Source organism: Pimephales promelas, chromosome 19, assembly GCF_988280905.1.
Source record: "Pimephales promelas chromosome 19, fPimPro1.hap1.1, whole genome shotgun sequence".
NCBI lineage: Eukaryota > Metazoa > Chordata > Actinopteri > Cypriniformes > Leuciscidae > Pimephales > Pimephales promelas.
Window position 1 is genome coordinate 17,349,521 of NC_142787.1, and position 118,777 is coordinate 17,468,297.

Consider the following 118,777-nt stretch of genomic DNA (forward strand, 5'->3'; position numbering starts at 1 on the left):
AGTTCCTTAAACTGAATCATACCTGTCTCGCAATTGTCCATGACTTCTCTCATAAAACAGCATTTTTTCATTGTTAATTCTATAAATAGATAAATCCAAAACGAATGATAAAAGCAAACATGTTGAAGATTAGCCGATGAGCTGTCGATTCATTAAATGATATGCTATTTCCACACAGCGTGGTGAAGCCTCTCCTCCATTGAGATCCAGTAAAAATGGCCTTGTCTACTTCCCTGTCTACTGCAGCTTTAGCTGTTGTTATGCCTTTTCCGGCTAAAATTCCTTGCTTTTGGGGGGGTTGTCTTGCCTCTCCAGTGCGCCTGTTGTCACTTTCATTAGCACCAAAGCAAGTGAAACTGATTCACAATCACTAATGCTTTGTAACTGGACAGATTGATATCCTTCAAGTTTAAGTGACTTAATGTGACAATTTAGTGTTCCCTTCATTTTCGGAGCAGTATATAGCGCTATATAAATAGAGCTTTGATGCAAAAGCACCAATAAAGTACCATTAATGTAGTCCATGCAACTTGTGTACTATATTTCAAGTCTTTTAAATTCATACAATGACTTTTTATCAGAAACAGACTTTTTTTAGGTGAGCTATATTATGTGGTGCATTGATTATAAATGTGCATGCAAAATTGGGGTTCAAAGTGAGGTTCACTTGTAATGGCAATTCCTATGAATACAAAGTTGAGTTCATTAAAAGTTTCAATGTCATGTTTCTTGCCAGGAAGTGTGTCTCTGAATGCAACAAATTTATCCCACATATTCCAGCTTAGAGTTGGCACAGGTCGAGAAACCTTTAAGCTTTGCGGGCTGTTAAAATCATGCTGATGTGTTGCCTTATGATTGATCTCTGTGGAAACATACACTCTTTATTCATTCAGTGTCCTACTGCCAAGCAAAAAAAAGGGCGTAAACCCTTGACTCCAGTCTGTGTCCTGAGACAGGGTCATGAACATTGCACACACAAACTTCACAAGCGCGCACACACACACACAAATGTTGGGTCTCCATGTTTTATCGAGATTCGAGAATTTCCATAGACATGGATTTATTAAATGTACGTATGCACAGATTTGATCTTAGAGTGTGGGTATGCCAAAAGCCGCATCAACGATGTGAAAAAGTGCTTAGCACCACGTCAGGGTCTAAGCAGACGAAGACACTTTCCTTGTGGCAGAGAGTCAGAGTATTTTGAAGTCTAAGCCATTCTTGCCACTCGCCATTCCCAAGTAAAGCATTTGGATGTGAACTGGTGCTCTTTTATACTTGAACAAATGCTGTTCTTTTTCATCAAAAAGTCCTGAATTGTTTTTATCATGATTTCCACAAACATTTTAATCAGCACAACTATTTTCAACATTGATAATAATAAGAAATGTTTTTTGAGCAGCAAAGCATCATTAGAGTGATTTCTAAAAGGTCATGTGACTGACGTTGACTTTGTATCACTGGCCTTTATAATATAGGCCTATATATTAACATTTACATAGTAATATTATTTTACAATATTTCTTTTTGCAATTTTTGATGAAATAAATGCGTTTTTCCAGGAGACTGATTTCAAAAACATTTAAAGAATCATACTGACCCTAAACGTTTTTTGTTTTTTGTAGCCAACATTTTAAGGTGCGTTTATACAGAAATAAGTACATTTCAAAAATAAATCAACCCTGAGAAATGTTCAATATGGAGAAAATGAATGGGACAACTAACCCATATCGTATGCAAAAAAAAAAAAAATTGCAAATGGTGAATAGATTTGTTTATTGCTTTGGTTGACAAAAGTCTTGCACAAGGTGGCACAAATGTTTCATCATTCATTAATATTAATAATGGAAAAAGTAATGCGTTTCTGTGAGAGTTTAACACAACTGCGCACATGTTGTCCAGTTACTAGATGGACTGTAATCTAGTAGCCTATATTTTGGTGTAAGATATGGACCATATCTTTTAGGGTAAGATATGACTTTGTAACACCTGGGAACGAAGAGAGATATGATTTGCCTTCGAGTTTATAAAAGCGGACAGAATTCTCTTCAGTGCCACTTGCAGCCACTATCTAATGATGGCGATGCTGGGAGTTTTCATCTCTGTTGCCCTCATCCTGGGGACAGCAAATGCAGCTTCTGTAAGTTATGATATGCTTAACAGTTCATTATGTTTATGTAGTAAGGAATATTTGACGACGAATTGAGATGGTAATACGGTTACACCTCGGGTGTGCATTATTTTAGCGGGAAACGCTCTTGTGGAATTTCTTACGCATCTAATCCCAAACCTCCGTTGCAATTCCAAAACATCATTTTAGCACTAGTAACGGAGACTTTAAACAATTAATGCAGTTATTATGAAAGGAGAGAGAGAGAGAGAGAGAGAGAGAGAGAGAGAGAGAGAGAGAGAGAGAGAGAGAGAGAGAGAGAGAGAGAGAGAGAGAGAGAGAGAGAGAGAGAGAGAGAGAGTAGTCTTTTTGAATTACCTGAATCTGTGTCTCTCTCAATGTTCGTCAATAGTGTTCGGCAGCAGCGTCTCTACTGCAAGAACAGCTCCGTTGATACATCGCTAGTACCATGTTGCTTTTAAGTTGTTAGACTATTTTACTGATAAAATCCTCAGAGCAGCGATGACAAGACAACACGTTTATCTGCGGTGGGAGAGAGAGCAGGAGAAAGATAAGTATACGCTTCCCCCTTTATAAGAAAAACATGTAATGTTACATAATAAAACATAGGCCTAATACATTTTTTTTAAATAAAATAAATAAATTATATATATATATATATATATATATATATATATATATATATATATATATATATATATGTGAAGAGTTCAGATGCAAAAGCCTCTAAGTGCCATTTGAAATTTTCTTCTAGAATGATCATTTTTATCAAGCTAGTATATTTAAGTTCATTAATTTCACTTAAATAGGGATGAAGATTACCTATGAATTGTTTGCATCTGAACTCTTCATATGGAAATAATTTATTTTATCCTATTGTTTAATATATGTGTTTGCTTCCACAGTGTCATTGTGGGATTTGGTTATTTTGCTGTTGTAGGCTGTAAGGACCTTTTGAAACAGCCTAACTGAAATCATTTGGCGAAGTGATATGGAACTTTGTAATGCGGTCAAGACTAAAGACCTGCCTGGAATTACTTTAGCCTTGTAGCATAATTTAGTCTACTATGAAGTATTATATTAATAAAGAAAAAAAAATCAAGTCTGTTCATTAAGATTTTATTATCTATTTTAATTTTAATTTTAATATGTAGCCCCATAAGGGGACATGATAAAAAAATCCTTTACTTTTCCCAGAGAAATTCTGCATTTGCAATGCAGTTTTGCAAACAAACCCAAACGTTTTAGTAGAGAACAAAAAAAAAGCACTGAACTATAATTTTTCCTTCCATCTCATATTTTCGCCCATTATCAATTAAAATTAAAATAGATATAATTTTAATTAAATGACTTGATTATTTGTTCCTTAGCAATATAACTTTACATTATTATTAAACTATACAAATAAACGTACATAAACATAATGAAGTGTTGAGCATAATAATAATATGTTAAACATAAATATAACTCTTAATCATAATAACACAATGTTATCAATAATAAAAAATATATGATCCCATCACATTTAACTTGGTATTTTAAATAAATATCTAAACCTGATCCTATAGAAAAGTATTTTGTATTTTATGGCTTTCCTGCTAAAAGAATTGCATACAATGTGGCTAAAATGCTCAAAATATTATGCTGTGCTGCAATATCTAGGGAGTTGCACTCTGGGTTCTGAGCCCTTCCCCCTGGACAGCACACCAAACACACATTTAATCTTATCCACTCTAATTATATGTACGTGTGAACTTGTGAATTGTGAACGTGTTGCAGCTGGGATCTGTGTACACGGAGGGAGGGATGGTAGAGGGAAAGAGTCGTAGTGTTGGACTCCTCCGCTATGTGGACGTGTTCAAGGGAATTCCTTTCGCTGCTCCACCTGGCAGATTGGCGAAGCCGGTTCCTCACCCAGGCTGGGATGGTGCGTATACCTGTCTGTCATGCAAGCTTGTCTAGACTGATTATGGCCTAGCTAGAGTCTAAAATAAGTGAGTGTATTAACAGCGTACTCTTGCTGACTCTACCTGCACAGGCGTCCTGAAAGCCACTGAGTACGCAAATAGGTGTATGCAGCTCAATATTCTTGGAAATGACATCTTGGGCAGTGAGGACTGTCTCTACCTGAACATCTGGGTCCCCCACGGAAGTTCCGGTAATGCAAACCTGATCTAATTCACAAGGCAAAAAAAGTATGTTAAAGGGATTGTTTTCAAAAAAAAAACAAAAAAAAATGAAAATGCTGTGATCATTTAGTCAACCTCAAGTCATTCCAAACTTGTATGACTTTGAATTTTAATTTTTGCTGAATTAGAAAACAACATTTTAACAAATATGTAGTCATATTTGAGTGACCTAGCCCATTAAGAATGACATTTTAAGTTACAAATATGTAGTCAAAAGTATAATTGTGTATCCTGTCTGTCTTGAAACCTCATTTTGCAGTGTCTACCAATTTGCCTGTTATGGTGTTCATCTATGGTGGTGCCTTCCTGATGGGTGGTGGGATGGGTGCAAACTTCTTGAACAACTACCTTTATGATGGAAAGGAGATTGCAGACAGAGGAAATGTCATCGTGGTGACGTTCAACTACCGTGTCGGATCCCTCGGATTCCTCAGCAGCGGAGATGCTGACGCACCTGGTAAATTTTATTTTATTTTTTTACTTTAAACTGGACAACAGGCTTATTTCCATATGGAGTATGAAATCTATACAGTAATAGCGATTTTAGGGGATTATTAAAGTTAATCTTCACAGTTCTCAAGTCCTCAAAACGTAGCCTTGAGTTTGTCCATTAACAGCACATCCGCAAAACATTTCAGAAACACGAGATCAAGAAACTAACGTGGAAATTAAAATAATAACAGGCCTTATTCATTCCATTTATAAACATTTCGTTTCATATAACGTTAGGCTTAAACTGCCCATAAAGGCTATGCGTGTGATTTGATAATGAGAACATATTTGCCTCTGTAACGTTAACGTTACACATTTAGGAAAACACAAATAAAGTTGTCAAAAGGAAAAGCCATTGGAGTCTATTTGCCAGCCCGATATTCAACGTAATATGCTCCTTTGTCACCCTCCACATCTTTCCCTTCCTCTTTGTATCGTCTGTCTAATATAGACCTATATTAAAAACAAACAACTAAATAAATGCTCACCTTGGCTGTTGCTATCCACCGATCCGGTGTTGTGGTTCTGACAACACGCTTGAACGTCACGGCCGAGCGCTATTTTAGTAATCACACAATAGCTTGACAATTTAATTTACATTTTATATAAATATAGGCCTACATATTCTTTTTAATTTTTTAATGAGAATTTCTTGGTAAAATATTTTATATTTTATTTTGCCTTTTAACGGACCACCTGCAGTACCCTCACGGACCACTAGTGTTCCGCGGACCACAGTTTGGGAATCGCTGGGCTAGGATGCCAAATAATCGTCCAGCGAATCCGTTGTTTGGCAAAACTTAAGTATAGCCTACTTGGAGGACCTAAAATCAAAGACAATGGGATCCAACTGTAACTCCACTCCAAACATTCTCATATATGATCTATTGAACATGTTTTGAACAGTAAATCCTAATTACAGAACAATCCAAAATGCAATAGTGTCCCACACTTCCACCTTACATTTGGACATAATGCAGAATTGCTTGGGTCAAATTTACTTGTAAGGAACGATGTGATGTGCATTTTATGTGCAGCCCTGTGCAGATCTGGCCCTGTAGCAAACAGAGATCTTATTCGATTGACTCCAGACTCCAATCCTCCTCTGTTATAGTCAATTGTAACCATAATCTTAGGAGGTCTTGCATGTTCACCACTTCATATAAGGAAAGGACGTTATAAAAACAAGAGATCTTACAATTGATTGTGACTTGAATGATCTGAGCATTTCCTGGTCGATAGGAAACTATGGCCTGTGGGATCAGCATGCCGCTATTGCTTGGGTACACAGGAACATCAGAGCTTTCGGTGGTAATCCAGACAACATCACTCTCTTTGGCGAGTCAGCAGGTGGAGCCAGCGTAAACTTCCAGGTGCTACATAAACAATCAATAAAAAATAAATAAATAAATATATATATATATATATATATATATATATATATATATATATATATATATATATATATTCAGCTTGCAGGCTTGTGTATTACATTTTAATGAGTGGGTGTACATGTGCTGGTCTGGCTATATTTGCTAGGACGAGGTCATTTTTAGAAAATGTCTTCACAATAATGAAGCAACCCTCGTTATTTGCAGGGCTGATAATTTTCACTTTAAATCTAATGGCAAAAGGTTTGCATGAGGGCTTGGTTTATTATCGGAATGAAAACCATAGAGAGGTCCTCTGTAATAAAGGTTGAAGTTTCTAAGGTCTGTTGTGTGTCCCATCCTGCACAGATTCTTTCCCCTAAAAACAAGGGCCTGGTCCGCAGAGCCATCTCACAGAGTGGTGTTGCTATCTGTCCTTGGGCCGTCAACAGAAATCCACGACTAGCTGCTGAGAAGGTGAGCATCGTCTTCATGAATGTCCCACATTGCTGAATACCCATTATAAAACAGACCTAGCACATTGTGTACAGTACTATAGCATTTGGTATACAGTGGACCCAAAATCCTTAAGGGTTTGTTTACTCTCATTCCCAACCTTTTGCGAAACCCTTTACTGTACGCTTGCAAGTGTTTACTTAGTGAATCACCTGTTCTGTTTCTCATACAGACTGGCATTCCAATGATTTCTGTCAGTTAATAAGTAATGAATAGAGTTGACAACTTGGTTTATTTCTAAAGGTACAATTATTTCTTCAAAACTATATGGGTAAAAACTGTGTGTGCACCTATAGATCGCAACAAAGGTAGGATGTCCTACTGATAGTGGGATGGTGGCTTGTCTGAAGATGACAGATCCAAAGCTTGTTACTCTTGCTGGGAATATTGAATTGAGTGCATCTGCTACTGGTAAGAACTTTCAGAATGGCTGCTTGTGTTTTAGCCCTTTACAAGCTTTCTATAGCAATAGTTGAACCAAAATTAAAATTCAGTCATTTTTACTTACTCTCGTGTCGTTCCAAACCTGCATGACTAGTCTTTCTTTTCGATATTATTACAAAGAATGGGAATACCAGTGAACAATTACAAAGAATGGAAATACCAGTGAACAAGTTAGTGTATAAAAGTCATGCAGGTTTGGAAAGACATGAAGGTGAGTAAATGATGACATAAAAACTATCCCTTTTCAATGGTTGCATGTGTTTCATTTGTGGTTTTAATCAGCAAAGTCAAAAGATCAAATCTGACCATCTCTTCCAGATCCAATTGTAAACAAACTGTATCTGTCCCCCGTCATCGATGGTGACTTTCTTCCTGGGGAGCCTGAAACCCTTTTCCAAAATGCTGCTGACATTGACTACATCGCTGGAGTCAATGACATGGACGGCCACATCTTTGCTACCGTTGATGTCCCCTCCATCGACAATGCTCTGGTGTCCACCCCTGTGTAAGTGTGCTACATCAAAGTCCATTTTTTGTCAAATTTTAAAGACCCCATTAAACCAGAGACAGAGTTTGTGGCTTTTGTTTATGTATGTTAGCTTTAAGGCCATCTATATGCTTATATAACATTTAACATTAAAAGTTGGCAAAAGTAAGCTTAAGCAGACCCATACTTAAATTATTATTTTATTTTTTTTATTACAAACATATGCTTAATATAGCATTTTTTTAAAGAACATCAAGAAGTGCAGCTTAAGGAATATACTTTTCAAATAAAAAAAGTCATAAAAGTCAGAGATCATTCTAATATTCTTAATTTGCTGCTCAAGATACATTTTATATTATTATCAATGTTTTACAGAATGAGAATATACACATTTTTTGAAAACAATTTTTGTTTTCTGCAAAAATAGTGATGTAAACTAAAGGCAACTGGCCTTTCAACAAAGGGGCAAACCGATGAGTCCTATGCAGAAAAACTGCACCGGTCTAGTCATTTCATTGGGCCTTTAATAATCCAAACAACAACATAATTGAAAAAAAAAACTGCTATTGATTTATAACAGGCAAGATGTCAGGGATCTCTCGATTTCACTTTCTGGAGCAAGAGGACAAGACGCTGGTACCGCAACTTATCAGGAGTACACCATCAATTGGGGTAGTAGCCCTAGTGATAAGGATATTAAGAAAACAATTGTGGACATGGAGACGGACTACATCTTCCTGGTGCCAACCCAAACGGCCCTGTACCTCCACACTGACCATGCCAAGTAAGCGGACTTCATCTTCTTATTTACTGACCTCTAAAGTGTGAACTGAATAGTAGAAACCTTAAAACAACCTTTTTTCTCCATCAGCACTGCACGAACCTACTCCTACCTGTTCACAGAGCCCTCTCGCATCCCTATCTTCCCACTCTGGATGGGTGCCGATCACGCTGATGACCTGCAGTATGTGTTTGGGAAGCCGTTCGAGACTCCTTTGGGCTACTTTCCTCGCCATCGTGACGTCTCCAGATACTTGATTGCCTACTGGACCAATTTTGCTCAAACTGGGTATATAAACTTTAAAATACTTTATCTTATTCTAATTTAATGTGTATAGTCAACAGTAAGAATTAAATTATATTAGTACTGTCAATCGATTAAAAAATTAACTAGATTAAATCACATTTTTTTCTGAATAATCATGATTAAAAACATTAAATAGTAATTATGTAGTAATTTCACTGTTAATCTCCAAGTTAGTTTAGTTTACTAGTCTCCAAGTAGTTTAGTTTATTTATATAGGTCAATTAAACAACACTTGCACAATGTTCAAGATGAGAAATAGCAATAGCTAGGTAGAATAGGAAACTTCCTGGCAAAAACTCGGGGGCAGGTTTGGACACCCCTGGAATAGTTTTTATTAATATTTATTTCCGTTTTAGTTTGTTATTTTGTTATTTAATTTGTAATTTAAAATATTGTTTAAATGTTTTAGTTTTAGTTAAAGCTGCAGTCCACATTTGAGAAAATACATAACCAGCCAGTGTTCAAAACTATCTGCTTGCTTAGCTCAATTCAAGCTTGTAATAATGTTTTTAATGTCCAGTGGTACTGGTGGATTTCCGCGGGAGATTCGAGCATGTCTTTGCGTCATTACGTCATATTAGTACACATAAAGAAGGAGTCTCGGATAGTATATCGAGTCATTACCTCACATCTGTACACATAAAGAAGAGTCTCGGCTAGTAGGCTATATTGTGTGTGGGGATGTTGGAGGTGGAGATTTATAGCCTTTTCTCACAGCACTTGATATACCGTAATTAAACGTATCAAGGCGGATCCAGAAAGGTTCAAACGACCAGTGACAACTAGAGATTCACCCATTGTAAAATGCAAAACACTTCATTCGGACTTCGGAGTGGCTACAGAAAAAAAAAAGAGACTGCAACCAGACCCATGCGAAAACAAGGATACATATCGGAAGGACATTACATGTAGTCACGCAATGCTTACGTTGTTAACATTAACAATTTGAGCACAAAGTATAATTTGCACGATTTTGCATGATATGATAACTTGTTAACGATTGTTAGATTTAATTGGCGTGTTTTACTGCAATGTCTGACCCAGAACAAAAGTGGATGTTTCTTACTCCCTAATAACCCTTGTGCATAATGAAAGCTAAAGTGTCTCTTTCTCTCTCCCTCACAGTGACCCTAACAATGGTGAGTCCAGTGTTCCTGTAGCCTGGCCCGAGTTCGCCGGCACTGGCCATAAGTACGTAGACATCAATGGCGATATGAACAGTAACAGTGTGAAGCAGATGTTGAGAACGCGCAAGGTTTACTACTGGACTACCGTCTTTGCCAGCTACCCGTCTATCTAGAAGAGCTGAGCACTGCTAACCTGACTGCAGATTCTTTTAGCAGTTAATATCATGCTAAGATTCATGCAATAAACAAAATATATGATGATCAAAACCAGCTTTTATTTATTTATTTGCCATGACATGAAAATACTGCTGTTTGGTGCTCCAGTTAGATGAGAGAAAGTTTACAAAGACAACATTTTTGACATCAGATTCATAGATAACTCTAAAAATGTTCCACTACATTACATGTGTCAAACTCCACTACTGGAGGGCCACTGTCCTGCAGTTTAGCATCAATACACCTGCCTGGAAGTTTCTAGTAATCCTGAAGTCCTTGATTAGCTGGTTCAGGTGAGTTTAATTAGAGTTGGAGTTGAACAGTGACCCTAACAAAGGTGAGTCCAGTGTTCCTGTTGCCTGGCCCGAGTTTGCCGGCACTGGCCATAAGTACCTAGACATCAATGGCGATATGAACAATAACAGTGTGAAGCAGATGTTGAGATCGTCATCGTCGAAGGTGAGCCAGAGAAACCTACACTGTCTCCAGCATCCGATGGCGACTGTTTGCAATCTGTGCACGGGCCACATCATACCCCCTGACATGCACCAGTTTTGCGTCGCCTGCATGGGACTGGCCCATGCTGAGTCGGCCCTCAGGGATGAAGGGTCCTGCGAGCACTGCGTGGACATGTCCCTCCGCGCTCTCAAGGCCAGGCGGGACGAAGCGCACGCAGCAGCGGGGATCGGGCCTACCGCCGCCACTGAGCCGCTGGTTCGGGGTTCGACCCCACCTTCCACCCCCCTCGTGAGGTCGCTGTCTTTGTGTTCTTCAGAGCCAGTGAGGAAGACGACTCTATGTCCCTGCCTGCCTCCGAGAACGATTGGGGCACGGAGCAGGCCACACCCCTAACAACTGCGGGACAAGACGCCCCGGCGGACCTACAGGACGAGCTCTTTCGTATCCCCCTGAAGGCAGTCGAAGAACTGGACCTCTCGTGGAAGACTCCCGACGAGCTGTCAAAGAGTACTCTGGACACGTGGTTCCTCCAATCGAGCCGCCGTCAGGCCGCTTCGAAAAGAGGAACACCGTTTTTTCTGGATGTGCATGTCCATCAGCCGGAAGTTGAAGCCGCCATTGTAGCAGAACTTCACCTGCTGTTAGCCTCCAATTCATTTTGGGTCACTTTGACAGCGAATAACTTTACATCTGAGGCGTCCAAAGACTCCATTCGTCCATTATTTATTTCTAAAGAAACACGACAATGGATAAAACGCTCCATTACTTTGTCTCTTGCATTATGGCCCCGTAGATGCCTTTTTGTGAAAAATAGGCTAACGATTGCGTCATCACTACGCAACTTTCTGTCGCACAATAGAGACATTACCGAATAGGCAACCTAGAGAAAAGATCGCGGCAATCTTTTACTGTCTATGAGGCAATCGGGGGGACATGGAGGCACAGTCGAGGTAGAAGCCCATAGATGGAGAGTCCATAAAAGCAACGGGAGGAAATATTTCAACAACGTTTTGGCTTGGCACAGCTACTAGAAGTTTTACAACTGTCAGACTGTGGTCACGCTCAGTTTGAGCCTGCGCAGTCGCTCAGACATCAGAGAGGAAGTGCAAAAATTGGGCTTCAGCCTTCTCCGTTGAAATCAATGGGGTCGCTCTGTCCATTTATTTTACTGTCCATGGCATGAGCACGTAGTGAAGTCGTGGGCGGCCCCGCAATCGGCGTGCACCCTCACTTCCACCCAGGCCATGTTTGCCCCCCGGTTATACTGCTCGGGATATGCAAATTCTGACAGTGTTTTGAGAGCTTGTGATTGGTCCCGTTGGGCCTATCAGAGGCTAGAGGTTCACTATTACTCATTCCCTCTTCTAGAGGTTACTAACCGAGAATGTTATCTGAGATAATTGCGCGTTCATACGCTGGTTTAAAAGGAGATATGTATCGATAGAAGGAACTTTGATCAGTACCGCTGTTATTGGCTGCTCACGCGCGCTCAGTTTTTCACCAAGGCCAGGAGCAGAACACCTTCACAGCTGGTAAATGTACTTTAAAGGGTAACTAAACCCCTGGTCAGAGCCTGACTCCACCCACTGGCAATATTTGAAAATGCTGAAAAAGTGGGCAGACCCCAGCAGAGATAGAAGGGACGAAATAGATGCTAAAACACTCTGATTGTTTTCAAAACTCACAATTCCAATTCCCGACTCCCTACAGTGGTTTTGACGACACAAGATATTTTTATACTGCCAAGGGCGTAGCTCGCGTGGTGAGCTGAAACCTGGGTACGTCACGAAGTGCGGAACATCCAATAGGAAAATTCAACTGCAGTAGCCACCTTTCAACCTGAAGAGGGCAGCACTAAGACGTTTTTACACCATATATTGTAGAAATAAAACACTTTATAAACAAATGTCATAAAAGTTACTCAAATCAATGACTGGTTTTAATAAAGATCCATTCTTACAGATCATTAACTAAAAAAAGTTGGTTTAGTGTTTAGTTACTCTTTAAACGTTTGTGGGCAGTGTGTACTTTTCCTTTTATTTTTGATGCATAAGCCATGTGTTGACAGGTTTACCCCTACAGTACCCCTAGAAAACCGAGGATTTTGAAAATACTTGACAACTTAAAAAAAAAACTGGCACTAGAGATAGAGTTTCTTCATATGAACTTCAGAGTAAGTGCTATTTCACACTGAGTACTATTGCTAACTTTGCATAATATCTCTTATTGCAGTCAAAAGATGACTATCAATGGCTATCAATTCTTTACAAAGAACAATTAAAATAAAACAAAAAAAAACTGAGCATATTTGTCTTGTCTTTTATTAATATTAATTTTTCTGATGGTGCAATGTTGTGTAATATGGCCCATGCAATGTCACAGATTTTCAGACACTTTAGTTGGCTAAAGTTCACTTCTTTGTGTGCTCTTGTCCTGGCTAAAGTCGCATTGTAACTGGTCTGGGGTTTGGGACAGGGAAAGGGATCATAAAACACCTGTCTCCAAGCAGGATCCTGTTGTAATCACCTGAAAAATTCAGTTCTGATAGTGATAAGCATATAAAGTGTGCGTAATACAGTGAGCTTGTAAATACATTTTTACTAACCACGATCAAATAATGTGCATAAATCTCTGAAAACTCTTAAGTCGTGCAGATCCTGGCCATATTTGTGATAGCATATGGACAGTCACACACTGTTGTGGAAATTTTAATATTGACTGATATGAATAATAGCCATCATGTGCTTTTCTCTCCCCCCCCCCCCCCCACACACACACACACACACAGACATGATGTGTGTGATTAGTAACACACGCATAGCTATGATAGTAACAAAACAAAAAAAACGATTAAATTAAATAAAAAAATACTTGTCGCCAACATTAAATACAACATTGCTATAGATGATATTATAAACAATGAGTATTCAAATATTTCGGGAAATACTCAATGGGTGTTTGTTAATGTTTATGCGAAATTCATATTTAAAAAAAAAGAAATGTGCATATTAAAATGCTACATATTTTATATTTAGCATACGTTCTATACATTTCATCTACCTTTCTTTTAAAATCAACAGATCCTCCAAACAAAGACTTTGCCAAATGCACTTAGTTCGCACTGTACTTTTATCGCTCTGAAATCTCACCTGCATGTGGGCGTGGTCTCGGGATGTCAATCGTGCGACGCGTCACGTATCCACTGCGCTCTTGAGCGCTACACGGACATACTGTGTGTGACATATAGAAAAAGCATGCATAAACAAACCCTACCGCTTTCTGTCTGCATAGAAACAAAAATGGGAAGGAGGGATTATCGAAAGCACTGACTGTCAGAGTGTGTGACATCGCAGGTGTCATGGAGAATTCACGGGCATCACTGATGTTCAAGGCGGCTGCGGTGGCCGCGATCGGTCTCACCGCTATTTTTGTCATGCTCGTCCAAGATCCATCAGACACGCTCTTCGGATACCCAGAACTGTGGAGGAGAACCGGGCTAGCCGGAGCCCCTACACGCGCGGCAGCCTGCATCTTCACAGGCGTGTTCCTCCTCGCGATGGGCTGGTTGTACAGACTGTTATTCGCTCCTCTGGAGCTGCTCCGCGGTGTGGATGAGGTGGGGTACATTGCGGAGGACGGGCGCTCTCGTGCCCAGGCTGCCAACGAGGTGCGGCGGCGACGGAAGACTGGAGAATTACCTCCAGTTTATCCAAACGGCTGGTACCGGGTTTTAGACTCTCACATGCTGGAGAGAGGAGATGTGAAGAGTGTGACAGTGTTAGGTATGTGTATAACAACCGCCAAAGATGGTAAATGAAATCGCAGGCAATGTCCTACAATTTTATTTAGATTTTTTTGGAACTGTTAAAGTGTCATGAGATCACAAACAGTCGCACAGAAGGCATATAAAACGTTATTAAATTAGAACGTGGGGGAAGAACATCATCATTAAAAATCACGGGACACGTAAATGTTGTAACGTTACGCAATGTTGTAAAACTATAGCATACGCATGCGTCACAGAAATGCGTTTTGCGAGGAGCTTTTTAAAAGTTGATCTACTTGCAATTTCTCGCGAAACACATTTTTGATAGGCTAGCTGTAGCTTTTGCGCCCTTTTATCATTAAAAACTTGTAACTTAAGATAGGCTACAAATTGATGATATCAAGAATTGCATTTGCTTCTAAAAACTCCATTCCTAATATCAAGAATACATTTTAGCTTGTGAAAATTGAATTGTCGATATCAAAACATCGTGTCCTGGCAATGATTTAAAGTAAAAATAGCTTGCCATTATATGTAGGAATAGCTACATTTATTAGACTGAACAGTTAAAAATGATTGGCCTAATGAATTACAGACCGTTACTGTTTCCCTATATTCTCTCTGCATATTTTCATCCATGTGTCTTCCTTCCAGTGCTGCGCAGATGCAGACGGGGGTTTGGGACTAAAATAGCTCTCCATTCACTGTTTTGTAGCCAGATATGTTTTCAGGTCAATCCAAGAACAGAAACGAAGTCATTTCCCCGATTCCCTGCAGTGCTATTACTTCATCTTTTTAAACAGCTATTATTGTGTGATTATTAGAAAAGTAATTTTTATGATCTCATAAATTGAGAGACTATATGTATTTGTACTTAAAAACGGTTTTACACATTGCAGGACTATTTAAATGAAGTGTTAAAATGGAGAAAGCTTGAAAAAAATGGTGACAAGAACAGGAAACACTAATTTGAACAATTCAAAAGTTGAACCTATATGGGTTATATTTCACAGGTTACAACCACATGTTGTAAACTGTATGTTGAAGCATATATGCAGCCAATAGCCTATAATTTGTTTTATCCTTTTCTGATGGAAAATCAGCAAAGTTATTAAGAACCTTTTGAGAGATGATCAGGGTTCTGGGTTATGAGAGTGCAAAGTTAAAAGGGTTGAGGAAGATGCTTCAAAAGGTCGTGATCAGAGCTAAACTCTTCTGTACGTCCAACATTTCAAAGTCTTTGTCTTTTGATTCTCAGCTTGGCTTTTTGTTATGTTTAAGTGACTGTTGCTTAGCTGAGTTGCTGTCCTATCATGTTGCTGAGACCTTTGGGTTTTCAATGAAAACCAAACAAAAACACCTTTGTAGGTTTGTCTTTGGAATACAAAGAAACACTGTTGTGCTTTTTGCAACCTAGAGACTGTCAAACCTGCAATGCCCTTTTCCTCTCTTGATTACTATTATAAAACCTGGACTGTCACCACCAAAAATCTTAAATGAAATTGCATTGTGTTTCAGACTAATCACTAATCCACATTTGAACCTCAGTGAGGCACTCTGACTGAACTTTCAAGTACATTTTAAATCATTATGTTTTAAAATGTGCACTTGTAGTGTACGTCAAGTCTTACTTGCTGATAATATAATATTAATAAAATAAAAAGCCACTTAAAGAGAGTAGGCCTACCCTGACTGTTCCTTAGGGGTCATATGATGCAATTTCTTGTTTTCTTTTTATTTCAGTATGTTATGTAGCTGTAAGTGCAAGTATAAGATCAGCACAGTTACAAAGCTCAAAATCTCAAACCTCAAGAGATATTCTTTGTAAAAGTTAAGGTTCAGCCACACCTTCATAAAACTCTTCTTTTAAACACCCCCCTGGGCCCCACAAATCTGCATCAGTGTGGGGGAAGAGTTTCATAGCACTGACCAAATGTATACGCAAAGAATTGATTCGAGCGAATCGATCTCTCATTTAAAAAATAAATAAAAAAGTTTAAGTTTTATAAGCACAAATGCTCGCCTTGCTCTGTTCTGTGATGAGCGTTCGTAAACTCGTTCATCAAAATGAACAAATCTTTTTTTGAGTCATGACTCGAAGGGTCTAAGAAAAGACCCTTATTCATCGTCTGGTGTCGTTTAAAGCCCTTTGAAGCTGCACTGAAATTCTCATTTGGACCTTAAACCATTTGGTTCCCAATGAAGTCCATTATATGGAGAAAATCCTGGAATGTTTTCAACAAAACCCTTAATTTCTTTTCTACTGAAGAAAGAATGACATGGATATCTTGGATGACATGGGGGTGAGTAAATTATCAGCAAAAGTTTTTTTTTAAAGTGAACTACTCCTTTAAAGGAGTGGACATCTTGGATGACATGGGGGTGAGTAAATTATCAGCGAAAGTTTTTTTTTTTAAGTGAACTACTCCTAAAGGATGTCCACACCTTTAAAGGAGTACTTCACTTTTTAAAAAAAATTTGCCGATAATTTACTTAATTAATTAAGTGTCTGAAAACATAACATTCAGTTTGTACTGAATTTTATTTTAAAGTAGATTATTTCCATAATAAGCACTCTTTTTAAAAGTATGCTAAAGTGAAGATGATATCAGGGTGACCCATGTTTGCCAAATGTAAAAGACATATGTGGTTATATGCTTTCTTGATGCTATCACAAACCCACAGACTAAAAAGCAGAGGTCAGGTGACACAGCTAAATTTGGTTTTCTTTAGTGATCTCAAAGGGCACAACGTTTAATTGCATGCAGTTACTTACTGCTACAGCATATTGATGTGCATTTGATAAAACTTTAGTTAAATGGCCTATCGGCTAGATGTCCCACAAGAATCATATCAGATAACAGACTCAGCTCAAACACTCTGCCTTTGCTCTATACATATCAGCTATATGTCTCATAGGAATCATATCAGATAACTGATATGCTGCCTCAGCTCAAACACACGGCCCTCGGTCTATATATTATACGATTTTAATGTCTGACCTCTTCATATTGGCTTAGGCTATTTCTTGTTCGTATTTGCTGTTTAGGACTATACAGAGTATTTTTACACACATAATTGTTACCATTTGCTATTATCAGCCATAATGTTTGTTGGTTTCCACTGCCATTTTCTTTTGTGCCGTTTCGTAATCTGAGTGTAGGAGCTTTTTTTCAGGGGCTCTGCACTGCAGGCAAATAAAAGCCCTCAGGTCAGCATAACAGAAAGTGAGTTTTCCGATACTGTCGCTGTAGACCTGAGGTGTAAGAATGACTGTGCAAATCAGGGCAGTTCGTAAGTTTCTTAAATTGGAACATAAAATCCATACTAGAGGCTTATAACTACTTGCTAGTTTGTAACCAACTTTGTACTTTATTCTGTTGCACCATTTGTTTGTAAGGCAGAATGTAGTTGGTTGAAAGTAATAAGTAGTCACATAATATGACATTTACCATCGCTGATCTAAAAGCAGCCTTCAAATACCTAAGCAGAAGTTGTGTTGAAAAGCTGTGAATTTCAGTTGAATTTCAGTAAACGGTAAAAATAAGTTTCCATTAAATACGATACTTAATCAAACCTGATTGCACACGTACATCACAAAGACTAATTGATGTGTGGCGTGTTTACATCTGGAAGACATATTTTTTTAGAGTGCTTGCTCATCTGTAATACGTCTAGGATGATTCCTGTCAGATTTAGAATGTATGTAAAACGAATCGGTTACCTAACGTAACCTCGGTTCTCTCTAGATGAGGGAACGAGTATTGCGTAAGCTAGCTTACGCTACGGGAAAGATTCATCTTTGCTGAGAAGTTGAAGCCAAAAAATTATTCCATAATTTTGTAATCATTGTCAACGCAGTCTCTTCTGAGGCAGACCATGAGCGGGCTAGCTAGCGGCTCATTGGTTCGCTCAGAGAGAATGCACGAACCTATGGGAGAGCGGCGCTGAGTCCGCGGCCAATGAGCGGACGGCGCTCGCTTACTGCGTCACAGCCCGCCAAAAGGGGCGTGGCTACAGTGTATAAAGGTCGCTCTCCCAGCTCGTTCGTTGATTCTGTAGCATGAAGCGAAACGCTAGTGGCGCAAGCACGGCCGGGAACGCAATACTCGTTCCCTCATCTAGAGAGAACCGAGGTTACGTTAGGTAACCGATTCGTTCTCTTACGAGAGGTTCTCTCGTATTGCGTAAGCTAGCTTACGCTACGGGAACACCTGGTCAACGCCGTGCGCGCTAAGTAACCACTAAGCATCCCAGGGGAACACCGGGGGAATCTATAAGTGGATGAAGATAATACGGCGGCCAGCATAGCGGCCGTTACTATCTAGTGCAAAAACGCCCAAGGCGGCCGGCGAAGGCGGGCCGTGATGTGTAGGCTAATGCATAAGCACATAGGGGAACACAAGGGGTGAGCCGGTTGTGATGGAACTCCCGATAGTGCGGCTTCTATAGGAGGGCTGTGAGTACTAGACCGCCAGAATTTTAGCCTGTAAGGCTGGAACTTCCAAGTTGTAAAATCTGACAAAGGTGGAGGGGGAGGCCCATCCCGCAGCCACACAAATGTCGTGGATGGAAATCCCGCAGGACCATGCCCACGATGAGGCCATGCCTCTGGTGGAATGAGCCCTGATGCCCAGAGGGCAAGGCAGGTCTTAAGCGGCATAAGCAGAGGCAATCGCGTCTACTATCCACCTGGATAGGGTCTGTTTCGAGGCGGCTAGTCCCTTAGTGCGGCCACCGAACGACACAAACAGCTGCTCCGAGCGTCTGAACGCGGCAACGCGTGTAGTGTACACTCTGATAGCCCGAACCGGGCAGAGGCGGTCAGCGTCACGTTCGCTATCGGATGCAGGCAGCGCCGATAGAGAGATCACTTGCGCCCTGAAAGGGGTACCAATCGCTATTGGAACATAACCGTGTCTAGGCTTTAGAATGACTATGGAGTCACTCGGTCCAAACTCTAGGCACGCGGCGCTCGAAGACAGCGCGTAAATGTCCCCCACACGTTTTACTGAGGCGAGAGCCGTCAGAAGAACGGTTTTTAACGAGAGGTATTAGCTCCACGGACTCAAGTGGTTCAAACGGTGGGGCTTTCAGAGCTTCTAGAACTATAGAAAGATCCCAGACCGGCACCGTAGGGGGGGGGCGAGGGGGGTTCATCCTTCTGGCTCCCCTGAGGAAGCGGATGATTAGCTCGTCTTTGCCCAGAGACTGGGCGCGCCGGGGTTCAGCGAACGCCGCGACGGCTGCCACGTAAACCTTAAGAGTGGATGGGGACCTGCCCTTATCCAGCAACTCCTGAAGGAACACTAGCAAAGACGAAACCTCGCACGTCCGTGGGTCCAAATTCATGTCGGTGCACCATTTGGAGAACACAGACCATTTTGCAGCATAGAGCTTTCTGGTAGAATCCGCTCTGGCGTGTTTGATCGTGTTCAAAACCCCTTCTGGCAATTCGACGCGTAGTCGTTGGTCACCCATGCATGGAGCGCCCAGCGCTGTGGATGGGGATGCCAGATCGAGCCGCGGGCTTGAGTGAGGAGATCTGCTCTGATTGGAATGGGCCACGGGGCTGTCTGTGACAGCCGCGTTAGCTCCGGGAACCAATCTGATTCTCCCAGCGCGGGGCTATGAGGAGCACCGAGTGGCGTGAGTCCCTGATTCTCTGAATGACCTGCGGTAGCAGAGAAATCGGGGGAAAAGCATAGAGCGGGCGGCGGGGCCAATCCTGGGCTAGCGCGTCCTCGCTCTTGAAAAGAATATTGGGCAGTGAGCGTTCTCTTCTGACGCGAAAAGATCTATCTCCGCTCTGCCGAATAGGCGCCACAGTGTTTGGACTGTTTGAGTGTGCAGGGACCATTCTCCGGGGGAGACCAGGTTCCTGGACAGCCTGTCTGGACCGTCGTTCAGATGGCCCGGCACGTGCGTCGCTCTGAGCGATAGCAGGTGACTCTGGGACCACAATAGGATGCGGCGTGTCAGATGAAGAGATTCTAGGATCTGACGCCGCCCTGACGGTTGATGTATGATACCACGGCCATATAGTCGGAGCGAATCAGGACGTGGTGACCGTTTATGCACGGGAGGAAGCATAGCAGCGCGTTCTCGACCGCGATCATTTCCAGACAGTTTATGTGTAAGGAACTCTCGTGGCTCGACCACTGGCCGGCGGCCGGTGAGCCCTCGCAAACCGCTCCCCAACCCGAGTTGGATGCGTTTGTCGAGATAACTTTCCGGCGAGAGAAGGTTCCCATGGTAACGCCCCTCTGAAACCACTCGCTTACTGCCCATGGCTGCAGTGCAGTGATACATGTCTGAGTAATCCTGATCATCTGGCGGCCCGTCGTCCACTCGTGGTGGGATACGCGGCTCTTTAACCAGAGTTGAAGGGGGCGCATGTGCAGAAGACCCAGCTGTAGCACAGCGGAGGCTGAAGCCATATGACCCAGCATCCTCTGAAGCGATTTCAGGGATGTATGGGTACCCATCTGAAACGAGGCGGCCAGTCGCTGAACACGGCGCGCGCGCTGTGTGGATGAGCGAGCCGTCATCGTGATAGCGTTCAAATCTATTCCAAGGAACGAAATAGTTTGACTGGGCTGGAGAGAGCTCTTTGTCCAGTAGACAGAGAGTCCCAGCGCTTCCAGATGGTAGAGGAGAACTGTGCAGTGCGACAGCAGCTCCGTCTGGGAATCTGCTAGACTCAGCCATTCGTCCAGATAATTCAGTATGCGCAGCCCTTGACTTAGCAGGGGGGCGAGCGCTGTATCCATGCACTTCGTGAACGTACGGGGTGCTAAGGATAGGCCGAACGGGAGAACGGCATACTGATAAACTTGGCCCTCGAAGGCGAAACGTAGGAATGGCCTGTGATGAGGGCTTATCTGGATCTGAAAATATGCGTCTTTCAGGTCTAGAGAGATGAACCAGTCCCCCTGGCGGACGTGCGCGAGGAGTTTCCTGACTGTGAGCATTTTGAACGGTCTCTAATGAGCGCTTTGTTCAAAGCCCTGAGATCTAAGATCGGCCTGAGGCCGCCGTCTTTCTAGGGAACCAGAAAATAACGGCCGTAAACACCCCGACTCGGTCATAGATGGTGGGACTCTCTCTATAGCGCCCTTCTGCAGTAGCTTGGCTATTTCTAAGCGAAGCGTGTTCATAGCGGGCAGCTGACAGTGGATTCGAGCCGCACGCGCGAGCGTGGCGGGCGGCGACGAAACTGTAATCGATAACCATTCTTTATTATGCTAAAAACCCACGGGGAGATGCCGGGGATGGCTTCCCACGCTTCGTAAGCGGTTGAATGGATATTTCGCCCTGATTGCTGCACATCGCGGGCTGGACACTGTGTGTGGGCACGCTTATAATGTGGGTGGCAACGGGACTTACACTCAGAGAGGAGTTTTATGGGCCATGTGACAGAGCGGGCAGAGGGGGGACACGCGCACGGGCTCGTGGGCGTGCTTATGTTCTCTGCTACTGGAGCGGAAGTGCTCGCTCCGTGAGAATGGGCTCTGTGAGACCCTGGGCATAAGGTGCTTGTGTGTGTACGTGAGCACAGCTTGTGGGCACATTTATTACACTTGAGGCTTTTATGCTCTTTTTGTGAACTCTCTGGGTAGCCGTGAAAACGGCATTTAGACGCTCGCAAGCGGGCAGGGAAACCGGCTTGTTTGTGGCGGTAGACACTACTGCAGTCAGCGGTGAAACGGGGACTAACAGTGGGCGAAGCTTTTACGGCGATCCGGCCGCAGCGGGAGAAAGCCGTCCTTTTCTCAGCTGTGCTAGGCAGACTTCAGTTGATCGGGCCTCAGCGCGATCTTGGGTCGAGGCCCCCTGGAGGAGGCTGTCTGCGGCGGCTGTCTGAGCGAGAGCGAGGGCGGCCGCCCTGTCTACGCTGGGGCTGCTGAGCTTGCTGAGGCAGGCGCTGCTGAGCTTGCTGAGGCGGGCGCTGTTGTGGGGTTCTGGCAGGAGGCTCGTGAGAGCGGCCTGTCGAAGAACTAGAGCGGCGGGGCAAGAACAGATTCATGGCCTGAGTCGCTTTCTGAACCTCGGAGAAGCGGTCAACGATGCCCGTGACGGCAGATCCGAAGAGCCCGGTAGGAGATATAGGCGCGTTGAGGAACAGGGCGCGTTCTGAATCTCCCATATCGGTGAGCGTGAGCCACAAGTGTCTCTCAGTGACAACGAGGGCGGCCATGCATTTTCCCAAGGCTTGTGCGGCGGCTTTAGTGGCGCGAAGGGAAAGATCCGTCGCGCTTCTCAGATCCGAAAGGATGGGCGGGTTCCTACCGCTGTTCGCCATCTCGCACGAGATGTCGCTCTGGAGCGCCTGGATGGAATGCAGCGCTGAGGCGGCCTGTTCGGCGGCGTCAAAGGCGCGGGCAGCATGGCAGTATAACTCATCTCGGCGGCTCCGTCCACTGAGCGAAGCGGACCCCTCGGAGCGGATAAGAGCCGAAAGAGGGGCATTCCAGGATTTAGTGAGCTCGAAGTGAAGCTCAGGCAGGAATGGTGCAGCCCGGCTGCAGGCGGGGGCCGGGCGCCGGTTCGGTGGTTGCTCTGGGGGAGGAGACCACTCGAGACCCAGGCGGTGGATGGCCTGCGAAAGGAGGCGCGAAAGTCCCTCCTCGATGCCGGCGCGGGTCCCCGCAGACTCTCTCGTCGATGAGCCGATCGACGACCAATCCTCGCTGTCAGAAGGGTGCAGCGAACAAGAGTCCTTCTCATCCGCGGTGTCGTCGGAGGCGACAGAGCGGCCATACGGCGGCAACTGTAAGTCCGGCAGGGGCGGAGAGGGAGAGCGGTCGGTGGGCGGCGGCCCACATGGATCCGCAGGGGGCTCCGGCGGCCTCTGGGAGCGGCGTTTCTTCTTCCGCGGCGAAGTGAGAGGCGGCGCGGGAGCGGTTCTGACTGCCTGTAGTCGAGCCCGCAGGGAAGACGGAGGCAGGTCCTCGCAGTGGTCGCATCCTCCGTTGGCGAGGGCGAGCTCTGCGTGTTCCACTCCGAAACAGAGAACGCAGAAGCGGTCTCCTTCCTCGAGTGAAGAGCGGCATGAGCCGCAGGAAATACGAGGCATCTTGAAAAAGACGCTCGGCTCTTTTAGGAATATGGAATAGTAAAAAGGATACGCGTCGGATGGCGCTAGCTTGCTGGGCGGCTGAAGGTGGCAGACGGCCGGCTTCCTCAGACTCCGGAGCTCGCTAGACGGTGCCTTCTCAACGACGGCGGCTTCTTCCCAGGACAGCGGATGCGTGTAGCTCGCTGAAATGAACAGAATCGACGAACGAGCTGGGAGAGCGACCTTTATACACTGTAGCCACGCCCCTTTTGGCGGGCTGTGACGCAGTAAGCGAGCGCCGTCCGCTCATTGGCCGCGGACTCAGCGCCGCTCTCCCATAGGTTCGTGCATTCTCTCTAAGCGAACCAATGAGCCGCTAGCTAGCCCGCTCATGGTCTGCCTCAGAAGAGACTGCGTTGACAATGATTACAAAATTATGGAATAATTTTTTGGCTTCAACTTCTCAGCAAAGATGAATCTTTCCCGTAGCGTAAGCTAGCTTACGCAATACGAGAGAACCTCTCGTAAGAGAACTTCAGATGTTAGTAAACAGCAGATGCTTTCCAGATAAAGATATCTGGTATATAAGATATAATATATTACATAGCACATGTTAAAAATGTTTTTTTATGTAAATAATATTAATAAACTGTGTTGAAATAAAATGAATAAGGACAAATAAATAGGTACTGATACAAGAAACATAAGAAATGACATGTATTGATTATGACATGCACAACACGGACAGATGCACACAGTTCTTTCTCTTTGAATGTAAGCGAGTGTAAATGTCAGCATTATCATTTGTCTAAAGAATTCAATCTGTTTAATGGTGCAAATATATAGTGTGAAAGTTGTAACTTAGTGTCCTTTTATATCAAAAAGGCTCAGTTGTAACTGTCTCACAGCTGGCGCAAACAGTCCCTGGATTTTACAATCTTGAATGTTGCTACGCCTATTCCTGGTTATATAAAAACTGCAGCTTGGCAGACAAACAACAGGCCTGATTATTAACTGACATACTTTGCTGTTGGTTTTTAATTAATTATTAACTTTTCCATTTGGATCATGATATAGGACGATGTACTGAGACGTAATAGAAAAATCCAGACCAGTGTCACACATTGATGTGACATGAAATGTCAATTATTCTGGGTAGTTATTATTATACTGCAAACCTCCTCCCCGCTCTGTGTTTGGACTTTTGGGCATAAAAAAACAGGCCAGACCCTTTCTAAAAGATTCTTTCAGAATGACAGTCTGTGGCAGTTACCAGTTACCCAAATAAAAGTGCAGGAAGTGATTTCTGAAAAACGCTGTTGAAAGTGGAGCACCACAAAAACGTGTCAATCAGGGATGTGTACACTCAAGATGTGTAGGACATAGAGGGAGATTTGAAGAAAAACTTTTTGAAAGAAAGACGGCTAAAAGACATTACAAAAGAGAAATGGTCAGGGGAATATCACTGGCAAAAGAAGGGTTATGATCAGGCAAGGGCTTGAACCTGCGTTAATATTAGAAAAGCTTTCCAGCACTGGAGAGTCCTAAACGGGAAGGCCTGAAACAAGTTGTTTTTGCTCCATATGTGAGTAACATGGTTTTTAATGTCAAGGTAGAACTGAAAATTAACTTACAAGCAACGGTTTGAACAAGCTATGATAAAGAGACATTCGCTCTTGCATTGTGTGTTCGTGCACTTTGGGGGCGGAGCAATGAAGGCAGGCGTGTGTTTGTTATGGTTGATTTAAATATCTACTGTGTTCAACAATGATTCTCAGAAATCGCTTACTGCACTTTTTACCTGAAGAAGTCTCTTCGTTCTTTTTGAGAAAGACCAATACTTCCCCCTTCAGTTTATTGTAACCAATTGCAGCATACAGTATAATACTATTTTTACTGTTAAAGGAAAAATGAAATGACATTTAGTTGTATTTTTCTCCAGGACAGCAGGTGGCGGTGTTCCGTGGGCAGGATGGCAAAGCCTATGTGGTGGATGCTTACTGTCCCCACTTGGGTGCCAACCTTGCTGTAGGGGGGCGAGTCGTAGGGGGCTGCATTGAATGCCCATTCCACGGGTGGCAGTTCCGTGGGGTAGATGGGAAATGTGTCAAGATTCCATATGCAGATAAAGGTAAGGGATCCGAAAAGAAATTAAGACATTTTTAAGACGTGTTTTTTATGTTTATGATTTGATGACTGTACCGTTTTTGTTGCATATAACTTTGTCTATGAGTTGATATGAATGATACTTACAAGTTCTTCTTTTTTAAATACAGTAAAAACAGAATTTTAGTGAAATGTTTTAGTGAAAAATGACGTATTTCATCCTTTGGAAAATAAATGTCTTCATGCCTTAAAATAGCTTGAATGGAACTCTACACCCTTGCTTTATTTTTCTTGATTATGCAGATAAGCCCCGCCTCCACTCACTCAGACTTCCTGATCCACTTTACTGTAGTAAACACTGCACAATGTCAAGTAGAAATACTGGTTTAATTTAGCCAAGCCATATATGTAAAGGGGTCTATAGGGCACAGCTGATCGGTTCATGGCTTCCTGCTGTATCAGTAGCCAATAAGCTTGCTGCTCAAGCTTAAAATTATAGTTCAGCATTTCAAAACTAGACGGTTTCATTCAGAAACCCACCTTCCCCAGCTCCACCTGTATAGATCTGCTATTGTTAATTCATGTATGCTATATTGTACAGCAGCAGCATGTTTAACTTGCTCATAACAGCGTGTTGTGTAAGTATTAGCAGTAGAACTAGCAATAACCAACAGCAGCAGTGAAGTAGACCTATTCCGCCAAGACCTAACATATCAACAATGTCATATCAATTGCAATGCCAAACACACCAAAAAATAGAGTTGCCATGACAGAAATGCATCCTTGCTAAATAATGGTAAAAAATAATCAATAGTGTATTTGACATTTGTTTGGATTGTTTTTAGTGCCCGAGTTTGCGAAGGTGCGGTGTTGGCTCAGCCGTGAGATCAACGGGCTGGTTTTGGTGTGGTTTCACTGTGACGGGCTCGAGCCCAGCTGGAGAGTTCCAGAACAGAGCGAGATCACCCGCGGGGAATGGGTGTACCGCGGTCGTACCGAACACTTCATTAATGCACACATTGAGGTGAGACAGCATAAGTAATCCATCTCAGATGTAATTATAGTGTTTGTATCTAACAGTCTCTTTTGGTTGTGTCTTTTCTCAGGAGATTCCAGAGAATGCTGCGGACATCGCGCACTTGGCTCATTTGCACACTCCGGGTATCGTCAGTGGAGTTGACCTGCGCTATACTAACAGCAAGACCTGGGAGTTTATACGGCATGACTGGAAGGTTTGATCCCTCACATAGACATTGTCAACAGCAGTGTTATTTTAGCATAACTGATATACTATTATCAATTTAGTTCATATTTCTAATTAGATTTTTTTATTTTCTCACTTTAGTTCAAGTTTAAGTAATTTTTTGTGGTTTTTAATAGTTTTATTTAGTTTTAGGTATTTTATTACCTCAAGTTAAAGTAAATGAAAATGAGAAATGTTGCTTTGGAAACTAGCTGATATTTAGTTAGCGTTTTTTATGGTTTTAGTTTTTATTTAGTTTATGATAAAAACCCTGGTCAAACGTTTTTATCTCATTATGCAACAAAAAACTAGGATACGTGGTTGAATTAATATGGATAACACTATCGTAAAACCATAAAAATCTACAATATCTTGTTAGCTCCACTCTTGTGTTAAAAAAAGACTTCCTTGTGTCTATGTGTGTTGAGTTTGCTACTTGGTTAAAGGAGCCTTATAACGGCACTTTTATTGCATTTTATTTATATAATCCAATTTATAATGCTGTTCAAGATGTCTTTTATCAATAACTGTCCAAATTTAATTAACTGTTTTGTCACTGTACATTTAAGAAAAAATATGTTAATTATGTTAGGATTGGCTTTGCATATGTGAAATAAATGTCTCAGTGGATTGAATTTTTTTTTTTTTAAAGAGCTAATTTAACCCCATTTTCCATTTAATCTTAAAGGGATAGTTCCCCCATAAATGAAAATTCTCTCATTATTTACTTAACCTCAAATTCCAAAACCTGAAAGAGTTTCTTTCTTCTGTTGAACACAAAATTAAGATGTTTTGAAGAATGTCTGTAACTAGCTATTGACTTCCATATTATGGGAAAAGTCAATGGGTGCCTTCAAAAAGAAACTCATAACAGGTTTGAAACATCTTGGTTAAACATTATTTACTCAACTTCATGTTTTTCCAAATCTTTATGACTTGATTTGTGTATTTCCCAGGTGGAGTGGAAAGCCGAGGTTGAGCCGAACGAGCACTGCTCGCAGATGTTGGTGAGACACGCTCTCACTGTGTTCGGTCGCCACTGGCCTCTTCTTGATTTGGACGTCAAGGCCAGACAGGTAATGACTGAATTGTCATCTAGAGGGCATGTGTGAGCTATGCAGACCGAGAGAGACGTCAGGAGACTTACTGATTAGAAGAATGGATAGAAAGTCATGGATGCTCTTGAACACAACAGTAGTGTCTTGATCTGTATGTTCTAAGGGTAGTTCGCTGCATCTTAAGTAGTTAGGCGAGAGCGTACAGAGCATGCTTTTATGTAAATTAAGTTTGTGTGTATGTGCGCTCGATTTTGTTCATTTATGTGGGATGTCAGGTTTACAAATGAGAGGCTTTTGTTGTACAGTGCACTCAATGTAGATTATTTTCTTCATGAATCACGCATTATGGGTTAAATAATTCAGATTCTGTGCTTGTGAAACTGAATTCACAAATTGTTACACTTCTTACTAATACCTTTTTGTACATTATCTAAGGTTAGCATCAAGTTATTAATATACAATTTTTCATTGTTAAAATATGTTTGTTCGTATTACATTAGCATGTAAATTAAATTAACATTAGCCAAAGTAAATGAATGTTCTAAAAATATTGTTATACGCATGAACTAATGTTAAAGTATAGAAGCCTATAGTAAAGTGTAATCAAATATGTTTTGTTTGTTTTCGTGAATCGTGTCTAAGTAGCAGTCCAAGTTTTAATGCCATAATTTTCCTTCATGGTCAGTTGTGCAACATTTTTCTTTTTGTGCTGTGTGAAAAGGAAAGGTCTTGTCACCATAGTGACGGTGAATAGTCCTGATGGCATGTGTGAAAACAGTTGTAATTCAAGGCTGTTCTTGATCTTCACTTGAGGGTTGAAGTTAAAAAGAGACTGAATCTTTGATGGTGGAAAGAGCTATAGGCGTGAGAAGCAAAATCTATCTGTATTAGGGAAGATTTTAGTTGTGATTTATGTGAATTAATCAATTTGATCTGGTCTTATGCAGCTGAGTGCAGCATAGATTATCAGTTATTTTACTCCCTGATGATATGAATGATATATTTGATGTCTGCAGGTGGGTCCAGGTGTGGTTTTCCTGCTCTTTGAACACAGTTTCTTGGGTCGGGGTGTGATCATGCACTGCGTTACCCCAGTCGAGCCGTTACTGCAGTGTGTTTCACACACTATTTTCTACCAGAAGAGCATCCCTCCCCTGGTACCCAAGTTCATTCTTCGTGCAGAGTGCATCCAGGTAACGCTTTTAAATTTGGTATTGAATATTAATTGACAACATTGTTACATGTTGTATTCTGAAACGTTTCTCATTCATTTACTGCCGCTCAAAAGTTTTTGTTTTATATATACAGTATATATATACTGTTGAGTAAAAGCAGTAATATTATGACATATTATTACAATTTAATGTAACTTTTCTATTCTAATGTATTTTGAACAGGGCTGTGCAAAAGTTAATTGCGATTAATCACAACCAAAATAAAAGTCTATGTTTATATAATATATTTGTGTGTGCTGTATATAATTATTTTGTATATATAAATACACACACATGCATGTATATATTTAAGAAAATGTGTTATTCATATATAAAATATTTATATTTATATACAAATAGATTATGTATTTATATATATAAATACAGAATTTAAGCGCAAATAATTCTTAAATATATACATGCATGCATAGGTATTTATATATACAAAATAATTATATACAGCACACACACATATATTACGTAAACACAGACTTTTATTTTGGATGCGATTAATCACAATTAATTTTATCACAGGCCTAATTTTGAAATATAATTTAATTTTCAGCATCATTACTCCAGTCTTCAGTGTCACATGATCCTTCATACATCATTCTAATATGCTGATTTGTTGCTCAAGAAACATTTCTTATTATTATTGATGTTGAAAACAGTTGTGCTGTCTAATATGTTGGTGAAAACCGTTATTTATTAAGGATTCTTTGATCAATATTAAGTTCAAAAGAACAGCATTTATTTGAAATAAAGGCTGATGGTATTTGATTTTTGAATTTTATATACATATACACTGACCAATCAAAAAAAAAAAGTTGCTATTTGGATTAGGCAAATGCTTAAGAGTCTATGATTGGATCATTATTGCAGTGATTATTATGTTTCTAGCATCTGATATGTTTGGCAACAGTTCTTCGAACCCTAACTGATGTAGTTTTTGGCTTTTCATTTCTTAAACAACCATGTAGGAAGACTCATCATGGCCATATCCCAGGATGACAATGTCATCAGGTTTAGATTGTAAAATAATGGTTGTGAAATAGCATGAATAATCATTTTCACACATGAATTGGCACCTCTGAGTCCAGATGTTAAATTCCTTTGGGATTTCAAGTCTTTGGCATGTGCTGGAGGAGACATTACAGAGTGCTGGACTCTTGCATTGTCAATACACGCATAAAATTTACGCACCTTTTTATTTCATGACGTTTTGTTTTTTTTGTCCGGGCAGGGCAGTGTTTATGTGTATACGTATAAAAAATATATCTAAAATAATATGCTGTTTTGTATAGTTATAATATACCAAGCAAGGGATGCGTATGAGATCTCAACTCATCTCAACTCATGGTTTTGCTGTTACAGTTTGAACGAGATGTGATGATCTGGAACAACAAGACGTACATCTCCAAACCTATGCTCGTGAAAGAAGACTCTGCTATTCAGAAACACAGACGCTGGTTCAGTCAGTTCTACAGCGAGAACAGCCCTCAACTGCGTTACCAGCACGACACTCTGGACTTCTGAACATGAACTACGCTTCAGCCCAAATGGGTTGCTAAAAGGCCATTAATACCAATATTTTTTTAACCGAAGCTGATATTTTGTTTATTAAAAAAAAGAAAAATATATAATGCAAAAATTATAATTATGTATTTCTTTTGCAGTTCTTTTTTAACAAAACATTGTTTAAACAAACATGTGCAAAGACAATAATAAAGCAAATGCATAATAAAAGTGCATGTGCATTGGGATTTTACACTTTTATTTTTTATTCCATATCTTAAAAGTATGAGCTTATAAATGTCTGTCCAAGTGTGTTGTTTAAAAATAGGTAACTTGTTTTTCATCGAAAGGACCGTTCCTCCTTGTTAAAGTGCCTCAGACAATCTGTCAGTAAATAATAGTTGTGCTTTCTGATTGCAGAATTACACGCTACTGCAGTCTTGGGTTTGGACTGTCTGAAAGTCCTCTAAGCTTCACTAAGCAATAAGCCAAAGCCCAGAATTGCCTTTGTCTTTGCAGATGCACCAGGTCTTGTACACAAACCAGTGCACACTGAATGCAAAAGGAAGATCCCAGAAGTTCTCTTAGATGGACCTTGAATAATGCACGAGTGTTGCTCTGCCCCCAGATACGTACAGATGAAGCTCGAAAAATTTGAATATTGTGCAAAAGTTATAATTTTGATGACTATGGCTTATAGCTTATGAAAACCCCAAATTCAAAATCTCAGAAAATTCGAATATTACATTAAAAGAGTAAAAAAAAAAAAAAGGATTTTAAATACAGAAATGTCGGCCCTATATTGTTATATATACTAAATATATTAGTTTCATCTTTTAATTTGAATTACGGAAATACATGAACTGTTGCACGATAACTTTGGCACATAACTTTTCCCATAACTGTACCACACACTTGAAATAAACAGAACGAAATCGTCCACTAGTGTAGATGCTAATATAGTTATTATCATTACAGTTATCTTTATAGTTATCATTCTTGTGAATGGGCCTTATTCTAAGGAATCATGCTGTAGGAAATAAATATATAATTATAATATAAATACAATTGTGTGTGTGTGTGTGTGTGTGTATATATATATATATATATATATATATATACACAGTGTATATATATATATGAAGAGTTCAGATGCAAAAGCCTCTAAATGCCATTTGAAATTTTCTTCTAGAATGACCATTTTTATCAAGCTTGTATATTTAAGTTCAGTAATTTCACTTAAATGACAATTAATAGGTAATCTTCATTGGCATTTAAGTGAAATTACTGAACTTAAATATACAAGCTTGATAAAAATGATAATTTTAGAAGAAAATTTCAAATGGCATTTTGAGGCTTTTGCATCTGAACTCTTCATATATATGTATAAATATATAATATATATAATATAAGTATATACATTTACATTATTTCTTATAATTTAAAAACAGATAGATAGATAGATAGATAGATAGATAGATAGATAGATAGATAGATAGATAGATAGATAGATAGATAGATAGATAGATAGATAGATAGATAGATAGATAGATAGATAGATAGATAGATAGATAGATAGATAGATAGATAGATAGATAGATAGATAGATAGATAGAGCTTAATATTTTATTTACTTTGACAGGACTTGGCTGACTGCCCTTCTTCAGGTTTCACCGTAATTAATTGTTTATTCTCCAAGCTTGTTACTAAAGGCGCCTGCCATTATCCAATAGACCAAAACACACTGTGGAAATTAGTGTCCACCAAATAGCTGCCAAGTAGGTAGTGCAATTACTGGACAAGTTCCTATCAATTACCATCAATAATGGTTATCCACTCAAAAGGGACATTGCGGCAGTGCAGTTCAGTTCCAGTGCAGTTCATCTGATTCCATCCACTGTCTGTCTCATAACACTAAGTGGCATTAATGAATATGTTTGACCATGGTGACAGATAGGATGTGTCTATGACATGCACCATATGGTCTTGCCCTGTTAATACATCCTGATTGTCATCTAGATGGAGCGATCATCATTCTGGGTTACTGCCCTAAACATATGCTAGTATGCAGATGTTTCGGCCTGGTCAATTAAGCCTTCTGAACAGCTCATCTCCTGTCGTGCCTGCAGTGTCTAGAGAATAACATGGCTGTAGTGTACAGACTGAGCCTCTCTGTGCTGGCTGCTGCAAAACAAGGGCAGGAAAATTATGACAGACCCTGTGACAGGCTGACAGGCTCTAGGGACTCTGAATGAGATAATCTATAATTAAATAGTGATTCTTTTAGACACACACACACACATATATATATATATATATATATATATCAAATAAATGCAGGCACAAGAGACTTCTTTCTAAAAAGTCATTTTTAAAAAAAATCATGCTTTCATGCTTTATAATTATTCTTTATAACTGGTAGTGTATACACTGAGCCAAAAAATTATGACCAGTCAAAGGTGAAGTGAATATCGTTGATTATCTCCTAACAAGGAGATGAAAAGCAATATACAAATAAATGTGAATTAAACAAGTTAAATGTGAATTAAACAAGGGCTCATATTAAGGTCTGGGGAGATTAGATAGGAAGCAAACAATCGTTTTTCCCCAGTCGACGTGTTGGGTGCATGGAAATGGACAGAAATAAAGATCTGAGCCACTTTGACAAGGCCTAAACTGATATGGCCAGACAACTGTGTCAGAGTCGCTCTGAAACATAAGGCTTGTGTGTTGCTCCCGGTCAGTAGAGATGAGAATTTACCAACAGTGGTAAAAGCAGAGACAAACCCCAAACCGGCGACAGGGTGTTGGGCACCTAAGGCTCATCGATGCACAAGGGCAATTAAGGCTACCCCGACTGGTCCGAGCCAACAGAAGTCTAATGTGGCACAGCAAGATTTTAATGATGGGAGGAATGTGTCAACAACACTGCTGCCTACGGGACTGCGAAGCCACAGACCAATCAGAGTTCCTACGATGACCCCTGGGCATGCGAGCGTTGGAATTAGACCTTGGGGCAGTGGAAAAAGGTTGCCTGGTCCATGAGTCGCGTGTTCTTTTACATCATGTGGATGGTCGTGTACATGTGGGACGGAAACAATCTGGTGGTGGAGGGAGTGTGATGCTCTGTGCAATGTTCTGCTGGGAAACCCAGGGTCCGGCCTTTCATGTGGACGTAAATTTGACACGTGCCACCTAAACATGGTTGCAGCATGACAATGGTGTTCCCTGGTGGAAGTGGCATCTTTCAGCAGGAAAATGCACATTGCACACATTGTTCAAGAATGGTTTGAGGAACATGATGAAGAGTTCAAAGTGTTGCTCTGGCCTCCAAATCTCCCAGAACTGAATCCTATTGTGCATCTGAGGGATGCGCTGGACCAAGAAATTCGATCCACGGCGGCTCCACCTCGCAACCTACAGGACTTGAAGGATCTGCTAAAGTCTTGGTGCCAAAAACCACACACTCTCAGAAAAGAAGGTACAAAAGCTGTCACTGGGGCTGTACCTTTTTAAAAGTACCTAAAGGGTGCATATTGGTACTTTAATGGTACATATTAGCACCTAAAATGTACATATTAGCACCTAAATGTCCATATTAGCACCTAAAATGTACATATTAGCACCCGAAATTTACATATTAGCACCTAAAATGTACTGTAAAAAAATATTGATGGTTTAACTTAAAAAAGTAAGTAACCTGGTTTGCCTTAAAATTTTAAGTTGATTGAACTGGAAGTTAATCAACTTAAGTTAATACAATGAAGTAGATTAATTTAACTATCAAAAACTCAAAATAATAAGTTATCTCAACTAAATAAATTATTATAAAGTTGATTTGACAAAAGAAATTATGTTGTGATAACAAATCTTGAAAATATTTTTTACAGTGTATTAGTACCTAAAATGTACATATTAGTACCTAAAATGGACAAAAGTTTTGCCTTTTGAAAAGGTACAGCCCCAGTGATGGCTTTTGTACCTTTTTTCTGAGAGTGCAGGATACCGTCAAGGTCTTGTAGAGTCCATGCCTCGGCAGGTCGGCGTCGTTTGGGCATCAGGCGGAAGGGCCGACAGCATGTTAGTTGGTCATAATGTTTTAACTAATCGGTGTATGTGTGTGTATGTGTGTTATGAATTGAAGATTTCTTTATTTGTTTACATTTATTTTATTTATTTATTTACCCCATTTTTGCACTGTCAATGCCTTTTAGTTTGTATTAGCCTGCCTATGTGAGATAATGCATATGCAATGATGTTCTTGAATGCAAATTAGTAAATTGCATATTGTATTACAACTCTGTCCAATCTATACAATGGAGGAGCCATTGCAAACAGATAAAGCATTTAGGCCAGTAAAATGTAAATTAGACCTAATAAGTTTCTGGGGAACTGATTATGTGCATTATTTGCATTATTGCATTAGCCTGAGATGTAATATTCATAGACTGTACATGACCATTTAGTTTGGTTCTCAGATCTATTTCATATATATTAATTTGAACTGGACTGCATATCTCAGAGAGGTTTCACATTAAAAAAGATCAGCTGTAATAGAATGCCACTTTGGCATTGTTTCTTTATAGACTGAATGAGGATATTGCACAACGCAAGAGGTTTTTAACTTCAGGCTGTGTCTGTGATGTTGCTTTGATCACATGCTCTTTGGAAGTAGGACAAGTTTTTTAAAGCGCTGACGTACTGAGACTCTGAGTGCAGCTTCTGACCTTGGGAATGCTGATCTGACAATAAAGAAGCTGAAGGTAACTCACCTGACATCGGATTTTATATCACCTTCCGTAATGGCTCATGTCCAAGCACTGGCAGATGGTCCTGATGGGGATTCTGAAAGAATGACAAAACTATTCTGTTACCTCTAAATAACCTTCACGATAAAGCAAAAGAGTTAATAGTGGAAGTCCAGTGATGTTGAACACAGATGCAACGGTGGTATGATTTGATTCTTTTGATGATTCTTTTAACATTTCAGCGAACAGATTCCACAGGGAATTCCGTGCACCGAGCCAGAACCAATTCCGACAGATGGAACGATCAGCATGACATATAGAAGAATAAGCCAGGAATCTGATGGCTCGAGACCACCATGTGTGGACAGTATGGCCAGCCTGAGCTCCAAATCCACCGATTGCCCAATTTGCAATGAATCGTACAGCTCCACGGGCGAGCATCGCGTGGAATTCCTGAACTGTGATCATAAAGAGTGCCAAAAGTGCTGCAGACTCTAGCCGTGTTAAATGCCTCCTAGTATGTCGCCAGAAAACCCCTCTTTTACTCTGGGAGACCTATAGAGAAAACTTCATAATTGTCATATGTGCGGTTGTTACTCATTTGAGACTCCCTTGGAGGCTTGTGCAAATTGACGAATGAGATTAAGGAATGCTGGATAATGCAATTTAACACAGCTGCCTCATTCTTGTTTTCCTTGCCATTCTTGCGATAGCCCTGTTGTTTGCTTTTGCTAACTAGCCTCAGGACGAGAACTCCAACTGTGAACTAATTTATTGAACTTGACAACAGATGCCACCGAAATTTTTTTGAAAATAAATGTGAGCGGTGCTTGCCCATGGAAAACCCGTTGCCAAAATGCTAGGGTGTTCTGGGTGGTTGCCAGGGTGTTGCTATGCGGTTGCTAAGGTGTTCTGGACCGTAAATTATATTATTAAGCATGTATTATAATATAATATAATATAATATAATATAATAATAATATTATAATTTTAATAATATAATAATACAATTTTAAAATAAGCACACATTTTGATACTCAAACCTAACCTAAATATGAATAATAAATAAATAAATCTGTTTTCTATTTCAGTAAAGTTTAATATGTAATTTATTCCTGTGATGCAAAGCTGAATTTTCAGCATCATTTCAGTCACATTATCCTTTAAATCAAATCATTCTAATAAACTATATTTTACATAGCCTAAATAATACATAGATTTTTCAGAGTAAAATAAAGATAAATAAACAATTATCACTACGCACAACCTTGAAACACTGTAAAGTCTTCCCTGTTGCCTTTTATCAATAATTAGGACAGGTATATGGTTTAAAAATAATATAACGTCTCAAATTCACCGACGGAGCCACATATATCATTGTCTAGATCCTCACAGTCTTTTGATATGGATTAAAACAGTCAAAAATAGTGCCTCATAAGAACAGACAGTCCTTTTTCTGGTTTTAAATAGCATATTTTTGGTGTAACATTTGGCTGGTTGAAAGTTCTCCTCTTGGTCTGCGTCCTAGTTTTCTGAAGAAGAGATTGGACATCATTTATAACCATAGCAACCCTCTGAGGTTGGTGCAATGCCACAGTACTTCTGTGTGTGCATACTTTACCCCACGATGTTTGTCGTCCGGTTTTTTATTATTTTACCCAATCTTTCCAGAAAACGCATAAGATTTACAGTTGTAGGCAGAGGCTATCGTCTGAGCGAGATATTTTTACTGTTTTCCATTCTGTAGAATATTTATGTGAGACATTTTTGCATTATAGGCTGCACACACAATTTGCAGTGCTACTGTAGACAAAGTCACTATTTATGGCGATAGAAGGACAGATATGAAAGGGTCAGTCATCAATAATAGATTTACTTACCACATACATGAGAAACACATCATGTTGGTCCTCAGCTGGCATCTAGGACACACCAGAACAGCAGCGAAAGGTTTCTTCTTAACCCATTACCAGCCTGAAAACACACACAGGCGATATGATAAATAATTCTGGGTTTTTGAAGCAATACACTTAAAAAATGCAATACTGTCATTATCAAGTGGGACATTATGTAAACAATAATTTTTTCCAACACTTAATTTGTGTTTGTACATTATGCATTATGATGCATGTCATCGCCCCCGTGATTAATAGTCGCATACGCAAATACTTTATGTGCATTTTGATGAAAAAAAAAACATAGTAAATATAATATTATGCTCATGAAATTGAGAAGACAATTATAGCTGTGGGCTGCTACTGACATGGCACAAATGTATTTCTAAAAAGATTTCTAAAGATTGTATTTATAAAGAATGTATTTCTAAAGATTGCTCTCTCTATATATATTAGTTTAAATAAACACGTGTGTATTTTGACGAGTTCAGATGCAAAAGCCTCTAAGTGCCATTTGAAATTTTCTTCTAGAATGATAATTTTTATCAAGCTTGTATATTTAAAGGAGCATTTCACCCATTGCAACATTAATCTTTATTGAAAGTGGATCATATATGTAGTCGAAATGTAAAATCATTTTTTAATTTGGTGCCCTCTTGACTGAGAAAAGACAGAAAATAACCAAGGGGCGCCTTTGTGTTAAAAAACTACAGTTCCCAGAATTCCCCAACATTGCACAGCTCCGCAAGACACACCCACTAACCCACCCACCGGAACAGCGCAAACAGAGACGCAAACACACTCTTCCGTCTACAACGCTAACATTAGCTGTTACCAGAGTAAGAGTTTGAAATTCATTTCAAACAAAATGTCTAGTTAGTTGGCTGTGGCGAACAGGACGATCGAGGGCGAGGGATGTAAGAGGACGGCGCGCTGCGCGAGGCCGGTGGCGTGAGTGATAATGAAAGACACCTGTGAGGCGCGCGCCGGTGCGTCTCTCACGAATAGAAGGAGCGAATGCATAAAATGGGGAGCGACGACGGCAGATCGAGAGAGAAACAGGCCTAATTTTATGTTTTGTTTTTGTTGTGTATAATGCTGGCTTACTTTCGTTTTGTATTTGTTCATTTTACTATTAAAATGTTTAAATGTTCGCCGGTTCATGCCTCTTTCTTCCCACAACATTAAACCCCTTTCACGTTACATTTGTACAAGCATTAACGTTAGTGAATTACTCCGCGTTTGTATTCATTTCTGTATGGTGAATTACTGCATGATACCTGGATGTTCTGAAGGCGAAACTATCACAACACAAACGTCCGTGTGCTCGTCTGATTCAGAGATTTCCTCCAGGAGAAATTGCCATCGTTGAAATTCTCTGCAGCAGACGGACTCTGTGTCCGTAGGCCGTGACACGCAGCGAGAGTCCAGGCAACAGCAGGCCGCCGAGCTCGACCCAGTCCGGGCGTCTCCTGCTCCTCCATCAGCCTCAGCTGCTCTAAACTATACCGCAGCTCGTAAAGATAGCCACGAACATCGGATTAAAGCAGCAGACTTTCAAAAACCCTCTTCTTCCATATCATGTTTAGTTTCTTCCATTATCATAACTTCCACAGGGCTTGTTAGCTTAGCTTCCAAACAAGATGGCGGATATTGATTTCAGGTTCTGCAAATGAAGTCCCACCCACTGATCTGTAATAGGCCTGTGGGTGAGTGGGTGCCACACCCTTGAATAATAATGAGCTAATCATTGTAGTCTGTTGACATTTCAATGAAATGTGACTTCCTGCTTATCGTGACGCAAAATGACGATTTTTACGTCAGCAGGAAATAAAACACTTAAATCCTTATTTCTCCCATCTCAGGGGAAAATAAGGGAATAAACCATGACCATTCAAAAATATGACTGGGTTTCTAAAGATACAAAGCTTAATGCAAATGGGTGAAGTGACCCTTTAAGTTCAGTGATTTCACTTAAATGGCAATGATAATTACCTATTGTTATTTAAGTGAAATTACTGAACTTAAATATACAAGTTTGATAAAAATCATCATAAAGAAGAAAATTTCAAATGGCATTTAGAGGCTTTTGCATCTGAACTCTTCATATATATATATATATATATATATATATATATATATGTCAAAATCTGTTTAAATGCTTAGGATATTATTTGACATAATGTTTTTTTTCTACAAGACCTGTTGTGACCAGAGGTTATACATCAACCATTTTATAGTATCCCTTTTTAAAGTAATAAACTATAATATAGTGCTGTCAAATAGATTCACAATTAACATCCAACAAAGTTTTGGTTAACATAATATTTGCGTGTGAATTTATATTATATTTATATATTAACATAATATTTATGTAATGTTGCCTATTATTTTTAACCCCCCCCCCACCACCACCACCACCACCACACACACACACACACACACACACACACACACACACACAGAGAGGCTTGTCATCTTCTAATTAGTCTTGACTATTCTTTGGTAAATGGTTCGTCTCTATGTGTGTGTGTGTGTGTGTTTCAGGAGCGCGTCATTATATAACGGCTGCAGTGATGTGCAGAGATGTGGGAGTGGGGGGAAGAGGGAGGGAGCAGAATACGACCAAGGCCAGTGAGAACCTTGTCGCTTGGTCACCCTTTTGTGTGACTCCCAGCAAGCGAGAGAGACGTCCAAGTATTCCAACACCCCAGACTGAGAGGTAGCACGCGCCAATAAAAGCGCGTTCACGGCTAAACTATTAATCCGTTTTAAAAACATAAAAGGAATACCCCAAAAAAATATATATATTTTTTAGATCTCTAAAGATTGCTCTATGTTACAAACTAAAATGAGACTTCATAATTCAAATGCATAGTAAAAAAAAAAAACGTGCAGCCCCCCACGCCCCCTGAGGCGCGTGATTCATTATTTAAAGTCGGCGGAATAACTAGATCAATTGTGACCTAATTTATGAATCCCCTCTTCATATCAGACTGTGACATTCGCATGTAGCTGGATTAGTTCCCACGGATAATCAAATATTAATACGGTTTCGATTGCAGGTTCTCTAACACGGAGGAAATTAAATCAAATCACAATGAGTGGAGCATGACAAAAATCACAAAACAAAACAAGAGCGTGTACGAGAAAATCTGTATGTTAATAAGTCGGCATACTGTAGGTGTTTCAATGATTCGTAATGCATGCTTATTGCACGCTGCTGTTATTTCATCTCATTAACACCCTGCGTTGCCAGCGCGTACAAAATGCCTACATGATGTGAATACTTTGAAACTTCACACTTCAGGAGAGAGGCTTGTTTCCTTGGTAACCGTTTTTCCCCTTTTGTCCTTATGAGCCTACCAGTGCATAATGCTGCTCAGCGCATGCACCTGCATAGAGGGCTACCCTTTCTCCCGCAAGCAAGCATTACACTTTTTTTTCTCAAAGCACAGCTTTTGTCTGAAGGTTTGACATGAATTCAAAAATGGATCTCTGAAAATAAAGCAAAAATAGAGTTTTCATCCCCTTTGAAAATAGCACTTAAAGCCCGGGATGTTCAGGGCAAGCAGACTTCTCTCAGACCTGCTGCCACTTTATGCAATTACATTTAAAGAGACTGAGCAAGTGATGTCATGATTGAAAATGTTGAAATATAGATGCCGTGCTTACATTATTGATAATCGGATCTAAAATACATCTCTAAGCACTCGTGGTAACATTTAGCCAATCAGTCTTTTGGTAGAATCGAAAAATATAGGAGCCAAAAAGTCAAGGAGAACCTTTAAACAGTCATATGTGGGTGCTTTAAAGATCAGTTAAAATGCATTCTTGCTGAGAGGTTACTTTGCTAAGCCTTGGAGAACTTTAATTTTTATATCTGAGCCTCTCTTATATTTTTTTTTTTGTCTTAAACATTGTCTTGGTAAAGAAGTTTGACCATGCCTGAACCCCAGTTTTTAACCCATTTAATTCTACATGTTCTAAGGGAGCATGTATTTTACTTCCTGGATAGCCCAATAAAACAAAAATAATTTATGGTCACAGTTATAACAGTTGCACCCAATGGAAAGTAGCAAACAATAAATTAACATTATAATAGTAATCCAAGAACAGATTTTTAAAATTTGTTTAATTCAATCATTTGAAATTTCCAAATGTGAATAAACCACTGGGCCTCTGTTTTTTCACATATGATTTATATGGGGGCAATTTACAATAATAATAGACCTTTTATTGCTACCTCGTATAAAGCGTTCACTTTAAATCAACAGTTGACAACTATTTTGTAAAGCAGTAACTCGTATTAGATCCATTCAATTAAAAAGTAAATGGTCAGAAAGGCTATCGGTGATATATAATGATAAATGGTCGACGCGAGACTTGTCAAAACCATGTTTTTTTATACCCGTTTATGCTGTTATGAAAACTCACAATTCCCATTTACTTCAAATGGAAAAACAATTCTCCCTCTTTTTTAATTTCACGCATGGGCTGTTTGTGACATCGAAGCGTTTTAATTCGAGCACAACGCCAACGCGAGGTGCGGGGGCGCGCGTAAAAGTGCGCGCACAGCTGTCAGCACCAAGGACAGCTCCGCTGCAGAACAACAGCAGCCGACGCGCAAATAGAAGAGAAGGACGACACGAGACGCATCACTGAATTCCGCTGCCAGGCTTCATGTGACTTTCTTGCTCTGTCTGTCTGCAGCCTGACTTTAAAGGGGGAATTAAGAAAAAGGCTGCAGTGAATGTCGGTCTCTCAGATGCCATCGCCTAAATGAACAGGGCACCATGAACACATCGCCGCAGTGTGAGTGCGTTTCGCAACTGGAATTCTAAAAATTGCCACACTGGACATTGCTTTCAATCTCCTCAACCGAATAGCCCCCACACGAGGCTCCGGCAGCGATAACAGGGGAGGATACTGGGGCTCTCCGTGCGCTCTTCTGGCCCTCCACACGATGCGTCTGCTTCTGCTGGCTGCGTTGTTCTCCTGCTCCTGCGTGCGGGGCGGCTGCGAGCCCAAGATTGTGAACATCGGGGCTGTTCTGAGCCAGAAGAGATACGAGCAGGTGTTCAAAGATGCGGTCACCCAGGCGAACCAGGTGTACGGAAGGGATAAATTCAAGCTGACCGCAATCTCTGTCACTCACAAACCCAATGCGATTCAGATGGCGCTGTCTGTGTGTGAGGATCTTATTTCCAGTCAGGTGGGATTTTTAGCAACATCGTTGCACTGTGGAACTTCCATGTGGCAAGATCTAGCCTTATATGACTAGACATGACAGTAAATGTTGCCTGAGGGGTAAACATGTACATGCAATATGCACCCTTCAGAGTTGATTAATTTATTTAGCTTTCATAAGACAGTGTTTTGAAATGCGTGATATTATCCATTACAAGTAGCATTTTTTTTAGTTAGTGAAAAGTTAAATATGCAAACGTGTGCATTAGAAAGAGCTTCAAATATACTAGAGAAGGAAAAAATCTATAATTTGACCCTAAAAATGATTGATTATTGTATAATATATAACATATATAATTATATAAATCAGTTGAATCAATCAAATTCATTCATTCATCCACCCACATGAAGCGCATTTTTCGGTTAGATGGCAAAAACGTTTTATATATTTTTAGACAAACCTTTTTTACACCACATATTGAGGGGTGTTTTGTCATTTTAGACACATATGCTTAAACTATGAGTTGATATCATGCATAAGGATCCATTAAAATAGCTAAAATGTCTTAAAATGGAACCTAATTTCATATTCAATAATATTCTTGACTTGAATAAATCCTTTAAATTCAGATGTTACCACATGAAGCACGTTTTTTCAGGTTGGTTAACAAAACTAAAAAAGTGTAGGCATTGACCTGTGGAGAATCGCTTGGGCAGTCGAAACTTGTTTTGGATTGTGGCAGTAGATTGAAGCTGCGTAACTCGTTTAGATGTCTAAACAGGACGGCCTCCCAGTTGATGATACACATGGGTCAATAGACTCACGGTGGGAGGAAAGGTTAACACACTTTAGCGGACCCCACAGAGCTTTGATGTCAGAAATGAGTGAGATGACCACACTTATCTCGCTCCACACTCATCGCCTAGGGCAGCAGCTGCAAAATAAACTAGGTGATGCATGAAAAATCAATGATTTTTAATGCAAGCAGTTTCTATTTTCACAGAGTATTACTGTGCTTGATGAAAATAAAGATGGGGGTGGAGGGGTCAACATAGTATCAGTATCTGCGAAGATGTCTTTGAGGAGGATGCCTCAGATAATGTCGACTGCAAATACACTGCTAAAGTTAAATATGAATAAACAGTTAAGATTTAAATATTGTTGAGATATGCAAAGATGGATGTATCATTCAGTTTTGAGGGGGGGTTTATAGCATGCTATAGCCTAAGAAGTGTAAGAGGAGAAACCTTCAAGTACTGCAGTAGCAATGTCCTACATGAAGTGTAAATGAGAGACTTTTTTCACTTCTGAATAACTTCTGTCACACTCGTGGGAGTAATTCAGCCTGATGCGTTGCTTCATTAAAAGCCTGCACACGCAAAAATCACATTAAGCGGTTCTGCTTTAAGTGCTCTCTGGGCCGGTGATGTCATAACAAATGTGCTGAGGTAGAAGTCTATCGTCTATCTCAGGGCTGGAGACTGCGCTGAACAAAAAAAAGGGGCTGAACATGAATCACTCCCTCCCGTCCTGTTCGCTCTGCCTCGCTCATTCTCTCGCTAATATTCACACCAACCTCCCCCGGTCAACCCAATGGGTGTTCAGCACTCAATTATGTACATACCTTCAACAAATCTGGGGTTGTAAGGTTGTAGCATGTTAGCAGCATGTCAGGATAATTGCTGAATTCATTTGGCTGTGTGAGATTCTTCCATGCGAAACTGCTGTATCGCTCAGTCTGTATCGCCTTTGGCTCACTGATGTCTCTGCCCACTCTGAAGAAGAGACATTCTATGACAGATGGAGCCAGTGCCGGAGGGTCTTTCTCTGGAAATACATAATGTTGCCAAACCAAAATAATGTTTTATTCTCATTGTTTTTCCTTCTCAAAATAGCATATTATTGAAAAACAAAAATAACGACTGAATCATATATCTATCTATGATTGTCTCTCCATGCTTAGTACTGATTATCTAACATTATTTATTTTTTTGTATTATAATCCTTTACTTACTGTTGGTTATTGTTATTTATTGCTGGTCTTATGGTTTATGCAGCCATTATTTGTGCAATAACAGTGGCCTTTTTACATATTCTGGCCCATCTACATATTCTGTTCTACTTTATGGAGTGTTTAGGGGAAATACATGTGATTGATTGATTGGTTGATTGATTGTGTGATTTGGAAATGCGGGATCCACTAAACCCAAGACCCAAAAACCCAAATTTCCCTACGGGGACAATAAAGTATATTGTATTGTATTGTATATGCTGATGAAAAGTAATCAAATGAAGTAAAGCACTTTCTAGCTCCAACCAAAGATCCTTCAATCAATCAAATTGTCAATCTGTCTGACTGTGAAGTGATTTATAGATTTAGTCAGAGAATGAGCCCAGATCCATGAGTCATACCAATCACTCCGTTGGGATCCAGTCTTGACTGTTAGTTTGTATTGAAGCCAGTTCTGTGATCCTGTTTGCAGGTGTACGCAATCCTGGTGAGCCATCCACCACAATCTAATGACCATCTGACGCCCACGCCGGTCTCCTACACCGCAGGGTTCTACCGCATACCTGTAGTTGGGCTCACCACCAGGATGTCCATTTACTCAGACAAGGTGGGCTGTATTGAGAGAGAAATTGAATTATTCAGTTTCAGTATGAAACATTTTGGGTGTTTATTCAACTATATAGGTCTCTATTTAGGCCATAACTACAGTATATAGGCTGTAACTATATTGGTCTCTATACATTTTAAAATACATTTTAATTTGTCCGTTAAAAATGAAGGAATGTGGCAGGTCTCATGACAATGACAACATGGCGAATGCATTTCGACAGGATTACATACATTCTTTTGGTAATCGCAAAGTAGCCTAATTCATTTTTTTAAAATAAGTACCTACTCTAGAGAGTATGCGATTTTGGATGCAGTCGCCGTCTTTATGAGTGAGTTATTAAATTGTTCATTTTCAATGATTTGTTAAAAAAAAAACTGATTCTACAAAATAATTCTTAATGACCGAGTCATTGAATTTTTCATGCAGCCAATTTGTTCAGAACGACTGAACAATAGTTTCACACAATAATCTTGCAATACATTATTTTAGTTTTTAAAAAGGATTTTTTTTTTCAATTTTTAAAAATGAACAATTTTTATTTAAAATGAACATTTATATATATATATATATATATATATAAAATTCTGAAGCACCCTTTTATTGCACTAAAATAAAAAGACTGTAATTTTTAAACATCATGAATAATTTTCATTTAAAATTAACATTAAAAAAATTACATATACACACATATATATATATATATATATATATATATATATATATATATATATATATATATATATATATATATCACTAAAAAAGACACATTTTTAAACATCATCTAACAGCTTTTGTTTTTTTCTACCCTTCTTTCATAAGCCATAATTAAAAAAAAATTACCAAAGTGAAAACTGCTGTAGTTCAGCAAACACCCTTTTATAATTTTACTAAAATAAAAACAGTGTAATTTTTAAACGTTATGTCTCCCACCTTTCTTCTTATCTCTTTATCCTTCTTCCAGAGCATCCATCTCTCGTTCCTGCGAACAGTACCACCATATTCCCACCAGGCACATGTGTGGTTTGACATGATGAGGGAATTCCGCTGGAATCACATCATTCTTATCGTCAGTGACGACCATGAAGGCAGAGCGGCGCAGAAAAGACTAGAAACACTTCTAGAGGAGAGAGAGACCAAGGTAAGATCTAGTTCCAGTTCCAGGATTCCCAGTGCGTGCTTGTATGCAGACGTGTGTGTATCAATCGCAAAGGTCTTCTATGTACGTAACTGTTTTACTTTTTTGTCATGTGATCACATCTCTCATGCCATGTTGTAAATGTTGGCTAACATTCTAAAACCAAAAGCGTCAGCCATGTCTAATGTGGTCTGATTTGACTAAACGTGCGTTATTTGCTCATTTCATATTGCTTTCAACCATAGTCAAAAACTCCTGTGTCTATCCACAACAGGAGCAAAATGAAAACCATAACCTGGGGCGTTGCAAAGCATCAGTGACTCTTTACATATTTATGCCATTTGTTTACACACTATATAAACTGGTATTTTATAGCCTTGAGCCACAGATATAAGTCTATCATCAGTGTCTCATGAGGTGGTTCAAGATGTGATTGCTTCATGCAGTGGTGCATTGTGGGAATTTTGCTCTTGCAGAGGTTCTGCTCAGTTTCCTATGGGATGAAAGCTAAATCACCATCCCACCTCCCCCCTGCTTGGCGCTGAGGTAATTATTGTTGCCCTCATTGCTGCGAGAGATTATTAACAGTGAAACTATTTAGGTATGGTGCGAATTGAGCTACTTTCCCACAGAGACGTTTCTGGTGCTGGAAGACTGTTGAAATACCACATCCCTGCTTTATTGGAATTTCTTTTACCCTTCTTCTTGTTATTATTATTATCAGAGGCATCATGCTTCTTTTTTTTCAAGGGGTCACCAACTTACTCTGTGTCCTAGAGAAAAGACATGAAATATGGGCAGAATGTGTCCACAAAATTGATGTAATGACTAAATATTTCATATAAATATAGTTATTCATTTTAAAGCAATTGACCTTACCATGAAAATGGGTGATTTCCGCCACAGCTTTTAAACAAACAACTTTAATCTATTGTACCATTTACAACACCCTGAAAACCTATACAAATATTATATTAATAAAATAAAAATACAATATATATTTTAATAAAATTATATATATAAGCAAGATGCATTAAAATATACTTTTTAAAATTTTATGCTTTTCTTATTCATGTTTATGTCTGTAAATTATTAAACTTGATTTGCATTTCTCTTTATTTCTCTTCTTCTATAATATTCTAATTCAAAGCACAGATGTGCTAAATAAATCAATTTGATTGCCTTGTCTTGCCTAGGTTTTATCACATTTTGCATTTGAGTCATTAGTAGGAATGACTCATTGCTATTTCTCATGCATGAAAAGCTTCTGCTTTTTGATTTACTGCAATGCAAAATTATGTTTGATTAAGGCTTTGTGAAGATAAAATCACAGTAATTCACATCATATTTTAGAGGGTCCTTTTCATGTGTGTTGCAGTCGAGAGAAGCCGTACACACTGGAATTTACATTTTTATAAGACCGTTAAAAAGCCCATCAAGTGTTCGCAGGAAAACCTTCTTCCAGATATTTTAAAACAATGTACATGTCAAATTTCTTTTATGCTTCAAAAAAAGTCTTTATTTGGCCTTTTATGCTCTGCTACTGCCCTCTGAATCGACTTATAAAATAGTGTTTCTTTAACCTGGAAGCCATTTTGTGGTGATCGTATAATGTGCTTTCCTATCAGGCTCTCTTTTTTTTTTAACTCAACTCCATTTTAGAATTCAGACCATCATTCTCTCTAAACTTTCAGGGAAAAAATTTGTGATCCAACACTATACATTAAAAGATACGCCTTTGTACCTGATATTAATATGCACCCTTCAGGGTTAGATTAAGCACAATGATGTATCACTAATACAAGAAACTAAGCTAAAGGTAGAATTTTTCTAACAGTGTATTTTTAATCGTACTTCTGACCTCTTTTCTAATTTATGTATAAAACTGTAGCTCCAGATATCATGGTAGTTGTGATATGTCTGTTATCCTAATCTTTATTGAGAATGCAATAACTTGCTCTGAAATGGCAGCTATTCCTCTAAAGTGACTTACGCCGCTTGAGTTACTGGTTAATAACCAAACAGTTAAAGTTTCAGCAACACCAATTCGCATAGACTTTAAGAAAATATGTATAACATAATCACTTTCAATAGTTATAGAGAGATCAAAGCAAGACATATCTGAATGTCATATAAATATGAATAAGACAGGAAATATCCAACCATTGCTGCACGTACATAACAATAGTGAAATTTCACATTATTTTTTTGTTTAGTAATGCATTCTAATGCAGTTCGGACTGAGACTCTATTTTTATGCGCTATGCGCCAAGGATCATTTTCATATTCCTCCTACTATCAGTTTACACAAGTGTCAGTTATTAAGAGCTATTTCCAGCGGGGTTCACGGCTCCAGCATGAGTTTGGTTAAAGAGGTGCTCAAGAAAGGCCACTGTGTATTCACCTTTCTAATTTCCTTTGAGGTGGCATAATGAGCAAATGTCACGACACACATATAGGTCACGCATAATTTCAGAAGCTTGAAAGGCGAATCGCACGAGAGCACGTCGGGCCTGTCGCGGTATTCGGGCAGTGTTGTGTGTCTATGCATGGGAGGTTTATTTATATCTCTGCAAAATGGCACCGTTTGAGCCAGGGTTTCCCCCACGAGACCACTGCCCTCAAAAAATACAGCAGAACTCAAGATGGTGCCGGAGAAAAAGGTCCTCTTAGTGAGCTTCTGCAATCGTACAGCACTCAGAAATATCTGCAGTATTATCGAGCCATTTGTTAACTTGGCAGGCCGTCACAGTCTGTCATCTTAATTGAATTTGAAGTAACGTCACAAGAATAATTCGGTAGGCATTCACGCGCTGCTGCAAACATGAGATCTGGATTGATGGAAACGGCAAACGTTTTATAATGTTGGTGCGTTTTGCCATCTCTCGGTTTAGGTCTACGATCTTGTCACACGATGTCTATGATGTTTTTTGCAAGTCCCAGTGTTAGGGATTCAAATTTGGAGCAGAAAAGTGAAAATTTGTTGGTTGCTTTACTGCCCACCATTTTCAACTGTTTATAATATTCTTCTGTGTCTGCATATTTTCTCTGTGCACATTACTCATCAGAATAAAAAAAGGAACTATGAAAACCAAGACCAACTGTCCTATGACAACAAGAGAGGACCTAAGGTATATTTGCATGGTCAATGCACGCCGCCCTCCAAAATCTCTAAACGTAGCTACTAGAAACAGCCCAACCAATCACCGGCCAACCCAGAAATGCCCTTCTCTTGGTAGCACGTGTTTCTTGTTACGTTGAGAAGTTACTTTTCCCTTTTTTATGATTTAAATGAAGAATGGATTTCTTTTGAACGATTATTATTTCCGTTTAAAACAAATTAAAACGCTCCGCTTCTTTCATCACCATTTTTTCCTTTTTAATAAAGGATGATGCATGACCCAAAAAAAAAAAAAAAAAGAAAAAGAAAAAAGCAATCCCATTCCTTTGTGGAGATCAGATAGTTTGGGACACAACACTCTCTCAGATTCTACCTCCTATTGCAGCATCCCCTTGTTGCTCTTTTTTTCTCAACTCTTTTTCTTTGGGGAAATGACGTCCTCTCACCTGTCACTCCCCCTTTCCACCTGGTTTTAGTTTCCGGTTGCATCGGTCTCACTCCCCGAAACCTCTAACATGCACGTCCTTTCTCTGAAGCCTTGATAACCCTCAGTTTGCATGCGACAATGCCGAAGTTTTTTTGTTTTTCAAGCTTTTTTATACTTTTATTTTTCATTTTGAAGCAGTTTTCCTGGAACTCTATAATTTCCCCCCTTTTCAGTCCCCCCCTCCCCAAAAAAAAAACAAAAAAAAAACAGAAACAACCAAAACCAACCAAAAGTGCTAAATGAGGCAGCATGGTTCAGTTATGGAAGTAAATAGCCTATTTGACTGATTGTGTACCCCAATCTCAGGCCGAGAAAGTGCTTCAGTTCAACCAAGAGACTAACTTAACTGCTCTGCTCCTGGAGGCCAAAGAGCTGGAGGCTCGAGTGATCATTCTCTCAGCCAGGTAAGAGGGTTACCGCATGATGTTATCTCAGCAGCCCGCCAAAATCTCTGCAGATCGCTCTTCACTGTATAATTACCTGCAAAAGAGTAATGATTTAGAATGAGTCATCCACATACTTATTATTCTTTTATTCTTTTCACCCTGCTGAATAGACCAGCATATGTTTTGGTTGCTTGCGTTTCTGAAGGGAACGTTCTAGGTTCAATACAAGCCAAGTTGTGGTGATGGCTCAGTGGATAAGACACATGCCTTTGGTGTGAGAGACCCAGATTCGAATCCACTGTGAGACACCAATGTGTCTCTGAGCAAGACACTTAACCTCTAGTTGCTCCAGAGGCGTGCGACCTCTGACATATATAGCAATTGTAAGTCGCGTTGGATAAAAGTGTCAGCTAAATGTTCAACGCGTTCTCATCCCAAAGCGCCATATAGGACGCTTTTGCAAAAGCGTAAATATCCAACGCACATGGCACCCTTTAACGTCTAATGAGACGCTTCGGTTAATGGTTAAGTTTAGGTATGGTGTTGGGTAAGGGTTAGACCACTAGGGGGCGCCTTCTTCCCAAATATATCTGCGTCTCATTTCACGTTAAAGGGTGCCATGTGCGTTGGATATTTACGCTTTTGCAAAAGCGTCCTATATGGCGCTTTGGGATGTGAACGGGCTCAAATGTTAAATGTACAGAATTTGTGGCTTCCAATGGTCCTAACCTCTACCCTTTCTGTGTCAAGTTATATTCAATTTTACAACTTCATTGTAGGGGGTTTATAATTAACTGAAACTATTAAAAACATTTTTGTTCATAGCTGAAATAAAATATAAATATGAGATGAAAGTAAATGAAGATTAGAAATGGCAACTAACTGAAATAGGTTAGTTATTTGAAACACTAAAATTACTAGCTAGAAATAAATACAAAGCTTAAAAATTAATATGAAAACTGAGCTAAAAAAAATAAAAGCTAATTCAAAAAATTAATTAATAAATTAAATAATTCTGCTTTTTTACATTATTTTTTAAAAATTTGCCTAAAACGGCCAAAAAAATGACCTACTTATGGCTAAAATAATATGATTACACAAGATTTAATAGATGAGTTAATGTACAAGTATGTGCTTTTATAAAATTAAGAGGAGTACTAACAAATTGGCCCTTTTACTTCCTTTGCCTGTGCCTCACTCTATCCTTGATTTTTTTTCAAATCAACAAGCCACAAATGCTTTTGAGCTTGACTTGTACTGAACCTAACTAGCTTAACTAGCAAGACTTTATCAGAAAATCCATGTCGGCGATAGGTTTTGCAGGTTTTGCTTGGGCCTCCTGCAAGACCAGCACAAAAACAATTCTACCCAGCTGGTCTTTTCAGCAGGGTAAGCCTTAGAAAACTTTGAAATAAATAATACTGAAAAGTGTAAACAATGGGTTCACAAAGCAATTTCATACTTCAGTGAGCTTCTCATATTTCTGTCAGCGGTTGTAAACCTGTCTATCTGCCTTTAGTGAGGAAGATGCAGCCGCCGTGTACAAAACAGCGCGCTTCCTGAACATGACAGGCTCAGGCTATGTATGGCTGGTCGGGGAGCGTGAGATGTCCGGTAAAGCTTTGAGCGAGGCCCCTGATGGTACGTACTGTACACCCGCCTCAGTATAACTGAGACGGGAGCAGAGGAAAAGAAGCCAGTTGTCTCAGTTGTTCTTTTACCTTTGACTAGAGATGTTTTATTGATGAAGCGAGTTGTGAATGTTAGTGTGTGTACGTGTGTTTGTATACAAATTAACCGTTTAAACATTTAAGCACTTTATGTGTTTAAAGGTTTTAAACGAGTCACTGTAGTTTACACCATAACGGTTGAATTCTCTGGTTCACTGGCAAGATTAGTTACAATTACTCCATGTACTTATGGTGACCTCTAGAGATTTAATTAAGAACTTACCAAAATGATGTTATTGTCATTAAGTTGTTTTTTTTTCATTTGCTGAAAATGAAAATGTGTAATGTTTATTATATTAATAGTCTGGCTTTCAAGAATTTATAAAGGGTACCTTTGACGTGTTTCTGGTATTGGTAAGCTATAAATGGCCTTTTATGTCCCAGGCACTGCACAAGTAACGTCTTTTTTAACCCTCTGGTGCTCTTCTGACATTTTTTATCGGACATGTTTTATTTTATTTTATACTTTATCGTAATGTTAAAGGTTTTGGCATTTGCTGCTAGTGAACACAAAAAAATCATAAACATAAAAAAAGGTAAATCTGAAATAAACATACAAAATACCTGAAATCTATGGAAAACTAATTTTATCTAGTGGAAACTTCTGGTATTGCGCCCAAACAAAATCTTACTGAAAGCTAATTTTTTGAGATATCAACCTCAAATTTGGAACACAACTTGATTTTTAATTCTGAGTAAATGTGTTTTGATAAAATATATATTTCATACAAAAATTTTAAATTGCATTTTTTATAACAATAAATGTAAAATTCTATAACTTCGTTTAAGTTCACTTTTTAAACCTTTTTTCACTTTAACAATAATCTGTCATGTGTCATCTTTAAAAAACGACCAAACTTAAGTCTGTGCTCCAAAACATTCAAGATTTATGACAGTTTAAGTCGGAATAAAAAGTAAACAAATGGATAATAACTACAGCATAAATGAAACATATTACCATAAAATCTGCTATAAATACAAAATATGAAATAAAAAACCTTATCAAACTAAAATATAGTAGGCCAGATTCATTTCACTTAAATAATAAATTTAAAAAACGAATTTTCGACCGCCACACGAAGAGCACCAGTTCACACTACTGTCGTTGTTTCTCCCAATACACTTGCTCACCTTTTACCCTGGCAGTGTTTTTCCTGTCTTTGTCCACACTTGTTGAGTCTTCTTCACAGTAAACTTTTGGAGATCTCTTCCAGAACTGGATCTTTCAAACCCTGCTCCAACAACAAAAACTCAGCTGAAGTTGGATTTATATATGAAGAATGCCTTAATTCTAATATATTTCATCAATCACTGTGTGTTAGTGCCTCACTAATTGGACAGGACTTACCATTTGGGAGTAGGTGGTCGAGTGGGCTTAGTTCATTAAATCCAACCTCAAGGGTCAAAGCTTGCATTTTGGGCAAAATGTCTCAAGTAACATACCTACAAAGGAAAAAACTATTAATTTTACATGCTGACTCTAATTGGCTGAATCTACCAGTGGAAAGAATTTGACAAAACATGATTTGACATCTGATTTGAGAGTCATTTACCCATGCTGGCACAAAGGGCGACCCTATGGGTTTTTTTGCATTGGAAAGGGTTCATAAATGTCACGGGTGAGCAGCTCACTGCTTCATTTTTGACGTCAACACATAGGGCTGATCGGCCTCCAGCTCATCAACGGCAAGAATGAGTCGGCACACATCAGCGATGCTGTTGCCGTCGTAGCCCAGTCAATCCAAGAGCTCTTTGAGAAAGAGAACATCACAGAACCTCCGAAGGGCTGCGTGGGCAATACAAACATCTGGAAGACCGGGCCACTCTTTAAAAGGTCAGCTCTACTTAAGATCAAAAAGATCCTGTTTATTCAATTTTCTATGATTTGTTGTTATTTCCCTCGATGTCCGGCTCGAGGGGGCATCCGCCTCATTCTTTGATGGGTTTTGACAACCACAAGCAGATGTTCAATGTGATCTAATGCGCTGTCACATCACATGATATTTCATCTATGCAATTCATGTATCACATCCATATACAAAAAGTTACTCACATGTCAATTCTGGCTGAACTCCACAGGGTATTGATGTCTTCTAAGTATCCAGAGGGCCTAACAGGACGCGTTGAGTTCAATGACGACGGAGACAGAAAATACGCTCATTACAGCATTCTCAACTACCAGAAGAGCAGACTGATTCAAGTCGGCATTTACAATGGAACACAAGTACAAGTCTTCCTTCAGTGTTTAATTTATAATTTCATGACATGGGTCATGAATCATGCATTAGTTTCTGTGACACATACAAAAATACATTTTTAAAAATACAGAATTTCAAGCCATACCTCCTGAAGCCAACTCTGTAATGGCACTTTTGGAATCTATATAGGCAAATTATTTCAGATTAGAGGATTGACTATGACTATAAACCTGTTAATTATCAACTATAACTATTTTCATTAGGTGGTGATGAATAAGCAGAGGAAGATCATTTGGCCTGGAGGTGAAACAGAGAGGCCGAGAGGATTCCAGATGTCTACTCGATTAAAGGTACGAAGGAAAAAAGGACGTGCAAAACAAATTAGGGCCAAGACTCAGAAAATTACCTGAATCCTTGATATATGTTTCATATTGGAAAACTGAATACAATCACATTCATCTTTTGCAGATAGTGACCATTCATCAGGAACCCTTTGTGTATGTGAAGCCAACTACGCTGGAGGGGACCTGCAAGGAAGAGTACACACCTAATGGAGTCTTAATTAAAAAGGTGATCTGCACAGGACCAAATGAGACCATCCCAGGTAACCCATCAGGGACGTTTATATTGTCACTGTGCTTTTCTACATCCGCCGTCTGGAGATACATACTGTACATACATACATATATATGCAGCAGGTATTTATATATGTATGAATGTAGCAAGTGTGACTTGACTGTGGGCATGTGAGTTTGTGTGGAAGTCTGTTTGAAAGGCGATTTGTGCGTGCGTGTGAGTGTGTGACTATTTTTGCTTGATGCAAAATGTGTGTGCATGTGCTGGATGTTTGCAAACAATGTTTGTGTGTTGCTTGGGCTTCCATCGTAGCATTCTGCTTTGCGTATAGTAAAAGCTGTGGGTATGCCTTGTGTTGCAGCCTAGATAAGCTACAGGTAAAGTGTGAAAGTCAGTATGGAAGGATTGTACTTCTTTTAGATGCTGATGCTCCCATCTGGCTATGGTCTATGTATGGCTAGTTGCAGCTACTTCACTTTAATTCAGCCAGTACCATAGATGAATTGAACAAATTTATTCGCAAAGCTTGTTAATATTTTATTCAGTTATAATTGCAAAACAATCTATGACTGACTGAGTAGCAGAGCGAAGGCTGTATTTGGAAATGGAATTGATCAGACCTCAATGCTGTCTAACAGTTGAGAGCACTGCTATCTAAAAGAGAAAGACAATCTCTGAATAACCAAGTGCATTGGGGTGAGTGGAGTAAGAGTGGTGGGCTTTCAAAATATAGAATTTCCTCACGTAACTTTATCAGATGGAATGACATTTCACTTTTTCTGGTTTGGTTACAGGACGCCCAATTGTTCCCCAATGTTGCTACGGATTTTGCGTTGACCTTCTGATCAAATTGGCAATGACCATGAACTTCACCTATGAAGTACACCTGGTGGCAGATGGAAAATTTGGAACACAGGAAAGAGTAAGCATACTTTTCTATTTTATCAAGTATAAGCAACCTGATTATCATATTAAAAATTCACACTAAATCTAATAATTTTGCTTTCTATTTATCATTCGTGTCATAGGTAAATAACAGTAACAAGAAGGAATGGAACGGCATGATGGGTGAGCTCCTGGGTGGCCTTGCTGATATGATTGTTGCTCCCTTGACAATCAACAACGAACGAGCCCAGTACATAGAATTCTCCAAGCCTTTCAAATACCAGGGACTGACTATCCTTGTGAAAAAGGTACAATTAAACTACTCAAACTACCACACTCTACCTGTGTTTTCATTACAGATCGTCAGTATAACACTGTTGAAAATAGCAGCATTGCTAGTCACCATTTGCTAGTCTCGTTACAGTAGTGCTGGCACCTACCGAGCAGGTATTGAGTGAATGGAATGTGCCCTAAATGTATGTAAGTGACCATGCAATGTGTGTTTCAGGAAATTCCTCGTAGTACACTGGACTCGTTCATGCAGCCATTTCAGAGCACACTGTGGCTACTGGTGGGTCTGTCGGTACATGTGGTGGCGGTGATGCTTTACCTACTAGACCGGTTCAGGTACAACAAGACATTGGGTTGAGAGTGTTGCTAGCTGGGTGCTGTGTGAGTGTGTGTGTGTGTTTGTTCTGTCTTTTTAGGTAGTTTGTTTTACTCATTGGGATCGTGTAGCACCTTTGTTTCAGGATGTCTCAACAGTACATAAGAGTGCTGAACACATTTCATTGTTAGTGTCGCCATGGAAGTTGAGTGGCTGCACTCTGTGAGCCTGTTCTCTTTTCCCTCTCTTTCTGTCTTCTCTCTGACACTTTGTTTTGCTTCCACGGCTTTATAATTCTCTCTTTGGTACTGGCAAGTGCTAAGCGAACCAGAAATTGGTTCTCATTGGAATACTGGAAAATTTGGTTCAAGACTACTACTGGGTTCCTTTACCTATTTTCTTTCTGATCATGTTCACTGTTTCACATGGTTTTTCCAGCCCATTTGGAAGGTTTAAAGTAAACAGTGAAGAAGAAGAAGAGGATGCCCTCACCTTATCTTCAGCTATGTGGTTTTCCTGGGGCGTCTTGTTGAACTCTGGAATCGGAGAAGGTGTCGTGAAAGTCAAACTCTGCTTCTGGTCATGTTAAATTAAACAAATCAATTTTATTTGACATATGTTACATGACTACTTACATGTTGTCCAGGTGCCCCACGAAGCTTTTCAGCAAGAATTTTGGGAATGGTGTGGGCTGGCTTTGCTATGATTATAGTAGCATCTTATACTGCCAACCTGGCTGCCTTCCTGGTGTTGGACCGGCCTGAGGAGCGCATCACCGGCATCAATGACCCAAGGGTATGTTTCTCTAAGCACTTGAAGTACCAAAGTAAAGCTTTCTAAGATGTATACAGTATGTTTGCACTTTTTCCAGCTAAGGAACCCATCAGACAAGTTCATCTATGCCACAGTGAAGCAGAGTTCGGTGGATATTTACTTCCGGCGACAAGTTGAGCTGAGCACCATGTACCGCCACATGGAGAAGCACAACTATGAGAGCGCCGCTGAAGCCATCCAGGCTGTTCGGGACAAGTGAGTCCCTGCTGGGTAGACACCAGTAGGTCTGGCCTCACGGTCAGTCAATCAGTCACACGGTCTTGAGGGTCCTGGGCCTGTAGGTCTCAGGTATATAAATCAGTGCCAGAACTTTCTGCACTAACCTGTGACCCTGGCCCACATCCCTTCTCACGAGAGGCCCGGCAATGTGCCACACATAACATATATTAACAATAAGCTAAAGAACAACTTTTTCAGGTTTTCAGCAAAAACGTCATTGAGGGAATCCAATGGGGGACAAAGCTCCACTCGTCCGGCATTGGATTTCATTTGCCTATGAGGTTGCAGTCTAGTTTTCTGGTAACACAAGTCGCACAAGAGGGGTGGGTGGGGGCGGGTGGCACGAGTGTGTTGTTTCTCACTGTACTGTTGCACCGTAACTCCCCACCCTTCCCGTCCTCCTCCCTTCCCCCTGCCCCAACAGCAAGCTGCATGCTTTCATCTGGGACTCTGCGGTGCTGGAGTTTGAAGCCTCGCAGAAGTGCGACCTGGTGACCACGGGAGAGCTGTTTTTCCGTTCGGGCTTTGGCATAGGCATGCGCAAGGACAGCCCCTGGAAACAGAATGTGTCCCTGGCTATTCTCAGGTCTGTCCCAGCCGAAGCAGCATTTTATATGCTTCTGTATAGTTTTATGTTGTATAAAATCTCATCATTGGACACTTAACCATGTCTCTCTGTGTATTTCCCTTTTCCATCCCTGCTCTGTATTCTGTGTGCTTGAACATATAAGTGTTTGTGCTACTTTGGTTACTTTGTGGGATTTATCGGTACTTTCTCCCAAAAGCAACTTATTAACTTTAGAACTTCTCTTCCTGCTCTCCACCACCCCTTGCAGTTCCCATGAGAATGGCTTCATGGAGGACCTAGATAAAACCTGGGTGAGATACCAGGAGTGTGACTCAAGGAGCAATGCCCCAGCCACACTCACCTTTGAGAATATGGCAGGTATGGCCCATTTAAGGTACAGAGAAACCTAAAAGAGATTGGACAAAAAAGGTACAGTAGGTAATGTATTGGGGCCTGTTTTTGTCCAATGCTTTTAGTTGTTGTTTTATGCTCACCTACAGTATGTTGGTTGTTCACATTTGTAACAAACTCATTAACCTTTAACATCCATCCATTTTGCATGGTTTTCAGCAGCAGGCCATAACTATATGGGCAATACATGTAGGATTCCATCACACAGAGGCTTCATCCCCTCCAGCTCCTCTATGGGTTGATTCGGAGAGTACTGTGTCTCCGTGAATCGTCTGACAGTCTCCTTCATCCCTCTCATTCACAGGTGTCTTCATGCTAGTTGCTGGGGGCATTGCAGCAGGGATCTTCCTTATCTTTATCGAAATTGCATACAAGCGCCATAAAGACGCCCGCAGGAAGCAGATGCAGCTAGCCTTTGCGGCCGTCAACGTTTGGAGGAAGAACCTACAGGTAAGGCAGCTCTCTCCTACAACACAACCGGTAAAAAGAAGGGTGAACATGAGGGAATGACCTCCCAACAGACTTTTACATAAGAACTACTTTTTGTACTAGGGATTTAGTTCACAAGTTTGGACAATCAAAGGTGGACAATCTTACTTACATTGCGTGGCTTCTAAAAGGGCCAACAAAGAAAAACTTCCCTCTTTCCCATTTTCATGGCTGGTCTAAGATTGTCAAGGCACCTCTGGTTCAATCAGCCTCCTTCTTCTTATCTGTACCAACAGGACACTAAGGAGAGCTCAGGGAGTCAAGCTGTGGGTGCGGCTGGGACTCCATCTTTAGTATGTAAAACAAGCTGATCCGTCTTGTTGCCACGTCATTCTTTGCTACGCGAATTAGTATATTTAAAATTGCTGATATGCTTAGTTCATTCAAATATGAAGCTGCTTTCATGGCATGAACCACTAAAATGCTTCAAACCGCTTTGCGTTTTAAGGTTAGATTAAATTAAAATCGCTGAAGATAATGTAGACTGCAAAATTAATGTTTACAATATTAAAAATATACTACTTGCCTACGCCATCCCGCCATACTAAAGAGAACAGACCGCTATTAAGAAAACAAGACAGAGCGCTAATTGTCATCATTAGCAATAGACGTCCCAGCCTATACCATTAAAAACAGTGCAAGAGTTTTATAGCATATAACATATTATAGAAGCCAATATTTCAAAAGCCTTATCCAGCACAAATCCATGCTATAGTCTAACACAGTCCATTCGAAATGTCTGCTACAAACTCTTGCTCACCTGTGTGTCCTTTGAAGGCCAATGTCTTCTAGTGGGAAGTCCTGGGAGGTCTTCCCAGTGAGACTGTGATATTTGGTGAGGGGTGGGCCAGTGGGATGTGGGCTGGGCAGAAGTATATTGAGGCTGTGAGAGCCTCAAGCTGCTTCTTTATTCAGAGTGACAAAAGGTCAGAACTGCTGCAATATAATAAACAGCAGTGGCAGTGAAAGGTAAGATCACAGTCTCTTGTCTTTGTGAACAGGTCAATTTACTATCAATGTCTGTCATCTGCCTCACACGTACTGTATAATCGTCTCTGTATGTACATGCATGTAGGCTCTTATGCAGAAAGGTCATTGAACATACATTTGGAGTCTACATGATCTATGCCTGATAAAAGTGAAGGGTTAATATTAAGCTATCACTAAAGTTAGTTTGTATGGATCAGACAGAAGAATTGTCAGCTATTCCTTTCTGCATAGGAATTTACACAACTTTTTGAAGGTGATATCTTTGAGAGCTTGTGTGTGTAAATGGTATAATATTTTGTGTGTACTTCAATATGAATGTTCATATCCAAATACCCCATTTGCACTTCTGTGTACTGCACCTTCATACAGGGATCTGCGTGTAACACACACACTGCACTTCTGAATAACCTGCCCAATTTGCGATTTTGTCCACTGGGCTGTTCTGTTGTCATCTTAAAAGCACAGAAATGTCAAAAACATGCTGCCCATAATTTAATGGTTAATGGTTGTCTCTTGGAGCAGAGGCCATTCAGAAGTGCACTGCCTTCCGGAAAATGAGAAAACAAAAAGAAAAGGACGATACGAAACTAAATGAAGCGTGAATGTGCTCTCGTGAGATAATATGTCGAGGCTTGCAGCACAGTATGTGTCTCACTGTGCCGGCGGTCTACATTGATCCAGCATGCTAATGCATAGACAGTGCTCTAACCAAATGGGGCTTTTTGCTTCTTCTTTATTTTCTTTGTGAAAATCATAAAACTGATGCAGGAAACACAACAACAGTGTGTTTCGCAAAGTTGTTCTTAGACCGCAAAGACATTGTGGTAAGTCCCAAAGTGGGAGATTTTTAATTGGTAGCAGGGGTCGAATGATTTTCATTTAAAAGGGCCTAAACAAAGGTTAAGATGATCCTCAGCCAAAGTCAACTGTATGCTTGTCCACATTTTGCTTACTTTATCCATACCCTTGCTCCTACTGCCCTCTGCATGAGTCTAAATGAAATTCACACCGTACTTATCCCAACTCTCCGATAACCTGAAGCAGTACGTCCCTTATGTGTGGTGTGAATTTCCGTTATACTCAACAAGTATAACGCTGAAAGAGGGTTCTTATAAGTATTCATGTATCGATCAGTATTATTTCATGTAGTGTGCTCTCTTGCCATTTTATTGGTTGCTGTACTTCCCTATAAGAGTGTTGTTTTGTTTTGTGATATTACAGACTGCTTGGCTTTGATGTCATTATTTCCTCAGCAAGCTCATTTTGCTGCCTTCTGCTTTTGCTTATGGATCTTAAAGTCATATGATCTTTAAAGCAAGTGGATAAATATTTATTTATTTTTCTTTTTTCCTCCCCAATGCAGCCCTCTTCCTCTGTAGAGACTCAGGATGTAAGAATACCTTAATTCGACCTTTTCTTACACAAACACACCCAGTCTTGTGCATTACCTTAGTACCATTTGTAGAGGCGAGAGAGTAGCCGTGTGGGGCACCTTTGTTGGACGGTGGGAGGGAAGGGTCAAAAAGGTCCTAATCTTCTTCTGTGCCTACAACCATGACCTGTTAACAGCAAGTATTTCTGAAACAGCACAAAAAGATGCCAAGGAAGACCATTTGAGAATATGAAATTCCTGCCACTCTTTGCAACCAAATCTGTTGCATTCTACCAATTCTCTTTATGTCAAACAAGTCTGACTTCATATTTATAGATTGTTGGGTTTAAGATAGCTTACCACTACAGGGAATTAAGGGATGTGGTTTTGGCAGTTAAAGCACATGAGTGCATGACCAGCCAAAGAACATGAATAATTGTTCTACGTATATATTTATTTTAGGATAGGAAAAGTGGTAGAGCAGACAGCGAGCCAAAAACGAAACCCTCTTTTAGGTCCATCAGTACCAACCTGGCCTCCAGCATCAAGAGACGTAGGTCCTCCAAAGACACGGTAAGGAGGTTAAGGAATGGCATCTCTTTTTACTCGACCGGTCTCTCTTCCTCTTTCTGCGTCTGTCTTTCTCTCGTCCTATTCTTCCACTCCTCTCTCTGTATCTTCCTTCTTCTGTCTTAAATGACATGTCATGTCTGAAACCAAGAGAGCCGCATTTCTCTCTGGTTATTCCTCCATTCCTGGCATCTCGGCCACGGCCACGTGTCTGTCAGTCAGTCATCGAGTCACCATCCAGACCCCATCTGTCAGTTAGGATTTAAGAGCATAGCCATCCTTAAGAATTAAGCTGAAAGGTTTTTAGAACCCAATGATGTCAGAATCAGGAAAAAAAGTTCTTACCTAAGAGCTTTTCCAAGAGGAGGGGGCGCTGCACAATTCCTGATGTTTCTGGGCTGCTTCTCTCCCTTTTGCAACCTCTGGATGTGGAAGCGTGTGTTAGTGCGGGTGGACGTGTGTACCTTTTTTTGGTGGGATGTTGTGCGTATGTGTGTTTCTCATCCGCAAACCTGCCTGACGTGATTGATATCATGAACAGTCAAATCTTGCAATGTTTGTTTCCCCGACGGCATGCTTTGGTGTTGTGGTGTTTGATCAGAGCAACCGATGCCATGCGGAATAACGAATTTCTTTTTTTTACAGCGGAACTTCCATTTCCGAGTTTGGAATCATCAATTAACAATGATTTTCTTTTAAGGTCCTAACAAAGTTTATTTCAAGGAATGAGAATTTAAAAATGAAGATTCTGTCACCATTTCCTCACCCTCATGTTTTACCAAATCTGTATGATTTTCTTTCTTCCATGGAACACAAGAGGAGATGTTTAGAGGGATGTCTAAGTTGCTTTTCTCCATTCAATAATAGCAGCTTTAAAAAGGATAAAAAAAATACTATTTATGTGCTATATTCCAAATCTTATAAATAAGTCACAAGACGTGCTAAACTAATGTCGTTTGATATCAATGGCATAAAACCTGGTTTGATGGGCCAAGTTTGATTTTAGGAGCTATGAAAAACTTTCAGAGAAGGATGGCTCAAATTTCAGTCTGATTGTGTGGCTTTAGAAGATTTGGAATATAGTGTTAACCACAAAACTATGATCATTTAATCACTAAATAATAATTAATATTACTATTTTTTAAAAACTTAAAATAATAAATAGAACAAATTAATGTGCTGCCATGGTTAAACCTTTCCAGTTATTGAGACAGTTCTAAACACAATGGATCCATTTCACTATGAATTGGTATTTCCTTTTTATTTTCCTTTTATCATTTGTATAATTATTGCAATTTTTGTCACATTTTGTTAAGGAATTGCGTTACATTTTTTCCTCTTTAAATGTTTAAGAGAATGGGGAAAGTGGGTTGGGGTGGTGGTGAACGGTGGAGAGAAGGCACAGCAATCCAGGTGAAAAGAGAAAAACAAAGTGACCATCCACAGTGTTTAATTCATCCTTTTATTTTTTGATATCAGTGTCGCCTCTCTTTCTATATAAGTGGATGTATATGGATATATAACTGTCGACGTCCCCCACATGATGTACATGCTACACAGCCTCTCTCTTCCTCTGCAAGCATGCAATATATCTGTCGTAGAAGTAGAGACTGTGTTTTGGTTGCCTTAGTAGAAGTAGTTGCATTTATTTGTGGTAGTGATGATACACACACTTTTTGTCTCTTTTGCTGATTCACTGTCTCTCACCAGGGGGCACTGTGGGCTTGATTTGGAAGTGCCAACAGCAAGCCTTCTGAGTGAACATAACAAGAACTCTGTCATTCTCTCTAAGGCGTGCTAAGGGCATTCTTGATGCAACACCAAGGAAGAAATTTGTTTTTGAAAAAGCCTCCCGGTGTCATCAGAAGTATTGCTGAATTCGCTATTCTGCAATACGACAATGATGATTTTGACAATGAGAACCTTTGCTTTAACTTTAGCTTTTAGAGTTGTTGCATCATATTTTGAGCTTATATGCTTAATTATTGGCAATACCATAGCAATAAAAAACAGTAAGCTATAAAAGAGGACACATGCTATAATTAGTAAATGCATAATTTATATGCATAACTCCAAACATTGCATGTGTCCTTGGTTTTTGCAGAACAATTTTGTTATTTTTTAAAATGTATAGCAATCTGAAAATATTCGCTGCTGCTTTTCCATCAATATGCATTTTTTTGTAAATGTATTCCTTAGGTATGTGCATATTACATTCACATTTAGTCAGTCTTGATTAACAGACTGCAAAAAGTGTCACTTACATATCTTAACCAAAAAAAGCTCTCTGTGCCTCAGTTTCACAGTTTGCCACAGCAAGGAACAAAATTAAAAATAAATTAGAATTAAATAATATGGTCAGATCAAAATACTTTGCCTAATCAAAATGTCCTTGCAGTTGCAACACGGCAAGCCTCACTGAGAAACATTTTATAGCTTACAAAAATGGAAATTGAAAGCAAAAAAAAAAAAAATGTTGTGGAAATTGCCTTCTGACTGGGCACCTGCATGCCATTGAGTGTTTTGCCAACCCGGCACTGCAGATGCCCATGTGAGAAAACAGCTTGTTGCCCTTCTAACACATCTAAGCTTAAGATGAGGAAACAGGAACTGCAACTGAATGAGAATTAAATATATTATAGATATGAATATACAGTGGCCCAAAAAGTATTTAGACATTTAAGCCAAATTTAAATATGTATTAATGTCATTGCATTAGAGTAGACAACAAAATACTTCATGAAGTCACCTGGAATTTATTCCTGAACAAACTCAAAGTCAAATATTTTGCTTTTTTAGGTTTTAAATTATAAATAAAACAAATGTAACACTGTTCGAAATGAAGACAAAAGTATTTTGATCATTTCTGGTTGTCAAACAATTGAACCAACTATGTCCAGATAAACTACAACGGTGTTTGTGTACTCTGATAGGGCGCTAGTTTGAACGTGACGGGAACTTGTATTGTATGTACACTAGAAATCACATTGTGCCAACTGGGTGAAAAGCAATTGTAAAAATAGCTTGGCAAAGGTCATTGGTTGGCAGATGTCAGTTGGTTTATATTACATTATGCAATGCAATGCCATTCATATATATTTAACTAGTAAGACACAAGTGTCCAAATACATTTTGACTTTTGACCCAATTCTACTGATATAAACTAGGGGTGTCACGATTTCGATATTAAATCGAAATCGATCGAAATTAATTCAATGGTATCGAAATCGAAATAAAAAATGGTATCGTCGATACTGCCACGCCCCATGTCGCGTCCGTGATGGAAAGTTCAGATCGTTTTACTGACTCTATTGTTCAATCTCGTTCATCAAAATTAACTAAACTTTTTTTCTAGTCATTTCAGGGGCTTTAAATGTTATACTATTAAGTTATGTTACTTGTTTTTGTTATATTTTAAATTTGGCAATGGTGTAGTGTACATTGTGAACAAATTTATATTGCATAATGCATAAATGTGTAGTCTAAAAATTGCATAGCAATCTGCGCTTTACATTTTTTACATTTTTTTTTAAAATCGAGAATCGAATTGAATCGTGACCTTAGAATCGATAACTTAATCGAATCGAGGATTTGGAGAATCGTGACACCCCTAATATAAACAAACACAAAGGTTATTAGGTGACCTAAAAATCATCTCACAGCAGAGAACCTGCTTCCTCTTCTTTGAATATTATCCTAAAAAACCTCCTAAGGCAGCAGGATAGCTAGAAGACCACTTCTCCCACATTGTTTCAAATTATTTATAAACGCCCTTGGATGGTTATAGAATATTTGGTTACACTTTACTTCGATAGTCACTTTAGATGTTCTACTAATTATAAGTAACTTTTCAACTACAGTACATGTCAACTAACTCTCATTAAAGTATTAGTATATTATAGTAGACTGTCAGTAGACTGTTAGGTTATGGTTAGGTGTTAGGATTTGGGTTAAGAGAATTAGCCGCCAAGTTACTTGTAGTCAGTTGAATGTCTGTTGAGGGACCAACAAAATAAATTGTTAGCAGATATTAAGCTGACAGTCTACTAATACTACAATGACAGTTAGTTGACATGTAGTTGAAAAGTTACTTCGTTGAAAAGTTCGTAGAATGTCTAAAGTGGACTATCAAAATAAAGTGTTACCGAATATTTAAGCGTAAAACACAGCCTTTAATGTTTTTAAGTCCTGAGCTAAAGGAAAAGTTTAGCAAAACGCATTATAATGACATCTGAAGCATTCAATAATTGAGTCTTTGTTTCTGATTTGCATGCTACGTGCTGCCTTAGGGGTAAAGAAGGAAATATCTTTCTGGGATTTGGGGGAAAATGAAATGTAACAGTCGCACTAATGCTCTCTGTCCTGTGTTTTCTACCTTCTCTCTCTTTCTACAGCAATTCCCACCCACAGACATTACGGGCCAACTCAACTTGTCCGACCCGTCTGTCAGCACGGTGGTGTGAGGCAGAGAGAGAGAGGGAGAGTTTAACATAAAGACATATTCATTCTTTAGAGAAAAACAAAAAGGAACTTGAGGGGAGCGTTGTAGTACAACTCCTCTAGGTTTCGCACAATGGATCCATCACGAACGAGAACTACTGAGCCACTTCACCTTTATGGAGATCCAATGGGACCTGTCGGAACTTGATGGTGGACTGAAAGGAATGGCATGACACTGCACTGGAACGCTGCCAACACACAGATCATATAAACACATAAACACTTTCAGCTTGAAGCTAAAATTAGTATACATTATTATCATCCTCATTTCATCCACCAGAACTTCTTCTGTATAAATTCTTTATGATTATGTAGAAACATTTCTTATTAGTATTAGTGATTATTTCTATGTTGATTTAGTGGTTTAAATATTGTACAGTATAATTTAGAACAAAGCAAAACTTTTCATGTCGCAAGGCCGATTCTAAGGCCGCTATTTAATGAATTAACTAGCTGTAGTGCGTATAAGATTAATTATATTCATCATATACATGACTATTTATCGTCTTTACTTTTTATTGTTTTACTTGCATTCTGTTCATTGTTTTTTTATTCTTTGTCTATAATCTATAAAGCAAAATGTCAGCCAATCAAGCACATAAGCTGTGCAGTTTCAAATATCATTGTCTTTCATATCATTTCTATCATCCCTCTGCATGTAATATGCATGCAAATTTGTCCCTCAAGGATTAGGGACAAGAGAAATATTTTGTATACCCCTCCACATATCACAGAAAAGAGATATAATTAAAATTGAAGCCACACATGCAAACTCTCCTTCAAACTCAACTAATACAATCAGTTCTTCCTCTTTAAAGTTCTTACACAGTCGTTCTCATCTTCAGTCTGATGGGTGCATCAAGGGGCCGAGTTTTTTCATCCAACTAGCATTTGGCATCTCATGCAAAATCATCTCTGTGTGGCATCCCCAGAGATCTTTTACATGAGAAAATCCCAAGTGTGCCCCTTTATTTTCAACGTTGGTGCTGCAGTTTCGTACACCTATTGGTTAGATGGCAAAACTGGCCCGTTCCCAAGTTCTGGAGTTGAGAAACATCAACGAAAGCTGTACAAATAAGGACAGATTACTGTAAATGTTTACTTATGACCTATGGAAACTCCCCTGTAAGAGAGATCACTTACCTAGCACTTTAATGTGAATCTGTCAGAAGCTAAATGCATATGAAATTTATGCAATTTGCCAAATGTTGATTGTAATACTCGTACTTGATATGAAAATGCACATTTGAGAATGTGAAATATGTAACTGTCAGCTGTTTGATTTGAACAAAACACTCATTTTAATAGTTTTCATATCAAGAGATTTAGACAGATTTGTTTCTAACTATGTCAAATTCTTCTATAGTACATACTGCAGATATCCTCTGTTTACTAACTGTTAACTTCTACTTTAGGTTTTAGCCTTTTTAAACTGGCAGATGTATGCACAGTATGTTCTTTTCTCATTGCTTGGGTCAATGAATGTGGTTTGTACTCTATAATTGTTCCTCTAGAGTCTAGAGGAACAATTATACCTGATTTCAGGGCATGTGAAATTTGAATTCAGCTCAAGTTGCCTGGACTGCTAGATTGTCATATGAAAATGTTGATAAGGAAATGTTTTTATGAGAAACTGTCACACTGTAAATGACACACAACCACAAAGAGATAAATCACATCACACATAGGCTACAACACACATATCCTGTGCATATATCTTACTTAAATAAATGCTACATGTTTCTGTTAATTTTAGATATTTCTTCGAACGAATACATAATGTTTGCATTTTGACAAAAGTTATTCAGAAATAACATTTCTGTGCCAATAAATTTGTGCCATATCAGTTCCAGACCACAAATAGCCTATTTGTCTTCTCAATTTTGTGAGCATAATGAGTGTAATATTATATTAACTCTAGAAATTATATCCATTCATGTTTAATATATACCTAGAGATCCAGTATTTCAGTAAACAAAGACGTCACTATCCATTTCCCAGAGAGTTTAATATTAGCTACTGTCATTTCTGGAGAGGTGGAGATGCATAAATTAGTCAGACGTCAACGTTAAGGGGGTAGTGATCAAAAAGTCACTTGTTTATCTCGCAATATGAATTAAAGTAGCCTATGATGAAAACGCCCGACAGTCTATTTAAGAGGCGGTGTCTATAGCGAGGGGAAGACTGTTCCTCTGCAAAACACTGACGTCTGGTGAGTTTGCTTAAGCCTTTGCTGTGCTCAATTATTAAAACATGTTCAGTCTGTCGAAATGATTTTAAACTGTTTTACACCATCTAGAACAAACGGTATAATTATCATCAGTAAAGTGGGCGAGCGTTACCTGTTCTTACGAGGTCTCTTTCTTCCACTGAACGCAGAGATTCTCCAATCCTAAACAAGCCCCCTTTCCTCCCCTAAAAAAACGTCGTAGGCTACTTCTCTTGCGTAGACAATAAAAGTGAAAGTGGACTAAACATTATTGATGGGAAAACTATGGGAATTATTTTTTAGCTGGTTCGTCGTATACTTTTTTGTTTTGTTTTTGCTGTGAAGTTGCCAAATTATGCTGCCTGCCAGACAGTTGTCATAAAAGTGCCACCGCTTTCGTCACTGTCGTAAAATTAGTTCACTGAAAAACAAATTAAACAAACTTTAAGATTCTTAAAGCGTGAATGCCGTGGTAAATTGTTATGGCTTAAGACTAGATTTATTTATTGAGAAAAATGGGAGTGGCACTGGTTTGTGAAAAACTCACATTGCGGGTTGCCATGGCATTGCTACGTAGTTGCTATATGTTTTAGTGCGTTGCTGTGCAGTTGCTAGGGTGTTGTGGGTAGTTGCTTTACTGATTCTCTATACGAAGTTTCTATTGTGATCTTCTATGGCTTTGCTCCCTCTTTCAGCAGGTGTGTGTGTGTTACACTATAAGCTGCTTAATTTAACCATATCTGTATGTTTCTTTTTCAGACACCACTGGGAGGTGGTAGTGACAGTTGCTCTGTGGACAAGAGGCTTTTTATTGCTGTGATGATGGGTGACAAAGAATCATGTTTATTTTTACCTGTTGCTTCTGCTGGGACCTGGATTAAACACTTTCTGTCCACGCCTAAACACTCACTGGAGGAAGGGTCCCACTGTGACCACTGGTCATCGCACCCATTTTGCACCAGAAAGAGACTAGTGGTGGCCCTTCTGGTCGTTTTGGCCTTGGTTGCCATGTTGCTGCTTCTACTGCTCAATTATTATTGCATTGTGGTCTGGCACCTGTGCAAAGAGGAGGAATCTGTTGTCCCAATATTTAAAAACACTACACCAGAGCTGGAAAAGCAGGACTGAGATGTTGCATGTTTTCTTGTTTTTGTTATTTGGTGCATTTATGCATTATGTTGCTGTTTTGTTTGTTTGAGGAGCTGAACTAACAGTTTCCCGTGTGACAATTTTGTGTGTATTAAGAAAATAATTCACACATTCAGGTTACTTGGTTCCTGAATTTTTAGTTTTGTATTTATTTAAATGGCATCCTAAGGTTTGTCATTACATGGTCTTGAAAATTATGCCTGTTCAAATGTGCAAAGTCACTGTATTTATCCATCTATGTAAAATTGTTAATCTTTATCTAGTGGTGCTTGAAATGTAGTTAAATACTGTTCATAAAAGGGCTCTTGTTTAAACTTGTGCTGACTGCTTGTGAATCTTTAAACTGGAATGTTTCTTGAGAAATGTTTTCAATTCTCCTTACAAGCTAATTCTAACTCCAATCATAATCCCACATGATTTGATTGTATTGTAAACACAAAAGCAAAAACAAAACCTTTGCCAAATTTTTGACATCTTGTTCAATTTAAGATCAGGTTGTTTGGGCAGACTAAATTTAGTCGTTCTATTTTGGCATTAAATGAGTTTACTGCTCAAGCATGCTATTTCACTGAAATGTAGATAATGTCACACATTTCTTCATCCTCCCTCTTCAACACCAACAGGAAATTCTTACCACACGTAGTGCCGTGTGGATACAAAGTAGGCTTGTTAATGCAAAGTTCTTCTGCTCTTGGCAGGAATTGTCCTATTCAGAGCATGATTTCTGTGTCCGCCTTTGAATAGAGGCAGTGCATGAGCACTGAATGAAGAGAACCCTTGTAAATAAATCTGTTCTCTGTCACTTAGTCCTGCTGCACAAGAATGACTCAGATTCTAGTCAGATGCACCAGTGAACACCTTTAAAAGTCACAAAACATGATACAAAAGATAATTTAGGAATGTTCAGAACACTCCCTCATTCTTTCTACAAAAGATTAAAAATATATATTTTTAGATTTATTATTAGTGCATGACATGTTGTGCTTCCACTCCAATCTAAAACAATTTGTTCATTGAGTGAATCTTTTAATATCTTCATTAAGATATAAGAATGAATAATATGAATTGTAAATGAAGTGCATTCTATTAGTGGGGCTTGTAGAGAAGGGGCTGCCCTTGCTCCTTCACTATCCGAATTGCACCAGGCAGACCCCAACTTTACTGATGGATAAACTTTTTGTTAAGTTCGTTGCCTCAGGAACGCTCCTTCTGTTTGGGATCGTGTGTATTCTACTTCTAACTGTACCTATACATGAACTGAGAGAGCAGCCGCATTACATGGTTAGTATTATTACTTATAAATTCTTGACGATTTTCTTTTTCTTTCTTTCTTTCTTTCTTTCTTTCTTTCTTTTTTTTCTTTCTTTCTTTCTTTCTTTCTTTCTTTCTTTAACATTTGTATGCAGGTTATCTTGAGTAGAGGAAGGCATGATTTTGGCAAATGGTACAAAGAGGAATTGTGGTGTTTTTGCAATATTATGTGTTTTAAGCGCACACTATGCTAGTTGTGTAATGGGTAATTTATCTCTCAAAGTAGATCTGAATAGTACTTTACCTGTATTTGATTTCACATTCACCCCCAGATGCTAATAATTCATATCCAATCTCTGGGTCATAGACAATAACATCAAATCTGAAAGACAGATCCTAAACCACAAGTACAAATCTAAAATTACATTATAAACAGATACTTAATGAAGAGAGTGGATTGGAATCCACCGCTGCTTCAATGTATAGGGCTATGTAATGATGAGTAATTATAATCAAGGTGTTAATCAATATTTTTCTTTCTAAATGTCAAATGAGTTGAATGACTTTTCTAGGCTTGTGAGATTTTACTTTGTTATAGAAGTTATAGTGTGATTACTGAAATGTTCTTTTCATGTATTTTCTAATGTCTGTATTTGATATCTGAATGCAGTAACAATGAAAATAGAGAGAAAAAGGGATTTGTTTTGTGTTTGAGAAAGGTCTCCAATGTGTTAAAACATAAAGGGGTCTTTGAAGCCAATAGATTAAGGGACCATTTCTTTGTTAAAGTCTTACTTAAGTTACGCTAAAGTTTAGCTATCCTTGAGAGAAAGAAGGCATCATCTTGATGTTTTAAGACGACTGTCCTGTTTATAGTTAGAGCCTGGCCAAATCCAACCTTGGAAAAGCAGTGCGTCGGTGTGTGTGTTAGTCTTCTTGGTTGCAGGTTAAGGAACCACTGCCATTACTGGAGATTGACTAAGTTGTTGTTCTGGACATAATGTACTGTCGCCCAGCAACCCAAATCTGCGACCTGGAAGGTCCAGTCCGTTCTAACACATGAACCCAAGGCATCATAAATCCTTTAACGTAATATGAGACTACCCTACCCCACACCTAAACCTACCCATCACAGCGCGTGTTATATTAACGATAACGGGTGCCATGTGCGTAGTATAGCGGCGTTTTGTCATATAGCATCACCTATATGATGCTAAAGGATGAGAATGCATTGGAAGGTCATGACGTGTCTCTGAGTTTCAGCTGCATAATCGATGGAGATATGCTTCTGTCTATCTGTATATGTGTGGAAAATTACTATGTTTATCTATTTCTTAGCCAATGAGAATCATTCAATGTGTAAGCAATGACGTAGCTTAGACCTTGGAAATGGTATAACTGGTGTGATCTTTGTAACTGTAAAAAGGCAGCCTATGAACTCCTTTGAGAGTCTTGAAGCTGACTGAATGAAAATGGCAAACTATTCAGTAAAACTTTTCTTTAATTTTTTTTTATAATTCTGACTCTGGGTCTTCATTCTTCATATCTGGTTCTGGGTCTGTCACTGTATACCCCTTACACCTCCACAAGGTAAACATTGAGAAGTCATCGTGTTTCTTGTGAACCCTGGAACAAATAAAGAAGAAGACTCAGAACAGTTTGTTATATCAGATTCTTCTGGGAACTGGGTCTCCAAGAGTGTGTCATCAGTCACCAGGTGCATGTAAACCCCTGGGAGCTGTGGGTAAATAACTGTGTGAGGGCACAGAAACACATTTTGTACAAATACTTATTCTATTATACTGGATACATGCTGGGCGTTCTCAGAATATAGTGGTTTCTGTGAATAAATCACTGTCAGAACATCTGTTATGACAATACATTAATCACATACTAAAAAGCAAATTGAACATGGATTTTTAAACTTTTCTCTCTCTCTCTCTCTCTCTCTCTCTCTCTTTCTCTCTCGCTCGCTCTCTCTCCCTCTCTCCCATTGCAGTACGGGATTGTGCTGGACGCTGGCTCCTCACACACAGCCTTGTACACCTACAGATGGCCAGCAGACAAGTTAAATGGCACAGGCGTAGTTGCCCAGCACAGCGAGTGTCATGTTAAAGGTCAAAAGACTTGGTGAAATTCTTCAAAAGTACAGGCAGATAAAGGGCGAACAAATTTACTCTACAGATAAACATCTAAAGCAGAAGGCATCGTAAGCATGTTCACAGAAAAGCACTTTGTGTTCCTTTGGCGCAGGAGGAGGAATCTCTGCTTATGCTGGTCAGCGGGGTGCAGCAGGCCGCAGCCTCGAGGCATGCTTGAAGGAGGCCATGCGAGACATTCCCCCAGATAGACATCACCGCACCCCTGTGTATCTGGGGGCCACTGCTGGTATGAGACTTCTGAAGTGAGTGTGTTTTTCTTCTTATGTTACTGAAGTTTTGAACGTTTTTATGCATAAAAATAAATATTATTTAAAGGGCACCTATTATGCCCCTTTTTACAAGTAATAATGGACTTGGGTGTCCCCAGAATGTATTTGTGAAGTTTCAACTCAAAATACCCCACAGTTAATTCATTATAACCATTCATTTTTGGGGCATGTTTAAAAATGACCTGTTTTGGTGCATACGACCTTAAATGCAAATGAGCTGCATATCCCCGCCCTGCCTTTGGATGAGGGCATCACTTGCAGACCTATGGCAGTCGGTAAGCAGAAGGACTGAGAGAGTGAGAGACCCGCCGTTTTGAATGTCATTCAGCCGAACATGTTTGAATCGGAATATATAAATAGTCTCTGATCAGACCCAGATGACGAAGAGACTTCGGAAGAATGAACACAAATGAGAATGGACCAGTACGTTTTACTCTGTACCCTTTTTTTCAAGTACGGTTATTTGATACATTTATGCATTTGTAGAGTTGTAATCGCATCCCCTTTGAAATTATGGATGTGCAACACACACAGACACAAACACAAACACTAATGTTGGCACAATTTTTTGAAACTACAAACACATACTGTGATAAAGTTTGCTACGTACAAGCGAAATTACATTTATGCAAGGGACCTGTTGCGTCATGTTTACTTGTCATACAGGTGCTTCTGTAGCAAATGTGAGAAGATGGCTAACTTACAGAACAAGAACATATATGCAGTTTTTCATATAATATCTTTAAAAATATATATATTTATAAACGTGTGGTTACACACTATACAAACAAGGTTTAAATTATATACACAGACATCCTACGACGACGACAACTTTAGACACATTTGTTGTTGAATAGGCTGACATCGACTGAAATTACTATTTGCTCAAAAATCATAGAATACACTTACTGTTACTGAAGGTGACGTTGGATCGCAAACAGTAGACGACGATCCACACTTGAGGATTAACTTTGAAGCAAGACCTGCTTTCAATTGACACTCCTTCACAAAACAGTCAGTCAGAAAATGATTCGCTCAAACATAAACTTATTTACGAAGGAAAGGCGCCACTTAAACTTCCAAAATACAATACATCCACTGTGTTTTCAGTGGATCCGATGTCAAAAGTACGTGAAAACTACTATGTATGTCATTATTGCATTCCATCCCACAACCAAACACTTATGATTCTAGGAGACAATACCGGCTGTCGTTGAAACAATGGAGGATGGTGTACAGATCACCGTCTATGCCACAACCACACTGTCAATCAAACCCCTTGCTCAATTCTACGTCACAAAGCGCTGAATCTTAGAACAGCTCATTCTGTGACAGTGCATATGATTTATTGAGATTGTAAAAAAAAAACACTGGGGGATTGATAAAAGATTTAAAATGATACTATATATGGGGTGATAGCATCTCCAGAAACACAAAAAAATAAGTTTAAATATAATGACGTAGCTCTGTTGCCCGCCCACGGGCGATCAGAGTGGAGGAGGTTAAAACAACCCAGAAATTTTTTGAGGCATGCTTGAAAATGCCCTCATTTTGCACAGCTTTATGTATCAATGTTCTCATTCAGAAAACACAAACATATCATAATTAACACTAATGCCACTGTGAACTCAAATAGTACACATTTATCCATGTGTAAACATTAAGTATAGCAAAACTGATGACACATCAATCAGAATCTCAGGATACTAGGCCCACAGGTGATTGGGTGCCTTGGAGAATGGGAGACAAAGAGGAACAGGATATGAAAGGAAAAGAGAAATGATGGGGACAGGGTCAAAGGAGATTTGTTCCTGATGAAATATAGTGCAGTGGAGTTGTTTGGGTATTTGTTAGGTTGTGTGTCAGGGTTGATGTGGACAGTACTTGAGTACTGTACTTAAGTAGGCTACACTTTTTGAGTATATGCACTTTACTTGAGTATTATTTTTTTCTGGAGCTCTTTTAATTTAACTTCACTACATTTGAAAGACAAATATTGTACTTTTTACTGCACCTCATTTCTCTCAAGGTCCTTGAGTAGAAAGTAACGCCAGTCAGGGGATGATTTTGGTTGGAAATGGAAGTCGGGTTGATTTCAGAACCCGATTGATGTTGGTTTCTGACATCAACCTGAGTTTCATTTTCAACGTTGGGTTTGGTCGTCTAAATACAAATTTTGTCATTATTTTGGAGCACACTAGCTTAAAGTTAGCAGTGCAGCTAACATAGGCCTACTAAAAGCCAAAAACATTTTAGAGACTTTAAATAGGGCACTATTTGGGGTGATTTGAGATTATTTTGTCTCTTTTGTCACAATCAAACTTTAGTATTTTAGTCTCAAATCACCCCTATACCCTCATATTATCAATATTGATTTTATTATATTCAATAATAAAGATTATGATTGTTAGACTAAATAATAGACTAAAGTTTGATTGTGACAAAAGAGACAAAAATGTGTTTTTGACTAAAATATTTTGACATTGACTTTGTACAAGTTGGTGCGTGGTTTATATTGTGTATATATTTGTGAGAAAATGTTGAATTATTGTGTGTTGGCAATCGAGAAATAGTATAACAATGTCAAATACTCAAAGAGTTGTCATGACAGACATTTAGTAAGTGTCCAAAACCCTTTTGGGGCCATTGTAGACTATATTCTGTCAATAAATATTTTATATGTAATAATTGTTGTCTGTCATTTGCTTTTGTATTTTTTTTTTCATCCTGCTCCAATACATTTCATTTTCTCTGTCTTTTATTTTCTACAGAATTACCAATCGCGACAAAGCATTTAAGGTTCTTCAAGAAGTCAAACAAAAAATCAAATCTTTTCCATTTACCTTTCGAGGGGCAGTCATTTTGAGTGGTCAAGAAGAGGGGGTTTATGGTTGGATCACTGTGAACTACCTCCTTGAAAACTTCATAAAGGTAGCTCTACTTTCATTCTGTTAGAGTATGATCTTTTCTCATCAGTGAAAGTCAATAATTAGTCACTTCTTTTCAAAACAGAGTTCTAAATATTAAGCCAGTGTCTTGATTTGGCTGCAACGCATTGTCACCCCAAGGCATCACCTTTGACCATGCTTCAATATTTGACGCTTGCGATCCTACGGCGTCATTTAACTAACGCTAAAGGAAAGCGTTAGTTAGATTTAGGTCAGGTTAGGTTTAGGTCTGCGGTTAGGTTTAGGTCTGGGGTGGGGGTAGGGTTACACGCGATCCTAGAACGTCATCTAACTGTCGCTAAAGGGCGCCTAAAGTATAGATATGTACTGTATATAAAGGCTAGATGTGTTACGGCGGAGTTTCCATCGTCATCACCGGCGGAGACAAGCTGATGTGTAAGATAAGTGGTCAGCACGAACACAAATACTCTTATCTCGTTGAAATCTTGACAGATTTACCAACGGTTTGGTTTCTTACAAACGTTATTAACGTGGCGATAATTATCTGGATGATTATTTATTTACACACTTTTTATTCATTAGTATGCAGTGTCATAACTACATCTCTGACATTTATAACAAAACAAACCGTTTGAAAATCGGTAGAAAGTTGTGCAAGTTATGGTCATTTCATTTAAACATACCAATAAGTGAGCGAGCTGCCTGTGACAAGATGGCCGCCAGGTGCAGACGTCGACCTCCATTGGCCAGCAGCGTGGACAACATATCTAGCCTTTATATAGATGTCTATGGCCTAAAGTGTCAGATATTGAAGCATGGTCAAATGCTTCCCAAGGGGTCAGGTAGATGACACCTTGGGGGTGAGACTGGGCTGTGATTTATGGTTACCACAGTTTCTCAACTGCTGGGGCCATCTAGTGGCCGTTTTCTGTCTTTGTTTATTAATTTCTTTCCACACTATGTAGTATGGCTATGTGGGCCGGTGGCTTAACCCTGGCAGAAAAACAGTCGGAGCGCTGGATTTAGGTGGGGCGTCCACACAGATCACCTTTGAGACCCCAGAGAAAGTTGAAAACGAGAGAAACCATATGACCTTGCGTCTCTACGGGCAAGAGTATTCCCTCTACACACAAAGTTACCTGTGCTTTGGTAAAGAAGAGGCTCTGCGCATGGTCCTGGCCTACCTGGTTACAGTATGATGCATCACAAATCAAATGATACTGCAATATACTGTATGTTATGAAGACACTTTTTTTCATTGGTCATAAACAAACTTCTTTGGATTCATTTTGTCCTGTGAGTAAACACTCATCTAGCATGTCTTAATTTCAGTCGCAGGGTAATACTAGCAAAGTGTATCATCCCTGCTACCCATCTGACTTCACTGATGTCTTCAAGCTGGAGGAAGTGTTTGACTCGCCTTGTGCAGCATCTAGGAGACCCAAAACGTATGACCCTCAATTGTGGATCAGAGTGCAAGGCACCGGGGACTACCAAAGCTGCCTTGGCAACACTTCTGAAATATTTTCCTTTCACTCCTGCCCCTTTTCTCAGTGTTCCTTTAATGGAGTTTTCCAGCCCAACATCAGTGGGGGATTCATGGTGGGTGAGGGGCCCAGAAATGGTCAGATGAGTTTAACAGAATAGCATCTTATGCATTTCTCTTTCTTTCAGGCCTTCTCTGCCTATTTCTTCACTCACAGTTTTCTCCAGCAAAGTACAGGGATAAAGATCAGCACCTCTGCTCAGCTAGAGGAGGCTACACAGGCTGTGTGTAATATGACCATTGAAGAGGTATAAGTTTTAAGTGTGTGTGTGTGTGTGTGTGTGTGCATATTTGTGAGAATATCACCATTTGCCAATAAATCAGTTAAATCGCATAATATGTCCATGTAACTGATGAGGTTGTAATTTGAGGTTGTAATTTGCATTACAGCAATGAGAATTTGAGTTTTTTTTTAATGAAAATATGACAATGAAAGGCCTAAATAGGCCTAATATGTATGAGAAAGAGATTTCAGGGTGAAATATTAACTGGATATTTTTAGAAGGTTTATGAGATTGACAAACATATAGTTGTAAAAAGGTGAGGTACTGCTCATAAAAATGTGTACTGCTTGTGATAAATACACTGCCGCATTGCATATCTGAAGTCCTGTAAATCTAATTCATATCCATATCTCCTGTTCATTATAGATGACCAAGAAAGCCCCTGACTTGAAAAAATATCTGAAGGATTATTGCGCAGTTGCAGTGTATATACAAGTTCTATTGCTTAGGGGTTATAGCTTTGATGAACATTCGTTCCAAAATGTTGCTTTCCAGAAAAAGGTGAGTATATCAACATGGTGATACAGTATACTTGTACATAATAGAACTTCTGAATTAGGCCATGACATTTTTTCCAGTTTGCTGCTGATTAAAATGCAAAATTTGACTTTCGATCTCTACTCAATGTTTTAGGCAGGTGAGGCCTCTCTGGGCTGGGCTTTGGGTTATATACTCAGTGTGAGCAGTCTTCTTCCAGAGGAACCTGTGGGGATCAGGAAGGGCTTGTGTCCTGCGGCATGGATCGGTTTGTTGATTCTCCTAACTGGCCTCCTCATTGCCACCGTCTGTTACATGGCTCTCCTAGTGATCCGGAAGAAAAGGAGAAATAGAGGTGTCTCATAGTGCACTCTCATACAGTTATTTTCTGTGTTTTGTGTCTTTACAATAATCTCCACAAAAAGTATTAATGCATTCCAGTAAACGGTCAGTGATAATGTTGTGATAATATCTCATTTATCAATTTAATATCTAATTTATTGTTTTGCCAAATGGTTACTGAAAGATATGATTTATGTGCATCAAACCATAAAGTAATTTGAAGTTCAATTCACGAGAAAAGGAATTAATTCTAAATGCTATAATATGAAATATCCTTTATTACTATGTTATATAATTTGATTCTATCACTGTATTATTGTACATTCACAGTTGTATGTCACTATTTTAACAGATTTCAGTTGATTTCATAGTCTTTTTTATATACTAATCAACTTTATTCAATGTCTTTATTATTTTTCTTTTCTAAGAGAAATGTCTCCTGTGTTTTGAGTCTCTATTTTTGCCCAGTTCATATTTGTCTTCAGTTAACGTATAAAAAATGCATGGCATTTCACCTGTTTCTCAGATTGAATGAATAAATCATAATGTTAATATTTCACTTTAATTCAATTCATTTCAGATGAAGGTTTCTGATATGCCAAACATCTATGTTTTGGAACTCTATGTTTTTTTTAAAACTATATTTTACTATATTTTAACTGAAATTAAGCAAAATGACATTGATTCTGACTGTCTGACAGAAAGAGATAACATTTATTGTATTGTTATTTTACAGTAGTAGTAGGCCTAATCATTTTTTTAAACTATGCTTATACCATTGACATCATGATATATTTAATTTATTTAATAATACAAATGTTCTTTTTGATGATAGGTGGGCTATTTAATCGCTTATAACAAAACACCAGATGATGGCAGTAAGCAACTGCTCAATTCAATGGCTGGCACGTAAAGAAACGCGATCCCACTGCGCATGCGCACATCGCCTCCCTTTATATCATAGCCATTGACATGTAGAACGCTTTGGCATTTTAGCTAAATCTACTTCAGTTTTGATTTATTTCCAGGTTTAAAGAGATGTCCGAGCTTAAAGCTAGTGTATCGTGTTTTCCGCAGTGTGCGGAAACAGACAATATCAAAAATACAGACGATATCAATCCAGAAACAGTACAAAACACTAACACCAATATTTCTCAGGTTGAAGAAGGTGAGTCTATCAGTTGAAACCCTTCAAAAACTTCAAAAATGCCGTCATATGGAGTTTATTTGCATCGAATGTTTGTGTTTGAGTTGTTTGAGATGGATTCATGGGTGGTAATAAAGCTTAGCGAGCCAACAAGCTAGGCTAGGCTAAATATTAATACCCACATTATTCACCTTAAACAACCACCACAAAAATCCCTTTTGTAACAACAATCTTTTGTTTAAGTAGTGCATCGGCTGAAAATACACGATAAGACAAAACACGGGGGGTTAATGAAACAAAACATCGTGTAGATCGGTTAATTCGACGATCAAACAACAATCTAGCCAGATAGCTAATGTATTTTAGCCTAAATTAAATAGCTGCTGGTTTGTGCAAATTTAAAACTTTTTAGAGCGTTTTCAGTACTAACTAATTCGTCATTTATGTAAAAAAAGTATTGTATCAATAATGCGCATTTTCTATGAGACAGCAATACAAACAAATAAACATTAACTCCAAATTTATATTTTAATGCAATATTAGCATCCACAAACTTGGAACATTTTGTGACTGAATTGTTTGAACTGAGAGAGTTAAACGACACATTCAGGGAACAAACTGTCCTGTCGTGTGAATTGACCACCATTTTATGCAAATAATGAAGATCACTCTTTCATTTAGATGTACATTGCAGCATTGCATTCATTAAAATATTAGCAAAAGAAACCACAGCATGCACTAGTTGTCTATTTAGTGATGCACAATATAATTTATTATAATTTCTAAAATTAGTTTTTACAGTTTAATATGATACCTAGATTCAGGTTTAACATTTAAAAATATTGGCATTTGACTGTGTGTGTGTGTGTTTTTAATAATTTAAAGTTTTTATATCTGTCATTTATCAGTCATTAATCAGTCAAGCGTAGCATGGAAATAACTATGGGTGCATCCTTAATTCTGTTATGTATTTTTTAAAAATTGACCATTTCCACTAGTTTTCCACCACAAGAACCTTATATACTATTACTAGTATGTTTGCTTACACACATTGAGCCTCATTGAAATATGAAATATGAGCAGAAAGAATTCCTTCGTAAATCATCCTTGATACCATTATTGTGTGAATTGTCGCATTTAGATCAGTCCAACAGTTTATGTGAGCATTAATTCATCTGCTCATGCTCGTCATTTGTTAAATCAATTTTGATATATTCTGATTACCAGATATAATTGTATTTCTAAGAGAAACGTAACAGTACTTTCTATTTTTTCTTGACTAGTATTACTGAATGCCTCACTTTGTATCTAAAATCTATTTCTAATTATAAATGTCATGCCCCATGAAAATCTGATTTGCAAAAATGTGCTAATGAGATCACTCATGCTACCTTGCGCAAACGTACATTCAAGTTATTTCAAACCTTAAAGCAGCTCTGTTTAAATGTGCACACTATTGTCTGATTTTCCTGCAGGGTCTCAGAGTGACAGTGATCTTCTCAAAGGCCTGTTGACGGATAACTTCTGTCATGTGTGCGAAGCAACCCTGATTCACGAGTCTCAGAGAGTTTCTCATTATGAGGTTTGTGAAGTCTTTCCGTTTAAAGTTTATCTCAAAAGGGCTACAGTCACATTTCTAACACTGCTTTCTATGCTACCAGGGGAAAAAGCATACACAAAGAGTCAGGATGTACCTGAACAACAAAGCTAATATGAACAAGACGAGCCAAGACAGCGGAGGCCTATTGGTATGTAACGGATCATACAAAATATGCATGTATTGCTTTTAAGTGTGGGTTAGCATGCTTTAATTCGTCATATTTTGTTCTTTTTTGCTACAGAGAGGTCTGTCTGCTGAGAAGTTTTGCGAGCTGTGCAACATGGTGTTCAGCTCCCCCACTGTGGCCAAGTCGCATTACGAGGGAAAGGTTCATGCCAAGAACATGAGAAAAACCAATCCTCCACCTCCTGGAGGTGAGTCAAATTCAGACCGGAATATATTGAGTCTGGCTCTCCACCATTGTGGGCAAAACCTCTCATAAACGCTTTTCAAATGATTCTACTTTCAGTGGCAGTCCTAGAATCCACATCTCCCGTTGCACTCCCATCAGTGAATGCTGTACAAAACCCGATCAGTCAGGAGCAGAGCGACACTTCTGGTTTGGCCGATCAAGAGGTTGACCTCAGTGACCCCAACAAGTACTGTACGCTGTGCAGCGCTTCCTTCAACAACCCTCTGGTTGCTCAGCAGCACTACAGCGGCCGGAAACATCAGCGGAACCAGGCCCGAACTGAGATGCTGGACCAGATGGGGGAACAGTCAGAACATGGTATAATATATACATTTGCATCTACCAAATTAGTTTATTCATATTCATATTAAAATGAATGAATGGTTTGATTTACTAATATTCATAATAATGTTTTTAAATTATTTAATTTTAAATAAACGCATGTCTGTTCGAATGCGTTTTCGACTACCTATGGAAGTAGTTGAAAGTGGACAAGCTCAGAACGTTTTACACCTGTGTTGAGTGTTGTCTACTTGTGATCGTAATGACCAAAACGCATCTTAATTCCAGAGGTCCTAAGAGGTCATGCTGTATGTAATCCATTAAAGTGAACAGAAATGTTGTAGTCAGTTCACTTATTTTGATAGATTCATGTTTTGTGGGTTTACGATTTGATATTTGCTTTATTTCCTTGTTATTAAACCCTTTTTCTCTCACTATTTTGTTTTCCTCTCACACACTACAGTGAGCTCCCTGACTTGCCCGATTTGCTGTCTGGCACTCAGCTCAATAGAGATGTACCAGGCACACATGCAAGGAAACAAACACTTCACCAAGTGAGTGATGTCATTTTCATTAGTTATTTCATTTGATGCCATATTTTGTCATAGCCACTAGGGTTTGGATCTTGGTTTAGATTAGAAGACTGAACTGTAGCTTTCATTTGCGAAAGGCCGATATTTATCGGCTAGGCCAATTAGTCAGCCAATATTTGACATTTTTGCATAATCGATGATATAACAATGGATTTTTCATGAATGAACTTCCAAGTGAACATTGTCTGAGTTCAAAAGATTTAAAGTAAAAATGAAATCAGAATTATTTACTTATCTTATTTATTTTCTAATTATGCTTTCGTCGATAAAAAATCCTGCCATAGTTTATTTTTGTCTGTTTGAATGTTCTGTAGGTGTTGCAAATTATTATTATTTTTTTTAAATAGTCATAAACATATAGCTGTTACTTCTGCATTTTACTTATTTGCGTATGCTATTAGAAAACCAATATTGGTTGATTAATAGTTTACATGCACCTATTTTAATCCTAATCTGCTTGTTATCAGTCATACGAATAAGAGAAATTGACTTTGTAATTCATATTGGTCCTTAGAGAGAAGAAAGTTATGGATCTATGCAAATCTCAGAAGAAAGTGTATGACTCCTTCCAGGATGAGCTGGCTGACTACATCCAGGTGCAGAAGGCCCGGGGACTGGAGCCCAAAGCAGGGCCCGGCACTGTGGGACAAGCAAGCAAAGTTCTGGATGAGAGTACAACAGAAGGTTCACTAATAGGAGAAGAAATGCCTCATCTTGGCCAATTAATGCCATGTTTTCCGCCTCCTAGTTTCCCTCGACCTCACTGGCCCCCACAATTCCAGTCTCCGGTCCCTCAGTTTGGCTTTGGGGTGAGAGGCCCTGTCCCACACTATCGGCCAGGATATATGCCACAATCCCGTCCTCCATTCATACCCGGTCAACTATATAAAAAAGGGAGGAGCCCTGAGACATGTAGCTCCTCCTCTTTCTCCGGCTCCTCCTATAATAGCAGCAGTAGTGACAGCAGCAGCAGTTACGACAGCAGAGAGAGGAGGAGACGGAAGAGGAAGATGAGAAAGCGAGGGAAGGGCAGAAGAGATCTGGAGGACGGGTCTGATACGGAAAGGAGAGGGAGGGAAGGAGAAGCGGAACGGGGTGAAAGGAAAAAGAGGCTGAAGGGAGACAAGAGAGGAAGTGTAGAAAGAGAAGAGGATAGGAATAAGAAATGGAAGGAGAGAAGAAAAAGAGACAGAAGCTCTAGCGAAGATGAGGAAAGCAGAAGTAAAAGAAGATCAAGCAAGAAAAGTAGGAGGCACGGGGATGGACAGCATGCAAAGAAACAAAAAGAAGAGGAACTCTTGGAGAAACAAGAGGTTGTGGTGCGAAATGAGGAAGCACAGGGAAGGATGGAGGAACACGTGGAGGAAAGGACAGAAACAAAAGATGGCAAACAAAAACATAAAAAAGAGAAGAAAAAAGGAAAAGAGAAGACGAGTCAAGAAGACAACAGGACTGAGGAGGAAAGGCTCTGGGATGAAACTATTCTTGGTGTTTTTTAAAGACTGTTCGATGATGGTTTGACAGTATTGTTGGAATAAAACTGCACGGGACCTCAGAAGAGCACTCAAATCTACTGGACCCATCTCGCAAATGATGCTCTCCGAAGAACTCTTAAGGCCTTTCTTTCATACATCTGCTCTCAATTCCTTTTTATGAAATCAAAAATGAACATTTTGTCAATTGCTCACCCTCATTTCATTTCACGAAAGTAGATGTTTTGAGCAATGTTCATGCTTCCCAATGCAATGAATGTGAATGGAAGCTGTCAGACAATATGTAGACAATACAACTTAATGCATTATATATTTGTGATGTATGGATCAAAATATATGTTGATATTCACTGAAAATATTTCTGTCTCCAATTCCACATATTAAAACTGCTATTCATATTGCCGTGACACTTAAGAACCTACAACGTTTGACAAATGCAAAGCTGTCATGACTCAAAAAGTTTCATATTGCACAAGTTGTTTGAACTACCTGGTACATAAAAGGTGTTTTTTTTTTTTTTTTTTTTTTTGTCATTTGTAGAGCTCGACAGCATCCATCCACTTTCACAGTGTGGGAAAAAAGCTATCCTAAATCTCTCCTTTTGTGTTTCACAAAATAAACAGAGTCACACAAGTTTGGAATGACATAAGGGTGAGAAAATGATGATAAACTATTCCTTGAAATGCTCAGGACTACAGACTATATAGGATGTCTTTAGAGCTGCTCTCTTCTATTGGAGAAATCAGTAGAAATGTTAGACTTTGTGCTGTCTGCTGTGATGCAAAAACACTACATGAGCCATCCACCCATGTATCCTTCAACTTGCTTCATGCTTTGATTAAATAAACCCCTCCCGCTGTTTATGTCAGTATAGATTTAGTATTTATTGTTGTTGTTTTTTTTTCTAAAGATCTCATACATGAATGTTTCCTCGTGCTCATGACCTAATTGAAGCATTTCCACTTTTAGCCTGAAGGGGGTGCTGATTGCCAGCATGCACACAGTGGATCTGGAACTGCTAGAAACGCCTTTCAAACCCTGACTCGGTTCAAGAATGGCGAGAATTATGCGAAGAGTTGTCTGAAAGGTCAGATTTGCACATCGTGAACATTTCCCTGTATCGGAAGAGCTCAAACTGCAATCCTTAGTTTTGTTTTATTTGTGTGTGTGAAATCGTAATGCAACATCAGCCTCATTCGATGCAGCAGCATACAGGAATAGATTTGTTTGCAGGTCTAACAGGTGCAGGAGTTGAATGAGGACACGACTGCTACTCTGTTGACCTCTTTCTTGCATAGAGCTGCATTTCCCTTTTTGAGAGTTCATACTATTATCACAATCAAGAAATCATACGTATCTGATTATCAATGGCTTCATTAAACAATTCTCAACTAAATTTTTGGTTTTAGAGAACTTTCTGACTTCTCATGGAACATATTTATTGTGCGAAAACAATTGTAAATGGGTTTTCATCATACTCGCATGTGAAATGGGATGATTCAGACAAAAATGACAATTCTGTAATTTACTAACCCTCATGTCATTCCAAACTTGTAAGCGAAATGGGATTTGGGCTGAAATTATGATAAAATGGATCATGAAATTATCACAAAAGACTTGTGCGCTGTATTCCATGTATTTTGAAACTATAACTATTTAGATTTTTTTTGTCATAAACAGACCAAAATTCATTATTCAGTGAAAAACCCTTCTGTCTGCACCAATTCAAAGATTGAACGTGAGATTTGACATCAGTGAAAGTAACCAATCATCAATGATGACTGGATGACACTTTCTGTTTCCCAATTTTGATAGAGTTTGAATATGCATAAGCACAAATGAGATCATAAGTGATTTATTATAATTAGATTGGTTTCTAAAGGATCTTGTGACACTGAAGATGAATGAAAATGGATATTTGAAATTTGCAAATATATTTCACAACATTACTGTTTTTACTGTATTTTATATATATATATATATATATATATATATATATATAATATATATATATATATATATATATATGGTGAGCAGAAGAGACTTCTTTCAAAAACATGCAAAGAGTCTTAATTATTCTAAACGTTTGACTGGTAGTGTAGGCCTACATGGAACGACATGATTGTGAGTAAATGACAGTTTTTCATTTTTGTATGAACTATCACTTGAATTTGCATCTAAGATGAAATCTAATGTTTGTAATTCTAATGATCATGTTCTGATCTTCAAATGCATTTTAATGCATATTATTTGTCGATCTAACACCTGTTCCTTCTCACGCAGTTTTTGTACTTCAGAACTTTCTGAACTTTTTTCCTAAGCCTTTGTAACCACAGAGTTGAAAGCCCTCCGTCGACATTCGCGTTCTCTCGAGCCCCCTGAGATCTCCTGTTTTCAAAGAATCGTGCGGTTCGACTCCCTGTGTCTTTGCCGTAGCTTCGACCTCCGAAGCATGTGCCTGTGCCACATCCTCCCCTCTTCACGACCCCTCCACGGGCCCATGAGCCCTTTCAGCCCTTCTCAAGAGAAGAGGGCCAATGAGCGAGATCACAAAACTCCCACACAAGCTTCAGGCTCCAGAGTCCCACACACTCAAAAAAACTTCATTAGTGCAGTTTATCTAGAACGCGGAGTGAAAAACCAGCATGTTGGCTAAGGCTTGTTCAAAGAATTGATAAATGTTGTGCTTCTGAACAAAACCAGCGGTTTGATTTTGTGGCTCAAAAGTTTAACTGAGCTCGGCCTGCAGTTTTGTTCTTCAGGTTTTTTTCTGTTTCTGAAGTGAGTGTAAATATGGTGCAGAATAATGAAAATTTTTTGATTTATTTATGAACTAAATATGTATGCCCAACAGCGTTGGAATAAACTTTGATCTTCTATATATGTGATTGATTTCAGTGTAAAAGTGGTTTTACACTGTGTGAAAAAAGATGCGTTCCAGCATGCATGTTTACTTTGAGCAAGTTTATCAGGGTTTATTTGTTTTGTTAGTTTGACTTAACTTAACATAATTTATTTCATCAATACTTGCATTTTCTTGATTTTCTTCAGTAAATAAATTCGCTGTTAAAAGTCATTAAAAAGTTTTGGTTATATAAGAAGATATCTCCAAGCCATAACACGATTTACACAATTTTATCATTTTTATCAACAGTTTGTGTGAAGCTATGAAAATATTTTCTTATTTATTTTTTCTTTTAATTATTTTCTGAAAATGAATATGTACTCAAGCTGTGACCAGAGGGGGAGATATTTTAGATTTTTTTTAAATAATTTATATATATATATATATATATATATATATATATATATATATATATATATATATATATCATATAAAAATGGTACATCATATAAAAAAACTAATATATATTATATTATTATTATATTATTATAATATATATTTCAATTAAATATCATCCAAATATCCATTTTCAGAATATTATCTATCTATCTATCTATCTATCTATCTATCTATCTATCTATCTATCTATCTATCTATCTATCTATCTATCTATCTATCTATCTATCTATCTATCTATCTATCTATCTATATATATATATATATATATATATATATATATATATATACTCTATAAGCCTATACTCTACCAAATATTGTTTACATTAAACTATTAATGTATAATAATTATATATATATATATATATATATATATATATATATATTGGGCACGTTTGTTTCCTTATTCCGTCTTAGTCCTGGATATATCATAGTGTCACACTTTTACTAGGCTGCTTACGACGCTCAAAATCTATCACCATACTGTCAGAAATGGGAAATGTAGCCTATACTCTACCAACACTTTGAGGTCAAACTGCCTTGCTTTAATATTAAATGCTTACATCTGTACTTTTTTAGTTTCAGTTCATTAATCCAGCATCAGCAGAATGTTGAATTGGATCTGTAAATAATTTCAGGCATGTCTGATATTCCTCACAAGTGGTTTTTTTTTTTTTTTTTTTTTTTTTTTTTTTTTAATATTATGTTTGTGTTGATTTGATGCAGTTCCAGCTGTGGTGCTTTGCGGACAGATGCAGGTGTTATTCAGGTCACACACCTGCGTTTGGGTTAAAGATCATTTTAGGGAAGGCATTTAGGATTCAGCAAGCCTGTGCGATCTGTTTCAAAGAAGAGAAGAACAAATTATTTTAGCATGCATTGGAACTTAAATAGAATGACCTGTGGGTTTCATCACATTTTTGTAAACATGTGAGTTTGCAGAAGTAAGAGATCAATTCAATCATGATTGCATGTTGTATAGATTTTAACTGCGTTAGTTTAAATCCTCGCACTTCTCTAACAACATGTCTGTTAAAAGTTACTTGATGCACGAGAGTGAACGATCTAGAACCTCTAAAATCATCGAATTTTTGTCAGGACGCAGTCAAAATAGATGTTATGTCTTCAAAATGTGTTGAAATTACATACTATCACATCATTATTAAATTTCACTAAATCATATCATAATTGTATAATCATTTGTTTTTTCGCAACAGTGCATTATAGCAAAATCAGTCTAAGCGTTGGCACGTTGCACGCTGAAAGATAATTGTGTACTTAAGAGGTTTTCAGTAAAATGTATAATGCTTTTGCATGTTCAACAGCCAATAGCTGTTATTTACTTGCAAACGAAACTTGAAATTTGTGTTTTTCTGAAAAGACTCCTGATTTTTCCTTGATGTTTCATGTGTATGTGTGTTTCCTCTGACTCATTCTCTGATAGGCTTTCAGTAATTGGTTCATTGGCCCCACACACTGCAGACCCTCCTTTCAGTGTGACACATGAAGAACAGAAAGGAAAACACAGACACACAGTTGACAGCTCACACACAAACGCCCAAGGATGACCCTCTCTTGCATGAGCTGTTATGTGTTCGTGTGGATGGCAGGTAAGAACTTTTCTTCGCATTATATTTAAGAGCCGTCAAATTCCATAGTGGGACCAGACCTAAAACGTACGTGCTTCAGTAATATGAGCTTAGCTTAAAGAAGTATGCACAAGTCGAAGATATTTTATGATGATGATCTCAGTGGTTCGCTTTAGGCCGAAAGGTGTTTTGCATCCTAAGGCAATTTACAAATTTCTTGCGTTTGATACAAATGTTTGCGTTTAACTCTTTACTTTAGACATTCATTCTACTAAATATAAGTGACTTTGCTACTTGTCAACCAACTCTCAGTAGAGTATAAGTATATTGTTAGGTTAGGGTTAGTAGAATAAGTTGACATGTAGTTGCAATGTTACTTATAGTTAGTAAAATGTCTGTTTGAGGAGCATCACAATATCAAAAGTGTTAGCAGATATTAAGCAGACAATCTACTTATAGTGACTTAGTTGCAAAGTTAGTTATAGTTAGTATGTCTCAAATGGACTATCAAAAGAAGTGTTATCAAGCCAATCCACTGTTACTGAGTCTCACACACTCGGGTTAATGTAGAACAGATTGCTCATTTGCATCTAGTATGTTTAAATTTAAAAGAAAAAAAAAGAAAAAATGTCAGTGTTAACCAATAAATGGAAATCCGATTCACTAAAAACTCAATTTCATGCTTTCACACTCTCAACATTTTGCTTTTTGTACTAAACTGAATATTGTATATTGCGTGAATGGATTTTTGTTCCATTCTCTGACATAAATGATGATGGGTTTTTTTTTTTCGGCTCATATGCTGTATGAATCTATATCCACATATGTGCCAGACACTCTCAGACACTGATAAGAGAGGAAAACTGTTTTGCAAGAGAATATAGACAACATATATCGCCTATATAGAGTTCTGTCTGTTCAGGTTTCCATTCTTACATAACAAGGAAATTGACTGATGTGTAAATTGACTATAGTCTTTCGTACACATGTCTTTTCAGCCTTTTATTTTCTTTTTCAGTTTCTAATTCTATATGTTTGTGTTCTTTTACTGTTATACTTTCGACACCTGACTTTACACTGTCATTGTCCTTTGAATGGGTACATTTCATGAAGCTAAACTCAAAAATCAAAATGTGCGTAACGAACAAACTAGCACTCAAAAGCTACATTAATATGAGCTTAGCATATAAGGAAGTCTGCAGAAGTCGAGGAACATTGATAACTGCCGTTATATAATTTATTTTTTGAATACTGTATTTGAATTTTTTGTAATGTTCTTTGAATACACTTAAAACTGAATGTGGCTAAATGACAAAGTTAAACCTTAAATTCAAAATGTGCATAACTGACAAAGCGGTACTCATGATTTCTCCTTTGTTTCTCCTAAGTGGTCGTTCTGCCCTCCTTCCAAGCTACTTCGAATGTTTTCTACCCCAAAATCAATGAGACGCAAAGTCTGAACTGTAATTGTCCGGACCATTCCTGCCAGGAGGTGTTTTGGTACCGGTACCTTGAGAGTAAGAACTCTCTTCAGTTTCTGATGTATGTCAACAGCGCCGGCAGAGAGCAACATGGAGAGAACATCGAAGCCTCTAAGTTCAAGGGTACTGTGTCCATTAGTCAGAAGGCAGTCTTCACCCTGCGCATCATGAAGCTACAAAAAGATGACGTCGGCTTCTATTCCTGCATGTTTAAAACTAAGAATGTAGTTCCTGCTGGATATTACATTATGCCTGGAGGTATGGGCATTGCTCCCCTTGTTTTGACTCCAACCCTATTTTTTATTGTCAAAACTTGAGTTTCCCTCTTTAATGGTGTTGTCGATAGTTCCAGAATGACAATTTTAGACTGAGGAAAGCAATGAAAATGAGATACTAAATGTTGGTTTAAAGAGTCGTCTTAGTAAAATAACACCAGCATTGACGTTTCCATCCCCGAAGTAAGGACATCTTCACCTGGCATGAAGGTGGAGATGTTTCCAAATCTTCAGTCTTTATCCTCTTTCATGGTGCTCTAAGAACATCAAAAGATCATCTAACTTAAAATAAATGACTGATGTGACTAATGTGGGACGTGGTAGGAGAGATTCAAAGAGCGAGATATTTGGCCGGAGAATCCCAGAGTTCCGTTCAAGCAGTCTTGACTTGTCTGGGATCGTCTGGAAAGTTCGTGACCTGACATGTTGACTTCATATTCAGAATTATAACTCTCCCCCATTTCATTTGGTCAGAATTTTTCATTTGAATCAGTGTCCACAATGGATTCTTGATGTTATTTCGTCTTTGTTCTCCAGTGAATCCTCCAACAGTTCAACCACCAACCGCCAAGATGGACCGAAAACCCGTAAATCCCAAACCCTGCAAACCATCTCAGTACTCACCTAAAGGTGCGGACAAAGGCGTGCTGTTGTACTGCTGATTTCTTGCTATTTTATACTGTTTAGTTTTATTGGTTTCTTTGTATTGTGTTGCAGGCTGTGAACATGTGGTGCTTTGGCCGGGAATTGGTGCTCTTTTGCTTTTGGCCATTACACTTGCAGGCATACTTTACTACTTCAGTCGTGAGTACACACACACACACACACACACACACACACATAGAACTCAGATATGTCTTTGTAAAAGACTGGTACGTCACAGTGGTCAAAGAAAGAGCTTCACAACTTTTTCCATTACTGTTTCCATATGCGTAGATTAAAGTACAGTACTTCACAGTGCTTATAGCTCAGTGACAGTTTAAACACTTATTGTATAAAAATGTGTTGTTAATTTAATTCAGATTTGGATTTTATATAACATTTGTGTGAATGTCTCTTTTTTTTACATTGAGACAACAGGTCTACCTAAGAAATGCAGACATCGATTCACCAAGTAAGTTGAGATATTTCATTGTTTTTTTTTTTTTTAATCAAAGCATCTATTTAATGAATGTTATTTCTAGGACTAAAACATACCTTCAATTATCTTTTCGTCTTTCAAGCGTGAAAATAAGCGACTAAACAGGAATGTTATAGTTGTGGGTCGATGTTGATTTGCGATACTCGCGCCTCGCATCAAAGTCCTTACATGTGTGTTTGCATTGCCTGTGTCTTGACAGCCTTATTAGGCTCATTGAAATTTTAATGAACATTTAAATACATTTTTTTAACTATATCTGCCAATATCATGAGCTTTTAAAGCTTTTTTAAAAGAATGTTTACTATGCTCTTTTCTCCATAGGACAAATCCGTTGCGATGAGGTGGAGAACAGACTCGTCATCTCCAAACAAAAAGTATCTACAGTTTGATAAAACACATTACATACCTACACTTTATAATAAGGTTTCATTAGTTAATATTACCTAACAAATACTGTAAAAACAATTCTAAAGCATTTATCAATCTCACTAATACATTATGAAAAATCTAAAGTTTTCTGTTTTAATTGACCTGAGCTAACATGAACTACCATGCGAACTACTAGTGTTAACAAATATTAATAAATACTGTAACAAAATATGTTGCTTATTGTTAGTCCATAATAGTTATTGCTTTAACTAATGTTAACTAATAAGACCTTATTGTAAAGTAACCTGTCTACAAAAGTGTGTGTGATAGTTTAGAAATCTAAATTCTGTCATCATCATCCTCAAGTTGTTCCAAATGGAAAAAATACTATGGAATAGGGTCCATCAAACATTCTTCAAAATATATTCATTTGTGTTCAGCAGAAGAAACACATTTATACAAGTTTGGAACAACTTAAGGGTGAGTAAATGATGACAGAATTTTCATTTTTTGGGTGAACTATCCCTTTAAATGTACTCACAGTTCAATGTCTCATTGGACATTCTTCAACCAACAGTTCACTTAATGAATTAGATTCATTGTCTGGCTTGACTGAATTAAACTAGAGCTGAACGTACCATCAGGATTACAATAAAAACTGAACTCACCCTAAACCCGGACTAAACCCATGTTTTTATCAAGCTTTGAGTTTTGTTTTTGACAACACAGCATGTTTAATTTGCGTATGAATGTACAGTTTTCTGATTTCTTCATGATTTAAATGTTATGCTCATTAGTTGTATTAATCATTGTTTAATTAAACTCACGTTTTCTTTCAAATGAGTGTATTATTAAGTGTTTCTGTGAGTTCTTTGTCTGTGATGACACTTGTTTGTATGGTGTCCCCCTGTCTTACATATCTGAGGGTGTGTTGGTTTATGTGTTTGGGTGTTATCAAGTTTCCCTCTGAGGGTGTGTGCTCCCTTTATGAAACTATACCGAATGATATTGTGTCTGATCACAGCGAGGATTAGCTTGAAATATGTTTTATGTAACATCTAGACTACCTAAGACTAAATGCACATGTTGATAGTTAATGTGATGAGCTACAGTACACTACACCTGTGGTTACTCTGTATAATAGGACACCTGTGTGAATTTGAGGACTGACATTTACTCGTCCACTAAAACTCACAAAAACACCAGTAAAAAGCTGGTAAATGACCAACAACACCTAAAACACAAAACAAATTTGGACAAATAACATTTCAAATCAAAAGGACCATTTAATGGAAAAACTACTTGTAATCAAAAAATAAATAAAAGGTCTGTGTCAAATAAACAAAAAGTGGGTATGAGAGAAGCTGTGCTGTCATTCAATTTGAAAATGCAGCTGTTTTTCCTGATACTTTGAGGCAAATGAACAAACCCCTTCCTGTGCAAAAAGACAGAACATTATCTCTGTCGCATCGCTCGTTCAGCTTTGAGCTCCTCAGCGCTACTCTAAAACAAAACCACCACAGAGACCACAGACGTTGCCGCATGGAGAGCGTCACAGACTTTAACAAAAGACCTCCATTACACTGTTGAGCACAGTTTCTGAACTGTAAAACCAATGTTTTATCATTAGTTTATTCATTTAGTCAGGCTTTCAATAATTTAGATGAGTGGAACAGTAGAAAAACATGATTTTTCTTGTTGTGGGTAAGGGAAACATTTTTCTTTATTTGAAGAATTGTAAAAAAAAACATTTAAAAACCATTAAAAAAGTTTAAACAGAATATATTAAATGCATATACCAATCTCTTTCAATACAGAAAAGTGCACAAAACTACATTTGGTTTATACATCAAAAAGAAGAAAATCACATTACTCGCAGAAAATATCAGGTATAAGGTGTAAAAATTCATTTAATATCAATGAGAAAATGAATAAAATACTTCACACTCAAGGGGTAACTTTCCTTAAACTTATAATGTTGAGAAAAAAGAACTGAAGTTCTTATCCTTTTTTGCGTCTGGATAACTTTTGTTGTGATCTTTGTCTTCAACGATGAGCATCTGCACACATGAACATGAAATAAAACCATTTGTATTTAAAGTCTTTTGAAAAATTACCCAATTACCCATTGTAGGTATTTATGTTACACTGTGTGCACAATCTACCATTTTTAATTACCATGTGCATTCATCTTGATGACGAAATGAAATTAAAAGGGACAGAAGACCAATTCATTTGAAGGGTTGAAAATGACAGCATTTAAATGATATTTATGAATTACATTCATATTTCACATTCTTAACCATCAACGACAACAGTGAATACTTAATAATTTAAAAATGTTATATCTGAACACAATACTAGATTCATTAACATCTAAAATACAATTCCATCACTTGCAATTGCATTGCATTAATTTCAATTGTAATATTATATAGGCCTACTATAAATATAATACATTTATAAATTGTATGATATATTATTTTAACAGAGTATGTCACTTTATTTATAAAGCACTATTTAAAACTGTTTACCAATGTGCTGCATAGACATAAACACAATAAAACAAATAACAGACAATAAAACACTGTTTCAATGATTAAAAGATATTTCAAACAAAAAGTTTAAAATTGTATGTACACACACACACACACACACATATATATATATATATACACCATATACGCTAAAACAGAACAGATCTGTGTATCCGTGTTTAAAAACTTGTGCTACTAGCCTGTGCTATACTAGTAAAATACAATCACACAACAAAATGTAGCCAGTCAATTTGTCACTTTATGAAAGTTTAGAGAAACAACATAATAATGAACATTGAAAAATCCTGCCATCAATGCAATTGCGAATGTGTATAGATTAATTAACTGTATTTGAGATTTCATTGCATTCATTTCATCAGTAATATTATATTACTATATATATGAAGAGTTCAGATGCAAAAGCCTCTAAATGCCATTTGAAATTTTCTTCTAGAATGATAATTTTTAATCAAGCTTGTATATTTAAGTTCAGTGATTTCACTTAAATGGCAATGATAATTACCTATTAATTGTTATTTAAGTGAAATTACTGAACTTAAATATACAAGTTTGATAAAAATCATCATTAAAGAAGAAAATTTCAAATGGCATTTAGAGGCTTTTGCATCTGAACTCTTCATATATATCTTAATTTAATAAATTGTATTTATATGTATTTTATGAAAGTATATGCTAAAACAGCTTGTTTTATTTTATCAACCTGTGCTATAAGTAAAATAAAATCACACAAATGTGTAGCCTATAGAAACCCGTGACTTTACAAGTGTTTAGAGTAATAATGGAGGACATGTGTATCAAGTGCAGCTGGCATTCAGAAACTATTAGTTACTAATAAATTTACTAAATCACCCCATAAAAAGCAACATATAACATTTCTGAAAACAAATTCACTTTGATATGCTGTAGAGCTTTGATAATATCTGATAAATTTGATTAGATGAGAAGAACATTAAATTTAATAACTTTAAGGGGAAAAAGTGACTATTATTTAAGCACATTCAGGATGAGACCCCAGTAAAGTCTCAACATGAAGGTATTAAACCATCACCAAGAAAGCAGAAGTATACTTACATCAGGTTGTGATCTGTAACTGATCCCTCCCTCTGAGCTTCAGATGAATGCATAGTGTTTGAATGAAGAGAATCCCATAACGCTGTTATCACTGCAGTGACTGAAAGTCTGTTTTTACTGATCACTCTCTAAACTGAGCTCTCTGAGGTGGGCTGTTGTCTTACTGCATGTAATAATTCTCTGTTGTGGTGTGTGTGTGAGGATGAGTTGGCCCTCTTCCTCCAAGGAATCCCCAGGTAAGCCCCATCCCCCTCGTCCTCGGTCTCCGAGCTGTGTTTTGGGTCTGAGACCCACGTCTCTGAGATCAGGTTCTTTTGGTGAGTCAGACAGGGATCCCCAGGTTAAGAAATCAGTGGATGATGAGAAATTACCCAGACTGAGAATGTGACTCAAAACTACATGGAAACTGAGGGTGGACCGCCTGTCAGAAACTGTCTTTCCGTTTGACTGGAGGTCTTCCTGGACACCCACCGGTAAGATAAGAAAAACAGACCTCCCCTTTATGAAGGGTCAACACTGTGAGATTTACTGTACAGTCATGGGGTCCCTGCCTTTGTTCAAGCGTATTTTTTCTAGTGTTTACTATAATTCATATGGTTCATCTTGTTCACATTCCAACTTTTTTATGAATATACAAAATATTAGTCGATTTTATATGGTAAAATATATTAAGTACCTTCCAAGACGATTTTTTACGGTAAAGGTGAGAGTTACAGTGTGGAGATAACAAACTCAAATAAGGGTAAATATGGAGGAGAGCGGGGCAAAACATAATGCAGGGCTAGTTGTAACAGTAACAATTAACCTTGTTTTAAATACTTCCACACATGCTAGCATTAAGAAACTTGAGTATTTACTAGTTGCCATATCAAAATAGAGGAAAAATTGCACCAAAATTCTGAAATCTTTGGAAGATATCACTGAACATGTATTTAACCATAGCAAAAGTCAATTTCTTATGTTAATTTTCCATCTCTATTTTTGGTGTTTATTTTAAATTAGACAAATCTGATATTATTTTAATCTCCAATATGTTATTTAACAGAACTATGGTTCTTTAATGCTTTGTTAACTAGCAGAAGTCACTAGCAGGGTTTAAATCCCAGTTGTGCAGAGCATAACACTGCGTTACAATGTGCCCCTATTAGAACTATGCTATGAATTCTATTGAGAAAACACGAGAAAAGGGGGAATAAAGAGTCAATGTTTTAGAAATTATTTATTATCGTTGTGTTTTGAACTATGTTTTGTAGCTGTGTTTTCTGGTGTGTTCGCTGTCAAACTCAAAAATTATTTTATTATTAATTATTTAAAAAATGGCATTATTTTATTTGAAAAAGTTAATAATTGTATTTTATTGAGAAAATATTTCAGTTTATCTTCAATGTTTTTTATTAGATTTTTAGATTTTTTATTAAGCATTGTTCATGTCATATGGTCATGTCACAATGTACCCCACCTGGGGCATATTGTCACATGTCTATATATATATATATATCTATATATATCAGATTTATGTAATTATTTTATTTATTGCAATTGTTTATATATAGGTGACTTTCTAATGTTGCAAACTCACTAGACGATGTCAACGACTACAATAATAATAATAATAATAATACATATTATATACAGTATAGAATATTTTTATAACACTTTTTGATAAACATCTAATACTACATTTGATAAAATAACAATCATTTTGCAATTTTGTTGGAAATCTTTTTTTAATATGATGTGTACACCTGACTGGGTCGCCAACAGATTTGTTTTTGTTGATAATGTCGTAAACTCATATTTCCACTATCCAACTACCTGTAAATGTTACGTTAATTTCCAAGAGACGTAAACGTAGGCTACGTTACGTCAGACCATGTTGCGACATAAGAAAGCAAGGGGGCGCTGTTGTTAGTGATGTAACCGTGTGTGGGCAGCATCCCCTTCCCCTTCACACTTTACATTCATATTATTTAGAGACTACGCCTACAGAACAAAGGTGGTCTGAAGCTGTCGTACAAAACAATGAAGAACATCTTTCCTTTCCACTCTTCTAAACGTTATATTCAAATACCGTCAAGACGTCAGGTGATTTTCAGACCTGTTTTGAGTGTTTTTCCTCGAGATAAGACAAACATTTCGCAAAATGGAGATTTGAAATCACAAAGTAGGCTACGTTTCTCAAATAAAGACAAAAAAGTGTGGTGTTGCGTTCTGGTCCTAAAAGGTTAGAGGAACATGTTGATAGATGTAATGAACTGGTAACCTATTAAAACTGTGTTTAGGAGAACTGACTTCATACTGCTTCATACATCCACAGGCGTGAACTTTAGGATAACTGACTTCATTCAGTACTACATCCACATAGGCGAATCACCTTGACACCCAATTGCAAACAACAGTTCAGTGAAAAGTTTGTGAACAGTAACGAAATAAAAATACTTAGCTATATTTTTCAAGTAGGTTGAGTCAGACATTACTCGCTAAATAATAGGCCTTAACATGGTTCATCATCGATCACTAGGGTGATATCAGGTAAAAAGTGGCCCAAACTTTTTGGTAAATCGTTTGGGACAATAATACAAAACCATAAATGCCTTTTCCATGTGTTTTTATAATTAATAATGACTGTTATTGATACATTTGTGTTGAAATGATGTGATAAAATATACATATTTAGGCACAGTTCTTGAAACATCAGGTGTGCCGACTTTTTTTGCATGTGCCGTTTCAGGTAAAATGGGCTAGTCAGACTGCAAAGGGAAATCTTATACAACCACATACACTGTAAAAATGAATATGCTATATCTAACGTGACAACAGATTACAAGCAATATTACAGTATTAATTATATTGAATAAATTAGAACTGAGTAATAATTAATCTAGTTAATTCCTTAAAATGTAACCCTTAAAAATGAGTAAAATGTACCAAAAATAAACAAAAATATTTGAAAAACAGATAGACGTCAAAGATGAATGAGGAACTCTTAATTTCTTTATTGCCATATTGAAGACACCTGATGTTAACAATCAGAATCACTGAAGGAGAACCATAATTTTAAGTCACCATTATGGTGATCACTGATTGTTTTAGTTGGGCTCTTGACCCTTCAGCCACTCACTTTAAGTTTTGTTTGGCTGATATACCGGAGTTATAATTGTCAGATGAGCAAATAGAAAAGGTGATCTGAATTTGATGGTGTTGGTTATGTTTTAACATAATTTTTTTTGCACAATCATTTGACTGGTTGATTTTTACTCATTACTGGTTAACTTTTAAGGAATCAATTTGATTAATTATTACTAAATTCTAATTCGTTACATTTAATTAATTATATTGCTTGTAATCTGTTGCCACAATTTTATTGCTTAGATATAACTTATTCATTTATTTCAACTGCATTAAACAAACATATTTCATATGTGCCATTTAAAAACAAATATGTGTGTGTGTATGTTACAGATTATGGCCCATTTTAGCTGAAATGTTGCCCATTTTACCTCACTCAGTGGTTAAGGTAATTTGGGCCGCAAGAAAAACATCACTTTTACAAAAAATATGTGCATATATATACCAAACTAACAACATTATTTCTGATTAATGCCATCGAGACAGACAGTATGCATAGTGTTTTTGTGAGCATATTTGTTATTTTATAGATTTATCATCCTTATAATAGTTTAGTTATGCCAGGCTACTGCATGCAGCTTTCTGGTGTAGTCTCAATTTGAATTATTCCCCCGCCCACCATAGCAACCAATCAATCAAATCACCTGGTACTTGTCAAGCACAGTTATGACAACAGTTTGCAGTCATTGGCTATATCAATTCCGGGGAGCTGGGACCCCCAAACCTCAAATGGCCCATTTTACCTGATGGCCTATTTTACCATGGTTTCAATCTGAAAATTCCACAAGGTTTCAGTCTGTAGCTTCATTTCACATATTTGTCTGTTTTCGAACAGTAGCCTATAGCATTTGTTCAAATGTTAGAATATTAAAGGCCTAAGAGAAGCAAGGCTAGATGTTAGAGTTTGATGTATTGGCCTATAGTTTACTATTTTATTTATTTAAAAAATCCATAACATTTACTGAAGTAAATTAGAAAATGTGTAGGCCTATACACACCTGGAGCCATACTTGATTAGGAAAGCCTAGGGTAGGCCTATCCAAACTTTACTCAAGTAGGCTACTAGCCTGCTTGATTTGTGCAGACTAGGCTGCGTCGGGAGAAAAGCGAGGTTATGCATTCTTTGATTTGGGGTTATCCATGCATTAATAACAGTTTAGCTTTTAAATTCTGCATTGGTAGCCTAGCTGCTGCATTTGTAACCGTATATCCTGACTACGGTTTTATTAAGACGTGTGTGACTGAATGAAACTGAAAGAAACTAAATGTTTTAGAAAGTGAGCGAGAATATATCCCCTTCATTCAATTGTGCAGAAATAGCCTAAGATCTTAGAAACGTAAACGAAAGCGCGTGGAGGCAAACACGTTCAGTGCACATATGTAATAGCCTTTGTACACCCTAACGACACATTTTCTAAGCTGAATGAAAGTTATAGGGGTCCAGAGTTGCAGTACAGCCCCACTCAGAGGGAGCGCGTCACATGCGGTTTGACGCGCGATCAAAGAGCTGCGCGCGCCTGTGCAGTGTGCATGTGCTCGTGCTGCTGCTAGTGCAGACCCCCTTCAGGTGCACGCTGAGACAATATACCACTTAAAAAACAACCACCACCTGTTTTATAGACCAACTTTTTAACAATGAAATGTTTACATACCAAAAAATTCTACATAAGACATTCTGACAAAATTATATCATGTAGGCCTAATGATGAGAGATGTTCATCATTTTAGGCGACGTTTTTTTTTTTTTTTTTTTTTTGCACAATTACAATTCCATCTTTCAGCATTTTGCTTTTTGTTTTGTTTCTTGTATAGTTTTATGGTTCCAATAATCGTTTTACTGTTTAAATTGTGTACAAAGCACCGTGACAACTTGTATCACACCGTGAAAAATGTGAAAACATCCCCCATTAGCTGCTATGTGAATATATACAGAAACTAAAAGTAGTAAAATGATTATAAACCTTATTTTAACTTCACCTACATGGAATGTACACAATCTATGCTGTTTATCTAACATTTAGTCATTTTATTTTTGTTGCTAGGCCACTTATTTTATATCTTTAAATGTTACTTATTTTTTAAATATATATGTTTTATTTATATATATTGTCACAATTAGTAGCATTAATAGTACATTACAAGCTTGTATTATTTTACATTTATAGTACAGTTATTTTCATTAGTACAGTTTTGCAGTACAGCTGAAAACCAAGGCAGTGAGGGTTTGGGAGGGGCAGACGAGGAGATTTTGTTTCACTCTTTCAGTAGTTTTGTTCCTGTTGTTAGAAGAACTGAATGTCTTTGCTGAGAATTGAAAAAATGTATCAAATATACATTGGATTTTATGTGAGTTTGTCTCTCTTCTGTGGTGAGTTGAACATTTTCTCATATATTGCAATTACATTATATGAAGTCTTATGAAAAATATGAAATAGCCTATGTACAGGACTGACAGATTGTTTATGATTTTGAATAGACCAAATATAATTTGCATGTTGTTTTTATGTACAGCCATTAAACAGTCATTTAAACTGTAAAATAATCATTTTTATTTAACATTTAGCCTACTACTGTACCTCAGCACAGAAACGGCATGGAAATGATGATACAACACAAAAATGATGATATATATTTGTATTGGGATGCTTAAAAGTATAAAAAAGCTACTTACATGTTACTTTCAGTTAATTCAATGGTGAAACAAGTTAATTTTATTTTCACACCACTAAATACAATGAAATTCAGCTGCACATGACTTTTAATGTGACCATATAAAATTTCTCTTCACACATGCATTAGTCTTGTTTTTTCTTAATCTAAACACATTTCTTTGTCTCAAGGAGTCTCTGCAGAGATCTATAAAGAAGGACAGAGGATTCGAATTAGTTGTGTCCCTGAACAGTCCGGCGCCTTGACATTCTGGTTTCGAATAAAGAGTACAGGTGCCGACTTTTTATTCACTGTTAAACAATCGGACATAAAGGAAAATCCCTTAAATAAGGAGAAATACATTACCACTGTAGACAAGAGTGGTAAGCCATATTTGGACATTATATCGTTCGAGAAAAAGGCAGACAGTGGTGTTTACACCTGCGCATCCATGAACAACAATAAACTCTACTTTGGAGGGCTGACTGAAATTAAAGGAGAACCAGGTGGGTATCTGAATGTTAAACAGGTTAAATCAGAAACACTGATCTAAATTTTTTAAAGAGTCATGCAATATTTTAAAGAGATCTGCAAAAATATTTTTTTTCTAAAAGCATGTTGTGTTTTCCAGTAAAAAAAAAAAAAAAAAATCTATCATAAAATATTAATGTTTTCAATCAATTGTAATTTGTCTACATTTATTTTTGGTACCTCATTGATAAATTCATTTGTCTTCTTTTAAGCATAAATTTAATAGTAACCACAAATTGAGGTTTATGTTTAAAAGGGAAAAGGCAAGGGGCAAGTAGAAATATAAAATTACAATAAAGAATAATATCATTGGATCATATTAGCTAATATCTCTGTTTCAGATCCAACAACCCAACCTCCAAAAGCACCAACCCCGAGGATCTTAGTGACTACAACAAAATCTACAACGCCATCACATTTGTGCAAAAAAGCAGGTTTGTTGTGCTATATATATTATTCTATTATGGTAATTGAAAAATAAATCTTTGTATTATAATGCAGCGTTGTAAGGATAAGGAGGTGTATTTGTTCACAGAGAAGCCTCGTTTCAACTGTGAGATTTGGATATTGTCATCTCTGGCCTCTGGATGTGCTCTTCTCCTCATTCTACTGATCGGCACAATTTTCTACTGCAATCGTTAGTCAAATCCACTCCTTTTTTAAATTATGCTAAGTGTAGTAAATTATGTTCTTATTTTGAATATTTTTTAAGTGGTTATGGACCATGTACAAGTTTTGGAACATCTAAGTTATCGCACACACTTACTGCTTGACTTTAGCACAGCCATTTAAAACATATCCACAATTATGCTAATAATACAGCCTTTGTGTAAATCCATTTTTCAGTGGTGAGAAACAATATGCATGCAAATAATTTTCAAAACTGCTATACATAACTATTTGGAGGACATGTAAGAACAATTAAACTATTCTTAATCTATAACATAACCAAAGTAATTAATTACACTTAAAAATAAGTTATATTTTAAGTAGGCTGCATCTGAGCACAGAGGCACTCATTTTAGAGATGCAATCCAAATTCTAAACTAATGAGGAAGTGTTCTGGTCCTTGACCGAGCCCCACATGGGAGGACACTATAATTTAGTTTTAGATTTACACATTTAAAATGTTCATAATGTGTTTTGTGTGTGTTTGTTCACACACAATGTTAAAAATGTGTTTTTATGGGTTTTATATATATATATATATATATATATATATATATATATATATATATATATATTTTTTTTTTTTTTTTTTTTTTTTGACAAATTAAGCTTTGGCAAGCCTAGTTTTTTAAATAGTCTTGAATGATTTTTTTTTTCTTCTCTAGGTTTAAGGACAAGACGGTGTCCGCATCATTACAAAAGACAGTAAGTCACACTGACACAAATTATCATTAAATGGATAGTTCACCCAAAAATCATTTACTCACCCTCAAGTTGTTTTAACCCTGAATGAGTTTCTTTCTTCTGCTGAACACAAAAGAAGGCGAGTAAATTATGACAAAATTTGCTTTTTTGTGTGAACTATCCCTTTAATACAATACAGTTTCTGTTTAACATCTCAAATTGTCATTTTCAGACCTCAACCCAGACCAGCTGGCCATGCGAAACTGCCCAACAACCACTTCCAGCTTCAGTAAAGAAACAAGAAAGTTTACATTGGTTCTGTTTTCTTCTCAATAAGTGTAAAAGCGGTTTCGTCCTTTATCCTTATTCAGTCTGTTGAACATTATATCTTAATCTTTCAAAATGAAAATGTTCGAATCGTTCAGGATTTCTGTTTCATTAGTTGAATTTAGATGATTTTTATAGTTATGTCTTTCTGTTTTATGTATCTGTTACTGACAATAATCACATCTTTTCTTTATGTGGTTTTTGATAGTCTTAATCGGTTCCTGGTGAAATGTTTTATGTTTTGCTTCTTATTATTTGGGGCTTGTTATGGCTTAAATTGTTGCATTTGTAGCAAGTGTGGCTTCAAAGTGCAAAGTTGTATATAATTGGCTTTATGCCCAGCTGCACTACTTCCTGAACTTCAGCCAGCTCCTTGTTTCCTGTCTGCCATTATTGGCCAAATTGATTAATTCAGGTGTGTCTGATTATTGTTGCCATGACTACTGAGGTCAGGTACACCTGAATTAATCAATTTGGCCAATAATGGCAGACAGGAAACAAGGAGCTGGCTGAAGTTCAGGAAGTAGTGCAGCTGGGCATAAAGCCCATTGTAACCTGTTTGAAAGAGATTCCTGCCATCTGCTGGCTGTAAGTGATATGAACCTCAGATAGTGACATGAAGAATTTGAAATGAACAATTTGAGCATAATTAACCCAGGAGGTGAAAGCATGAATGGTCAATAGTCACATGCTGCCCAAAAATAAAGTAATCTTCCAGTTATGCTGGTGTCATTGATTTGCTTGATCACAACATTATGATTTTAATGTTTTACTACATTCTTTGTAAACAACAGGCACGCAAAAATAATGTCGGAGTCTGGTAACACTTTAGTTTAGGGTCAAATTCTCAGTATTAACTAGTTGCTTATTAACATGCTTATTAGGATATTGACTGTTTATTAGTACTTATTAAGCACATATTAGTGCCTTATTCTGCATGACCATTTTCTACATCCCTTAATCCTACCCAATACCTAAACTTAACAACTACCTATTAAAGAGCCCCTATCATAGCATTTGAAATGTTCCTATTTTTGTTTTAGGAGTTCCCAAAAACAGTTTAACGTGCATGCAAGGATAAAAAACACTTTATTTGTCTTGTAATATGCATTTATTGTTAACTGATTTGCTCAACGACATTTCATGAGCAGAAATAAATGTTTTTTGGAAGTCAAAGCTTAGTTTAAATGTCATATTTCAGTTTCAGTCATGAAGTATGGATGTTAGCTATTTAGACATTTGATGTTAAGCAAAACGGTAATTTTGCGGCAACCCTTGAACCAACACGATTGAGTTAGAGTGAAAGTGAAAGATTCTGACTTTTACCGCATGTAATGCAACACCTGTGAAGTGTGAACTTATTAGGGGTTCTTAAGTAAGTGCAAAACCTTGAGCTTCAGCTAAACAATTCTCATTTAACTTCATAAATCAAAAGGGGAAAAAAATTGCAATTGCAACTGGATATTTTTCTAAGTGAATAAGGCCTTAAAGGGATAGTTCACTTTGAAATTATTTTTAGCTTACCTCAAGGGCATCCAAGATGTAGATGTCTTTGTTTTCCACAGTATTTTCAATTTTGTTATTTTAGGTCAAACTGTAACCGCTAAGCTTAAAACAGCCGAGGGTTATGCAGAGGGTTGAAGTGGGCTATAGTTGACGCGCTTACCGTGGTCGATTTGGCTTGATTGAATAATGCAACAAAGCTTAAAGTTCGGTTTTCTTCTCTGTTGTGAGAGATTTATTGGATTTACACAAGGATTTCCTTTTCCATAACGGAACAGTATTCCATCTTCACCAACACTTTCACATAACAAAACATTCAACCACAGCCTCGGTGGCGGTCAAAAACTAGTTTGCCCTTTTCCCTCTGGCACACCTGTCCTTGATTACAGCTAACCTCCTAAGTAGATGAGCCCCAATTCATGTGCCATAACCCTAGTGCCACCTAATGGCCAAACCTGGACATAAACATTGAAATGGCTCCTACAACACCAGCCCCCAATTGGAATGGTTAACAAACATTACAATTCAAAACAAACCAAATTAAGGAGCCATCACCAACCTGACATAACATATTATCCAACATTTGTTACAAGAGTTCACACACATTAACACTGAAAATTGCCCATTTAACCTGCAGCCTCAAGCAAAAGGCAGAGCTTTGTAACAGGACGTTGAATGACACTTGACTTTGTTTGTAGACTCACTGAACGCACAAATCCCTTTTTATCCTGGAAAGCTTCCAACACTCTTCCTAGTGGCCAAGAACCTCGTGGGGCAGTAGGATCCATAATAACGACAATATCTCCAGGCTTCAGGTTTCTCCTGATTTCATTCCATTTTTGCCTCTCTTGCAGCAAAGGTAAATACTCCCGTATCCAACGTTTCCAAAAAAGTTCAGCAATATACTGGACTTGCTTCCATCTCCTTTTTAAATACAAGTCATGTGGCTCAAACAATCCTGGCGGCAATGATGGATTTCCTTTCATCAGAAGAATGTGGTTGGGAGTAAGTGGCTCCAAATCATTTGGATCATCTGAAAGTTTGGTGATAGGCCGATCATTTAGGATGGCTTCAGCTTCACACATAACTGTATGAAGCCCATCATCGTTCAGGGTCTGCTGTTGAAGAACTGAACTTAAAATCCTTCTCACCATGCGGATAACACGCTCCCAAACTCCACCATGATGTGAACCTGCTGGAGGATTAAAGCTCCACTTAACTCCCCTTTGCCGTAGAACTCTCTGAATTTTTCCATGATCCAAAGCTGTGAGAGCCTCTCTTAGTTCTCGCTCTGCTCCTATAAAGTTGGTTCCATTATCAGATATAATATGAGAAACTTGACCCCTTCTACAGATGAAACGTCGCAGAGCATTGATACATGCATCAGTGTTCAAAGAGTCAGCCACTTCGAGATGGATTGCTCTGCTTGCCAAGCAGGTTAGTATCACGCCATAGCGCTTGTCTGTACCACGTCCTTTCCTCACTGTAATTGGGCCAAAATAATCAATGCCAACGTTAGTAAATGGTGGTTTGTCAGGAAGAATCCTTTCCTCTGGCAAATCTGCCATTTTTTGCTCCTGCATCTTTCCATTATATTTCTTGCAACAGAAACATTCTGCAATGACCTTTCTTACAGCGGAGTTGGCGCTAGTGACCCAATACTTCTTCCGTAGTGTTGATAGCGTGTGATTCCGCCCACTATGGCCCTGCTGCTGATGAATGTGCTTGAGGATGAGAGTGGCCACATTTTGATCCTTGGCGAGGATTATTGGATGTTTAATCGACTCTGGCAAAGAACCTTTAGTCAGCCGCCCTCCAACTCTGAGAAGCCCATCATCCAAGCGCGGATCCAACCTATGGATTGTACTACGCCTGCTCACTGTAGATTTCCCAGCTGACAACATGGCGATTTCCTCTCCAAATCTCTGTTGCTGACAGTATCGAATGATAGCCAGCTCAGCTCCCATAAGGTCATCTATGGACAAATTTTGCCCTCCAGGCTTGTCCTTTAACCCTTGCCTCCTCCGTGACACATTATTGTCTGTAGTCTGCTTACCAGCAACAGCAGATTTCTCCTCCCTCCTCCTGCAGCATTTTTCCAACAGGATGGTTTTCCATTTAAGTAACCAGGCTACTGCCACCTTGAGCTTACTCCAACTTGAGAAGTAAGTCAGTAACCGGTTTGTGGCATCAGGTAGGCCATCCACAGCCACAACATTCACTGTGACTTCCTTCTTGACCTCCTGATCATCTGGTTCCATGATAGTCTCTACCACATTTGTTGTCCAGTTAGCTTCTGGTTTACGCAAAAAACTTGGACCCTCTATCCACCTACGGCCATGAATAAAGTCTCCAGCCCTCACTCCTCTGGATGCCTCATCCGCTGGATTTTCCTTGGAACTGATGTATCGCCATTGTGAAGTTTTAGTGGCTCCTCTTATAGTCGAAACCCTGTTGGCCACAAATGTATGAAAACGTTTATCCTCGTTTTTTATATACTTCAACACAGACGTACTGTCGGTCCAAAAAATGGACTGCTGCAACTGGAATCTCAGCTCAGCCTTCAACAGCAGATCAACACGAATGGCAAGCACAGCAGCAGTCAGCTCCAGGCGAGGAATAGTAACAGTCTTTAAAGGTGTAACCCTGGCCTTGCCCATCAGGAATGCAACATGAATATCATTTCCTTCATTCAGCATCCTGAGATATGTGACTGCACCATATCCTGTTTCACTGGCATCTGCAAAGTGATGCAGCTGAGCATGTCTTGATTGTCCAAAGCCCTTGGGCTTAATACACCGATCAACCTTAAACTCAGACAGCATATCCAATTCCTCCAACCACCTGAACCACCGTTGCAAGATGTCTTGTGGCACAGTCTCATCCCATCCATAATTTCTTCTGCAAAGTTCTTGTAGCATGATTTTGGCAGGCAACACCACAGGTGCAACAAAGCCAAGAGGATCGTACACCGAACTAGCCACTGACAACATTCCTCTCCTGGTGACTGGCCTCTGCTGGATCTCCATTTTGAACTTGAACGAATCACTCTCAACGCACCATTGCAAGCCAAGAGCTCTCTCAAGAGGAAGTTTGTCTCTATCCAGATTCAGTTCAGTCAGATCTTTAGCTCTGTATTCCTCTGGAATAGTCTGCAGGGTGGTGCGACTGTTACTAATCCATTTCATCAGAGTGAATCCTCCTGCCTGACAGAGAGTAATTAAATTTTTGACCATAAAGGCAGCTTCTTCATCAGAGGGCATGCTCTTCAAACAATCGTCCACATAAAAGTTCTCCTTTACTGTTTGAAGAACTTCGGCTGGAAATTCAGATTGATTATCAGCTGCTGTTTTTCTCAGAGCAAAGCTAGCACAACTCGGGGAGGACACAGCACCGAACAGATGGACAGTCATGCGAAACTCAGCTACCTCCTTGCTGAGATCTCCCTCTGGCCACCATACAAAGCGCAGGAAGTCTCTATCCTCCTTTGCAACTCTGACCTGATGGAACATTGCCTGTATGTCACCCATAACTGCTACAGGTTCCAGCCTAAACCTGAGCAGGACACCAAGCAATGTACTGGTCAAATTAGGACCTTGCAAGAGCTGCTGGTTCAAAGATGTTCCCTTAAAGGTTGCGCCACAGTCAAACACCACCCGCAGACTCCTCTTCTTGGGGTGACATACACCATGGTGCGGGAGATACCACACCCTACCACTATTGTGATCCAACTGCTGATCTGGAACTTGCTCTGCGTAGCCCAGACTGATCACTCTGCTGAGGTTCATTTTGTATTCCTCATAAAACTCTTTGTTATTAAGGAACCTCCTTTTCAGCCCGAGCAACCTTTGCTTTACTACCGAGAAGTTGTTGGGCAGAGAAACATTGTTCCTTTTAAAGGGCAGCTTCAAACTGTAATGACCATCGTCCAGTGTTGCAGAATTTTCCATAATTTCCATGAACTTGATGTCTTCTACTGAAGGGCCTTTGTCCTCTGTAGCTCTTTCATTGAAATCATGATTGTACTGGCTGTGTAGCATTTCTTCCAATCGTCTCACAGAAATCCTGTTGACAACTACTGAAGAGGCCTCTGTTTCCAAACTGCTGTCATTAGACTGCAAAGGGCCATTAAGGACCCACCCCAATACCGTCTTAATTGCATATGGTCCTCCCCCTTGGCTGTTTATGACCTCCCAAGGTTCCAATATCCTGGGAGCATTGCTTCCAATCAATAGGTCGACATTAACCTCTAAGCTGGGAATCTGTACTTTTGCCAGATATGACCATTTTGACAACTCTTCTTTAGAGACAATACTGTCTGCACTTACAGGCATTTTCTTCTGCGTGAGGACTTCTGGTAGCTTATAGAAAACATTACTATCCATACCAGACACCTCAAAGTCCGACAATAAATTTGCTGGCACGACCCTTTCCTGTCCCATGGTCTGTAACAGAAAATGTGTTCGTTTACCAGACAACCCAAGCCTTTGCATGAGATGTTCCGAACAGAAAGTGGCTGAACTGCCGGGGTCCAGAAATGCATAAGTTTGTACTACTCTGCCTCCTTTGATAGATTTGACTTGGACTGGCAAGATGGAAAGGAGGCAGCGATCACATCCGACCCCTACACGGCCACAGGCTTCTTTAGATGCTGTGGTGTTAGGTCTCACAAGCTCCTTAGATCGCTCCATGTATGCATTGGCTTTGTCTCTCCTGTCAACATGAAGCACACTAGGATGTGCTTGACCGCAAATCCCACAGGTTGCACGCTTTCCACAACTGCGACTCATGTGCCCAGCACATAAACAGCCAAAGCAAAGCTCTTTCTCTTTTAGAAAGGTTATTTTATCCTGGTGCTTCTTCCCTTTGAACTGTTGACATTCCTCCAAAGAGTGACTTTGCGAACAACACACACAAATTGATCTAATAGTAGAACCATTTTCTGGCAAGACAGTCTTTCTCTCTCCAAAGCCCCTTGCTGAATGTACAGGGGCAATAGTGGTGGCAAAACTGTTTCCTTTAAATCTTGTGCCTGGCTGCGACTTCAGCCCAATGACCTTAGCACCACCTGTTCCTGGTGCTGAGTCCCGAATATCGCCAAAGAAAGGGTCTGACAGAATATGGACATGTTTCTCAATGAATGCCACCAAATCCTTGAACAGAGCTCTGCGGTCAGATGTATGCATTATGTTATGTGCCACCGACCTCCATTGCTCCCTCAGCTTGAATGGGAGCTTGGACGTGACTGTTCTCATGTTGCTTGTCATGTCTAACTTCTGCATATGTTGTATGTTCTCCATGACATTACAGCATGAGCGCAGAAAAAGTGAATAGGCCTGCAGTGCATTGACATCTTCTGCCCTTATAGACGGCCACGCAAAAACCCTTTCCATATATGCAGAGGCAACCTTATACTCGTTGCCAAAGTGTTGTTTAAGCAGCTCCTTTGCTTTAACATAACCTAGATCAGCTGCCATGTGCTGGCAGCTTCATACCAATTCCCGTGGCTGTCCTCTCGTGAATTGTTCCAGGTAATATAAACAATCACTTTGACTAACCTTATCCTCCACTACCTGCTCAAATGCTCGCATAAATGAAATATATTGAAGAGGATCCCCATCAAATAAGGGAATCTCTCTTGCAGGCAATAACATGAAGCGCTGCTGTTGGACCAATGCAGTAGTTATTTCGTTTTGCCTTTCCATTATGGAACAGATGTTCCCCCGCTGCTGTTCCTCTAATGGCTGAGCATTGAATGAGTGGGGTCCCAAACTTTGTGGTGGTACAATATGATGACCGTCCTTTTGAGAACCAATCCTTTGGTTTAGCCCAGCCTGGCTTTGTTGACTAGACTGCTGTGTTAGCCTAGCTGTAGGTTGTGGATTGCCAATTGGCAATGCCCAATCCTGGCCCTGCTGTGCTTGGTGGTGGTTTACAGGCCTGTATTCCTTTGCCATAGGATTGAGCGCAGTAACATTTGCTGGTCTTTTGCTTTTACTCATATAAGAACTCATTCCATTAGATGTGGTACTGATGTCAGAGGCAGAGGCCAGCACTTCCAGTTTGGCATTGGAGGCAGCTAGCATAGCTTCCAGCTCAAGTTGCTCTCTTCTCCTTTTTAGTTGTTGCTCCTGTTCCTCCAATGCATGCCGTTCCTTTAAAGATGCAGCCTGAGCAAGCAGTGCAGCTCTTTCTGCCTTTTCCTTTATTCTTGCAGAGTTAGTAGATTTTCCACTACGAGAACTCCTCCTGCTTGATTGCTTGCTAGAAACATTTGAGATACTGTCCTCTGGCCTGATATCATCATTATTCTGCTCATGCCTTTTACCTTTTTGAGAACCTTTTTCATCCCCACATTCATTACCTTTATTACCTTTTTTTAATTGAATAGCATTTAACCAGCGGTTTACCTCAGACAGCATTTCATCATTGCAAATCATTTTTGCTTTGAACCAAATATCATGTTTTTCCCTTTCACCCTCAGGTAATATGACCAGCAAGGAATCATGAACACATTTTGCATCATCACACAAATCAACAAGAGCACTCATTGTACATTGTACACCTTCTTTATCACTTATTTGCATAAGCTCTTTGATTTTCTCCCTTAGCTTAGAAGCCTTATTTAATTTAGCCTTCCTATCATTTTGCAGTCTTTCCAGCCTTTGTTCAAATGCCTTTGCAGTTAATGTTACAACACGTTTTTCCTTTTCTTTTAACACACCCGGACCATCTGCTTTACTGTTACATTCAGCTGATTGCGCAACCGCCTCAGCAGCTGACACGTTTTTTTCAAGTAAACTCATAGTGCACTTGAACGTCACCACGTAATCAATTGTCAATGTAATTTGTTGTCAATACAAAGTTACCGTTCAGTTCTTTCTTTATACCAATGCATTGGATTTTTTACGCCCGGGTAATTATAATAGTGTGCACACAACTCATGAATGGCCATTCAATTACTTTGTAGCGCTACAACATACCTTACGTGGGGCGCCTTGTAGATGAAGAACCGTTTCACGATGTCCTCACATTGGTGAATGATGAAAGAAGTTTATCGTTGTCCTCAAACAGTTGCATAGATTGGTTCCGTGCTGGCTGAGCACCGCCGCGTCACATCACCGATGCTGGGCTGAGCGGGTAATCTCCCCGCTGACTCCGTTTCAGCCTGTCCTCTCGCCGGGTTCCGATGTGTAACACAGCCGGGCACGATGAGTAGCTTTCAGATGTCCCCTTTCCAGCGTCCACTCCGCATGTCTTTAACGGTGGACATCTAACTCCAAACGAGACGATCTTCCCGCTTCATAAAAGCTAGTTTTTGACTTTATGTAACCGCTAAGCTTAAAACAGCCGAGGGTTATGCAGAGGGTTGAAGTGGGCTATAGTTGACGCGCTTACCGTGGTCGATTTGGCTTGATTGAATAATGCAACAAAGCTTAAAGTTCGGTTTTCTTCTCTGTTGTGAGAGATTTATTGGATTTACACAAGGATTTCCTTTTCCATAACGAAACAGTATTCCATCTTCACCAACACTTTCACATAACAAAACATTCAACCACAGCCTCGGTGGCGGTCAAAAACTAGTTTGCCCTTTTCCCTCTGGCACACCTGTCCTTGATTACAGCTAACCTCCTAAGTAGATGAGCCCCAATTCATGTGCCATAACCCTAGTGCCACCTAATGGCCAAACCTGGACATAAACATTGAAATGGCTCCTACACAAACTGTTCTTGTCTGTCAGTCATAAAATGGAGACCTAGGGGTTCACCTCAAAGACCATGCACAGAGAAGTCAAAATTAAACATGATTTAATGACTCGTTTGCATTGATGGCCTAAGACACGAAACGATCGGTTTGTGTGAGAAAACAAACAGTATTTATATCTTGTAATCACAGTCAGTCACATCCAAGTGATCTGAGAGCACGGACGCTTTCAGTGTGCGGTGATATGCGGTAGTGTTGCTGTGACCGGTGTTGTGCCGAATTCCGACTCCCTGCCAGAATCTGACTCCCCTCGCGAGCACGCGCATGACGTCAATTTGTGCCGCCGCAACTTGCGAAAACAGACAGTAGTCAGACGACGTAAGAAATTACATGATAGAAATTTGTTTGTTGATTTTTGATCATGTATTTATTCTTTTTTTCCCTCTTTGATCATATATTTGACCAAACTCGTATGATTTACAACTCGTATGATTTACAACTGTCAGATTTTTCGCTTGTAAAGTGTTTTTACTACAGTATTGTAAAACAGTGTTTTTTGGGTTTTTTTTTTAAACACTACAGTGTTTTTTGTCGTAAAACAATTAGTTTCGTAAGGGTACACCTAAACATGAACATCATTACTAAATGGAATGCTGACAAATATGTCATTTGACTTTGCTGCCTGCACACTTTCTATAAAAACTACAGTGCTGCAAAAACATACTTCCCTATGTAAAATAATAATTATTGAACCTCCTCACTTGTGCTTTTAAAATACTTGGTAACACTTTAAAATAAGGTTCATTAGTTAACATTAGTAAATGCATTAACTAAACTAACATGAACTAATGATGAGCAATGCATTAGTTACAGTGTTTATTAATCTTTGTTAATGTTAGTTAATATAAATACAGCTGTTCATTGTGCGTTCATGTTAGTTCACAGTGCATTAACTAATGGTAACTAATACAACCTTTGATTTTAATAATGTATTAGTAAATGTTGGAATTAATATTAACTAAGATTAATAAATGGTGAAGAAGTATTGTTCATTTTTAGTACATGTTAACTAATGACCCTTATTGTAAAGTGTTACCAAATACTTATTATTCAACCTGCACACTTTTTCTGCCAGGTAGTCTACAGTATGAGATGAGTCTCCAGAATGAGTGTCTTGTGTCTCTGACCCAGCTAAAGTGATCCCAGGGTGGGGGGTGTGAATTCGGCAGGGCTGCCAAAATCATACCCCCCTATGTTAAATACTTACTATTGAAACTACACACTTGTGCTTTTCTGCAGGTAGTCTACAGGATGAGATGAGTCTCCAGAATGAGTGTCTTGAGTCTCTGACCAACTAAAGTGATCCCAGAGTGGGGGGTGTGAATTCGGCAGAGTTGCCAAAATCATACCCCCCTATGTAAAATACTTACTATTGAATTTAAATTAATACATTTTTTTACAGGTAGTCTACAGGATGAGATGAGTCCCCATAATGAGTGTCTTGAGTCTCTGACCCAGCTAAAGTGATCCCAGAGTGGGGGGTGTGAATTCGGCAGAGTTGCCAAAATCATACCCCCCTATGTAAAATACTTACTATTGAATTTAAATTAATACAGTTTTTTTACAGGTAGTCTACAGGATGAGATGAGTCTCCAGAATGAGTGTCTTGTGTCTCTGACCCAACTAAAGTGATCCCAGAGTGGGGGGTGTGAATTCGGCAGGGCTGCCAAAATCATACCCCCCTATGGTAAATACTTACTATTGAAACTACACACTTGTGCTTTTCTGCAGGTAGTCTACAGGATGAGATGAGTCTCCAGAATGAGTGTCTTGTGTCTCTGACCAACTAAAGTGATCCCAGAGTGGGGGGTGTGAATTCGGCAGAGTTGCCAAAATCATACCCCCCTATGGTAAATACTTACTATTGAAACTACACACTTGTGCTTTTCTGCAGGTAGTCTACAGGATGAGATGAGTCCCCATAATGAGTGTCTTGAGTCTCTGACCCAGCTAAAGTGATCCCAGAGTGGGGGGTGTGAATTCGGCAGAGTTGCCAAAATCATACCCCCCTATGTAAAATACTTACTATTGAATTTAAATTAATACAGTTTTTTTAAAGGTAGTCTACAGTATGAGATGAGTCTCCAGAATGAGTGTCTTGAGTCTCTGACCCAGCTAAAGTGATCCCAGAGTGGGGGGTGTGAATTCGGCAGGGCTGCCAAAATCATACCCCCCTATGGTAAATACTTACAATTGAATTTAAATTAATACAGTTTTTTTACAGGTAGTCTACAGGATGAGATGAGTCTCCAGAATGAGTGTCTTGAGTCTCTGACCCAACTAAAGTGATCCCAGAGTGGGGGGTGTGAATTCGGCAGAGTTGCCAAAATCATACCCCCCTATGTTAAATACTTACTATTGAATTTAAATTAATACAGTTTTTTTAAAGGTAGTCTACAGTATGAGATGAGTCTCCAGAATGAGTGTCTTGAGTCTCTGACCCAACTAAAGTGATCCCAGAGTGGGGGGTGTGAATTCGGCAGAGTTGCCAAAATCATACCCCCCTATGTTAAATACTTACTATTGAATTTAAATTAATACAGTTTTTTTAAAGGTAGTCTACAGTATGAGATGAGTCTCCAGAATGAGTGTCTTGTGTCTCTGACCCAGCTAAAGTGATCCCAGAGTGGGGGGTGTGAATTCGGCAGGGCTGCCAAAATCATACCCCCCTATGTAAAATACTTACTATTGAAACTACACACTTGTGCTTTTCTGCAGGTAGTCTACAGGATGAGATGAGTCTCCAGAATGAGTGTCTTGAGTCTCTGACCCAACTAAAGTGATCCCAGAGTGGGGGGTGTGAATTCGGCAGAGTTGCCAAAATCATACCCCCCTATGTTAAATACTTACTATTGAAACTACACACTTGTGCTTTTCTGCAGGTAGTCTACAGGATGAGATGAGTCTCCAGAATGAGTGTCTTGAGTCTCTGACCCAACTAAAGTGATCCCAGAGTGGGGGGTGTGAATTCGGCAGGGCTGCCAAAATCATACCCCCCTATGTTAAATACTTACTATTGAATTTAAATTAATACATTTTTTTACAGGTAGTCTACAGGATGAGATGAGTCCCCATAATGAGTGTCTTGAGTCTCTGACCCAGCTAAAGTGATCCCAGAGTGGGGGGTGTGAATTCGGCAGAGTTGCCAAAATCATACCCCCCTATGTAAAATACTTACTATTGAATTTAAATTAATACAGTTTTTTTAAAGGTAGTCTACAGGATGAGATGAGTCTCCAGAATGAGTGTCTTGTGTCTCTGACCCAGCTAAAGTGATCCCAGAGTGGGGGGTGTGAATTCGGCAGAGTTGCCAAAATCATACCCCCCTATGTTAAATACTTACTATTGAAACTACACACTTGTGCTTTTCTGCAGGTAGTCTACAGTATGAGATGAGTCTCCAGAATGAGTGTCTTGTGTCTCTGACCCAACTAAAGTGATCCCAGAGTGGGGGGTGTGAATTCGGCAGAGTTGCCAAAATCATACCCCCCTATGTTAAATACTTACTATTGAAACTACACACTTGTGCTTTTCTGCAGGTAGTCTACAGGATGAGATGAGTCTCCAGAATGAGTGTCTTGAGTCTCTGACCCAACTAAAGTGATCCCAGAGTGGGGGGTGTGAATTCGGCAGGGCTGCCAAAATCATACCCCCCTATGGTAAATACTTACAATTGAATTTAAATTAATACAGTTTTTTTACAGGTAGTCTACAGGATGAGATGAGTCTCCAGAATGAGTGTCTTGAGTCTCTGACCCAGCTAAAGTGATCCCAGAGTGGGGGGTGTGAATTCGGCAGGGCTGCCAAAATCATACCCCCCTATGTTAAATACTTACTATTGAATTTAAATTAATACATTTTTTTACAGGTAGTCTACAGGATGAGATGAGTCCCCAGAATGAGTGTCTTGAGTCTCTGACCCAACTAAAGTGATCCCAGAGTGGGGGGTGTGAATTCGGCAGGGCTGCCAAAATCATACCCCCCTATGGTAAATACTTAATATTGAATTTAAATTAATACAGTTTTTTTACAGGTAGTCTACAGGATGAGATGAGTCTCACACTCATTCTGGGGACTCATCTCATCCTGTAGACTACCTGCAGAAAAGCACAAGTGTGTAGTTTCAATAGTAAGTATTTACCATAGGGGGGTATGATTATGGCAGCCCTGCCGAATTCACACCCCCCACCCTGGGATCACTTTAGCTGGGTCAAAGACTCAAGACACTCATTCTGGGGACTCATCTCATCCTGTAGACTACCTGTAAAAAAACTGTATTAATTTAAATTCAATAGTAAGTATTTTACATAGGGGGGTATGATTTTGGCAACTCTGCCGAATTCACACCCCCCACTCTGGGATCACTTTAGCTGGGTCAGAGACTCAAGACACTCATTATGGGGACTCATCTCATCCTGTAGACTACCTGTAAAAAAACTGTATTAATTTAAATTCAATAGTAAGTATTTACCATAGGGGGGTATGATTTTGGCAGCCCTGCCGAATTCACACCCCCCACCCTGGGATCACTTTAGCTGGGTCAGAGACTCAAGACACTCATTCTGGGGACTCATCTCATCCTGTAGACTACCTGTAAAAAAACTGTATTAATTTAAATTCAATAGTAAGTATTTAACATAGGGGGGTATGATTTTGGCAACTCTGCCGAATTCACACCCCCCACCCTGGGATCACTTTAGTTGGGTCAGAGACTCAAGACACTCATTCTGGAGACTCATCTCATCCTGTAGACTACCTGTAAAAAAACTGTATTAATTTAAATTCAATATTAAGTATTTACCATAGGGGGGTATGATTTTGGCAGCCCTGCCGAATTCACACCCCCCACCCTGGGATCACTTTAGCTGGGTCAGAGACTCAAGACACTCATTCTGGGGACTCATCTCATCCTGTAGACTACCTGTAAAAAAACTGTATTAATTTAAATTCAATAGTAAGTATTTTACATAGGGGGGTATGATTTTGGCAGCCCTGCCGAATTCACACCCCCCACCCTGGGATCACTTTAGCTGGGTCAGAGACTCAAGACACTCATTCTGGAGACTCATCTCATCCTGTAGACTACCTGTAAAAAAACTGTATTAATTTAAATTCAATAGTAAGTATTTTACATAGGGGGGTATGATTTTGGCAGCCCTGCCGAATTCACACCCCCCACTCTGGGATCACTTTAGTTGGGTCAGAGACTCAAGACACTCATTATGGGGACTCATCTCATCCTGTAGACTACCTGCAGAAAAGCACAAGTGTGTAGTTTCAATAGTAAGTATTTAACATAGGGGGGTATGATTTTGGCAGCCCTGCCGAATTCACACCCCCCACCCTGGGATCACTTTAGCTGGGTCAGAGACTCAAGACACTCATTCTGGGGACTCATCTCATCCTGTAGACTACCTGTAAAAAAACTGTATTAATTTAAATTCAATAGTAAGTATTTTACATAGGGGGGTATGATTTTGGCAACTCTGCCGAATTCACACCCCCCACTCTGGGATCACTTTAGCTGGGTCAGAGACTCAAGACACTCATTCTGGAGACTCATCTCATCCTGTAGACTACCTGTAAAAAAACTGTAT

The 118,777-nt window shown here is 38.7% G+C and overlaps 7 protein-coding genes and 2 long non-coding RNA genes across 11 annotated transcripts; 7 read left to right on the plus strand and 2 right to left on the minus strand.

The window, feature by feature from the left end:
* The first annotated feature begins 1,884 nt into the window (after nucleotides 1-1,884).
* On the plus strand, nucleotides 1,885-10,110 carry LOC120490651 (bile salt-activated lipase-like). The gene is made up of 11 exons (XM_039687975.2): nucleotides 1,885-2,140; nucleotides 3,911-4,058; nucleotides 4,170-4,289; nucleotides 4,580-4,777; nucleotides 6,055-6,185; nucleotides 6,552-6,659; nucleotides 6,995-7,109; nucleotides 7,461-7,647; nucleotides 8,210-8,413; nucleotides 8,501-8,698; nucleotides 9,842-10,110. The coding sequence occupies exons 1-11, from the start codon at nucleotides 2,075-2,077 to the stop codon at nucleotides 10,014-10,016; spliced, it is 1,650 nt and encodes a 549-aa protein (XP_039543909.2). The 5' UTR covers nucleotides 1,885-2,074; the 3' UTR covers nucleotides 10,017-10,110.
* LOC120490657 (uncharacterized) lies at nucleotides 9,841-44,805 on the minus strand. 2 transcript variants are annotated; one of them, XR_016147568.1, is made up of 7 exons: nucleotides 44,728-44,805; nucleotides 43,940-44,142; nucleotides 37,110-37,203; nucleotides 35,254-35,326; nucleotides 13,849-14,263; nucleotides 13,668-13,748; nucleotides 9,841-13,044 (listed from the first exon to the last, which is right to left on the minus strand). It is a non-coding gene; the product is annotated as an uncharacterized LOC120490657 (long non-coding RNA). The 2 variants fall into 2 exon arrangements; XR_016147567.1 differs by lacking the exons at nucleotides 43,940-44,142; nucleotides 44,728-44,805 and adding an exon at nucleotides 38,405-38,727.
* Nucleotides 13,877-30,715, plus strand: LOC120490655 (cholesterol 7-desaturase nvd). Its single transcript, XM_039687979.2, has 7 exons — nucleotides 13,877-14,300; nucleotides 25,288-25,476; nucleotides 26,297-26,475; nucleotides 26,558-26,683; nucleotides 27,651-27,770; nucleotides 28,769-28,945; nucleotides 30,341-30,715. Exons 1-7 carry the CDS (start codon nucleotides 13,877-13,879, stop codon nucleotides 30,500-30,502), a joined length of 1,377 nt encoding a protein of 458 aa, XP_039543913.1. The 3' UTR covers nucleotides 30,503-30,715.
* Nucleotides 41,678-69,690, plus strand: grin1a (glutamate receptor, ionotropic, N-methyl D-aspartate 1a). The gene is made up of 24 exons (XM_039687973.2): nucleotides 41,678-42,339; nucleotides 44,799-44,933; nucleotides 45,898-46,074; nucleotides 49,140-49,202; nucleotides 49,986-50,083; nucleotides 51,585-51,706; nucleotides 53,455-53,629; nucleotides 53,875-54,019; nucleotides 54,257-54,343; nucleotides 54,462-54,597; nucleotides 55,364-55,491; nucleotides 55,598-55,762; nucleotides 55,963-56,081; nucleotides 56,500-56,612; nucleotides 56,708-56,856; nucleotides 56,933-57,090; nucleotides 57,539-57,700; nucleotides 57,951-58,060; nucleotides 58,398-58,543; nucleotides 58,819-58,875; nucleotides 60,936-60,962; nucleotides 61,407-61,517; nucleotides 65,909-68,226; nucleotides 68,983-69,690. Exons 1-23 carry the CDS (start codon nucleotides 42,091-42,093, stop codon nucleotides 65,975-65,977), a joined length of 2,901 nt encoding a protein of 966 aa, XP_039543907.1. The 5' UTR covers nucleotides 41,678-42,090; the 3' UTR covers nucleotides 65,978-68,226; nucleotides 68,983-69,690.
* LOC148970789 (uncharacterized) lies at nucleotides 50,070-53,461 on the minus strand. The gene is made up of 3 exons (XR_016147569.1): nucleotides 53,144-53,461; nucleotides 52,927-53,027; nucleotides 50,070-50,159 (listed from the first exon to the last, which is right to left on the minus strand). It is a non-coding gene; the product is annotated as an uncharacterized LOC148970789 (long non-coding RNA).
* Nucleotides 69,691-70,392: 702 nt separating the features above from the next.
* On the plus strand, nucleotides 70,393-79,171 carry entpd2b (ectonucleoside triphosphate diphosphohydrolase 2b). Of its 2 annotated transcripts, XM_089123483.1 has the most exons (9): nucleotides 70,393-70,653; nucleotides 72,623-72,740; nucleotides 72,877-73,027; nucleotides 75,826-75,985; nucleotides 76,929-77,156; nucleotides 77,296-77,565; nucleotides 77,638-77,757; nucleotides 78,160-78,294; nucleotides 78,427-79,171. In XM_089123483.1, exons 1-9 carry the CDS (start codon nucleotides 70,444-70,446, stop codon nucleotides 78,634-78,636), a joined length of 1,602 nt encoding a protein of 533 aa, XP_088979609.1. In that variant the 5' UTR covers nucleotides 70,393-70,443; the 3' UTR covers nucleotides 78,637-79,171. The 2 variants fall into 2 exon arrangements, with proteins under 2 accessions (XP_088979609.1, XP_088979610.1); XM_089123484.1 differs by lacking the exon at nucleotides 70,393-70,653 and having other exon boundaries at nucleotides 72,650-72,753.
* Nucleotides 79,172-79,265: 94 nt separating this feature from the next.
* zmat1 (zinc finger matrin-type 1) lies at nucleotides 79,266-85,002 on the plus strand. Its single transcript, XM_039687974.2, has 7 exons — nucleotides 79,266-79,780; nucleotides 81,235-81,341; nucleotides 81,421-81,507; nucleotides 81,601-81,733; nucleotides 81,829-82,089; nucleotides 82,517-82,607; nucleotides 83,161-85,002. The coding sequence occupies exons 1-7, from the start codon at nucleotides 79,651-79,653 to the stop codon at nucleotides 84,143-84,145; spliced, it is 1,794 nt and encodes a 597-aa protein (XP_039543908.2). The 5' UTR covers nucleotides 79,266-79,650; the 3' UTR covers nucleotides 84,146-85,002.
* Nucleotides 85,003-85,129: 127 nt separating this feature from the next.
* cd8b (cd8 beta) lies at nucleotides 85,130-93,135 on the plus strand. The gene is made up of 7 exons (XM_039687981.2): nucleotides 85,130-85,226; nucleotides 88,885-89,050; nucleotides 90,418-90,768; nucleotides 91,323-91,415; nucleotides 91,503-91,589; nucleotides 91,866-91,899; nucleotides 92,248-93,135. Exons 2-7 carry the CDS (start codon nucleotides 89,005-89,007, stop codon nucleotides 92,264-92,266), a joined length of 630 nt encoding a protein of 209 aa, XP_039543915.2. The 5' UTR covers nucleotides 85,130-85,226; nucleotides 88,885-89,004; the 3' UTR covers nucleotides 92,267-93,135.
* An 8,159-nt stretch (nucleotides 93,136-101,294) lies between these two features.
* Nucleotides 101,295-104,634, plus strand: cd8a (CD8 subunit alpha). The gene is made up of 6 exons (XM_039688370.2): nucleotides 101,295-101,421; nucleotides 101,894-102,208; nucleotides 102,575-102,667; nucleotides 102,769-102,870; nucleotides 103,568-103,607; nucleotides 103,819-104,634. The coding sequence occupies exons 1-6, from the start codon at nucleotides 101,349-101,351 to the stop codon at nucleotides 103,877-103,879; spliced, it is 684 nt and encodes a 227-aa protein (XP_039544304.2). The 5' UTR covers nucleotides 101,295-101,348; the 3' UTR covers nucleotides 103,880-104,634.
* Nucleotides 104,635-118,777: the final 14,143 nt, after the last annotated feature.

Excerpts from the sequence above, each read along its gene's own strand:
- grin1a (XM_039687973.2), top strand. The coding sequence starts at position 42,091 with ATGCGTCTGCTTCTGCTGGCTGCGTTGTTCTCCTGCTCCTGCGTGCGG. Across the intron at positions 55,492-55,597 it reads AATTTGGAACACAGGAAAGA|GTAAATAACAGTAACAAGAA; the intron begins GTAAGCATACTT and ends TTCGTGTCATAG. Across the intron at positions 58,876-60,935 it reads CGGCTGGGACTCCATCTTTA|CCCTCTTCCTCTGTAGAGAC; the intron begins GTATGTAAAACA and ends TCCCCAATGCAG.
- LOC120490655 (XM_039687979.2), top strand. The coding sequence starts at position 13,877 with ATGGAGAATTCACGGGCATCACTGATGTTCAAGGCGGCTGCGGTGGCC. Across the intron at positions 26,684-27,650 it reads TTATACGGCATGACTGGAAG|GTGGAGTGGAAAGCCGAGGT; the intron begins GTTTGATCCCTC and ends TGTATTTCCCAG. Across the intron at positions 28,946-30,340 it reads TTCGTGCAGAGTGCATCCAG|TTTGAACGAGATGTGATGAT; the intron begins GTAACGCTTTTA and ends TTGCTGTTACAG.
- LOC120490651 (XM_039687975.2), top strand. The coding sequence starts at position 2,075 with ATGATGGCGATGCTGGGAGTTTTCATCTCTGTTGCCCTCATCCTGGGG. Across the intron at positions 8,414-8,500 it reads CTCCACACTGACCATGCCAA|CACTGCACGAACCTACTCCT; the intron begins GTAAGCGGACTT and ends TTTCTCCATCAG. Across the intron at positions 8,699-9,841 it reads ACCAATTTTGCTCAAACTGG|TGACCCTAACAATGGTGAGT; the intron begins GTATATAAACTT and ends TCTCCCTCACAG.
- cd8b (XM_039687981.2), top strand. The coding sequence starts at position 89,005 with ATGACCCTCTCTTGCATGAGCTGTTATGTGTTCGTGTGGATGGCAG. Across the intron at positions 91,416-91,502 it reads ATCTCAGTACTCACCTAAAG|GCTGTGAACATGTGGTGCTT; the intron begins GTGCGGACAAAG and ends ATTGTGTTGCAG. Across the intron at positions 91,590-91,865 it reads CATACTTTACTACTTCAGTC|GTCTACCTAAGAAATGCAGA; the intron begins GTGAGTACACAC and ends TTGAGACAACAG.
- cd8a (XM_039688370.2), top strand. The coding sequence starts at position 101,349 with ATGTCTTTGCTGAGAATTGAAAAAATGTATCAAATATACATTGGATTT. Across the intron at positions 102,209-102,574 it reads TGAAATTAAAGGAGAACCAG|ATCCAACAACCCAACCTCCA; the intron begins GTGGGTATCTGA and ends TCTCTGTTTCAG. Across the intron at positions 102,668-102,768 it reads ACATTTGTGCAAAAAAGCAG|AGAAGCCTCGTTTCAACTGT; the intron begins GTTTGTTGTGCT and ends ATTTGTTCACAG.
- zmat1 (XM_039687974.2), top strand. The coding sequence starts at position 79,651 with ATGTCCGAGCTTAAAGCTAGTGTATCGTGTTTTCCGCAGTGTGCGGAA. Across the intron at positions 81,508-81,600 it reads AAGACAGCGGAGGCCTATTG|AGAGGTCTGTCTGCTGAGAA; the intron begins GTATGTAACGGA and ends TTTTTGCTACAG. Across the intron at positions 82,090-82,516 it reads GGGGGAACAGTCAGAACATG|TGAGCTCCCTGACTTGCCCG; the intron begins GTATAATATATA and ends CACACACTACAG.
- entpd2b (XM_089123483.1), top strand. The coding sequence starts at position 70,444 with ATGAAGTGCATTCTATTAGTGGGGCTTGTAGAGAAGGGGCTGCCCTTG. Across the intron at positions 77,566-77,637 it reads ACATCAGTGGGGGATTCATG|GCCTTCTCTGCCTATTTCTT; the intron begins GTGGGTGAGGGG and ends TCTTTCTTTCAG. Across the intron at positions 77,758-78,159 it reads GTAATATGACCATTGAAGAG|ATGACCAAGAAAGCCCCTGA; the intron begins GTATAAGTTTTA and ends TGTTCATTATAG.